The sequence below is a fragment of the Misgurnus anguillicaudatus genome, chromosome 12 (genome assembly GCF_027580225.2).
Source record: "Misgurnus anguillicaudatus chromosome 12, ASM2758022v2, whole genome shotgun sequence".
NCBI classification, from domain to species: domain Eukaryota; kingdom Metazoa; phylum Chordata; class Actinopteri; order Cypriniformes; family Cobitidae; genus Misgurnus; species Misgurnus anguillicaudatus.
The window spans coordinates 10,566,450-10,710,628 of record NC_073348.2 but is presented as its reverse complement, the minus strand read 5'-3'; the positions used below and the strand labels follow the sequence as shown (position 1 = coordinate 10,710,628).

The 144,179-nt window shown below is 39.6% G+C and overlaps 5 protein-coding genes and 3 long non-coding RNA genes across 9 annotated transcripts; 1 reads left to right on the top strand and 7 right to left on the bottom strand.

Moving 5' to 3' along the window:
- Positions 1–24,490: 24,490 nt before the first annotated feature.
- LOC141368895 (uncharacterized) lies at positions 24,491–27,861 on the bottom strand. The gene is made up of 6 exons (XM_073873687.1): positions 27,855–27,861; positions 26,415–27,704; positions 25,545–25,599; positions 25,308–25,498; positions 24,841–24,970; positions 24,491–24,747 (listed from the first exon to the last, which is right to left on the bottom strand). The coding sequence occupies exons 1-6, from the start codon at positions 27,859–27,861 to the stop codon at positions 24,579–24,581; spliced, it is 1,842 nt and encodes a 613-aa protein (XP_073729788.1). The 3' UTR covers positions 24,491–24,578.
- A 199-nt stretch (positions 27,862–28,060) lies between these two features.
- LOC141369005 (uncharacterized) lies at positions 28,061–34,336 on the bottom strand. Its single transcript, XR_012372461.1, has 3 exons — positions 34,168–34,336; positions 28,470–28,572; positions 28,061–28,307 (listed from the first exon to the last, which is right to left on the bottom strand). It is a non-coding gene; the product is annotated as an uncharacterized lncRNA (long non-coding RNA).
- Positions 34,337–35,511: 1,175 nt separating this feature from the next.
- Positions 35,512–37,150, bottom strand: LOC129426586 (uncharacterized). Its single transcript, XR_012372742.1, has 3 exons — positions 36,957–37,150; positions 35,901–36,060; positions 35,512–35,814 (listed from the first exon to the last, which is right to left on the bottom strand). It is a non-coding gene; the product is annotated as an uncharacterized lncRNA (long non-coding RNA).
- A 7,368-nt stretch (positions 37,151–44,518) lies between these two features.
- Positions 44,519–47,704, bottom strand: LOC141369176 (uncharacterized). Of its 2 annotated transcripts, XR_012372741.1 has the most exons (4): positions 47,520–47,704; positions 45,759–45,799; positions 45,445–45,566; positions 44,519–44,660 (listed from the first exon to the last, which is right to left on the bottom strand). It is a non-coding gene; the product is annotated as an uncharacterized lncRNA (long non-coding RNA). The 2 variants fall into 2 exon arrangements; XR_012372740.1 differs by lacking the exon at positions 47,520–47,704 and having other exon boundaries at positions 45,759–45,940.
- A 2,281-nt stretch (positions 47,705–49,985) lies between these two features.
- On the bottom strand, positions 49,986–51,092 carry LOC141369175 (uncharacterized). The gene has a single exon (XM_073874728.1). It carries the CDS (start codon positions 50,986–50,988, stop codon positions 50,047–50,049), a length of 942 nt encoding a protein of 313 aa, XP_073730829.1. The 5' UTR covers positions 50,989–51,092; the 3' UTR covers positions 49,986–50,046.
- A 37,739-nt stretch (positions 51,093–88,831) lies between these two features.
- On the bottom strand, positions 88,832–93,765 carry LOC141368894 (uncharacterized). Its single transcript, XM_073873686.1, has 4 exons — positions 92,611–93,765; positions 92,180–92,398; positions 89,573–91,766; positions 88,832–89,217 (listed from the first exon to the last, which is right to left on the bottom strand). The coding sequence occupies exons 1-4, from the start codon at positions 93,763–93,765 to the stop codon at positions 88,832–88,834; spliced, it is 3,954 nt and encodes a 1,317-aa protein (XP_073729787.1).
- An 11,320-nt stretch (positions 93,766–105,085) lies between these two features.
- On the top strand, positions 105,086–113,985 carry LOC129445800 (lysozyme C). Its single transcript, XM_055206772.2, has 4 exons — positions 105,086–105,260; positions 110,998–111,162; positions 113,556–113,631; positions 113,744–113,985. Exons 1-4 carry the CDS (start codon positions 105,134–105,136, stop codon positions 113,808–113,810), a joined length of 435 nt encoding a protein of 144 aa, XP_055062747.1. The 5' UTR covers positions 105,086–105,133; the 3' UTR covers positions 113,811–113,985.
- A 995-nt stretch (positions 113,986–114,980) lies between these two features.
- Positions 114,981–136,793, bottom strand: il6st (interleukin 6 cytokine family signal transduce). The gene is made up of 16 exons (XM_073873926.1): positions 136,633–136,793; positions 133,565–133,639; positions 133,184–133,477; positions 131,596–131,737; positions 131,269–131,429; positions 131,019–131,170; positions 120,978–121,143; positions 119,696–119,772; positions 119,373–119,604; positions 118,660–118,850; positions 118,331–118,445; positions 118,091–118,234; positions 117,841–117,981; positions 117,600–117,696; positions 116,632–116,713; positions 114,981–116,301 (listed from the first exon to the last, which is right to left on the bottom strand). The coding sequence occupies exons 2-16, from the start codon at positions 133,617–133,619 to the stop codon at positions 115,765–115,767; spliced, it is 2,586 nt and encodes an 861-aa protein (XP_073730027.1). The 5' UTR covers positions 133,620–133,639; positions 136,633–136,793; the 3' UTR covers positions 114,981–115,764.
- Positions 136,794–144,179: the final 7,386 nt, after the last annotated feature.

Below are 144,179 nucleotides of genomic sequence, written 5' to 3'. Positions count from 1 at the left end.
TTCCTTTTTACTCTTTGCCAAAGTCGTTTGTATTCCCTTTTCCTGGTTTCTGGGGCCATCCAGCTGTGTGACACAGCACCGTGTCTTTTTCTCTGCAAATTGGTGCATTGATGTGTAATTTATGTTAAAAAACTAAAGATCATTAATTTTATACGCAAGCATCTTGTTGACACAGCAGATGAAATAATCAGTATCATATTATAAATTTAAACTTTTGTTGTTGTAAAACATTTTCAAATCATAACACAATATTTTCATATTATACCGCAAAGACTTTACGTTATTATGGCATTAAACCTTTACGCATCACATTTTAACAAGAAACGCATCTTGTTATAAAAACATAAACTTTATCACATTATACATGAAATTTCACATTTTACATTAGAACATAGCATATCTTAGCATATCATCAAACTCAAGCTGAAATTAGGAATATTGCCACTTTTTAATACATGCTTTACACTTCTTCAATATTTTCTATACCTTATGGTTGGATTTATGCTTTGGGTATTATGACAAGAAACGTTTCTGGTTTAAAAAAAATGTGATTCTCAAATATCTTGTTTTAACATGAACATTGTCTTCTAAGGTGAAAAACATCTTGTTATAGCAAGGAACTAACAAGAAAGTGGTCTGTTTTTCTGGTCTGTCAGCAATATGCTGCTGTAATTTAAAACCATTTTTTTTTGCAATTTATGCCTACCTTCTGGGATGACATCAGGACAGTAGGCCTAAAGAAAAGGCAGGGTTTAAGTCAGAGTCTGTAAAGCACAAAAAAGGACAGATCACTTACAGGTTCATAGCATTCTTTGCAGTAGCCTACATATGTAGTTATTTTCTGGTCAGAGAAAAGACAAAACAGGCAAAAAAAGAAAAGACAACTGTATAACATTATTTGAAAAATAACACAAAAAAACCCTTCTGATGAACAAATGTTTCACAAAGTTATTTTCACAACCTTAGTTATAAGTTCAAATACGTAGTAACTTTACATAATAGGGTAAGTTCATTACTTTATTACAAATGTGACCACAGGATAACCAATAAGGAACGTCATCCTACAGTCAAACTGGGAACGTTTTTTTCTGACCAAAATAGTACCATGTGGGAATGTTCTGGTAAGGTGTCAGGTGTCCTCTCTGTAACGTTCTTATGTGACCACAGGATAACCAAAAAGGAACGTCATCCTACAGTCATATCAGGAACGTCATGATATCACCAAAATAGTACCATGTGGAAATGTTCTGTTAATGTCTCAGGCGTTCCCCTAAAGTCACATAAGGAACTTTGAACTGCAAGACTTTAATAACCAACAAAGGACGTTTTAGGAATGTACCTAATGTTCTCTAAAGGTTCAGGTTTTTCATCCCCTTAAGAGAACTTTTAGGGAACATTGCGAAAGGTCGCGAGAACCTTCTACGTGGGTACATTTTAGTAAAGCAAAGATGCTCTTTTATTTACTTAAAACAACAGGAAACATGAATAAAAAATGGATTAATAAAACCATCACAATAAATGAAAACGTATAAAAGTGAATACCATATGAAACAAAACTTTATTCAAACAAATTATCACATATTTACTTCCATCTCAACACAGCTGTGACAATTCTGCAGCTTTATTTTTATAAATCAGCTGAGAACTTTGTTGTATGCTGGGTCTGTGAGTGAAGTCAGGGTGCTGGAAAAGCCCTGTGTGTGTATCAAAATCACCCAATTGGATGGTCTCCGGTCGACATGTTGATTGCTTTGATAGAAGTGTCTATCCGATGCTTGTGTCACAGATGGACTTCAAGCAGCGGAACCTAAAAATGGCGGAAATAGTTCCGCCCGTACCATTTTCAGTGAAACACACGGCCAGTTCCGGTAACTCCGGGCAAACAAATTTGGGGCTTATTCAGAACAGGTGTGCAAAGTGAATGTGGCGATTGGCGATTGGACACTACAAAGAGGATGAGACTTATAAATACAGCATCAGGAAAATACGAGGAAGTGAGTTTATTCCGACAACGCTGCGGGTGAGATGGAAGTGTTTGGTGTGTTGGAGAGATGCGTTAACGTGGACATTGCAGACTGGGCGAAGTCGAAGCAAAGGATTTGGGCTGAAAAAGGATAGAGATAAGTGGTTGATTATCCTGTCTGAAGTCTTTGTGCTGATGTGAAGAGGGAAGTATTAAGTGCAAAAGGAAACTGTGAGTTACATTTGAGTTCGTCTTGTGTTGCCTTGTCAGTCATACCTTTGCTAATACTGCACCCCAGTGTATCCTCTGTGAATTCGATCAGTGTGTGAGCGGCCCCACCCGTTTTGAGGAACGGTGGGTGAGCTGGAACCCAACGAGAAGAGGAAGGAGTGTGCTAAAAGGTCGTAGTCTCGAAATACTTACCTGGTCACCCTCTGCACCGGCCCTTTCACTAACCAGGACTATTCTCCAGCCCAACGTTGTGATACTGACCCTAATTCACCATGAGTGTGTGGAGTGCAGTGGGTGAGTCTTTTGACGTGTAGACACCTGAGGAATTGTAGTGTTGTGCTGTGCCAGTGTTGTCAGCGATCACTCCCTAGGTCGCCAAAAAGGCCCTGTATTGGAAGAAGTGAACTGGTGAAACTGGCAGCTGTTATACTTATATATACTGACTGCGATCCATTAATCCCCTTCCCCTGCCTGGTGGCAGTGTGGCGACTCTATGAAGTAAGGAACTTCTGTGAATATTATGTTGAGTATTGCAAGAGAGAGAACTTGAAATTGCCTGCTGTGTGGAAAAGTGTACCTGCTGTCTTGTGTATATACCCATCTGTGGAGCGTGTCACGATGTCTGTCCATGTCTAGATCTCACCCCTGCTGTCTGAAAGGAAGAGGAGTTGAAGCGGTTGGCTCGCTTGGCAGTATATCACATGGTGGGGTGTCTTTCCTCAACCTATTCACCTTCGCGACCCCCATCTGTGGGGGGCTAAGCTAAATATTCCAGCAGCACCGACCAGTGTCTCCATCCGCCCTTCTGTCTGAAGTGAAGAGGTGTTGTATCCCCCCTGTATGTCCATTAAAGTGTTGTACTGTTGAAAGAAATCTGTTTTCTCTGCTGCCAGTCTGCAGGTTGGAGCCAAGGGCTCTGTGTCGCCGTGGGACTGTGCTAACACATGTTGGGAAGTCAACGCTGAAGTGTTTTCTAGAAGTCTGTCCAAGTGAGGAAGGCTAAAGGTTTGCTGTGAGCCTACACGCCCTCTCCAAACACCTGATCCTCAAGAGCTGAAGCTGGACGCACGCTTAGCCAAGAGTTTGTGAGTTAAATCCATTCTAGCTAAAAGCCAGGGATACTCACCTGTATACCTACCTGCACGTCCACAGTACTTATTTGTATGCCCACCTGTATGCCCCAAAGCACCAAAGCTCAGTGTATTCCCAGTATACATACCTGTATGCCCAAAGCACCAAAGCCCAGTGTATTCCCAGTATACGTACCTGTACGCCCGAAGCACCAAGCCCAGTGTGTCACCCGTATACGCACCTGTACGCCCGAAGCACCAAACCCAGTGTGCCCCCAGTATACATACCTGTACGCTAAAGGCCTAAGCCCAGTGTACTCCTTACACGCCAAGGTCGCCAGTCTAAGGTACTTATCCATTCACGCACTAGTGTGCTTCCCTGTGTCCATCCTTTGCGTTCAGGAAGAGAGAAGTCGGAGCTTCCACCTGCAGTTCGCCTGGGAGACACAAGGGGGAGAAAGCCGAGAATATGTGACCAGTCACGGAAAGTAGGGACACAAGTCGGAACTGGGGCATTTTGAGTTATTCACAGATTCTGAAAGTGCAGTTTCTAAGCTTTCCAACGATTTGTAACACATGGAAATCTGATAAGATTTGGAGAAGTTGTGGCCATTTGAATTTAGGAACTCAGAAATACTCAAACCGAGAAAATCGAGATGAAAGGGACTCTTCTTTCCAACTGGGGGAGACAATAGGGCTCATTTACATCTCATTTAGCTAAGCCATACCCTCTGTAAAGCCATTTTGAGATACAGATGTACTAGCATGATATGTAGTATTTTATGACCAAATAACAACATGCAAAAATAAATAGAGATGTTCCGATACCATTTTTCTCTTCCCGATACCGATTCCGATACCTGGGCTCAGGGTATCGGCCGATACCGAGTACCGATCCGATACCTGGGTTTGTATCTGTAAAATATACAGCTATACATACTACTAGTCCTGTATGAATGGATATAACGGTTTTATGGTGTGCTTCAGACTTATTCCTGTATAAAATATGAACAAATACATACAGTGAACTAGGGTATTTTTATTATCTGAAAGACATTTGACAGTAATATTTATTTTTCCTAAGAGAAAACGAGCCACGAATCTAACACTGTACACTGAAAGGGTATTTTAGTTTTAGAATAATTTGAAAAATCTGTGGAATTCTGTGGGATGATTTTAAATGTTTTTAGAAGAAATTAGAGAATTTAAGCTATTAAATATTACAAAATTGCATCTAAAATAATTACTTTTTAAAAGGCTTACAATTAAAATGAATACACCAAACCAATGAGTCCTCTGAATTAAACTGGACCAACATGAACCAGATAATGTGCATGTCAAGATAGAATTATAGTTTGTAGCCTATATAAAATGACATATATTATTGTTAATATATATTATAGCAGAATAAAAAAGCTTGTGTAAACGTTCTCATTATGAATTAAGCACGTATGAAGATAATTTCATCATTTTTACAACGTAATGTAAACTTTATATTAAACATAACAATAGCATTCGTCTTGTAAACGGATTTGAAATTATGGATGTGCTGTGCTGACTGTCGATCGCGTCACATACAGTAGACGACAGAGACAAGTAAGATCTGCGGTAAAACTCAGTGGTAAGTTTTATTTCATCTCAAATATCAAACGGTTCATGCTCTTATCATTATAAACAATCACAGCAAACAGCACACGCAGGGTTTATGTACTTTAGCATTCGTCTTGTAAACGGATTTGAAATTATGGATGTGCTGTGCTGACTGTCGATCGCGTCACATACAGTAGACGACAGAGACAAGTAAGATCTGCGGTAAAACTCAGTGGTAAGTTTTATTTCATCTCAAATATCAAACGGTTCATGCTCTTATCATTATAAACAATCACAGCAAACAGCACACGCAGGGTTTATGTACTTATCAATGCTGCTCACAAACGCGCGAGGCTATGTATGTGTACTTGTTGTCAATGACAGTACTGGTCACTCACAAACGCGCTCAAGCGCGGGGTATGTGTGCTTGTCAATCACGGGCATTAACTCCGTTGAGTACTCCGCCAAAATCTGCGGGCGCGGATTCGGTTGAGACATGTCGATGTTTTGTTTTATTAGTCTGAAATACTAACAAACAGCGGACATACGGCTGCATGCTTTCATTTCTTTGCCGCTCTAAGTAAACAGTGGTTGCGTCACGCATGAGGTAACTTCCTGGTGTTTGCATTCAGAGCAGCGAAGAAGAAATGAGTTTCGCTTTGCAGCATTAGCTATAACGAGCATAACTAGGTTTAGTAAGAAAATGGTATCGGATCGGTACATGGGTTCAAGTACTCGCCGATTCCGATGCCAGAATTTTTTGTGGTATCGGCCGCATTTCCGATACTGGTATCGGAATCGGAACAACTCTAAAAATAAACATGACTCTTTTTACCTTTGTGGGGATCACAAGTCGAATCCAGTCTGTTTCAGATTATCCAATGACCATTTTTGTCCACAAATGCGTAAAATCCGTGAAATATAGATTGTTTACATCAGATTTCGCATAAATGTCTGGTAATACAATATAATATACAATCTGAAGACTATTTACATCGTAACATGTAAGGGTATATGAGATTACACTCCGTTAAACACATGAACCCGCCTTCAAAGTTTGTATTTAAAATAGTGAGGTCGTATAAAAGATCATCCAAACAGCGCCGTCGAAAACGTGACCTCCTTTAGAGATGTTACCAATCGCTCACTCGTTTCTCCATCAGCCAATAACTTCATGGAAAATATTGATAGACAAAGCATGTAGCCAATTATATAAAGAATACAACGATCTCTGTGTAATTTTTGTGTGTTTGGACTAATGCTGCGCTGCAAGAACTGACATAGAGATGACGTCAAAGTACCGCGAGAGCGAGTCGAAATTAAACCACTCCGTAAGATTTCTTGAAGAGCTCTCGCGGTACTTTGACGTCATCCGACTGCGGTGCCGCATAAAGTCAGTGACGCGGCTGACGTACGATGCGGCTGACTGTTATTTGTTCTGCCCCAGCTTCTTTCATTTTTCTTTTGTTTTGTGCACCCGAGCTTTACAGTCTGGGGAGATGCACGCTATAAGTTTGAAAAAAAAAACTTAGCAAACATGTCTGAGGAACAGGGCAGCCGCGTCACTACAGTCACGTGACTTCACGCTCGAGCCGGAAGAGAAGACAATGCTGAAAAAAGTCATAATTCTGCTATTGTTGGACCAAACTGTATTTCCGGTGCTTCAACACAATCTTACTGACCCACTGATGTCACATGGACTACTTTGATGATGTTTTTATTACCTTTCTGGACATGGAAACCATACATAGATTTTCAATGAAGGAGATAGAAAGCTCTCAGACTAAATCTAACGATAAAACATCTTAAACTGTGTTCCGAAGATGAATGGAGGTCTTCCGAGTTTAGAACGACATAAGGGTAAGTCATTAATTACATTATTTTCATTTTTGGGCGAACTATCCTTATTTAGTAGTCACGCTGTTCCCTTTGGGGGCGGAGGCGAAAACACAAGCTTATACAGTATGTAAATATACACAGACAATGACGCCCCCCGCTGCACGCTAGAATCTCCGGAAAAACAAGCCTATTTTAACCACAAAATGTACGCTTTTAAATATACAAAAACTGGTATCTCAAACATGGGAAGGCTTCTTCGTGATCTCAACTAACAGATTCTGCAATTAAACGAAAATCAAAAATTTTGAAAAAAAACTTTGTTTCTCATTTTCTCGAAACTTGTGCTGCCGACTTGTGTCCCTGGTTTCCGTGACGGGTCACATATTCATCTGTAGTTCACATGCGGATAAAGAAGCGAGGAAGTCGCAGTACTTACCTACAGATCCCCGTGAGAGTCAGCAGCGAGTCGGAGCAAGAGCTCCTTTTAAGAGAACCCCTTTCCCCTCTTACCCTTTTTTAATTAATAAACCTTGTGGTCATTGGGGTGTTCTGGGACCTCCTTGGGGTGGAAACAGAAGGAGGAGCATGACCCGCGACAGGGGCGGTCAGCTCCCACCTGTGACACTTGCTTCCAAATCTGGGCGTACTCATTAGGGTATCGGGGGATTTTTTTGCCTACTGATTTAATAAATACTGAGGATTCAGACATACTACTCTGTTCACGTACTGTTTCCCCTACTATATTTTAGGTAAGTAGGTGGTTTCGGACGATACTTCAGTATACGTCCCTCTGAATCTCGCAAGAAATAGTCCAACTCCCGGTAATTCTCACCTACCCTTTTACGTATACTGAGGTTTCCGGCATACATTTGTTGGCCTAATGCTTTTTGCCTACTATATAGTATGGCACTATGCAATTTAGGATTAGCCAATAAATGTGGGGAGAGTTAAAAAGAAAATATTTTGCTATTTTGCTTGTAGTTTAATAAAATAGTACAAAATAAAGTACAAAAGGCTTAAGACTTAATTTTTATGTGATTAGTACAATGAAAGTCTTATTTTTTGTCAATGCTTAAAAAACATGAACAATACAACACTGGACTGCATAAAACTAGTGCTGTAACGATACACTAAACCCACGATTCGGCTCATATCAGGATTTTTTGCCCCACGGTTCGGTTTATGTTATGGTTCTTTGGGGGGGACAAAAAGAAAGATTTTTATTTATTTGAAAAACCTTTACAAACTGAACACCAAAGAACAAGATTAACTATGCAATTATTAACAATATAAATAGCCATATATAGGGCTGGGGAAAAATATATATACATGCATGTGTTAATATTTAAATATACATAATAAAAATATGCAGTACACACTCATATATTATGTAAACAAACTTTTATTTGGGATGCAATTAATCGCGATTAATCATTTCACAGCACTAGAATTTAATGTTATGTATTTACATTACATACGTTATGTTTTACTCTCTTTTAAATATCCAAGATTGTCATCATTACATTATTGTCAAATTGAATTAATTGTCAAAAATACAATAAAAACTAATATTATGAAATATTTCCAATTTATAATAACTATTTTGTGAATAAAATCTGATCTTAAACTAAAATTTATTTATATGATTGAAAGCTAATTTTCAGCATCATTACTCAAGCTGTCATATTGTTTGTGGAAACCATAATATATTACCATTGAAAAAAAGTATTCAAATTGTGAAAGTAAAGATATAATGTTAAAAAGACTTTATTTCAAGAAAACCTTTGACCACTTGTGAAATTGAGCTGTGTTTGTCAGTCCCCTTAAACCAGGATGAGGCTAGCTTTGTGTGTTGTGTGTAGAGAGACCTCATAAACCTTGGGAGTCCTCATAAACCACAATTTGCCCCATAAGTCTGTGAAACAGGGAACTACACTAACCTTTTCCACTGGTGGCACTTGCGCTACCAACTTTTTCAGTTACTGCCGCAAAATATGATTTGGTCGCACATATTTTTTTCAAGTTATATTAAGGCGCTCTGGATAATAATGAACAATAATGAAACTGTATTGCATACAGATATGCTTTTTATTTTACTTGCAATCTTTTGCACATGCCGCCTTGTTTTCTTAAACGTTGCAGTCGTGTTTCCCACAGATCTGAAATTTACTTGGTGGTGGTAGCCGGTAAAAAAGGCAATTATTACCCACTGACAAATAATGGTCTACTACATGTGACGAAGAACTAATAATGTGTGACACAACACAATACTTTGATTTATTGAAAATTAATATTAATTTCACATTATATTTCATCAATCTAACCACCCCAAACTTTCTTTGCCATTAACAAAGCTGACACTGTTTGTCAAAGCACCACGAAAACACTTACTGTTTTTGCACTGATATATGAAGCAATTAGACCCCTTTTATCAAACTCAATATAATACAATACTATGTAAAGTATATTAATAGACAGTGCAGGTCTATAGATTATAAATGTGACTGATGTTATGACTGATGTTATAATGTTAATAATTTCTATTAGATAGGCACTTTTACTGCTTCTGCTCTATCTTTCTATTTCTCTCTTGCCAATTTAAAAAGCTTAATCCACTCATTATTTCAAATTTAAAAGTCTACTTGCTGTCCCGGTGACAGACTTTACATTGCTTTGCTCGTTCAGTGCAATTGGCTTGACATTAGCATTGCTTTTTGCTACAATCTCTGTCCAAACTTAATATGGATATGGTTTTATAAAAGATATGGTTTATTAATAATAAGATTATTAAAAAAATGTGAGAAAGAAAAATGCTGCGCGTGGTCGTAACAAGAACCATCGCCATAGAAACCGGAGGCACGCAAAAACTGCACTCGAGCTTTAGCGCGGTAGCGCTCATGGCCGTTTTCCGATCGACTCGGGTTATAAACACAACATTAATCAGACTTGGGACCCAAAGTAATTAAACTAGGACCTAACCGGACCCGACAGACCATTTAAAATATAAACCCTGAACCATACGGGTCCCGCGTCCTCAGTGAAGAAAGACCTCTGCTCAAGTTCAGAAACATGGAAGACACTGCACTTGCGTCGCGTCGCACCTAATTCATTGAGAAACAGCTGAGCACGCAAACGCACACTGATAGGGAGAGACACGACGTGCTTTCACGCAAAATGAAGCCAACGTGTTGATGGCTCAGAGAGCACGTTATAAAACGTATTCTTAAAATCCACATTTCTGTTTTAATAAATGCTTTTAGTAAATCATAGCATATTGTCTAAAACATTAGGTAGCACATTTGCGACCCATTAAAAATTAGGGTCGCAACGGCAGTTCAAAAGGTCGCATATGCGACCATTTTGGTCGCAGTGTAGCTCCCTGCTGTGAAATGTCACATAATTATTATTTGTGTGTTGTTAAAGTGAAATTGCTATTTTGAAGCATGGTTTGTCTTTTGTAGATCAAATGAAATTTTTTGACATGACTGTCATGTTGATTGGATGTTGGGAAACGTGTGTCCCCGTAAACCACTAAAAAGTCACATGTGTGTGTGTGTGTGTGTGTGTGTGTGTGTGTGTGCATGTTTCTGTGCGTGATCTATTATCAGTTATTAACGCTGGCATTGTTTTTCTGCAGGTGCTGCATAAAGTCTCTATCTTCCCAAACACCAACTGGTCACTAACCAGGTGGGGCTCAAGACAAAAGATAATGGCAAGGGTCCTAGAGCAACTAAAGGCCATTAATGAAGTTTTGTCTTCTGACAAAAACAACAGGCACCTGATCCCAAAGTACAGGATATTGACGTCCTTGAGTCAATGTATGCGGCCTTAACTACTCTCCTGGAGTTCACAGAGTCCCTTACTGGGGAGTCATATGTGACGGTATCATACGTGAAGCCTGTGTTCAACCTTTCTGTTCCAGTTATATGCTGACCCCTGACACAGATGATCTTCTTGATGTGGATACCTTTGTGGACCCTACATATAAAGGCCAATATACCAGACCAGAGAAGGTAGGAGCCATCTAAATGAAGATCTTGGATGAAGACTGGAGCAAATCACAGACATGGCCTTTCATAGGGAGCAGCAGATGGGAGTCATATGTGACGGTATCATACGTGAAGCCTGTGTTCCACCTTTCTGTTCCAGTTATATGCTGACCCCTGACACAGATGATCTTCTTGACGTGGATACCTCTGTGGACCCTACGTATAAAGGCCAATATACCAGACCAGAGAAGGTAGGAGCCATCTAAATGAAGATCTTGGATGAAGACTGGGGCAAATCACAGACATGGCCTTTCATAGGGAGCAGCAGATGAAGGTGCAGAAGGAGGATCTGTCAGTGGGCCACCTATAGCCTGGTAATACCATCCTCTGCTAATTGCACATGGGAGTTTTCCTTACACAAACATGTTCTCAGGGCAGAAAGAAATATGATTGGTTCACAAAAATGACCAATGAAAATGCAGAGGAGGCGGGTTCAACATTCGAAAAAAGCGCATTTTTGAGTGAGCGTTAGTTAGCACTGGAGTGAGAGGATTACGTGATTACCGTATACAATTTTTCAAAAGGTAAGATTTTTTATTTATGTATTTGGTAACCTTGATTTGATATTTTGAGATAAGTTAAGTAAAAAATACATAAATAGTAAGCTAACAGTCGGTAGCACGTTAGCATTATCTTATTTAGCACCAAAAAGACGTGTAAAAAGACATGATTACACATTCTTCAATGGTACGGTTTTTTTTTATTTATGTATTTGGTAACCTTGATTTGATATTTTGAGATAAGTTAAGTAAAAATACATAAATAGTAAGCTAACAGTCGGTAGCACGTTAGCATTATCTTATTTAGCACCAAAAAGACGTGTAAAAAGACATGATTACACATTCTTCAAAGGAACGATTTTTTTATTTGGTACCCTTGAATTGACATTTTGAGATAATTTAAGTAAAAAATACATAAATAGTAAGCTAACAGTCGTTAGCATGTTAGCATTATCTTATTTTGCACCAACTTGGATGTCGAGCGTTGATCTAAAACTTTTAATCAATGTTTTTGTGTCAGAAAACTGACTAAATACATGATCTGTGGGGTGTTTAAAAGTAAGTTGCTGCAGAGCCACTATTTTGCTTGTATTAATCACAGCTTCTGGTATGTTTGGTGGCTTTAGGTTATGTTGCTGCTCTTAGGGCAGGAAAACTGTGCTGTATTAATCTGAATGTCTGGTGTCCGTGGCGTTAGGTTATGTTGCTGCTCTTAGGGCAGGAAAACTGTGCTGTATTAATCTGAATGTCTGGTGTTCGTGGCTTTAGGTTATGTTGCTGCTCTTATGGCAGGAAAACTGTGCTGTATTAATCTGAATGTATGGTGTTCGTGGCGTTAGGGTATGTTGCTGCTCTTAGGGCAGGAAAACTGTGCTGTATCATCAATCTGAATGTCTGGTGTTCGTGGCGTTAGGGTATGTTGCTGCTCTTAGGGCAGGAAAACTGTGCTGTATTAATCTGAATGTCTGGTGTCCATGGCGTTAGGTTATGTTGCTGCTCTTAGGGCAGAAAAACTGTGCTGTATCAACAATCTGAATGTCTGGTGTCCGTGGGGTTAGGTTATGTTGCTGCTCTTAGGGCAGGAAAACTGTGCTGTATCATCAATCTGAATGTCTGGTGTCCATGGCGTTAGGTTATGTTGCTGCTCTTAGGGCAGTCAAACTGTGCTGTATTAATCTGAATGTCTGGTGTTCGTGGCGTTAGGTTATGTTGCTGCTCTTAGTGCAGGAAAACTTTGCTGTATTAATCTGAATGTCTGGTGTTCGTGGCGTTCGGTTATGTTGCTGCTCTTAGGGCAGGAAAACTGTGCTGTATTAATCTGAATGTCTGGTGTTCGTGGCGTTAGGTTATGTTGCTGCTCTTAGGGCAGGAAAACTGTGCTGTATTAATCTGAATGTCTGGTGTGCGTGGCGTTAGGTTATGTTGCTGCTCTTAGGGCAGTCAAACTTTGCTGTATTAATCTGAATGTCTGGTGTTTGTGGCGTTAGGTTATGTTGCAACTCTTAGGGCAGGAAAACTGTGCTGTATTAATCTGAACGTCTGGTGTCGGTGGCGTTAGGTTATGTTGCTGCTCTTAGGGCAGGAAAACTGTGCTGTATTAATCTGAATGTCTGGTGTTCATGGCGTTAGGTTATGTTGCTGCTCTTAGGGCAGGAAAACTGTGCTGTATCATCAATCTGAATGTCTGGTGTTTGTGGCGTTAGGTTATGTTGCTGCTCTTAGGGCAGGAAAAATGTTCTGTATTAATCTGAAAGTCTGGTGTCGGTGGAGTTAGGTTATCATGCTGCTCTTAGGGCAGGAAAACTGTGCTGTATTAATCTGAACGTATGGTGTCGGTGGTGTTAGGTTATGATGCTGCTCTTAGGGCAGGAAAACTGTGCTGTATTAATCTGAATGTCTGGTGTCTGTGGCGTTAGGTTATGTTGCTGCTCTTAGGGCAGGAAAACTGTGCTGTATTAATCTTAACGTCTGGTGTCGGTGGCGTTAGGTTATGTTGCTGCTCTTAGGGCAGGAAAACTGTGCTGTATTAATCTGAATGTCTGGTGTCTGTGGCGTTAGGTTATGTTGCTGCTCTTAGGGCAGGAAAACTGTGCTGTATTAATCTGAATGTCTGGTGTTCGTGGCGTTAGGTTATGATGCTGCTCTTAGGGCAGGAAAACTGTGCTGTATTAATCTGAATGTCTGGTGTCTGTGGCGTTAGGTTATGTTGCTGCTCTTAGGGCAGGAAAACTGTGCTGTATTAATCTGAATGTCTGGTGTTCATGGCGTTAGGTTATGTTGCTGCTCTTAGGGCAGGAAAACTGTGCTGTATTAATCTGAATGTCTGGTGTCTGTGGCGTTAGGTTATGTTGCTGCTCTTAGGGCAGGAAAACTGTGCTGTTTTAATCTGAACGTCTGGTGTCGGTGGCGTTAGGTTATGTTGCTGCTCTTAGGGCAGGAAAACTGTGCTGTATTAATCTGAATGTCTGGTGTCTGTGGCGTTAGGTTATGTTGCTGCTCTTAGGGCAGGAAAACTGTGCTGTATTAATCTGAATGTCTGGTGTTCGTGGCGTTAGTTTATGTTGCTGCTCTTAGGGCAGGAAAACTGTGCTGTATTAATCTGAATGTCTGGTGTTTGTGGCGTTAGGTTATGTTGCTGCTCTTAGGGCAGGAAAACTGTGCTGTATTAATCTGAACGTCTGGGGTCGGTGGCGTTAGGTTATTTTGCTGCTCTTAGGGCAGGAAAACTGTGCTGTATTACTCTGAACGTCTGGTGTCGGTGGCGTTAGGTTATGATGCTGCTCTTAGGGCAGGAAAACTGTGCTGTATTAATCTGAATGTCTGGTGTCTGTGGCGTTAGGTTATGTTGCTGCTCTTAGGGCAGGAAAACTGTGCTGTATTAATCTGAACGTCTGGTGTCGGTGGCGTTAGGTTATGTTGCTGCTCTTAGGGCAGGAAAACTGTGCTGTATTAATCTGAATGTCTGGTGTCTGTGGCGTTAGGTTATGTTGCTGCTCTTAGGACAGGAAAACTGTGCTGTATTAATCTGAATGTCTGGTGTCTGTGGCGTTAGGTTATGTTGCTGCTCTTAGGGCAGGAAAACTGTGCTGTATTAATCTGAATGTCTGGTGTTTGTGGCGTTAGGTTATGTTGCTGCTCTTAGGGCAGGAAAACTGTGCTTTATTAATCTGAATTTCTGGTGTCTGTGGCGTTAGGTTATGTTGCTGCTCTTAGGGCAGGAAAACTGTGCTGTATTAATCTAAACGTCTGGTGTCGGTGGCGTTAGGTTATGTTGCTGCTCTTAGGGCAGGAAAACTGTGCTGTATTAATCTAAACGTCTGGTGTCGGTGGCGTTAGGTTATGTTGCTGCTCTTAGGGCAGGAAAACTGTGTTGTATTAATCTAAACGTCTGGTGTCGGTGGCGTTAGGTTATGTTGCTGCTCTTATGGCAGGAAAACTGTGCTGTATTAATCTGAATGTCTGGTGTTTGTGGCTTTAGGTTATGTTGCTGCTCTTAGGGCAGGAAAACTGTGCTGTATTAATCTGAATGTCTGGTGTTTGTGGCGTTAGGTTATGTTGCTGCTCTTAGGGCAGGAAAACTGTGCTGTATTAAGGCTTGTTCGACTTCATGCGGCGCTGTAAGAACTGACAGCCGGGTGACGTCAAAGTACCGCGAGAACGATTAGAAAAATAATACGAAGTCTAATTTCATCTCGCTCTCAATTAATCTCAATGTCTGGTGTCGGTGGCATTATGTTGCTGCTCTTAGGGCAGGAAACGTCTGGTGTCGGTGGCGTTAGGTTATATTGCTGCTATTAGGGCAGGAAAACTGTGCTGTGTTATCTCAGTGTCTGGTGTCAGTGGTGTTGGGTTATGCTGCTGCTCTTAGGGCAGGAAAACTGTGCTGTATTAATCTGAACGTCTGGTGTTCGTGGCGTTAGGTATTAAGGCTTGTTCGACTTCATGCGGCGCTGTAAGAACTGACAGCCGGGTGACGTCAAAGTACCGCGATAACGATTAGAAAAATAATACAAAGTCTAATTTCATCTTGCTCTCGCGGTACTTTGACTTCATCCGGATGTTTGTTCTTGCGGCGCTGCATGAAGTCGAACAAGCCTTAAACCTTAACATATGGTGTCGGTAGCGTTAGGTTATGTTGCTGCTCTTGGGACTTCTGGGATAGTTCTAGGAATACACCACCAAAATAAAATTGTGTTTTGCTTTTGTAAGATTATGCCTTAATGGTTGTTTTAGATTAACCCTCTGGGGTCGGACCCTTTTTGGACACAGTCAGAGGTTCTGAGATGCTCTCACATTTGGTCTTTTTTCAGTTGCTTTAAAACACATTAATGGCTAATATCACATAACACTGTATTCAGCACAAACTGTGCTATAATAATATGTAAGATAAATGTATGTACATGTTTGTATTTTTAAGTAAATGATGTTTATGCGTGGTTAGTAAAAAAAAGAAAACAAAAAGTTGCTGAAATAAGGCCAAGGAACACATCCTAAACATTTGTTAACAAGCAAAAACGTTATCTACTCTTATAGAGTAGAGAATTTGCTACAAAAAGATGTAAAAACCATTTAACCCACTCATTCACGTGAAAAAATACATTGATTTAACTTTTGTAAGACACTTTTTGCTGTGTAAAGGCAATATGCAAGGGAGGGTCAATGGTCATGAATATTGATGTGTTTTACACCTGAGGAGACCCAACCCCCTAATGGCTCAGTGAGGAATGTTGGGACAAAAGAACTGTGACTGTGGGGAGACTTAAAGAGAAAAACTTATGCTTGTAGTTAAAAAAAAATAGGTTAAAATAAAGTACAAAAGACTTTTTTAGTAAAATAAAAGTCTTACAGGGTTGCAAAAAATGCTAACAACATGAACAATACAATAGATTTAAGAAGCTTTATTGTAATTATAAATGAAGAAGCTTCATTGTAATTATAAATAATAAAGTAACAATATGTATACATGTAACAATATTCTATATGACCAGTACAATATGGCTCTAATTAAAAGAAAAGGATTCTAAATGTCAGCTGTGAAAGTTTGGTGTGCATCTAAAAATACTTCCAAATATAAAAAATAAGGTATACATTTGTAAACCATCACACACTGTAACTCTTTGGGAATGGAGTTAAATGTTGTCATGCCATTGTTCAAAACGTGCGAGTACCAGACGAAGTTGGTGTTGCAGACACATTCCTGAAAACATATCTTAATTAATATCATGTATTTTCAAAGTACAAAGCAACACATACTAATATTGAGAACTTTTTTTAATAATTAATAGGGGTGACCCCGAATAGTTGAAGATTCGATGCATCGGAGAAGCCGGATTCGACTACCAATCTCACAGTCGAATCGTTGCAGATGTGTTATGAAATGAGGATCATTCAATTTTGGCCGTATATGGGTGCACACATTATCTGATTTCACACATAACAGCTTTCTCCCAATATATTGATATACAGCATATTATTATAATGCTGCCAATAATATGTGATGTAGCAGCTTTCAATAAATATTTTTAAAATGCGTTAATAAATCCAACAATCCCTGTGACAGGGCTACACGTCCAAAAAGAGGTTCCTATGTTAATAAACCATTGCCTCTTTGTTTCTACATTTAAAAGACGAAGCTGGCAATTCTGGCAATACTTTCGTTTTTTTATTAATTTCTTTATTTTATTTATAAATCACTCTGGTTTATCTGATTTATCTATTTGGCTTGTGTTTTGTTTCCGTGCACTTGAGGCATTTTGCACATTTGTTCTGCACGTTGTTACTTCTGACCTTATTTGATTTAAAAAATGTATTTATTATAAACGTAAATTCTGATATAATTTAAGTCTGTACATTTTGGATTGTTTTTCGTTCTATCGATGTTGCGCTATTGCGTTCTGGCCATCTTTGCGCATGCAATTTAGCCGAACGTGCTATAGGTGCTCTGCGTCTCATATTTAGAATATCATCAAACTAAACATTACAAAACGGATGTTTTTCGGCGGGCATAAGTTTTAAAATGTATTTAAAACCGAGTGGTTATCTATTATGGTCGGTGTTCACTTTCAAATGATAGCAAAGAGATTCCTGAAATAAATAATATCATCAGGTCTTTCTGTATCTAAAGTGAATACAGAGATGATCAAAGTCAAAGCAAGCAAGCAGGTATTTCTGTGCTAAACAATAACGCGGAGTGTCTATAAAATCATTAATTTCAGTGTTTTTCTGGTTATAAATTAACGTTTAATGAATTGTATACATTATAGCTTATAGTTTTTATCATTTACAGTAACAATCACAAATTATTTGTCATTTGTCTTTTTTTGGTCATGGCTTTGACGCGCTTAATCTCCGAATTAAATAAAAATACTAAATTGTAGCCGGGGTTTCCAAGGCAGGATCACCTTTGTTATTTTTTAGGTTTAGTTCTCAAAATGTTTTTTGTGTGATGTTCTGTAGATCGTGGCATTAAAATGTTATGAGGAATAATTAAACAAATTTTGCCTTACATTTTACCTTAAAAAATATATATATAAATTGTATCACTTTATTTATTTCGGGTTCGTTTCTGCATGCCCCCGTGCGAGTAAATGATGATGAAGCCACGTTACTAAAAAAACAATTTAAAACATTATTTGTATCATGTATTTTCGGAAAATACAGATATGTTTATATATATACATCTTGTATTTTCCAAATTACTACGCAAAACATCAGTAAAAGTCTACTAATAAAACAGAAAAGCCCGCAAATGTGACTTACCCTGTATGGATGTCTGTCGCATTTCTGCAATTGCCCGCTGAAGAGGAGAGTGATGCTGCCACATTCCTACAAAAGTTTTTAATAATTAATATAATGTATTCTCCACAGTAACAAACTTATAAAGCAATACTAAGGCGGTAAAGCATAGTTGAGATAAGATAATTGGGTACATAGATGCGGTATATCTTTGTTAACGGGCCATTACCGGACATATTTATGGCTAAATATTAACACATTACATATCTCCGGACACATTTACAGCACATCGATACTACATCGATACATTTACACCCGAACAGATAGTCGCGTAAACAAGACTTGTTGAGGCATAAACACACTAGTCAAAATATATTCTAAATAGTGATATTGTTTTATGACATATTGAATATTTACAACATACAATCATACTGTTTAACGCATGACATATCTTCGGGCTCATTTACAGCACAATGTTACACCCGAGCAAATAAAGAAACCTTATTGATAAGTCGGCATGGACACTATAGTTATAGTAGTGATATTGCTTTATAACATTCACATTACACTAATCAGCATACGGTTTAATGTAAGAACTATCATTTTAATTGATTTAATAATTTAATTTAATAATTAAGACGTTTTTTATAAAGTCATTATGAATATCTGCTTGCAAGTCAGTATACAGTATATAAAAGTTACACAACATTTCAACAAATGTAGGTAAAACTTACTCTTCAGAAATTATATCCTCAGCTGGATCAAGTCGCTCTTCAAAATACAAACGTTCATCGTTGGAGTCCTGCTCTTCGTCTGAAGAAACAGTGAACTCTTCTTCCTCGCTGTCCAGGAGCATCTGTAGAGCTTCCTCACCTGTAAAGCGTGTCATCTTCCCAGCGCCTTGATAAGTGGATGAAACTGTCAAAACTCGCTGCTTCTTAAAGCATTGTTTGGGGGCGTTGATCTTGTTTGCATAGCCCGCATCAGGTAATTTCCATATGAATGGCGCGCACAAGGGAAGGTGGGGTCACATTAGCGCTAATGAGGTCGAGCCAGAAAAACTGTACCTCTCTTTACTTACATGTCGATTACACAAACAGACAATGATTTCTTCAGATTTTAATTACATCATGTAAAAGTAGACATTTCAGGCTTTCTTTAGACATATGTATCATGTTCGTGTGACAAGTATTGGCGGAGTTATCAGTTCATGTTTGAAACGTGTTTGAGGAAAATGGTCAAGGAGACAGAGATGTCGAAATGCACTCCCTGTTTATTTTCTTTATTTGCCAAAAGCACACAGTTTTGTTGTTATTATGAAGGCACTCACAATAAAGTAGAGACTTCACAGTTTCGAATGATGTATTACATGTATGTGTATGATTATGAATGACGGAGTATTTTAAGTGGATGTCACAGGAAACAGGAAAAAATGCGTCAAAACGCGGCCCCGCGTTTTTGGACCCCAGGGGGTTAAGATATGAAAAGATTGCTTTTAATACTGTTATTTTGTTCTTTAAGAATAGATAAGAAGCAATGGAAAACATTTGGATTAAAGGTGTTAAAAGAAAGCTGAAGAAGGTTACAGATCCTGATGTCATTCAAGAAGTTGTTGTTTTTGAGGAGAAGGAGGACGACTTCATGCAGTCTTATGTCAAGAAATTGGAAAATGAAACACAGAACTATTTTAAATTGCCTATAAGTACACACAAAGACTACTATTATTATTCATGTGAGAGATCAAACAAAGCAACCGGAAGCAGCACAGGACAACCAACCCAAACCAGAGCAAACTCTTGCAGGGCGTATGTGTCTTTCAAGATAATCAAGGATGCTGGATTTACAGGTGCTGTTGTGCACAAAATGCTGAAGCACAGTGGACATAACTTCAATATACAAGAAAAGGGTGTCAAAAACCGTATTGACCCAGAATTACTAGCGTTAATTTAGATGTGGCTTGAGCAAGGATTATCAGTCTCTGAAACACTTCTAAGGAGTGTTGATTGGGCAGGAAGGCATGGACATAAAGACAAACTAAATCGCAGATACTATGTTACACCAAAGGATATAAGAATAATTCAAAAGAGCCTCAATGCCCTAATTTTTCCAGATGTAAAAGATTGTATCAGTGTTGATATACTTGCCACCTCAGAGTTAAAGGAGAATATTTGTGACCAGTCACGGAAAGTAGGGACACAAGTCGGATCTGGGGCATTTTGAGTTATTCATAGATTCTGAAAGTGCAGATTCTAAGCTTTCCAACGATGTGTAACACATGGAAATCTGATAAGATTTGGAGAAGTTGTGGCCATTTGAAGGTAACACATTCAAGAAAGAGAATGCTGAGAAATTTGAGAAAGAAAAAAGTTAACACTTTCCCTTTTCCCTGGCTGGAGAGACAATAGGGCTCATTTACATCTCATTTAGCTAAGCCATACCCCCGGTAAAGCCGTTTTGAGATACAGAGGTTCTACCATTATATGTAGTATTTTATTACATAAGTCCGAATGACAAAATGCAAAAATAAACAGGACTTTTAACGTTACCTTTGCGGGGATCACAAGTCGAATCCAGTCTGTTTCAGATGTGTAGATCATCCAATGATTTTTGTCCACAAATGCGTATAATCCGTGAAATATAGATATATAGTCTATTTCGCATGAACTTCTGGTAATACAATATAATATACAATCTGAGGACTATTTACATCGTAACATGTAAGGGTATATCAGATTACACTCCTGTATTTACGTTCCGTTAAACACATGAACCCGCCTTCAAAGTTTGTATTTAAAATAGATAATCCAAAAACAGTACCGTCGAAAACGTGAAGTCCTTAAGAGATGTTACCAATCGCTCGCTCGTTCCTCCATCAGCCAATGACTTCATGGAAAATATTGATAGACAAAACATGTAGCCAATTATATAAAGAATACAACGATCTCTGTGTAACTTCTGTGTGTTTGGACAAATAACAGTCAGCCGCATCGCTGACTTTGTGGAGCGCCGCAGTCGGATGACGTCGGAGTACCGCGCGAGCGAGTCGAAATTAAACTACTCTGTAAGATTTCTTAAAGAGCTCTCGCGGTACTTTGACGTCATCCGACTGCGGCGCCCCATAAAGTCAGTGACGCGGCTGACGTATATGCGGTTGACTGTTATTTGTTCCGCCCCAGCTTCTTTTATATTTCTTTTGTTTTGTGCGCCCGAGCTTCATTTACAGTCTGGGGAGACGCATGCTATAAGTTTAAAAAATAAATAAAACTCAGCAAACATGTCTAAGGGACGGAGCAGCCACGTCACTACAGTCACGTGACTTCACGCTCGAGCCGGAAGAGAAGACAATGCTGAATAAAGTCGTAATTCTTGCTATTTTGGATCAAACTGTATTTTCGATGCATCAACACAATTTATCTGACCCACTGATGTCACATGGACTACTTTGATAATGTTTTTATTACCTTTCTGGACATGGAAACCGTACATAGATTTTCAATGGAGGAGACAGAACGCTCTCGGACTAAATCTAATGTAAATCTTAAACTGTGTTCCGAAGATGAACGGAGGTCTTCCGAGTTTAGAACGACATAATGGTAAGTCATTAATGACATTATTTTCAGTTTTGGGCGAACTATCCTTATTCAGTAGTCACGCTGTTCCCTTTGGGGGCGGAGGCGAAAACACAAGCTTATACAGTATGTAAATATACACACAGACAATGACGCCCCCCGCTGCACGCTAGAATCTCCGGAAAACAAGCCTATTTTAACCGCAAAATGTACGCTTTTAAATATACATAAACTGCTATCTCAAACATAGAGAGGCTTCTTCGTGATCTCAACTAACAGATTCTGCAATAAAACGAAAATCACAAATTTTGAAAAAAAAAACTTTGTTTCTCATTTTCTCGAAACTTGTGCTGCCGACTTGTGTCCCTGGTTTCCGTGACGGGTCACATTTGCTTCTATCAACCACTAAGTGATGGACAGCCCTTGATAATTGTAGTACAGACACCTTGGCAAAAACAACTTCTCAAGGAACATCCACATCCAATGGTGTTCATGGATGCCACCTACAGGGGGATCACCTCTTATGGCTATGCATTTTATGCACTTCTTCTAAGTAATAGTATCGGAAGAGGAGTTCCATTTGCATACTTTATCGTAAGTCAGGAATCAACAGCCACACTCACTCTGTGCTTGGAAAAGCTTTCTAGCTGTAATCCTGGATTTCTTCCCCGGTAAGTGCTCTATGGAGTGTTATGTATTGTGTTTCTTTAATTTACTAAATGGTTTGATTTAATTGTTGTGAAATGACATCTGTTTAATTTTCCATCCATGTTGTCGAATAAAACTATTTTTGTGTAGGTCAGTCATGATTGATAGGGATCTGAAAGAGCACAATGCCATTAGACAGATATTTCCATCGGCAAAGATATTCCTTTGTTGGTTTCATGTCCTGCAGGTAGATAAGACAACAGTTCAGGCAGCAAATTGCATTTCAACTTACATTTTACATTAATTTAGCATTACTCAAGCAGACATTAAAAACAGTAACATCAGCGTTCTATTATAAAATTTAAATATAAGTTGAATAAAATTAATAAAAGTTGTTTAAAAACACAAATACAAATAATGCTAATAGAATCTAAAACCTCTAACACTTAGGCCGTGCATAGGTGGTTGGTCAAACGAGATGGAGGAAACCTGCCAGCGAGCCAGAGAAACATGGTGATTCATGCAATGGTTGCAATGAAGGGGTGTTTAACAGAAGAACTATACCATAAAATTTTGCCTTGACAAATTTAAGACCTTGAGTCCTTTTACATATTTTCTTTGTGTCTGTTTAGACTGTTGAAAGGTTGTCAATTAAAAAGTTTCTGTTGTTCAGGAAGAGGACTTCATTCACACTTCTGCCACCAAGTGCAAGGAGCTAGATTCCTACCTTGGTAGTACAAACGTATCTACATACTTGAAGAATCAGTGGATTCCTTTGAGGGAGCTGTGGTCCAATTTTGGCAGATCATTCAATCACGAAAATTGTGAAACCAATAACAAGGCAGAAAGGTAAAACATTTAATAGGCCTGTTTATTGTATTAAAATACATGCCTCCTCTCTCAGTGTATTTTTCATTTCACTAGGCATAATTACATTTTTTTTGTAACTATATTAATGTGTACACGCATACTGTACATAGCATGCCAAATATATGATTCTCTAGTGAATTTCCAGATCATTTTTCAAATTATTTTAGATAGAAGCATTCTATTTCCCTCAAAAATATTAATTATCTTTACAGATTCTTCCTCACAATTAAATATCAGTTCCTGAAAGGAAACGCAAACAGGCGTATTGACCAGCTCCTTGGCCTGCTGTGTGGAAATGTTCACAAATATTACTGGTAAAGTTAACACATTTTTTTAATATTTTAATATTTTGTTTTAAATTATGATTTGTTATTTTACTATGCATAATTACAATTTACAATAACTGATTGAATAATTTAAAGTTACATGGATGAGCTGGCGGCAAACGGACGAATCAAAGGAGCCAATGCTGATGACTTCTCTAATGTTGTCAAGTCTATGTTTGAGAAGGGTCTGGATTCAAAATGTGAAATTAATAAAGAGGGCACATGTTTTGTTCCACCACATACACGTACTCAGTCCCACACAGTTGATTTGGTCATGGTGAGATGTGACTGCAAAAGATCCAAATGCGGTTCTTTGTGTAAACACATAGTTTTCTCAAGATTAGTTGCACAGCAACAACGATTAAATATTCAAGACATAAGGTCTGATCTTGCTAAAAAATCGTTAATTGTCACTCATATTTCTCAGATGATGAAACCCTAACTGTTTTTCACAGTGACGGCAGTGTAGGGACTATAAGTCACAAAAGTCCAACATTTTGTACATGTATAGCAAATAGCCATTATGAAACATGTGTTTGTATTTTGGTTCACAACATCCTCTACGTTTCACCGACGCCCTGTGAGTTGATTGCGAATCATTCAGATTGCCAGAAAACACCAAATCAAATGCCAAAAGCCAAACTCCAGGCCATGTTAACAGACCTTGTTGAATGGAGCCAATCAGACATGTACACTGAAAACAAGGAGCTGTACAAGATGTTAGAGAGGGCACACAAACTAGTTTTTTCAAACTTCAGCATTCAGTCAAGAAAAAGAAAAATAACTGTCCTGCATGCCTATCGACAACAGATTAAAAAGGCCAGACATGTACTCACCAAGAATTACATTTGTAAAAGAAAAAACAAAAGAAAAAGGCTAAATAAAAATTAAAGAGTTGTCCTTTGTATGTACAATTTATGATCTGCAGATGCAAAAAAATCTGATAAAACAATCTGGGAAAAAATAACTGCTGGTTGCTAATTTCACATTTAATGTTTCTCAAAGGCATTATAAGCAGGCTAGTATGTGTATGTTTGTGTGTGTTAAGTATTTGTTGTACATATTTCTAGCATTTTAAATTGTAAAATAAAACACACAGATAATGTTTTGTATTTTTATTATACTTCTGGATTGTGTATATTAACATTTAAGCATTTGAACAATTCAACAATAAAGTGCAAAAAAGCCTTACTTATCTGTTGAGTCTTTTGATTTTAGTGCTCTCATTTTCTCTTTAAGGCATGAATCAATTAATGAAAAGGTCCCTTTTATAACAGCAGGCCCAAGACCATGTGTTGCCAGATCATATGTTTCCCAATTAGACTCTAAAGCATTCTGTACAGCTTTCAATGTCTTCCTGCAAGTGAAAATTCCAAAAGCCATTTAGTTTAGGATAATTTAATAATTCAGGTTATGTCAAGTTTGGTATGTTATTTTATTACTAGATTACCTGCAGTCTTCTGTTTTGGCCATGGCTGTATGTAAATTCCCCTCTTCCAACAAGGCTTGAGCCACCTTTTTCTGGGGAATGAATTTTGCTGCCAAGTATGTTAAATCACCAGCCAGATCGCTGCATTCATCTAAAATATAGTAATTAGACACAATGTAAATATTTGAAATGATGTCTAACTTGCACACAGTACATTTATAAAGATCAAGTGTGCAAATATTTTCTGGTTGTGAATTCTGCTTATACAAACATGTCATGGTTAAAGTAACAGATCAGGGGCCTTGCTGGAACATTGGAATTGCTGCTGCAAGTTTACAGCAACTATGAGCATACATAAAAAATAACAATAACATGTTGCTAGGACACATAGAACTTCTAGATCTGAATTACGAGTTAAAACCACAAAACAAGGATACAGGTGTCAGTATGGCCTTTAATAATTACTAAGACTGCTAGTCTGTTTTTACCTTCACAAAGTTTTGAGCACTGTGAAGTTAACTTTGTGCGCTTTGAGGGCGTCACCTCCAACTCCACCAACTTCTCTGTAATTTTCTGTTTTTGGCCCTTGGCCTTCCGTAGGTAAGCCACTACTGTGTTTGCGGAGTAGCATTCTGGTAGGGAGCATCTCCTTTGCAGTTCTTCTGATGTAACCAGGTATCTGAAACATTAAATTACATAGATGTGTCTACCTATAAAAAGTCTACCTTTTTGTTTGGTTAAAGTCCGAAACCTTCAAAACACTTTCCACCAGAAATCCCCCTGGAAGGACAGAAAAAAGAATAGTAAAAGTATGCAATGAAAACTGTAAAGGTAGGCTACTATAAAAATAATATGTTCCTTATTCTTCATCCTGATTTATTTGACCCCTTCTTACAGACCATTTACCAGTATTTTTATTTTGTGACCTAGCAAAAACACAGCTAAAATTTTTTTGTGATTTACTGTGTTAAGTAAGGAATAATTAACAACGGGAGATTGAATAATAATAAAAATGATGCACACCCAAGGTGGTAATTCAGCACAGCTTAACATCAGTTTCATTCCTAACCCTTCAACACAAGATTTAGATTTACAGTATAGATGTATCTGTTTTTCCTGAAGATTGTTAAGATAGATGAGGATTCATTAAGTGCTGGGCAGAAAGTGAATGACAGTGCAGTATTATGGCTACAGTGTGTTTTAAATATTTCATTGCTTTCTTTAAAATGTCTCAAAGTCATGACTGTTTACAACACACTTGGCATCACATTTGTGATTTAATCTAAAATTACACTTTTCGTATCAATCCACAATCATAATTAAAGCACTTTAATTGAGCGTGACCAGCACAGCAAAAATAAAGCCGACACCAAAACGATCGCAGTACTACTGCTTCAGTGACGCTCCTGCTACGCGAAGACGTACTGCTCACACATGCGGTGTTTAAGACATTTGACAAGTTAGGTGTGGTATACAGAAAAATAATCAACATCCATGGAACATTTTTCAGCCAATCAGAATAAAGGATTCAACAGGATTTCCACAAACCTTTAAGGAAATTGTTCATTTGTCAAAGTTTCAACTTAGAACTTTACCTGTCTTATCTTGGATTTGCCCTGTGCTATTTTTTCCCTCAACTCCTGCACTCTGTCTTATGCTGTCTTGTTCCTCAAGTCCAGTGGTGTTGGGAAAACTTTCTCCTGTGCTGTGTTGTCCCTCATTTCTGGTGTTGGGGTTACTTTCTTCTGTGCTGTCTTGTCCCTCATTTCTGGTGTTGGGGTTACTTTCTCCTGTGCTGTCTTGTCCATCATTTCTGGTGTTGGGGTTACTTTCTTCTGTGCTGTCTTGTCCATCATTTCTGGTGTTGGGGTTACTTTCTCCTGTGCTGTCTTGTCCCTCATTTCTGGTGTTGGGGTTACTTTCTTCTGTGCTGTCTTGTCCCTCATTTCTGGTGTTGGGGTTACTTTCTCCTGTGCGGTCTTGTCTCTCATTTCTGGTGTTGGGGTTACTTTCTCCCGTGCTGTCTTGTCCATCATTTCTGGTGTTGGGGTTACTTTCTCCCGTGCTGTCTTGTCCATCATTTCTGGTGTTGGGGTTACTTTCTCCCGTGCTGTCTTGTCCATCATTTCTGGTGTTGGGGTTACTTTCTCCTGTGCTGTCTTGTCCCTCATTTCTGGTGTTGGGGTTACTTTCTTCTGTGCTGTCTTGTCCCTCATTTCTGGTATTGGGGTTACTTTCTCCCGTGGTGTCTTGTCTCTCATTTCTGGTGTTGGGGTTACTTTCTCCTGTGCTGTCTTGTCCCTCATTTCTGGTATTGGGGTTACTTTCTCCCGTGGTGTCTTGTCCATCATTTCTGGTGTTGGGGTTACTTTCTCCGGTGGTGTCTTGTCCATCATTTCTGGTGTTGGGGTTACTTTCTCCTGTGCTGTCTTGTCCCTCATTTCTGGTGTTGGGGTTACTTTCTCCTGTGCTGTCTTGTCCATCATTTCTGCTGTTTGAGTTACTTTCTCCTGTGCTGTCTTGTCCCTCATTTCTGGTGTTTGAGTTACGTTCTCCTGTGCTGTCTTGTCCCTCATTTCTGGTGTTGGGGTTACTTTCTCCTGTGCTGTCTTGTCCATCATTTCTGCTGTTTGAGTTACTTTCTCCTGTGCTGTCTTGTCCCTCATTTCTGGTGTTTGAGTTACGTTCTCCTGTGGTGTCTTGTCCCTCATTTTTGGTGTTGGGGTTACTTACTCCTGAGCTGTCTTGTCCCTCATGTCTAGAGTTTGTGTTGCTTTCTCCTAAGCTATGTTGTTCCTCCGGTCTTGTGTTCTTTGGGTTGTTTTGTCCTGAGCTGTCTTGCCCTTCAATTCTGGTTCTGTTTGGGATAATTTCTCCTGCGCTGTCTTCTCAAAGAATTTGTTTATTAGTAAGAATTTTACAATCCATTAATCTCTCAGGATGTAAAATGCATCTATGCAAAATAAAAGGTTTACTTGATAATGTTGCAAAAGGTTAAGTTGTTCATAATTTAACTACCTTTGCAAAAAATGCACCTGGCATCCTCTTGATTTCCAGGTAGACATTTTGTATGAATACGTACTGAACAAGTTGAACATTTTTCCTATAAAGATCATTTCCATAAAAATGGTTAAATCAAGATTTCCCTAGCTGAATCAAATGCTTCAAAAACACACAAGGCAGAAACAAACAAATACAAAACTTGATTACTTTTTTCTAAATAAAATGTCATTTACATCACTTACCTGGATCTTTCTAGATGCCATCCTATGACAAATACCACAAATACCAGACCTATCTAAAGTAACAGGACACATGCTAGCTGTGATAATACTCTTTCAACATGATCTAACCAATAAGAAACTCTAAATATGTGCATGGAACTTACCAAGTGAACTGAATAGAAATATCCCCAGTCGTTCTCTCTCCTGCAGTACAGGCGAGCATGCAAGATAGCCCCTTGTGTCACCTAAAAAAGCCTCAGCAAACTTCAGAAGTTCCAAAAAAAAAAACATAACAAAAGTACATAAGCTTAGCTCAACTTCTAAAACAAGCTTCACTTATTTATTAGGGTACGAACAATTAAGAACAGTGTTGTTATTCTTAAAACATTTGTTGTATCAGTAGCTGTTGTTAAAAAAATTTTTTACCACTGCTGTAAAAACGCCACATGAAATAGTGTCATTCTGAAGGGTATGGTTCCTCTTTGTTCTTTTCCACGGTCCCCGGTAGCCTTTTGATGCAGCAAATATGCTAAAATGTAAGTCACAGTAAGTTAAAATATGTTAAGTTGACATTCCATAGCAAAGGTTTATGTAGATATAGATCAAGGTTATAATCGTTAACGAAAACGAACGAAAAAACGAAAACTAGGTGGGGAAAACATTGTCGTTAACTGAAATAAAAATAAAAACGAGGCATTACAAAAAAACGATAACTAACTAAAACTGTAATGTGTGTCTGACAAAACTAACTAAAATAAAATAAAATTATAGATTAAATGTCCTTAGTTTTCGTCTTTGTTAATGTCTTTCATAGAGCAAATTACGTTAAGCTTCAAATTCCTTTCCATGCGTCTCTTACTCGCGCGTCACACACACATTCGTGAATTAATGACTCATTTAAGTTGATTCCTTACAGGGTGTTGCAAGTAAATGAGTCTTTTGAGTCGATTCTTTACAAAGCAAACGGGTCAAACTGTTTGAATTGGTTCGCGAATCAGTTTAAATGAATTGTTTAAATCGCTTCAAAAACTGAATCGTCTGATGCGGTTTTGCTTGTGTCTAGAAACACGCAGAACATAAAGAGTGTTGGATTAACTAAAAGCAAAGCTTCACACGTGTACCCGCCATTATATGCGTGCGACCTTTTCGTCGTCAGAAACATTTAAACGCGCGCAACCTCCAGAAGCACTGTGTACACGTGACGGAATGAAGAAAGTCCATCTATGACTGACTGACGTCTGATTCGCTGTATACTGTACTGTGTATAATGTAAGTGCTTCTCACAACACACACACGTGACATGAGATTCACAACATAAGAAAACATGAGTTTTGTCTAAAATTAGTTGTATTTCATGTAAGTGTAAACTGTCGATGTCCTCAGACCTGAATGCAAAACTGTGTCGGTTAACTTGTCTGATATTTCAGCTATAAGCTGTATACATCAACCTTAAGACACAAGTTAATTTCATAGAAATGCTTGTCTATTCTGTGTTTGTCTAAAGTATTCTTTAATATGTACTGTTTGTGTATTTTGCAAATTTACACATATATAGCCTACTGTAGGCCTACGTGCCTTTCAAAAGTTTTCAGACAAAATATGCAAAAATCCTCAGTTTGCTGTGGAGTCAAGAAATGCTAAACATTAAAAGATGAACAGACAAAAGTACAGAAATGTCACCTGTTTTAACATGCACAATATTCCAACTCAATGACACAACACGTTTGTATTTTTAAACTATCTAATGTGGCCACGTTGAGACCATTGACTCAGAAGTGTTCAAGTGATGAACTGTGTCCTAATGCATTAATTGTTCACACGTGTGTAGTGTCAGTTTGATCCATTTCTTTTGAGTTTTGCGTTTGGGCACAACATACAAGTCATCATTAAAGGCTGTTTTTCTTTGTTGTTAAAGCATGTATGTGTTGAAACATAATCAAAGGTTCATAAAATGTGACTTCTGACACACTGATATTCATCTTACCAATTTCTGGTCTCCACAGCAAACTTTTACTGTCCTGATCCTTGTGGTGTGTACTGTATACTGTGTGTGCATGTATATTTTTTTCTCTAGAGTTACTAAGTAACTTGCTACTTGAGTATTTTTTTCTTTAGTTACTTGTACTTTTACTTGAGTAAAGTTTTTGTCTACTCTTTCCACCTCTGGTTATTTGTCATGTTCTTTTCTCAGATTGAGCTCCCTGACAATCTGACAGAAATGTCTTGTTGTGGCTCAAAAATGGGTTGAATACATGCGGTTCATGTATGTCTTCTTAAGTCTGTTGGCTCTTTAAGTTTTTTACTGGCACACATCACATCTTACTGTGGAGTGTTGAACTTGAGACTGTTTACATATTTGTGCCCATATGTACATTTTTTAACTGGTTTTATATTTTCTAAAATTGTATGACTTTTTGTTGAGTTATTATCACACAATTCTTTTTCTGACCTTTTTTAATTCTTGCCCCTGACAAATAACCCAAATTACGAAAAAGACTAAAACTAACACTAAAACTAATAAAAACTAAACTAAAACTAAGCATTTTCAAAAAATAAAAACTAAACTAAACTAGCAAACCCACTTTAAAAACTAATTAAAACTAAACTGAATTTGAAAACAAAAAGTCAAAACGAAATAAAAATAAAAACTAATGAAAAATGCAAAACTATAATAACCTTGATATAGATACAGCGGGGAAAATAAATATTTGACACATCAGCATTTTTTTCAATAAGGGTATTTCTAAGTAGCCTGGTCCAACCAGACTCGTACATTCATTTCATTTGTACAGAGAGTCTGGCCACATTCCATTGCAAAGCGTTACTTCCGAAGTTTAAAACTATTGGATCTGCCCAGAGTCACTCAGGATCTGCCATAGCCAATCGCTAACGTGTGATCGTGACGTATATCATGCGCCGAAACCGGCCGGAAACAACAAGCCAGAATGATCAGACCAACAAAACTTAGCAAACATTGTTCTTGCTCCGGCTTTAACTTCTGTATATTCGGCAGTTTTGCATCAATGGACTGAATAGCTTTTCTCATGTCTTTCTCCGCTGCCATTACTGAACTACAACTGACGCACGACCTCAACGTCATTGTTCTTAGCTACTCCCCTCTGTTCGCTGATTGGACCTGCAGATTTTTGCAGGAGAAAATGAAACTCTACACAGCAGTCCCAGACGTACTTCTGAAGCTAAATGAAAATTAAGCGGAAGCACGTAGGAGGGCGGAGCCAAACTAATTTCTAAGTGGGCTATTGACACAAAATTTCCACCAGATGTAGCCATCAAGCCAAATATTGAATTCATACAAGAAATCAGAACATTTAAGTATACAAGTTGATTCAAAATAAATGAAATGACACAGGGAATAAGTGTTGAACACATGAAGAGAACAAGGTGCAAAATGGCATAGAAAGTCAGGAGATCACCTGAAATATGCCAGTACTGAGAGAGAAGACCTGCCCCCAAACAGTACTAACTGATATCAGCTGCTTTAGTCCTAACTGATGGCCTATAAAGGCTTCTCATTACCCAGGAGGTAGAGCCCTGCAAGCCCGTCGGGGCCCGACAGGCTAAGCCTATTTGGGCCGGGCTCGGGCCGTTTTTTTTTTTACAGACCGGGCTCGGGTCGGGCTTATTTTAGCGTCTCTCCTCATTGTGTGTGTGTGTTTGCGTGTGTAGCAGAGACAGCGCGCATCTGAGGCTATGTTTACATTAATGTTCCTTTAAAACGTTACTTTTGCTATGTTACGCCTTTCATTTACACATCACCCGTTTCGACCCTCATAAACGGATTTGTTTGCAAAAACTGCAGACCCTGTTTTAGTTTGAGAACTCAGACTGCGCTGAGTGTAAATGAGCGTAGATGGAGTCTTATGTAAACGAACAGCTCATGTTAATGTGACAGCGCATAATTTTCAAAGTAAAAATTATTTTTATTCAGGTAAATGGTTTGCAACGGAAGTTTTGCCAAAAATAGTAAACATCTACCAACCAGCTATTATAAACGCTATCAGATTGTTTTATGTATCCTTATAGATAATGTCTGTTTTATATTTATGTTTGAGTATTGTTGGGTTTGAATATTCTTGTGTTGTTTATGTTTTGTTTAAATTTAGTTAGCTTATTACGAAAGATAGACTGTTATTTTAAACGCCATATAGGGCGTTGTAAAAGTCAATTTGAATGGAGAATTGTAATGGGTCAGACATTATTTTCTAGTTTAATTTAAGTTTTTCTTGCTACTTTAAAATGAATTTCGTTTCATATAATTTGTCTCTAAATTTTAATGGATGTTTTGTTGATAAGTTTTGTGAATATAAATTAATAAAAACAAAAAATCAATGTCATATTAATATTTAATGCTTGTTTAGCCGATTGCGCTTTTTGCTATTTATGCGTTGCTAGCGGAGGACGTGCACGGACCTCACACACTTTTAAAAATTAACGTCATACTAATTTTAATTAATTGCACACTGAACAGCAACAGGTAAGGGAAGATAAGTTATTTGGTGTTTTTCTGAAGAATACAGTCAGTTTGTACAAACATTTTTAAATGGACTATAAGATCATAAATATGAACTGTGAACAATTAACTATTATAACTCCCTACATTAAAGCAATAAGCATTTCTGTAGGCTACAGCTATACTTCACCTCTTATTATGTTTGAGAAGGCGCGTCCAAGAGAGAGAGAGCGCGCGCATCAAAGAGCGCGTGCGTCAGAGAGAGCTTAAAAGTGATTGATATTGGTCTCGGGTCAGGTCGGGTTCGGGCTGAAAAAATTGCAGACATTGTCGGGCTGGGGTAGGGTCGGGCTTGAACACTTCGGGCCGGGTTAGGGCTGGAGTTTTTGGCCCGTGCAGGGCTCTACCAGGAGGCACACAGAAAAGACTTTATGATGGGGAAAAGCAATGAACTCTCTCAAGATCTTCGTAATCTTAAATTGAAAAGCATTTTAATGGGAATGGTAATAGGTGCATTTCCAGAATGCTGAATGTTCCTGTGACCACTGTGGGGGCCATTATCCGGAAATAGAAAGAGCATCAGTTCACAATAAACCGGCCACGATCAGGTGCTCTACGTAAGATCCCTGTCTGAGGAGTCCAAAGAATAATCTGGAGAGTTCTCCAAGAGCCAAGAACCACTCCTTGCATTAGTAGGTACTGTTGTTTAAAAGAAAAGTATAAGCAATGCACTGAACCGCCACAGCATCCATGCACGCTCACCACGCAAGACTCCATTGCTGAACAAAAAGCATGCTGAGGCTCAGTTAAAGTTTGTGAAAGAGCATCTGGAGAAGCCTGTGGATTATTGGGAGACTATATAGTCAGATGAAAGCAAAATGTAACTTTTTGGCAGTCATTCTACACACCCTGTTTGGAGAAGAAATGGCACTGCCCACCACCCCAAGGACACTATCCCAACAGTTAAGTTTGGTGGTGGAAGCATCATGGTTCGGGGCTGCTTTTCAGCAAAGGGTACTGGCAGACTTCATATTATTAATGGCATGATGAATGGAGAAATGTACCGGGACATTCTGGATAAAAATCTGCTGCCATCTACCAGAAAGCTGAAAATGAAAAGAGGGTGGACATTTCAGTGTGATCCCATGATCACAATGATCCCAAACACAAGGTCAAGGAAAGAATGATCGCATAGAAAATCTATGGAGATAACTGAAGATCAAAGTTCATAAAAGAAGCCCAATGAACCTTCAAGATTTAAAGAGCATTTGTGTGGAAGAATGGGCCAGAAACACTCCTGAGCAATGCAGACGACTGGTCTCTCCATACAAGAGGTGTCTAGAAGCTGTAATCACCGATAAAGGCTTTTCTACAAAGTATTAAATAAAGTGTGTTCAATAATTATTCCCTGGGTCATTTCACATTATTTATTTGGACTCAACTTCTATAATTAAATGTTCTGATTTCTTTTTATGAATTCAATATTTGGCTTGATGGGTACATCTGGGGAAATTTTGTGTCAATAGCTCACTTAGAAATCCCCTTAATGATAAAAATGCTGATGTGTCAAATACTTATTTTCAGATAGATAGATAGATAGATAGATAGATAGATAGATAGATAGATAGATAGATAGAATATTTTTAGTTGTACCTCCAATTTTCTGCTAATTTGTAGTACTGTTCATCTTCTTCCCCCAGTGAATTTAAGTAAGTAATAGTATGATCAACAATACTGCAGTGCTAGAAAAATATATTATATAAAAACAGCAAAATAGAAAACGGGGCCAATGTTTATTGTGCACATTACTACTCGCAGCAAAATCTCATTAATAAGTAACTTGGAATGAGACAAGCAAGTAATGTTTACATAAACACTACAGGTCAGAAGTTTAGGATCACTCTAAAAAAATGTTTTTAAATCTAAAGTTTTGTTTCAAAGTTTGAAATGACTTGTTGACAAAAATAGAGTCCAAAATACATGGACATTCCTTCAATTCTGTTCAAAAAGCTAGTATTTTTCATACAATTTACTCATCTCTTTAGCACTGTTTTCATTGTCCTAAAAACAGGCTGATGTCTTCCTTGTTCTATGAAGTCCCTCCTTCAAAAATACGTAATGAGTTCTGATTGTGTAGCTTGTTTAGTGTGTTGTGATTTGACAGCAGCTTAGCCAGAGCTGTTTGATCTTAGCTAGCGACTGACATATTCCTGTGGGCGGAGCTTAGTCAAAAGCTCCTATATTGACGTCATTCAACCGGGAAGTAGAGGGCTTTAGTCCAAACCGGCCTACACACTAAATAAAGTTTGAAAAATGGGATCAGGAAAAACGGGACCTTTAAGAAGATTTATAGTTTCGGGCAGTCGTAGCCCTGCAAGCAAGCCTATGATGGCCCCATACAGGCCTACTTAGGGCTTGCCTTAGGGCCCCTAGCTGGCTGCTAGTGCAGGGCCCCTGAGATTTTGCTCATCGGCAAAATGTTGGCCCCTTAGCACTGGCCCTGCATGGGCAGCCCTCACTTAGCCCACAAAAAGCCCCCACAGGCCCTGCACGGGCAACCCTAACATGTCCCACAGAAAGCCCTCACCAAGCCCACACAGGCCCTACACAGGCAGCCCTCACATGGCCCACAGAAAGCCCTCACTAGGCTCATACAGGCCCTACACAGGCAGCCCTCACATGGCCCACAGAAAGCCCTCACTAGGCTCATACAGGCCCTGCATGGGCAGCTCTTATTTATCCCCCAGGAAGCCCTTACAAGGCCCACAAAGGCTCTGCAAGGGCAACCCTAATTTAGCCCCCATAAAGACTACACTAGGCCCACATAGGGCCTGCACGATTAATCTACAACAATACATCTTTTACACTATAAATACTTTCTGGCTGCTACAACTTCAGTCTTAGAGAAAAACAGTATTATACATCTGAAATGGATTTGGGCACCACATAACTAATGTTTTTATTGTCAAAGATGTACAGCAGTCAGAGGAATTTCAAGCAAATGGATTTATTAAACACCAAACAAGAAACTTTCAATTTAAATCAACACCCTGAAAAGGTACACTTATGCAAATAAAAAACAGAACAAAAAAATAAAGCTTTGCAAATGGATACTTTTGAAAAAAAAAAAACATTTTCAGCAGAGGTCACTTTTCCCCCCAAGGTCTCAACTCAGCTGACGGTGGTAGCGCTCCTTACGTCCACCTGCTCTGTCTCTTGAATTCCGCAACCACACCTTAATTTCATTCTCAACTTCGGAATCAAGAGGACTTGGCTGAAAGGAGCATTTTCTTACAGCCTCTGAAAAGCAAATGGGCCTATATGAAACACCACTATGTGCGGAATGTAATTCATATATGCTATGATATCTCATGCTAGTAGCTTACCTGTTACAACCCTCCTTAGCCTCAGGTTATTAAATGGTCTTTTTTGATTTGTGCCACTCCAGTTCAACTGAGTGGCTAGAGAATGGCCAATCAATGTTGATAATATTCTTCTTGTTGCCACTTGGACACTACACCCACCAATGGTTCCGAGATAGGCAGTCTAACATGAAGAAAAAAAAATTACAAAGTGATTTGCATTTGGAAAAATATAGTTTCAGGACAAACATTTTTCAATTTTTTTTAAAAATCTGACTACATAATTCTCAAATTAATTTAGATATCAAAGATTTGACTGTAAAAACAGAAATCAAACAACATATATGTGTTGCTTGGCAGAAAGTCAGTTGCAGTGACAGTTTGGGGACTTTGTCACTAGGTTCTCTTACATTTCAAATAATTTTTTGGGGGGTGACTTCTTGTCAAATGCAAATGACATTTTTATGCAAAACTTTGATGAGAAGCTGCAGTGCTTAGAACAGCATCACTAGTTGATCAATATGACAATGGGTCAATTTCCAGGCAAAGGACTGAAAGTAAAAGTGACAAGCTTTGTCAAGTATGCAACACAATGTTATTCCTGCATTTAACATATCCCAGTGAGTCGTGAACACACACCCACAGCAGTGGGCAGCTATCCCAGCACCTGGGGAGCAATTAAGTGCCTTGCTCAAAGTTGCAACTTGCCTGCCGTGACACTCGAAATGGCAACTCTTGGGTTACAAGCCCAACTCTCTAACCACTAGGGTGCAACTGCCCCTGCAGACTGCAGATAAACTATATGGACACTATTACACCCACAAGAACACTCTTGTGGATGAATGAGCTTAAAATTCCACTGACCCCCCATAATCTTGTACAATTCCTTTTCAGAAGAGTGGATGTTGTTGCAACTGCAAAGGGGTCAATGGATATGTTTTTTTAATAGCATGCCATTTAAGTGTAACAAATAGTACTTTGGTCCATTAGTGTATGTTAGAGCCGGAAGCTCTGTCAATAATAAATACTTGAAATACTAAAAAGTATTTCCAGTCTTGAGAAGAGATATTGTTGACAAACCAAATCATTCCGGCATTGATGATCTTCCATTTTTTGCTCCAAAATATCCATGTCCTGGTAGCTTTGAATGGGTAATATGATGTCATCAGGCAACGTGATGTCGTTTGTGCTTGATCGTGAGATTCTGGATACAGTTCTCTCTAGCATGGTCAGTCTGTCCTTTATCTCCTCTAATGTAGTGACTATATATCTCTCAATACCTGAAAAAAAAAATTGAAACTGAACACAAACATTGTTTTAGCAGATTAACAAAATAGAGTGTTACAATGTGCACAAACAGTGTGCCCCTAGATTTCTGTATGTCTGCAGACCAAAATGACCCAAATCCGAACAGCCCAAGTTCTTTTCGGTTTCAGATTTGGGGTAAAACAAAAGCCACAGGCAGCATTACAGATAAACTCCAAATATTATTGTGTCATGTAATGCCTAGCGTAATAAGAAATAAATTAATATTAACAGTGGGTTGTTCTCTCAGGAAGAACCAATATTCAATAAATACCCATTATTACAAGATGTAACATTAAAGGGATACTCAATCATTTTGTTATATTAAACTATGGTATTAGCTTAACTAAGAAGAGTTGATACATACCTCTATCATCTTAGTGCATGCACTTAAGTGCTGTGGCGCACAGCAACACTTTGGAAGCACTTAGCTTTGCCCAGTTCATTCAATGGTACCAAACAGACATGAAGTTAGAAATGACCAAACACATCAACGTTTTCCCTATTTAAAACGAGTAGTTATACGACTAAATATGGTGGCACAAACTAAAATGTGGGGCATTTCAAAGCGGGTTATAAAGGGTAACTATAATGTATTGCAGAATAGCACTTTGGGGATTACTTCGACTCTGCGCAGTAAAACTCTCCCTCTCATTATGAGAGGGACTAGTAAAGCAGATTTGTCAGGTGTGACTTTTTACTGCGCCGAGTCAGGTTTTATTTTGTGCCACCATACTTGGTCATATAACTACTCGTTTTAAATAGGGACATGTTGATGTGTTTGGTCATTTCTAACTTCATCTGTGTTTGGTTCCATTGAATGAACTGGGCTAAGCTAAGTGCTATCAAAGTGTCGCTGCACGCCACAGCGATAGAGGTATGTATCAACTCTTCTTAGTTAAGGTAATAACATAGTTTAATATGACAAAAGGTGGATTATCCCTTTAAAAAATGCCTTTGCTTCTTGAGGCTAGAGAGGTGTAACTACATTTTTACAGCCTACTAAACATACCTGCTGATAGAGAGTGCTTCACAGGAAGGGGAACGGCTGCAGGTAAAGGACGCCCTTCAGATGAAGGACAGCTTGCAGGTGGAAGGTGTCTCTCAGATGTAAGGTGTCTCTCGGATGTAAGGTGTCTCTCGGATGTAAGGTGTCTCTCGGATGTAAGGTGTCTCTCGGATGTAAGGTGTCTCTCAGATGTAAGGTGACCCGCTGATGTAAGGTGACCCGCTGATGTAAGGTGACCCGCTGATGTAAGGTGACCCGCTGATGTAAGGTGACCCGCTGGTGTAAGGTGACCCGCTGGTGTAAGGTGACCCGCTGGTGGAAGGTGACCCGTTGGTGGAAGGAGACCCGCTGGTGGAAGGTGACCCGCTGGTGGAAGGTGACCTGTTGGTGGAAGGAGACCCGCTGGTGGAAGGTGACCCGCTGGTGGAAGGTGACTCGTTTGTGGAAGGTGCCTTGGAGACAGAGGGACCAGAGAGTTATGACCAAAAGGTGGTAAACCCATGGGTGGTGGTGGGACTGGTGGCTGATGTAAAACTGCAGCTTTGATTGTATGTGACTGTCTTTGCAGTTTCGGTGGTGCCGGTTTAGGCTCAAGATCCATGTAGCGCTTGGTAGGTCTGCAAAAATGAGGAGCAACAATTCAAGAATGCATTTTAACACACATAAACAGAATAACTGGCTCATACTATATTTAGATATAGTAATATTTTGCTGCCATGATCTTGTTCACAACATTTAGAACTAAGAATGCACCAGTACTAGAATTTATATTAAAGGGACACTTCACCAATTTGCATTAAGCTTTGTATTGTTAGAACCCTAGTCATGTTTTTGAATGTTCATGCATCATTCCCTCAGTTTCCCCTGTGATGGGAGAAATAAAGATTTCAGTGTTGCACTTCCTTCTTTCAATGATGTAAAAATTGTCATTTTGCATCATTGAAAGAAGGAACTGGTGTTTCTTTTTCGCGGGTGAAAGACTACAGACACTCATTCCTAATTTTTCCAAGGTGGGGGCTATGGGTGGGACCCACTAACGCTACAGACCTATTACAGATAAAACCGCCATCTTTATGCTAATCTAACAGACGTTGTGGAGTGAGCCAGACTTCATGTTACAATAATAGCGGAAGGTATTCGATATGATATGGAAGAGGCTGATTTCGCAAGCGTGATGCTATTATCCGCTGTTCATGGCACCTTTATGAGCCACAGTAAAAGAGCTGAGGCAGATGGAGGATCAGAAGCCCGAGGAGTAGGCCGTAGCCTGGGCTTCAGCTGCGAAGAGAAGCCTGGGGAAGACGCCGCAACTCTCGGCCTCTGCTGCGTAGAGAAGCCCGGACTGGTTCGAGCTTGAGCGGACTAGTAGTGCCTGTACTCTTGCTGTGTGCTTTCTGTATAACATTTCCGCATCAGATCAGGATATGGACGTTTGTTTGGTGAATATTCCTGGGCAAGAAGAGGTGCTTTGCGCGCCTTTATTTCATAGACGTGTTTTGGCTTAAGAGCACAAGTGGTGAGCCAGAACGTCTGTGGAGTATACATATTGTGTGGTGTTTGTGTGGAGTATACATATTGTGCGGTGGACGCATTTGTGTGCAGGATGCGGCATTTTCTTCTTCGGGAATATACATGTTTGGACAAGCACACTCAAAAATATATCAGAAACTGAATGAAGCTTCCTCCTACCCAAGCTTCGTACCGTATATGGACAGCGGTGTCCTGAATACATGTTTTAGAATCCTAAACTGGACGCGACAGCCAAAGCCTGCAGGAATAAACAGATTTCTGACTATAAAGTGAGTGTTTCTATTTTCTTTGTTATACTAACGTGGCGTTTATGTACACAAAAGCATATCTGAGCGGTGTTCCGATTGGTGGGAGCGGCTTGCGGGGCTGTGCATTGTGGTGCATTGTGGGAGTTGTGGTTTTCCATACAAATGTGCCGTTCTATCTTTTCTCTTTCAAATAGGCACAAAATTCTAAATTTATGTTACATTTTGACTACAAATATGACCCACTTTCAATAAAGATGAATGTTTCTATCGATGAAATTTCCCTTTAAATAAATTAACTTAATATATATTAACTGGGTAGTAAAGGCAACAGAACAACACTTACTGTCTTGACCGCTGACTGCGATCTAATTCTTCAGGTTCACTTGCTATAATTAAATTTGTTTCTGCCATTTTGGCTTTATATCTTGCTTTTTCATAATCCACTGTAAGAAACAAAAAAGTGTGTCAATAGGTCTTGCATTGTTTTCTTGACACTTTTCATGCGTTGCTCACTGTATTTAAAAATTCTGAGAGAAAATCTACCTGCTGTGGCCAAAATACGGATTTCATGTGCTTTCCATGTTTCTCCAGGAACTTCATGCGTCAACAAAGCTGCCTTGTGTTTGCCAGGGTCAGTATAAGGTGGCCACAGAGTTATGGACGAGTGCTCATTTAGCCATTTGCTGCTCACAATCCCTACAGAGTTATCCGGGAACTCCACAATGTTGTACAGAGCCATTTATTTATCCTTTAACAGGCAAAAAAACAAACACTGAAAATGAATATTTACATAACAAAAAACTCAGTAGCTATGGAGGAAAGGAATGGCTGCCCATTCTGTGTCTGTTGGGATCAAAACATATTTCCTTGTTATATCTGACAAGTAGTATATTTCGGCTGTAGTTTCTAGATGACTTGCTTTATAAACACCAATGTCTTTTGAATCTAGAGGACTGGAGTAAAGGGAATCCAGTTTTGAAAACCTCTTGAACACAATGTACTTTGTATCAGTCTTTTCATCACATAGTATGTTCTGTACCAGTCCCAAATTTCCTTGAACCATCACACAGTTGTCCCCAGTGGTTGTGGCAATGGAGAACTGTTGAAAGATAGATTTTTTATACTGGGTGCAGTGAGGCAGGTTAGGTATTGTTGGACCACATGAGTGTTTCATTTTCAACAAAGGTGTGTTGCTGTCTGTCTGCTTTGATTTTTTTGACATAAATGTCCTTTCAAGTGTAATTTGGTTAAATATTTGTTTAAGAACAAACTGTGGTTTGCGAGAAGCTTTTTTCAATTTCCTCATATAGTTTTCGAATGGAAGAGCTGACACTCCATCCAAAGCTCCATACCTCCTAACATCATCAGCCAAATGTGTCAAGCAGTGTACATTATACACCAATTCTTCAGCACTATATAACTGCTCAAATTCAATTAAGAAATGTTTCATGAGGGCATCCGCGTAGTCACAGTAATAATTACACAAGGCAGGACATAGCATTAAGTACATGGCAATGGAGAAATTCATGAAATTCCTGTAGTGGGAAGAGGAAAGGATGTCTTTTAAAACAATTTGGCCCGTATAAAGTAAGAACTGGCGGAATTCAGTGGCTTTCCACCTGTCAATGTCTGCTAATGTTCGTGGCTTTCTCTGAAACTCGATTGGCATATGCTGCCTTAGCTGATGCAATCTCGCAGAGATAGCCATTACTGCCTGAGAGCCCAACCTACAAGAAAAATCCCCTTTCATCCAAAATGAAATTAATTTGCGAGTCACCCCGAGGCAAACAAGGTGCATGTAATCTAGAATGAACATTGTAACCATGCCAATGTTAATCTGTGCAAGGGGAGAGTTGCCCCTATGGTGATCTTCATTCTCCTGTCTAAAGAACTGATCATCTGTGCGGAGTTTTGCTGTCTTCTCGGGAAAAGTCATGTGGTTCTTAACATAGACTCCTTCTTGAGTGCAGCGCTCACACCCAAAATACCCATTGTGTCCCTTTATGTTTTTAATAAATGACCTTGCAGGGGCATCACAAATGAAGCAGTCAATCTTTAAAGTAAAGTTCTTTCCTGCCAACTCAAAGCCTCGCTCAAGGTCAATTACCTCCTGCACAAAGTCAGATAAATACTGCTCCAAATCCAGAGGCTTGCTATTGCCACAAAAATTCCAATAACAAAAGGTTTCTTTTCAATTGACACTTTGCCAAGAATTGGCCACAACTGCAAATTAGAGCTCTTGTACAAGGGCAAACCATCAACATTATTTAGGAGGTCAATAGTGTTGCTAACATTGTTGATGAGAGTTGTTGAAATTGTCTGCAGGTAAGTGAGAATGCCAAAATGTATATATTCACCTCCTTTGATGTTTTTAACACTGGCTGCTATTTTTGCAGTTTGTAGCAGGGTGCGAGCATGCTTGGGTAAATTTGGATGGAACTCCTGTAATGCATGAAGAAGATCTGAGAGGGTGTTCTGTGGCACATCATTCCTCAGAGCCCACCCACATAGCACCTTTGATAGTTTTTCACACTCATCTTCACCCTCATCACTACTATCACTATCTTCCACAGTATCACTCTCATCACTAATGTTGCCACAGTCATCAAATGAATTTAGGCAATCCATGAAAACATAATCTTCCTCATCATTATCATTGACATTCAAGGCCAGATTGGATTCAGGTTCAACTTCTCCCAAAATTTCACCTCCATTAATCTCTTGAATTGAAGATGATGAATCAAAAGAATTCAAGATTCTTAATGTGTGCCGGCGCTTAGTCCAATAACTCCTGGAAGTCATGTCGTAACCTATGATAAAATAGGACTTTTTGATAATTAGCCGTATGCAGTAGGTGTTTTAAAAGAAATAATATTGATTTATGCAAAAGAACAGGAAGAATGATATTAATTTTGCTGATATAGATAGGAAATGTAATTATAATTTCATTTAATTAAGTACATCAATACATTAATGTACATCATGTCACTTTCGTTGCAAAAAACTGAAAAACATGGACAAAATGTTTTCATGGCTGGCAAGTTATACTGTAGTACCACAATCATTTTTAATAACCTAATGTCTAAACACGAAATCTGCTATTTCTAGACCATTACAATAATCAAAATTTTTAAATATCAGAAATTAAAATTCTTAACAAAATGTTAATTTTGACAACAGTACATTGTGTTGTCGACAAGTGCACCAGAGAATGCAATTCATGCCTGCAAGTTATGTCCATATTGTTATGTCATATTGCACAACACTACTCTGGAGAAAGAAAGCATACTGAAATACAGTGCCAGCAGAACTCACACTATGGCTAATATTTAAACACCAAAGATAATGGATTAACTTAGAACTAAACTCACCTCAGAATCAGGAGAATTCCAGTTGATTGAAGGCAATTAGGTGTTGATAAGTGACATGTGATTCTCAAGTGCGTAGTGATATATCACCAAGGCACTTAGGAGTCAAATGCTGCTTATTAGCGTTCTTCAGCCAAAAAAGTAGTTCCAGGAAAAGTAACATTTTTAGCTTCACAAATAAATTAGAATTATTAATTTTATTCCTGATATGCAGTATTCTAAATAAACTAGGGTGGTAGATTTTTTAATTATGAGACAGACAGATTTTTACCACATATTTGCTTGGTACACCGTTAATTTTGGACCCTGTTTTAAATATTATATTATATCCAGTAAAAATAATCATCTTTTTAAAGTAAGATTTGTTCATGGGTTTTAAGGAATCATGCATTGACTTGTAGACACAATCCAATTTCAATGTGCAGACTTATGAGGTCGTATTGAATTTCACATTGCATTTTCTAAAGTAGCCAAACAGAGCATGGACTGCCTACACAAAACCTGCATGGGCCCTATGGTCCAAAAGTTGTTCTGGGCCCAAATGGCTTGGCCCACACTGGGCCATCATAGCCTTAATTAGGGCAGATTGCCTGTGTGGGCTGCTCACAGAGAGCCTAGTGTGAGCCCAAAGTTGTGGGCCTCAACTGGGCAAGCCCGCACTGGGCCTGTTTTGGTTTAGTGTGGGCTGGCCCTAGCCCACAAAAAGCCAACATGGGCCCCGCAGTGGCATGTTTGCAGGGAGCCTAATGGTTAAGTAGTCTGACCTCTCACTCAAAGGTCGCTGATTCGATTCCTAGTGACTGAGGTGCCCTTGCTTACTCCCAGTTGCTACCTGAACACTGCAGTGATGGCTGCCCCATGTCTTGGTGTATGTGTGTTAACTATTTGCGGTGTGAGTGTTCCCATTTATTGTGGATGGGTTAAATGCAGATGTCACTTTCACAATTGTGATATTCCATTGTTTTGACAGGTTTACTATTATGCTAAAATCTCTAAATGAAAAAAATGTAAATAAACTGAATAAGTGATCCTAAACTTTGCTTGGTTAACCCAGTTAGAACAGGGAATTAAGTTTTGTAGGAGTAATTCTTACCTTGGTAAAGTAACGGCTGCTTGCTCTTGGTTTCCCTTCCAGAATATCAGTCAGGGTGTGGGTATTAATAGCCAGAACATCAGGTTGCCTCTAAATGATTAATAAATATTACATGATATTGATATTTATATTGAGTGCTAAAAATCTTTTAAACACACACACAGACACACACACACACATCCAGAATTAATGTGTTACCATGCTGAACAGGTGAAACAAGGCATCCATGACCTGACAAAGAGCATTGATGAAAGAAAAAAAACTATTAGGAAAAGTGGGAATGGCATTCCAATAAGGACAAGTTCGGTATTTTACACTTAAAGCCCTGTTTTCAGATTGTTTATTGACTGAAATTTGTACATATGCGGCTGCCGAAAAAAATCACTGCAAAATACGCATTCCAACAGGTTTTATCGTAGTTTTTGTCAACTCCATTGACTTGCATTAGATGTGCTGTGAGGTACGGTATTACTCCACGCCGGGAACTTTGTTTCTATTCTTGCAATTGGATTAGCACCACCACCTGTGCTGGAGTGTCTATTATTCAAGCTCTAAGCGGAAGGATGTATGGGTGTGAAGCGTTTGGAAAAATAGGTCCACAAGTTAACAACGAATGGTAAAACAGCTGTTGGAAAGCATCTTTTGCAGCGATTTTTGTGTGAGCATATCAGTGAACACCCTTGACCACCACTCGGTGAGTTTTACGTCTTTGTAAACGAAAGTTTAATGCATTTTTGGAAGGATTGTTCCAGTGCACCTATGCACCCATTGGAGAGGTGTGAGGTGAAACAACAAACACCCGAAAATTCTCGGGGCAGCCGCATATGTCGAAATTTCAGTCAAAACCGTTCTATTTCATCATAAACAATCTGAAAACAGGGCTTTAATTGTAAAATACCGAACTTGTCCTTTAAACACTAAAAAGTGTATCTGACAAGTATATCCAAAGTAACTTCCATGCAATAAAGTTTATTTTCATATAGAAACAGAAGTTATAAAACAATAGAAATTTTACCTCATCAGACACTTTGTTGTTGTCTATTAGTGATTCAAAACTTTTCACATAAAGTGGATAAGGACCAATTTGTCCAATTTTGGATTCTCTATGTAGTCCTTCTGACTTCATAATTTTTAAGACTGCATAAGTAAAAAATGGTGAAACAATATGCTCAACATATACATAAACAAAATGGTGAAACAATATGCTCAACATATACATAAACATACAGAACATGTCTACTGTCATACATCAATTGGAAAGACATTTTTTATTGTGTAAATGGTATTCCATGAAAAGCACACCACATAATTAAAAAGTGTTATGCTTACCATTCATTTTTCTCCAAAAGAAATTCCCCTTGAAGAGAGGGCTATAAGTTGACATAATGACAATATATTAACACATCACAAATATTAACACAGGTGTTAAAAGTTCGTACTATAATTGGTACTTTGTTAATGAACAATTACAGAAGTTTGTCTTTGGCAGCTAAGAGCAATAACATAACACCACATCAGACAGTCAGATTAATACAGCACAGTTTTCCTGCCCTAAGAGCAGCAACATAACCTAACGCCACCGACACCAGACGTTCAGATTAATACAGCACAGTTTTCCTGCCCTAAGAGCAGCATCATAACCTAACGCCACCTACACCAGACGTTCAGATTAATACAGCACAGTTTTCCTGCCCTAAGAGCAGCAACATATCCTAACGCCACCGACACCAGACGTTCAGATTAATACACCACAGTTTCCTGCCCTAAGAGCAGCATCATAACCTAACGCCACCGACACCAGACGTTCAGATTAATACAGCACAGTTTTCCTGCCCTAAGAGCAGCATCATAACCTAATGCCACCGACACCAGACGTTCAGATTAATACAGCACAGTTTTCCTGCCCTAAGAGCAGCAACATAACCTAACGCCACCGACACCAGACGTTCAGATTAATACAGCACAATTTTCCTGCCCTAAGAGCAGCAACATAACCTAAAGCCACCGACACCAGACGTTCAGATTAATACAGCACAGTTTTCCTGCCCTAAGAGCAGCATCATAACCTAAAGCCACCGACACCAGACGTTCAGATTAATACAGCACAGTTTCCTGCCCTAAGAGCAGCAACATAACCTAAAGCCACCGACACCAGACGTTCAGATTAATACAGCACAGTTTTCCTGCCCTAAGAGCAGCATCATAACCTAACGCCACCGACACCAGACGTTCAGATTAATACAGCACAGTTTTCCTGCCCTAAGAGCAGCATCATAACCTAAAGCCACCGACACCAGACGTTCAGATTAATACAGCACAGTTTTCCTGCCCTAAGAGCAGCAACATAACCTAAAGCCACCGACACCAGACGTTCAGATTAATACAGCACAGTTTTCCTGCCCTAAGAGCAGCAACATAACCTAACGCCACGGACACCAGACATTCAGATTAATACAGCACAGTTTTCCTGCCCTAAGAGCAGCAACATAACCTAACGCCACCAAACATGCCAGAAGCTGTGATTAATACAAGCAAAATAGTGGCTCTGCAGCAACTTACTTTTAAACACCCCACAGATCATGTATTTAGTCAGTTTTCTGACACAAAAACATTGATTAAAAGTTTTAGATCAACGCTCGACATCCAAGTTGGTGCAAAATAAGATAATGCTAACATGCTAACGACTGTTAGCTTACTATTTATGTATTTTTTACTTAAATTATCTCAAAATGTCAATTCAAGGGTACCAAATAAAAAAATCGTTCCTTTGAAGAATGTGTAATCATGTCTTTTTACACGTCTTTTTGGTGCTAAATAAGATAATGCTAACGTGCTACCGACTGTTAGCTTACTATTTATGTATTTTTACTTAACTTCTCAAAATATCAAATCAAGGTTACCAAATACATAAATAAAAAAAATCGTACCATTGAAGAATGTGTAATCATGTCTTTTTACACGTCTTTTTGGTGCTAAATAAGATAATGCTAACGTGCTACCGACTGTTAGCTTACTATTTATGTATTTTTTACTTAACTTATCTCAAAATATCAAATCAAGGTTACCAAATACATAAATAAAAAATCGTACCTTTTGAAAAATGTATACGGTAATCACGTAATCCTCTCACTCCAGTGCTAACTAACGCTCACTCAAAAATGCGCTTTTTTTGAATGTTGAACCCGCCTCCTCTGCATTTTCATTGGTCATTTTTGTGAACCAATCATATTTCTTTCTGCCCTGAGAACATGTTTGTGTAAGGAAAACTCCCATGTGCCTGCTAATTCGCTATGCTTCATAGACAGAGTCTGGCTGGGCATAATTGACAAATGTTTTCCTTCTCGTGGGATTGGCTTGTCTGAAGTTTAAAATCATTGGTGTAAACATAAGCCAATCACATAACGTTTGGTTATGATGTGCATTATGCGCCGGCTCAGCCGCATCGAATTTCTGCTGTAAAACACATGTATGATGTGAAAACAAAACCATCAAGCAAAATACCGGAGTGAACATGGCTGTGAATGACTTTTGCAGATTACGTAAAGTAAATAGGGCCAGAGCTAGTTGAACACTATCCTTACGGTGTCTTTCCACTCATGTCTAAGTGAAGGAACGCACCTCTCTCTTCTCTCAAACTCTACAGCCCTAACCATAAATAAATGTTAATTCACGAGTTCACACTTACATATAATTTAAAGAGTAATTTTGAATGCGTGTTTGGCGTGCTGTCCGGGGGAGGGCTTCGAGCTCGGACTTGGCCCGAACCCAGAGTACCCCCCTCTGTGTAAGTGTTTTTTTTAGAACTAGAAGTGTGGAGAAGGGGTGGTGGTGGGATGCTACAAACTGTCAATGGATCGTGGTAAGACTGCTGAGTCTATATGTACCCTCCCATGGTTGATTGCTGAGTGTTTCCACCTGTGTATAATTGCTGAGTGTTTCCACCTGTGTATAATTGCTGAGTGTTTCCACCTGTGTATAATGGCTGAGTGCTTCCACCTGTGATTATTATCTGAAAGTGCTCCTCCCGAACTTTGTTAATAAAACATCATTTCACGAGTTCACACTTACATATCATTTAAAGAGTAATTTTGAATGCGTGTTTGGCGTGCTGTCCGGGGGAGGGCTTCGAGCTCGGACTTGGCCCGAACCCAGAGTACCCCCCAAAATGCTAGAGAGCATCGGACAGCCGCCTGGCTAAATACCCCCCAAGAAGTGCAGGCTGGCCTTCGAGGTGAGGCCTGGTTCCTTGACCAGGAGGTCCCCTGAGAGCGGTCTGGGGACCATCGTACTGGGAGATCGCCTGAAAGAAAAAATAGGAAAGGTGAAACGTGGGAGAGACAATGACAATGAACATACTTCGTGGCTGTGTGGAACTTTCCACCCTTTTACAACTGCATGGAAACTCTCCACCATTTTACAACTGCGTGGAGACTCTCCACTCTTTCACGACTGCATGGAGACTCTCCACTCTTTCACGACTGCGTGGAAACTTTCCACTCTTTCACAGCTGCGTGGAAACTTTCCACTCCTTCACAGCTGCGTGGAAACTTTCCACTCCTTCACAACTGCGTGGAAACTTTCCACTCCTTCACAATTGCGTGGAAACTTTCCACTCCTCCACAACTGCGTGGAGACTTTCCACTCTTTCACAACTGCGTGGAAACTTTCCACTCTTTCACAACTGCGTGGAAACTTTCCACTCTTTCACAACTGCGTGGAAACTTTCCACTCTTTCACAACTGCGTGGAAACTTTCCACTCTTTCACAGCTGCGTGGAGACTCTCCACTCTTTCACAGCTGCGTGGAGACTCTCCACTCTTTCACAGCTGCGTGGAGACTCTCCACTCTTTCACAACTGCGTGGAAACTTTCCACTCTTTCACAACTGCGTGGAAACTTTCCACTCTTTCACAACTGCGTGGAAACTTTCCACTCTTTCACAGCTGCGTGGAGACTCTCCACTCTTTCACAACTGCGTGGAAACTTTCCACTCTTTCACAACTGCGTGGAAACTTTCCACTCTTTCACAACTGCGTGGAAACTTTCCACTCTTTCACAGCTGCGTGGAGACTTTCCATTCTTTCACAGCTGCGTGGAGACTCTCCACTCTTTCACAACTGCGTGGAAACTTTCCACTCTTTCACAACTGCGTGGAAACTTTCCACTCTTTCACAACTGCGTGGAAACTCTCCACCCCCTCACGACTGTGCAGAGACTCTCCGCTCCTTCACGACTGCGTGGAGACTCTCCACTCTTTCATGCTGCATGGAGACTCTCCACTTATAGCATGCTCACTGAGTGTAAACTTTCCTTGTTTGGGAGACCAATGCTCGCTAACCCTGTTGAGTGGCCCAGAGGGTTTTAGTCGATGAGTCTTTGGTGGGCTTTTTTTTAATATGAAAACGGTTGGTCCTGATGTAGCTTTGGAAAGCATCTGAGGACCATCTCCCGAGAGCTTGGATCTGCTGTTGGGAAAGGCCTTTTTGGGCTGCTGTAGTTGCGGAACCTATGCGGAATGAGTGGCTTTAAAAGCGCTCTGTTGGGAAACCTGACTGCTGAAGGACAGTTTTGAGGTGTTTCTGGAACCAAAAGCGTGTCACGGGTTTATTTGATTTGATTTATTTGGCTTGGGAGCTTCTCCATTGAAGATATGCCTGAACTGACTGGTATGGATGGATTGGCGACGGAAGGTTAAAAATATAGATAAAATGGCCTTTTTTGGTTTGGTCAGTTTTACTTTGTTTAATCAAAAAGGAGATTGTTTCTCCATCTAGTACTGATAAGTCTGAGATAGTGGGGTTGTTTCTTGGGTTGAATTTAGAAGTAATAGCAAGTTCTGAGCATCTAAGAAAGCCGAAAAAGGCTAGGATGAACATGGCGTTAAGTGTTCGCGCGGTATTGAGAGGTTGGTAGCCTGTGCGGAGGGTACGAATGCATTTGTTGAGGATGTCTAGTGTTATCGGTTGTCTGGTGTCGGGTCGGGTGGGCTGGGATCTTTGAATACCTTTAAGCAGGAGGGAGGTTTGAGAATTATTTATCTCCTGCGAGGGAGTGCCGTAAATTAGTTTATAGAAAAACTGAATGCCGCTCAGGTAACCTTTAATGGATCCTACTTGGAGGCATTTAATGGTATTAAGGTGGGAAATAAATGAGGTGATAGAAAGGAGAGAGAAATTGGGGAACGGCATGTTATAGGAATTGTGGAATGCTCTAAAGTTTCTCCAAGCGGTCACGTAAGATTGGAGGGTCCTGGGAGACACTGCTCGGAGGATGGTGTCGAGCAATGCATCGAGGAGGGGTTTTAGCGGGTGGGTTATGGGAATATCGGTCGCGAATAGTGAGGTACTGAAGTTGGGGATTTGTCCGCCTCTGGAGCCAGCATCCTGAATTTCTGAGAGGATCAGATCACCGATGTTTTTAGATACCGGTGGGGGTTCCATGGCAACTGCGTTGGACGCCACGGGCAACGGAGTAGCTGTGAAGAGAGAGTATGGTGATTTAGTTTGTGCAGAAGAGCTGGGAAGGGTATAATCCGGGGCTGCGAATGTCGTCGGCAGCATTGTGCTTGAGTGACCTGTTGTGGTTTGAAAATGAAAGTTAGTTGGAAGGTGTGAAGGATAAAAGGATGAAGTGTGGGCTTGAGCTGCAAACGGAGGCAGGCCCGTGCCTGTTTGAGATGTTAAAGCTGCATGCCACTGTATGTGGGCGAGGCCACTGAAAAAGAAAAGGGTTATGAGGGTTATGAAACTGAGCTGCTAAAGGGAGGACACTGGGCCCGACCATTTGCGGCGGCAGAGGCAATGGCAGAGGGCTGGGTCTTGTCAAGAGGTGGAAAAGGACCTGTCATGGTGAAAACTGGGGCGTGGCCTAGACTCGCTGGAGCCCTGTTGTCAGGGGCGTCATGCACCAATTTTTTTTAAGGGGGCACAGTGTCAACAGCTCACAGAAATTTGTGTATACACAGACATCAAACGAAATATTATAGAGCTTTCAGTCTTTTCCATGGCACTTACATTTCTAACAATCTGAAAACCCCGGCTTTCATGCAAAAACCTCCAAAATAAGAGTGATGACTAACTTTAATATCAAATACTATTCAATCAGAATAATGACACATTTGCATCATATTTACATCTGAAACGGCATGTTTTATTTAAGTCTTAATGGCTTGTTTAATTGTGTCATTAATGCATTTTGCACAAGAACTACATTATCATATAAAATTAATGTAATTTTAAATCCATAAAGTATATAAACAACAAAAATGACATAAGCTATAGCCACGTGATTAAAAAATATGTTTAGATAAAATTATTAGAGGAACGGATTTTTGCATTCAATTTTACCTCATGTGAGCATGTGAGATTCCGCGCCCGCGTGAACTCTGGCGAACTTTGGCGTTGTGCCAAGAAGATGAATCTCTACTAATATAACGTTGAGACGGTCACATTTAAAACCATACATTTTCTACACAGAGGAGGTTAACTGCACATTACCATACTGGGGTTTGGAAATCTTGTGAGCGTTTCTAACACGTTTTAATTCCTCAGATAGCCAAATGCAGCAGCAAGTCAGCAACAGCAGAGAGCTCGTGAGCGCGCCCAGACGCTGATGACGTCTGCGACTGCGCAGCTGCCGCCAGAATAAAAGTAATGTAACATGATCAAAACACTATCAAAACAGCGAAAATCTCAGAAAAGTGACAAGGATGCAGCACAGAATGTATAATATTGTGCATATTAAACAGATTAAAAGTCAAATAACAGATTAATGGACGCTTATTTGATTTTGAGGTCGGATGCAAAATCCATTGGCTCAAAAAAACCAAGGGGGCAGGTGCCCCCTCAGTTTGAATGGGCATGACGCCTCTGCCTGTTGCTGTGACTCGATTGGCGAAGTGAGCCGTGTTCTGAATGGGCAGACAACAGAGGTGGCTGGACAGGTAAATCTTGGGCCCTGTGGGCTTTGCTCTGTCTGTGGGTCATCTTGGGAGTCACCTGTAGAGAGACATACAGATCATACAACTCAGCTTTATTCATTTTTCTAGAAGCCTGTATATCCGAGTTACCCAGCGCTTGTCTCAGGCCGGCTACGGTCCAATTCCCGATGGGTGGGATAGTCGGGGTGGCCGAGTGGAATGAGGAAGCCTTGGAAGAATATGGAGGTCTTGTCGGGGGCGGCGAAGGCTGGCCTCGGCATTTTGGAGAACGCTGGGATGATCGGGCCGGTGTGCGGCCACGAGAAGAAGCCTTGGGTTCAGGTGTGACGTTCGACGTAGCAGGAATCGTAGTGGGACTGGCGACATGCGAAAATGCATCCCTGGGGATGTTTATGTCTTTGTCTGATGAAGAGCTAGATTGAGACATGGGAGCTGATCCAAAGAGTCTACTAATGCTACAAACTGTCAATAGCTGCTACAAACTGTCAATGGATCGTGGTAAGACTGCTGAGTCTATATGTACCCTCCCATGGTTGATTGCTGAGTGTTTCCACCTGTGTATAATTGCTGAGTGTTTCCACCTGTGTATAATTGCTGAGTGCTTCCACCTGTGATTAATTATCTGAACGTGCTCCCTCCGAACTTTGTTAATAAAACATCATTTAAATCTTCCTACCTTATTTTCTGGTTAATCAGGAATGTCACCAAAGAATGTTTAACCAAGCGTTCTCCACCTTTAACTGTGAAGAATGAAATTCCCCTCCATGATTTCTCGATCATTCTGCACACCAAGCTGTGCTGCACACAGTTTCTGATGATCGGCAGAGGCAGACAGAGTACACAGGTTCATTACTTGAGTAAGAGTACATTTACCCCTTGCTAAATTTTACTCAAGTACAAGTAAAAGTACTGCAGTCAGATGTCTACTCAAGTAAAAGTAAAAAGTACTTGTTTTTAAAAGTACTTAAGTATCGAGAGTACAAGAGTACATTTTTAAATTTTGCATTACTACTGCCACAGTGCACATTGAACGACGTAAGATGATTGACAGCTGTACAGCAAATGATAGAGCTGTGAGGTCAAATCTGACACAAATCAGGAAGAGGAGACACACATCTCACTCCGTTCGCTTTTTGAGCTCTTCAGATCTCATAATTCAGTGGAAAATGAATAGAAATCTTATTCTGTAAGACTAAATATTTTACTAACATGTGATAATTTCTGTAAATATGCACACCATTGTACTCATAGCCCTGGTGGATTCTGTATATTTTATGTATTTGAATACAAATAAATTTTATGAGTGATGATTTCTATTCAAAATAATGAACGTTTCAGATTAATTATTTTGAACTCCTGGCATAAATTAAGAAATTAATGTCACTGCAAACCAGTTTAATAACAAACAGTGGTCAAATGTCGAAGATGGAGTCTTAAACCTGTCTTGTGATGCTGAGTTTGTCCAGATCAAGTAAGAGTGTGTTTTGAAGAGTAATGAATTTTGAATAAACAATAATCCGGGATCACCAGTGATCCCTGCCGCTCTCGAGGGGTTTTGTAAGCGGTAATGAACCTCTGTTTTGGTAAACACAGCAAACACTTAAAGCGAAAACTATCATTAACTTGTTTAGAAAATTAAAATTGTCTGGCGAGGTGGAGCCACGGGCTGTCACATTCCCAGGATGGACCTGCTGTGTCTTCATCCATTGTTTCGTCCATGATTTCTTCTCTTATCTAAATCTGACTATTGGGACTTTGGCGGAAAGCTGAAGGTGATAGCTGATAGGCTGTCCCAATCAGTGGCGCCTGCACAATCCAATCACTTTTGAGAAAAGGGAAACAACAAATCAAGGGTTTCTGAGATTTTTTTTCTTTTTTTTTAGAAGTAACGGGTACTCACGGTTATGGATAGAAATGTAGTGGAGTAAAGAGTACAATATTTGCCTCTCAAATGTACTTGAGTAAATTCATGAGTACTCCCCAAAAATAATACTCGAGTAAAGTACAGATCCCTCAAAATTGTACTTAAGTACTGTACTCAAGTAAATGTCCTCCGTTACGGTCCGGCTCTGAAATAGTTGATAAATTAAACTTTTTTCAAAACCTGTCGGGAGTAGGGCAACAACATCCTCTCCATTCAAAATGTTTAACAAACACTCTTCTTGTTGGGACTTAAGTTGGCAAGTGCTGGTTCTCCACAACAGAGGGAATAGCTTTCTGTCCGCCATAAACTACAATCTTACATCCGGCCCTAAGCATCTAAGTCACGGCTTTCAGCCTGCCCTCTGTTTGTTGATTGGGCCGTCGGTCTTGAAGCCGGAGAAAACGGTTAAAATCGGAGATATCTCAGACTTAGTACGGAAGCGTAATGAAATTTAGCGAAAGTACAAAGTCTGACGTAGTCAGGCTAGGCCACCTATGCCACTGGGCATGAAGAAGCAATGAAAGTCATTGGGGAGCTTTTTCAAAGAACAGTGCCAAGAAGATGATGCTTTGGTACCACAAGCACCCGCTCAGAAAGAATTTTTAGTACTGGGGGTAATATTGTTACATGCACCGGGGCAGCTTTAGACCCAGAGAAGGTCAACCAGCTGTTGTTCCTAGCACAAAACCTGGACTCAAAATATACTTGAATAGTTCAACTTCAAATATGATTAGAGTAAGAATAACTTCAAGAGTTGCTTTTTCATATTTCTGCAGGTTTTATATTTCAAACAATGTTACTGTACTGTATCGGGTTTGTTTTTATACTAAATACAAAGCCGAGTTAATCTGTGTAAAAAAAGTAAAAAAAATACATTAGATGCCAGCTGCCTACAAGCAACAAGAACAGCTGTGCACCACTGAGAAGGTGTTTAGGACGGCATATTACATTGCCCAAAAAAAAATTGCCCATACACAGATCATCGCTCATCGACCTACAGTGCATGAATGGTCCTAATATGGGAAGAGTTTTGCACACTAATGTCACATGCACAGAGATTATTTATTTCATCTTAATAGAAATTAAACATGCCCTGATGACCAGCATCAGGAATACAAGGCCCAAAGTGGTTATCCTCATAGATGAGAGCACGACACTAAGCAAAAAATCTTGTTTAGTTGTATACATCACGCATCGATTCAAAATTCAGACCCATACATTTTTTTTAAGAGGTTATTAAGCTGGAACAAATTACTGTAGATGGCATCACTGAGTATTGCTCAAGTGTCTCATGGACAATGGGTTAGACGATGAGTTTCTGAAGCAGTTCTTTCTTGGCTTCTGCTCAGACAGGGCATCTGTGATGGTGTGTAGAAAAGCAGGGGTGTATGCAAAGCTAAAGGCCAGACATCCAGCAGTGGTTGGCTGGCACTGCCTTAATCACAGGCTAGAGCTGTTAGACGGGGATGCCGTAAGGAGCGGTGTAGAAACCAACCACTTTACAAGTTTCCTGGATAAGCTGTACTGTCTTTATAATCAGTCTCGAAAGAATTTGAGGGAACTGGATGAGGCTGCATCAGTAGTGGGCACAGGTTGAGAAAAATAGGTTGTGTGTAAATTGTGAGATGGGTTGCCTCTTCTTACAGGACAGTTGAGGATGTCTGGAATATGTATGGTGCTTTGCACCAGCACTTTATTAGTGCTGGTATAGATACATCCAGTACCTCGGCTGAAAGGTGCATGTATGATGGGCTTACAGCTAAAATGTCCTCAGAGGGTTTTGTTGTCAATTTGGGACTAATGTTGGATGCTCTAGAAGAGCTTACAGACTTGTCTGAGGCATTACAAAACAAAGAAATTTGTCTCTCAGAAGGTTTTTAAAAAAGTTAAAAAAGTTTTAAAAAAGTTTTAAAAACGGCAGGCTGATGTTTTCTTAGCAATCATGGAGACACCAGGCCCTCATTACCAGATTGCCTGTCAGGCTGTTCAAGATGGTGGGGATTCTATTGAAGACTGGTGGCGGGACACAAATAAAAATCAATCATAAAAAGTTTTTTCATGCACTCAATTGTAGCATGCAGTCCAGGATGGTCCCAGAGCATGAGCTGGAGCTTTTTGATCAAATAAATGTGTTGTCACCTGACACCTGGCCCTCTCCAGTGCCATTGATGTATGGAGAACAAGAATTGTTCTCTCTATATTGTTGTGTACGGAGCCCTTCTGATGACATGGTGGGACTTTTTTTTTGAATCGTGGCCACGAGTTGGCGGTTCGTTCCCACGAATTGTTGAATCGTGCGCACGTTTTGGTGGTTCGTTCCCTCGTTTAAGCTAAATCGTGCGCACGATTTAGTAATTCGTTCCCTCGTTTAAGCTAAATCGTGCGCACGTTTTAGTAATTCGTTCCCTCGATTAAGTTAAATCGTGCCCACATTTTATTAACTCGTTCCCTCGATTAAGTTAAATCGTGGCCACGTTTTATGAATAAGTGCCCAGAATTTCATTTAAACCATCGGAATAGTGACGCTTATCGCAGCTCAATGCATTAATACATTGCTATTAAGTATAAAATTCATACACCTTAGGCTCGTGTATATATACAGTTTTATTTCTTCCCAGAATTTCATAAAAAATATTGGGACATAACGTGAGCTAACGCATTGATACAGTGCTATATAAGAATCAAATTCATACATCTTGGGTCTTAAACCGTTTTATTCATTCCTGTCCGGAATAATAAAAAATAAACCATCGGGGCATTAACATGACGCTTAACGCATAAATACAGTATGTAAAGATCAAGATTGATCTATATACCTTATTAATGAGCCATATTTCATATACAGTTTTATTAATTCCTGTGCAGAATAAAAAAAAACTTAACACAACCGACATTAACATGACGCTTAATGCAAAATCACTTTATTAATAAGTCACATAGTCCGTTTTATTTATTCCTGCACAGAATTAAAAAAACATACATACAGTGCTATAAGGATCAAATTCATACACCTTGGGTCTTATAAAGTTTTATTAATTCGTGCCCAGTGGGCCATTAAAAAGTAGGGACATTAATGTGACGCCTAACGCATTAATACAGTCAGGGGCGGAGTGGGACCAAAAAATCTATCGGGAAATTCCGTATACCACCGGCCCTCTGTGGTAAAAAAAAGGTCTTGTATTTAAACTAGGGTATACAAATCGTAATCAATCTGCAAAAAAAAAAAACATTTTCATAATAATAATAAAATCATTAAATCATGGATAATTTTCCTAAATGAGTAACTATACAAAATTATACCTGTTCGAAAGATGGAGTTGCGCACCTGTCAATCAGCTATTACATAACAGAGCCAGGCCAGAGATGAACGTGTTCATGAAAAATGTGTGCATCTTTGAATAACTTTAAATATAATTTTTGTCATATAAAGTTTTGATAGATAATAACGTTTTTTCCACTGTTATTGCTCATTTACCTCAGAGTTTATTTCAGTTATTTTGCTGTTTTTCCGGTAGTAATAATAATACAATTTACATGCCAATCCTGCTTCCTTGTCTTTTTATTAATTTCATTATGTTGTTATTTGAAGTTATGTGGATATTTATTGCCATATAAGACGTTCATTGCTGTTATGTACTCTCGACTAATATTTAAATCATATGCGGAATAATCTGTGCATCTTTGAAAAACTGCAATAATACAGTTCCTTTGAAAATAATTTTTGTCAAAGTTTTGAGAAATAATAATGTTGTGAGGATATTGCCATATTGCAGTTGAATACTCTCGTTTATAATATGAAACTCACTTAGTAGAAAATATATAATGTGATACTGCAAAGTTACCCTTCTTATTTGTATTTATTATTTAGCCATATGGAGACAAACCTTTGCAAATGTGCTGATTTGATCCATTCATGTACTGACCACAAGCTAGAGATTTTAAACATCCTTAATCCACACTTTCTATCAAATAGTCTATCTGCTTGATGGATCAATCCGACCGCATATGTACTGCAATAAACAAGCATTGAGCGGCGCGGCTTTTTACATCAAAGGAGCCGTTCAATGATCCCCATATATTTTTAAAAATCCCTATGGTTGGACCTGCCGAACAGGTTGAGCACTTTTATGTTAAGCAAAGAGGCTGCACAGTTTGACCAGCGATGCTAATGCATGCTAATGCATTAAATACAGTAAAAGATCAAAATCAGTATTAATAAGTCATATACATATTCTGTTTTATTTATTCCGGCCCATATATTGTCCCAACATATTGGGACATTACCGTGACGCAGGAATTAATTAAACTAAATAATTCAGGGGCTTAAATATCACTAAAATAAAATAACTTAATAAAATCTCTTTATGTCACTTGGGTGATTTTTTAGTTGGACAAACCAAAACAAATGACAAAATTAATTACTGCGTCACGTTAATGTCCCAATATGTTTTTTAATTCTGTGCAGGAATATGTGACTTATTAATAAAGTGATTTTGATCTTAAAAGCACTGTATTTAATGCATTAGCATGCATTAAGCGTCATGTTAATGTCCTAAAGATTGTGTTAAGGTTTTTTTTATTCTGCACAGGAATTAATAAAACTGTATATGAAGTATGGCTCATTAATAAGGTATATAGATTAATCTTGATCTTTAAATAGCACTGTATTTATGCGTTAAGGGTCATGTTAATTTCCCGATTATTGTTTTTTTTATTATTCCGGGCAGGAATGAATAAAACGGTTTAAGACCCAAGATGTATGAATTTGATCCTTATATAGCACTGTATCAAAGCGTTAGCTCACGTTATGTCCCAATATATTTTATGAAATTCTGTGAAGGAGTTAATAAACTGTATTTATACAAAAGCCATAAGGTGTATGAATTTTATACTTAATAGCAATGTATTAATGCATTGAGCTGCAATAAGCGTCACTATTCCGATGATTTCAATGAAATTCTTGGCAGGAATTTATAAAACTGCATTAAGTATGCGTCATTAATAATGGCTAGAGTGAATTTGATCTTGTTAGCGTTGTGTTAATGTCCAGATGGTTTAAATGAAATTCTGGGCACTGATTTGTGGAACGTGGCCACGATTTGGCTTGATCGAGGGAACGAGTTGGTGGAGCGTGGGCACGATTTGGCTTGGGCGAGGGAGCGAATTGCTGAAGGGTGCCCACGATTTGGCTTAAACGAGGGAACGAATTACTAAATAGTGCGCATGATTTAGCTTAAACGAGGGAACGAATTACTAAAACGTGCGCACGATTTAATAATTCGTGGGAACGAATTGCTAATTCGTGGCCACGATTTAAAAAAAAGTTTTACCATGTCATCAGAAGGGCTCCGTAGTTGTGGAACCCAACTAAGTTTGTTTACAAGTGGGTGATGACAAGGAGGTCAGCAATTATTTTTGTTCTTTGTTTCTGACAAAATTTAGTAAACAATGCCATGGGTTTTATGATGGCTATGGGAGTATAATGTGTTACTTTTTTCAGCATTTTTTTTTTTTGGGTGGAGCAGATCTGGAGGAAATATTATGGTTTAGTTTTTCACTTGCCATGCCAGAATTTTTAATGGCATCACAAAAAAGCAAACAATAATGTAGCAGGATTAGGTGAGCTGTGACTGACAGCTGATGTCACCTATCAGAGAGTGGCAGTTCCCTTTTTAAGCGGTGATTGGTTGCTGCTCTGAATGCGTCTCATGTCCGACTTTTCCCCCGGGTGTTTGCAACGATAGCGGCAGGTTAATTGTTGTTGCTAACATGTTATGGTTAGTTTTAATCTGTGTTTGTCATTTAAAACTAAGGATTGTGTTGGTTTTAGTCTGTTGTTTGTCCAGCATGCTGGTGCCCTCGTTGTGCTGTTAAAGTGGGTTACGTGACTGTTTAACCTCAGTTGGCTATAGGTTGACCTGATGTTGGTTAACATATCCCGTTAAAATGTTAATTCATCTGGGGTGACCACTGTTCGGTAAGTGTACAGCACGAATTTATAACGTGTGACGCTGTGATTTAGTTTTAATATGATATTTGTTTATTCTAGGTTTCTCCCTTTCGTTCTATTCCGTGTCTCTCCTTGCGCTGTGTTTTTAACTATTGCGCTGCAGTGTTGCACCACTATTAACAATGAGATTATCTGCACTGCTATAATCTGGACTGTACACTGTCTGGTTCTGCTGGACATCTAGAAGTAACGCTCCAGTTTTAACGTGATTATTACAGAGCCGTCGTTCGCTCTCGGTGTGTGAACGAGTAGCTTTCCATCGGCTTTGTCTCTAATGCATCAAGTATCTGTTTATTTTGTTTGTTTATTTTTTTCCTTACTGTCTAAGTAGACAATCACCTGTGTCTGTGAACCTGTCTTTGTTCATATGACCCAAGGTACTAATATGTAAGATTGCTCATTCCAGCTGGTTCTTGAGGACTGTGGTCTGTTTATAACACTGACTGCTACATTAGCTGCGTTTACATGGACATTTGTAATCCGTTTAAATGATCAATCTGAATAAAAATGCTCCATGTAAACACCTCAATCGGACTAAAAAGTGCCAATCTGATTAAAAATCTAATCCGCTTGTTAGGGGTGGTTTATACCTTTTGTAATCCGCTCAAAAGGACATGTATACACTTGATCGGATGGATAACTGAAAGTGGGACGCTCTGCGCATGTGCCATCTTTTATTTTTTTAATGGCGGTTGGTAAACCCACTGAAAGGCGCATTTCCGCCACCTGAAGGACGGGAGTGTGAGCATATTCACACGTGCAATGACGTAGAATTGCCTTAATGACATGTGACGCAAATATTTTAGTTTGTTTTGTTGAAGGAAGTCACAAGAAGTGATTGTCTTGTTAATCTTGTTCCTATTATCCTTCCAATTCCCCATAAAGTGATACAAGACAGCGTTGTCCGGTCAGTCCATGATTTATTCTCTGATCCACAAACGCGTGTGTTTGGACTCGCTCTCGCGAACGGTCTCTGCAGCACTGCGTGAAGTAAAATACGCTTTTTGGGCACACGTGAATGGGTGTTTTTGCTGCTGCTTTATAATCAGCTGAGGCACAAAGCAAATCTTGAAACAGCGTGAAACTATATTTGTGCAATGTGCGCATGTCAAATTATCAAATCTGATGTAAATCTTGTGTCATATAAACACGCACATCAATCCGATCACATTATTAAGTGTTCATGTAAACGCTATGATAGGATTTATTAATCTGAAGGATTTTAATCCGATGGAGGCAAAATGTGTCCATGTAAACGTAGCTATTGTTAGCTACCTACATCTTGTATATTGCCTTATTGTATGGTTTAATTAATTGTGATTGGTTAATTTCTTTATTTAATTTGATTCTTTTATTGTTTGTGGTGGTCGTCGGCCTTGTGAATAAGGCTAGTCGCCACCATTTTGTTTTTTTGTGACCCAATTATTTACATTGTTTTAATTTGTTGCAGGAGCTGGGGTCCCACGGGTGGATGGATCTGTCCGGTGGTGCTGCTTCCTCCTCAGCGTGTGCTGTGTAACACTTGAAGTGTGTGGTTGTGTAATCTGAGTGCAAAGTGGTGTGTGTGTGTGTATGCCTTTTTGTAAACACGAGTCATGATTAAGTAATTCCTCCCGCTGGGAACCTCAGCCCTGCTGGTTACTATATGTTTGTTTTGTTTCTATTAATCTTATTTTTGAGTGTGTGTTGATTGTGGTGCATTTTGTGATTGTATGTTTTAGAGTGCTCATTTTACAGAGATTACGTGTAAATAAAAATCTATTTTTGTATTATACCCACGTCTCTTGCTCATTCTTCTTTTTAAAGAGCAACAAACCTGTGTGCTTTACCACCCTTTTGGGTGTAATGAATATTTCCCTGGGTGTAAGTCCCAGGGTGGCATAGTCTGAGTTTTATGCAAAAATCCTTGCTTTCGTCATGAAGCTATTCCCCAACCCCCTCGTCTTGCCACAATAATAATAATTAAAACTGAACTATTTGTTGTTTTTGGCCTGTAACCTTAATATCAAAAAATACTATTTTAACTATTGTTATAGTAAACAGTGATAAAACCTTTGTGACAATGCGGCTTGGAGGACGATTTTCTTTATTTCTTTACCAATGTAAAAATCAAACTTGCGCCCTTGACTGGATGTATAGACACCATTTCATTTTTAAAGAAACACTTCAGTTTCATTTGTAAGGTGAAATTTTAGACCTAGGAGTGTTGTTGCAGTGAATATCATGAAATTCTATTGTTGCTGTTTTTGTTTTTATTTACATAATTTTAAGTAAATATGTTTTAAATTCATAAAGAGTGATTTTGTTATTTTCAGTGTGTTGACACTAATAGCAAAGTAAAATAGTGTTAGTATTGTGAAGTATTAACTGTCTGTACATTGCACTTTAAAAATGAAATTTTAAGGCTTTTGTTGGTGAAATAGAATTGAATATATTTTTACCCTCTTTATATATTTAAAATCAAATAAGATTTGTCAAAAGTAATCTAAATGTAATCCAAAAGTAGTCCGATTATATGATGTGAAATCTAAGACATCTATAATGTGTGTATAGGTGCACTGGAACAATCATTCCTAAAATGCATTAAATTTTCGTTTACAAAGACGTGAAACTCACCGAGTGAGTGGTCAGGGGTGTTCACTGATATGCTCACACAAAAATCACTGCAAAAGATGCTTTCCAACAGGTGTTTTACCATTTGTTGTAAACTTGTGGACCTATTTTTCCAAACGCCTCACACCCGTACATTCTTCCGTTGAGAGCTTGAATAATAGACACTCCAGCCCCGTTGGAGGCGATAATCCGCCTTTGCCAATTGCACGGTAACTCTCCTCCTTCTCATACAGTTTACACCAAATATATTGAATATTTGTTTTCAATTTCACTTACATCATTTAAAAGTAGACAGTCCAATCATTATGTAGACATTAATCTTTTGTTTGTATGACAAGTATTTCGTTAAGTTACAGTTTATTTTGTGACGCATTACTGTAAGGACTTCACTGAGGGAGAGAGATCAGAACGTGGATCATGTTTATTTTGACACTCTTGTTTTAACTGGGAGTGGACAAAAAACAGACACTTTACCATTTTAAATGATGTATAAATCATATATGTATGTCCAGAATTAGTCTCTTGCACAGGGATTTAAAAATAAAGAGTGCACCACAGTCAACACCAGATGGTTAACCAGTACAGCAAATTAATTATTTAAAGTCAAAACTGGGTCTAACTTGTTCAGTTGGTCTGTGTGTTTTAACAACGAGCCAAAGTCATAGTTAAAATAATAGGTGAAAACAAACTTTGATACTTGTTCTATAAAAAAATGTTTAGGCTGGATTTTACAGGAAGGGTCACATATTTTAAAAGTCAATTTATAAAACCAAATAAATTATTTAAAAAAATCTAGGAATTTCATTTAGCATGAACTGAAAAAAAGGGCTCCGTCCAAATACCCACACTTGCAGTCTTGGACACTCGAGGGCACATGCACGCTACATAAAGTATGGGCACAAAAGTCCCATGTTTTAAAACTGGCAAAGCGCATTCCCCCAACCTAATCTAAGGCCAAATTCCATTTCTACCCCTACACTTCCCCTACCCCTCGGTTAAACGCGTTCATGTGAAGAGCTAGGGGTGTCCTGATTCTCTTTTAGTTGTCGGGGAGGGGAAAGGGGAAGGGTCTTAAAACAAAGATTTTTCAGGACCTCACTTCAAACGAAGGGGTACGATATTTTCCATCATGGCTGTTCCTCAAGCTGAGGAAGGTCCTAGAAAAGGTGGCCTAAAAAATGCCCACTCAACATACACCTGGACAGGATACCGCGCCTGTCGGGTTATTCCACTTCTGCGGTCGAAACAGAAGAAACAAATCCTACAACCCTAAACTGGAAACATGGAACATAAGAACCCTGCTGGACTCCAATGTCAGGTCTGAAAGACCCCATAGAAGGACAGCCCCGGTTGCAGCCGAGTTGAGCCAATATGATATCGACATTGCTGCCCTGAGTGAAACCAGACTTCTTGATGAGGGGTCTCTAACAGAGGAGGGCATGGGCTACACCTTCTACTGGAAAGGCTATCCCCCAGGTGGACAACATCTGCATGGTGTGGGACTAGCTATCAAGAACACACTATTATCAAGACTCACTGAAACACCTGTCGGCATCAGTGAAAGACTGATGACCCTCCGTATCCCCGTGGTGAAGAACCCCTATGCCACAATGCTACAGTTGTGTTCAAAATTATTCAACCCCCAATGCTGTTAAGGGTTTTAGGGAATTTAGTGTACATTTGTAATTGTATTCAGAATGAAATCCTACAATGACTTCTTAAAGAACCATATGCAACTAAAATGAAATCAATTGGTTTTGTAATATAGTAGTAAATGTTTCTTTTGTGAATTCTTCATTGACACAATTATTCAACCCCTTAAAGAACTACCACTCTGTAGAACAGAGGTTCATTGAAGTGTTTTCAATCAGGTATTGAAAACACCTGTGGATGTCAGGGAACAGCAATAAAGCCTAATAAGCACCAATTAGGCAGCTTTAAAATGTCTGTGATACTCAACTCCTTCTAAACATTTACTGGTGTGGTTACAAACCTGTTGAAGTCAAAAGAATGGTCCAGGAAGACAAGATAATAGGTTATTAATCTTCACAGGAAGGGCAAGGGCTATAAGAAGATTGCAAAGATGTTAAACATACCAAGAAACACCATAGGAAGCATCATTCGCAAATTCAAGGCAAAGGGCACTGTTGAAACGCTTCCTGGTCGTGGCAGAAAAAAGATGCTAACTGCGACTGCTGTGCGCTATCTGAAGCGTAGAGTGGAAAAAAGTCCCCGTGTGACTGCTGAGGAACTGAGAAAAGATTTGTCAGATGTGGGTACTGAAGTTTCTGCTCAGACAATACGACGCACCCTGCGTACTGAAGGCCTCCATGCCAGAACTCCCAGGCGCACCCCCTTGCTGTCTCCAAAGAATAAGAAGAGTCGACTGCAGTATGCCAAAAGTCATGTGGACAAACCACAGAAGTTTTGGGATAGTGTTCTGTGGAAAATTAGAACTGTTTGGGCCCATGGATCAACGCTATGTTTGGAGGAGGAAAAACAAGGCCTATGAACAAAAGAACACCTTGCCTACTGTGAAGCATGGTGGGGGGTCAATCATGCTTTGGGGCTGTTTTGCTTCTGCAGGTACAGGGAAACTTCAGCGTGTGCAAGGTACCATGAATTCTCTTCAGTACCAGGAGATATTGGATGACAATGTGTTGCAGTCCGTCACAAACCTGAGCCTTGGGAGATGTTGGACCTTTCAACAGGACAATGATCCCAAGCATACCTCCAAATCCACTAGAGCATGGTTGCAGAAAAAAGGCTGGAACATTTTGAAGTGGCCATCGCAGTCACCAGACTTAAATCCGATTGAGAACCTCTGGTGGGACTTATAGAAAGCAGTTGCAGTGCGCAAGCCTAAGAATGTGACTGAACTGGAGGCTTTTGCCCATGATGAATGGGCGAAGATACCCGTAGATCGCTGCAAGACACTTGTGTCAAGCTATGCTTCACGTTTAAAAGCTGTTTTAACTGTAAAAGGATGTTGTACTAAGTACTTAGATTGAATGTCACTTGGGGGTTGAATAAAACTGAAAATGATGGGAGCACAGAAAAGACATTTGTGGTTATTTCATTATAAATGTTATGTTATATTTGTCTGACCTACACATGCCTCTTTGATGTAATTGTAAGCAGGATGACTGAATGATCAAAATCAATGTCAAACCGGCCAAAACAATCAATTTCAGTTGGGGTTGAATAATTTTGAACACAACTGTAAGTGTGTATGCTCCAACTCTACCATCTTACAGTGAGTCTAAAGACTCTTTCTACCAGACATTGGATGACGTTCTCCACCAGATCCCCAAAAATGATAAGATTCTTCTGCTTGGGGACTTTAACGCCCGCGTTGGAAAAAATAGTGAAATATGGAAAGGAGTACTTGGCAGGCATGGGATTGGTCAGGCCAACTAAAATGGCATGAGGTTACTTCCCTCTGCTCTGAGCACAACCTGACCATAACCAATGTAGTACTCCTGAAAGGAGAGATAGAAATATGAAGAGAGAAAATCACAGACGTGTTGCTTCTTCAGTACTTTTATCCTGAATAAAGCGCGTCTCGGGACGTTCACTCTATCTGCGCATGGCGACAGGCACGCAGGTACGTGACCACGCAAACACACACGCATAACCAATCACATGCATACATATCATCGTTACGATAAAACAAGTTAATTATAATTTTAGTTAATTTTATAACATTTAACAAGTATCAACATTTGACCAATATCAACATACATTTTAGTCATTTTGTAAACATTTAATCAATATAAACATTTTAGTTATTTTAATTTGTCTATCAGATATCAAGCAGAAACTGTCTTTACAAAAACTGTATTTTCCCACTTTATCACACTCTCCCCTACAGCAAAAAATGTCGTCCCGACATTCACCAATGCTCTTATCAATCATTACAACTTTTCATTACCCACTGTTTTCTTCTTTCTTTGATACACTTTATACCATGTCCTGTTTCACATCTGTATACCCATATACACATTTTATCAATATTAAGTTCACCTTTTCACAGTGTACATCAACTGGTGAGTTTTTCGTGACTCAAATGCAATAGATTATTCCACACATTAACAATCAAAGTGCAAGGGCCTTATTCAATGTCTCAAAGAGGCAAAAGAAGTCCACTTCATTGAAAACAAAAATACTTTTAGGTCCCAGGCTGATGCCACAAAACTTAAAAGGAATAATCCAGAGTCTCTGCAAAAAATGCTTTCAAAAAGCTGCATGTGCAAAGTGTTCATTCAATATTTTTTTAGGCCTTGCAAACAGTCCATGTCTTCTTTGGCCTAGCAACAGTCCATTTTATGTGTAATGTATATGTGCAAACAGTCCATTTTCATGTGTATATGTATATGTGCAAACAGTCCATTTTTATGTGTATATGTATATGTGCAAACAGTCCATGTTTTTTTTCTTTTTTTCTAGTTCTTTTACAGGCTGTAAGAACAACTACTATGTATGTTTTGCAATTTCAGTTCATGCTTAATAACAAACAGATGATGATGATGCCAGGTAGGGAAACACCATTTGCATCCAAGGCATTACAGAGGGTGTCCACATGTTAACAAAGTGTGGATCATATGTAGGACCAGTAACTTGGACTTGGTAACAGGTAGGTGTGCCTAAACTATCATACGTGAATTTCTTTGGTGCTCGTCGTTGCCTCACTGAATAATGATGTTCTCTTGGCATCTCCTCAGATCTGTTACTTAACCCTACTGTTTCGGCTGATTCCTTTACAAGTGAGTGTTCTTGTGCAATTACGGACTCATTTTCCCTCTGACTTTTAAGCAGTCCAAATCTGTTCTCTTTTACAGGTTCATTAGAAAGTGTTGGGACATCTCCTATTGCCCTCGAAGGTAGCTGTCCAAGTTCATACTGTGATGCTGAATCATCTGCTGCATCCTGAGAAACAGGCAACTCGGGCGGGACAGGTGGCATTGCTACCTCCTCCTCACTCTGCTCACAAGAACTTGACTGTTTCCTCAATTGGTAAGGATCAATTGAAACATAGCACTCATAGTCACTTTCACTGTCTAACTCACTCTCTTCCACTCTATTTACAGGTGCGTTGGGGTTCTCCTGTGACTGCCCTTGCTTTGGTTTAGGTCTCGGCGTTGGATCGACTTCAAGAGGTAAGTGATCACATGACATCAGCAGGTTTCGGTGTAATATTCGTGACCTCCCTTTTCCTTGTTCTGGTTTGACCTCATAAATTGGTGCATCCTCTGCAACTCGGCGTACAACAACATGGATTATTTCTTCCCAATAGTTCCGAAGTTTACCTGGCCCTCCTCTGGGCGTCAGGTTTCTCACAAACACTCTGCTTCCTGGGTCAAGATCGGAACATCTCACTTTTTGATCATAAGTTTTCTTGTTTCGATCACTTGCCTTTCTTGCATGTTCTTTAGCAATCTCTTGTGCTTCCTGCATTCCTCGTTTCCATGACTCCAGGTACTCACTATGGCTTGTAGATGAACGGTCTGTGTTAACCCCAAAGTACACATCAATTGGGAGTCTAGGGGACCGGCCAAACAAGAGCTGAAAGGTGAGTAACCCGTCACATCATTTTTTGTGCAGTTGTAGGCATAGATCAACTTGTTTAGGGAGTTTTTCCAATTTGATTTCTGTTTTTCTGTGAGAGTTTTCAAAATTTGCAACAATGTCCTATTAAATCTCTCTACTTGCCCATTTCCGAATAGCTGATTTTCGAACTCCCCTCCCCGATCATGATGTATTCTCGATGGAAATCCAAATTTAAGGGCAAAGTCATTAAAGAGTTTATCGGCCATTTTGACTTTGTTGCATATGCCTGTGCGAATCTTGTGAAGTGGTCGACTATGACAAGGATATATTCGTATCCTCCGTTACATTTTTCCAAGTGCAGGAAGTCCACTGCGACGTGTTCGAATCGGCAAGTCGTTGTGATTGGCTTAAGGGGCGCTCGTGTCTCTCTGCATGGTTTCTTTTGCTTAATACAAGAGCACGCCCTCAACACATAATGCTCAACATCTTGTTGCATGTGGGGCCAAATGAAGCGGTCTCGTATCACACTCATGGTCCGCTCAATTCCTTGATGTCCCATCCCATCATGCAATTGTTCCAGTGCAATTTTCCGAAATTCTGCTGGCAATACGAGCTGAGTTCTCTGCGCTGTTTTCCTCCACAGAATACCATCTTTGTCCAGCATTAACTTATCCCACTCTCTCATCAAACCTTTCACTGTTGGCCCCATAGCCCTCCACTGTTTAAGTTGTGGCTTTACTCCTGATTGTAAGTGTCGAGATGCCCACTCTATGTCTTTATCTTCATTTTGAGCTCTCCTGATCCCTTCCTTGGACAGGGGATCTGTTGATTCTGCACTGGTTTCCATACATGTTAGTGGACTCTGGCAAGCAACAGCAACATACCATCCCAGGTGAAAGAGTAGTACACTTCCATAGTGTACTTAAAGTGCTTTATTTTCGCACACTAATTTTGTACTTAATGTGCTGGGAATGAATCTTTAGTACTTCTTGAGATGATCTTGGGAACATCTAAGTGTACTTCACTGTGCTGTTTTGAGACACCATAAATATAAACTAAAATGTGCTAAAAATGTATTTAAAAAATGTATTTAGATACCACTTGTAGTGGACTTGAACCCATCTTTGTATGAAGGTTGAGTTCGGGTTTAATACAGGTGTTAACTAAATACATTTTTTAATACAGAGATAGTATGTTAAAAATGCATTTTGGTTCATATTCGTGGTGTCTCAAGGTAGCACAGTGAAGTACGCTTAAATGATCTTAAGTACTAAAGATTAATTTTTAGTATATTAAGTACAAAAATTAGTGTGCGAAAATAAAGCACTTTAAATACACTATGGAAGTGTACTACTTTTTCACCTGGGATGGCATTCCTGATTCAGATTGAACTTCCACCGCCTGGATCATAGCTCCAATGAAATCTGATGAGAGTTCCTCTGTGTACTCTGGTATTGTTTCTTCTGAGACTGTTGTCAACCTGGATAAGGCATCGGCATCGATATTTTCTTTGCCTGGTCGATACCGAATAGTGAAGTGGAAGTCAGCAAGTTCTGAAACCCATCGGCATCCTGTTGCATTTAATTTGGCGGACGACAAAACATAGGTGAGGGGATTATTATCGCTATACACTGCAAAGGTAGGTGCATAGTAAAGATAATCCGGGAATTTTTCAGTGATAGCCCATTTTAGGGCCAAGAATTCCAGTTTTCCACTGTTTAAATGGTAATTCTGTTCTGCTGTGGTTAATGTCCTTGACCCATATGCGATCACTCTCAGTTTTCCGTCTTGGTGCTGATATAGGACAGCTCCCAGTCCTTGATTTGACGCATCTGTGGAGTACAAATGGCTTCATGAAGTCTGGGAACCCCAGTATCGGTGGCGTGACTAAACAGTCAATCAGTTTTGATAGGATTGCTTGGTGTCGCTCTGTCCATTCAATCGCCTGGCTTGACAAGACCACATGACCTTTAGGTTGAGTTCTTTTTTTCCGTTTGTCTTTTGTTTGTACTTCTCCTTTGTTATTGTCCTTCTTCAACAGATCATACAAAGGGGAAGCAATCTTCGTGAAGTCCTTAATGAAAGGGCGGTAGTAACTGAACAACACTAAGACCTTCTTAACTCTCCTTCAGTGGTGGGCCTTCTGTCTTTGAGAGCTGTCACTGCTACTGTATCTGCTGGATCCATCCTGCTCCCTTCCTTAGAGACTATTCTTCCCAAATAACGGACCTCTTCCTTGAATAAATAAAATATTTTTGGCTTAAGTTTCACTCCATACGAGCGCAGGCGCTGTAAGACCTTCCTTAATGCTTCCACATGCTCGTCGAAGGATTTTGTAAAGACCAAGATGTCATCCAAATAAGGTACACAAATTTCGTCTCGCAGTCCCTCCAGGCATGTTTCCATAAATTGCTGGATTGCAGACGGTGCATTCGTTAACCCGAAAGGGATCCGGACCCATTGGTGTAGCCCCCATGGCATACCAAAAGCTGTCAGTGGTTTGCTTTCTGCTGTCATGAAACCTTGATGGTACGCCTTCCCCTGATCTAGTAAGGAGAACCACCGATTTCCTCCTAAACCATCCAATATGTCCTGTACTTTTGGTATCGGTTGGCGGTCAAGTACTGTTTTCCGATTAAGGTCCTTGTAATCAATACACAATCGGAGACTGCCATCTTTTTTTCTGACACAGACAATTGGAGATGAATAAGGTGAGTGAGATTTTTCAATCCATCCCTGGGTAATTAAATCATGGAGATAATCTTTAATTTCTTGGTATAATTGCTTCGGAACTGATGTATATGTTCTGACAACAGGTGTCTGGTCAGTCAAGTTGATGTGTAACTGGAGATCTTTGACACATCCAATGTCTGCATCTGACTTTGAAAAGGAATGACACTCCTCCCGCAACATTTGTCTGACTTTCTGTTTCTGCTCCTGAGATAAATGATTCACATCCACTGGGGGGTCCCATGCCTCATCACTATCAGTCTTGTTCTCACTTGTTGACTCTTCATGTTCGTTAACACAGTCACACATGATGACATTGCCGCAGGTAACACTGACTTTACTGTTTGAATTGTTCCCAGTTCAGTTCTCCCCAACAGCATAATGTTGTGGTCAGTCACATTCTGGACATTAATTTGAATCACAGGTCGGCTCCCTTTTTTTAGACTCACCAGTGTTTCCAGGAGTTCCAAGCCATCAGGGTATTGTGGATTGACAGATGGTTCGAACAACATGACACTGTCTTGCTTAATGTGAGGCATTTTGGCCTGGCACTAGATTTGTATGGTAGTATGTTTTGGTACATTCACGTGATCTTTTGTTAGCTTGACTAAATACTCACTTGAACTCTCAGCTGTTAACAAGTTAATGAATGTTTGAACTTTACTTCTCCTCAAGTTCGGAAAAGCACATCTGACAGTTTTACCTAAATGTCCTTTGCCCTCATCACTCACTTGACTTTGTTTCATTACCTGCTCAATTACATTGTATCCAATGATTGGCTTAGGCAGCTGGTGGTCTTTAATAACAAGGACAGGAATGACTAACTCTTTTACTTTGTTTGCAGGTGGAGTCAGGCTAAACGTGATCTCAATCCACCCTTCGTATGGCATAACTGAACCATTAGCTGCAACGAGGTTCAAGTTTTCTGCAGCCTCTGTTGCTTCAGAGACATCCCTAAGTCTTGCTCCAGGTAAGTATTGATTCTTCCATTGTTGATCCACAATACACACTTGGGATCCTGTGTCCCATAATGCCACTGTTTTGTGTCCATTCAGGTAACAAGTGACTAAGCATTGTTTGCCCACAAGGGAAGTCACTGGTAAGTGTTTGTTAACTTGACATTCAGAAATAAAATTACACTCAAAGGGAATCAGTTCTGGCTGTAATTCCACTTGCTTAACTCCTTCTGGTCGCTGAGGGGACAATTTTAGTTGCTGGGTCGCTCCTTGTCCCGCGGTGGCAACCCTTCCCTGTTTAACTGCATTCTACTCTGTGATCGGGCCACTCTCTGTTTGAGGTTTGAAACGGGTACTGCTGCTGCTGTCCCACCTTATTTTGATTTGACAGCCAGACCGGGCTCCGTGGTACCTGATTTTCCTTTGGGGCCGACTGAAGGGGTGCTCTTAGATTTGAGACGTCATTGTTGACAGCACAGCACTGTTGCGATGTCGCTGAGGGTTGCTGTATTGATTCCATGATGTGCATAACTTCTTCACTTAAACTTTTCAACTGTGAAACCAAATCGAATTTTGGCTGTTTTTGTTTGTTTTTTGAATGAGGAGTTGGATCACTTACTTGGATAACATTCACAGTAGAATTTCTTTCACTCTTTCGTTTGCTTTGCCTCTCGGTCTCGTGGGAGCACGCCACATTAAGCTTTTCCAACAGCGTTTCATCAGTAAGTGTGGTGTCAGTCAGGTATGGTTGAAGGTCGCTTTGGATGCGATCATTCTGCAAACCGGTTAGCACAGTATGAAGAAACATATTTTGCACAAGTGCCGGGTCATACTTTAAGCCTGACTCATCTTCTTGTGATGCAAAGATAATTTTTTGTCTCAAATCCAGCACACGAATAAGAAAACTTTGTGGGGTTTCTTTTGCATGTTGTGACTCAGCTGTCAGTTGCTTGTACAGCTCAGTGGCATTTTTCTCTTGGTAATGAGAGCGGAGGATTCGTCTCAGCATTCCTAGAGTTAAACCTGTCTTTCCTTCCAAGTAGCTTCGTAATTGTAGGCCTGGTGTAATGGCTCGAATGACTGAATCCACAATCTCGTGCTCTAGAACTCCTCCTGAAGGGTGGAAATACCACAGAACAGCAGTGGACCTCTATCACTGTAGCCCTTCATGAAGCAGCAGCCCAGACAATCGACCATAAGAGCAGGAACCATCAAGATTGGTTTAATAACAACTCAGAGTTCATCCATAACTTGTTAAGCAACATGCACAAAGCACATCAGGAAACCTTAAAAAACCCTTTATCCAGCACTGTCAGACAGCAATGGAAAAAAATCCTCAAGAAGTGCAGAGAACTCTGAGCACCTTACAGAACAAATGGTGGCTGAAGAAGGCTCATGAAATTCAGACATTCCCTGACAGAAATGACATGCACAACTTTTACAATGCAGTCAAATCCATCTACGGCCCAAAAAGTCACTGTATCACTCTCCTGAGAACAGCAGATGATTCCAAAATCTTGAAAGACCAGAATAGCATCCTGGAGAGGTGGGCTGAACATTTTAATACCTTACAAAATCAGGACTCTGATGTACTGTCACGGAGTGACTGTTGAGGCGGGACCCAAGTTGTGAGTACAGGTTCCGCCCGGACCGAATACCGGAAACACCGGCACTTCCGGGTAACCCGGGGCAACCAAAATCAGGCCGAAATGCACAGCAGGTGAGAGGAGTGACGTGGCGCTTACCGACTGGGTAATCCTATGGATGCAGAGAGTACTTAAGGAGCAATGGAGTTGCAGGAAGGTGAGACTGTTGGGAAAGAAGCGCCACAGGCGTAGCGTGAGCGAATATCTGAGCGCTACAGGACGAGGAGGCTCTGAAAGGATTGGACGGTGTAAAGGAAACCAACGAATAAACGGGGTGAGCGACGTGAAATACTGCTAAAGAGATTTACTTACCACTGTATGTGTGTTGTGATAAAGACACGGAGAGAGAGACAGTTTGGGGAAAGCTGCGGCGAATTTGGGACACATCTGGAAAGGGGATGGTGAAAGGAGTAAGACATACATCCACACAGACTGTGAGTAATGCGGACATTTGATACTATTCACCTCTCTTAATAGAGTTATATGCATACCAAGCACAACTGATGTTTTTGACCACTGTATATGAGGATATCAGTGAAGGAGTTGAAGCAGCAGATTTGGGCCTGGTGGTCTTGCGGGCCTGACCGATTGGTCGAAGGTTGTGTGATTACAGAAAATCCAAGTTCTTCTTAGGATGGGCCTCAACCCGGCAGAGGGTGCAGACCTTATTAATCACTGGAGTGTGTCTGAAGTGCTGTGGGTGAGCTTTTCGTCTTGACGTGTGTGCACTGGAACTTTGGTGTGCTGTGCCGTCTCTTCTTGCTGTCTGTACCCACTCACAGGTCTGGGAGAGCCCTAGGGGAACGAGCGAAAGCTGTGGTCACCAGCACGTCGCCTAAACATCTTCTGACTGCCCGCTGCAAACCCTGGCCCAGAAGATATAGAGGTGAACTGTGTCCCCCGAAGAGGTATTGTACAGAGTGTTTTAACTCGTCTTGTGTTGCAAGCCTAAAGTATAACAAATTACAACGACTAAAGATACCCACTGTCCGTTGAGCTGAAGTTATTCGTCTTGTGTGGCAAGCCTAAAGTATAGCAGACTACAATGACCAAAGACATACACGGTCTGCCGAGCTAAAGCTAACTCACCTTACAAGTCCAGAGTGCCTAGAGGAAAGAATACGACCACGAACGATACTTACCCAGAGCTAAAGCTAACTCACCTTGCACGTTCCGAAAACCTAGAGGAGAGAATACGGCAACGAACGATACTTACCCAGAGCTAAAGCTAACTCACCTTACACGTCCCGAGAGCTTAGAGAAAAGAATGCGACCACGAACGATACTTACCCAGAGCTAAAGGTAACTCACCTTGCACGTCCCGAGAGCCTAGAGAAAAGAATACGGCGAAGAACGATACTTACCCAGAGCTAAAGCTAACTCACCTTGCACGTCCCGAGAGCCTAGAGGAAAGAATACGGCCACGAACGATACTTACCCAGAGCCAAAGCTAACTCACCTTGCACGTCCCGAAAACCTTGAGGAGAGAATACGGCGACGAACGATACTTACCCAGAGCTAAAGCTAACTCACCTTACACATCCCTAGAGCCTAGAGAAAAGAATACGACCATGAACGATACCTACTCAGAGCTAAAGCTAACTCACCTTGCACGTCCCGAAAACCTAGAGGAGAGAATACGGCGACGAACAATACTTACCCAGAGCTAAAGCTAACTCACCTTACACGTCCCGAGAGCCTAGAGGAAAGAATAAGACCACGAACGATACCTACCCAGAGCTAAAGCTAACTCACCTTGCACGTCCCGAAAACCTAGAGGAGATAATACGGCGACGAACGATACTTACCTAATTCCCAGCATTCATCTTATGTTTCTTTGCCTTCAGGAGGAAGAGAAGGGCGCCACAGGATTTACAAAAACACAGGAGGTGTGACAGGGACGATGGAGCTCCGCCCTGTCCTTTCCCTGTGGGCACTTACCTTGCTGGCTGGACGATTTGCCATCCCCCTTCCCTTGACCCCCGTCTCTCCCTGGAGGAGAGAGAGAGAGAGAACATTTTAGATTTCCCCCTTTCCCATTCTATTTTTAAATAATTTAATAAAGATTGTCATATTTTATGTATCTCTTCTTCGTGTGTCTGGTCATTGGGGTACTTTTGGGACCTCCTCGAGGTGGAACTCAAGGAGGGGCGTGACACACAAAGTCTGTGGTTCGCCTCTGCCTGTGACATACACTATACCATCCTGGATGAACTGCCTGAATTTCACCTTATTGACAACCTTAGCCAACCTCCAACCTTCCTGGAGGTTCTGTCAGCCATCCGCTCCCTGAAGCACAACAAGACTCCTGGCTCTGATAATATTCCCGCAGAACTGCTAAAACAGGGAGGGTATCTCTCTACAAGAGCATTACACCATTATATCACCAAGGTTTGGGATGATGAAAACATCCCACAGCAAGTGGAGAGATTCCAGTATTGTTACCATCTATAAAAGTAAAGTGGATAGGGCCATCTGTGGAAACCATAGGGGCATATCACTTCTTGCTGTGGCAGCCAAGGTCCTGGCCAAGGTGATGTTACAGAGACTGATCAATGGCATTACAGAGTCCATGCTACCGGAGTCACAGTGTGGGTTTAGAAAGAACAGGAGCACAGTCGGCATGGTCTTTGCAACCCGGCAACTTCAGGAAAAGTGCAGGGAGCAACATAAAGACCTGTTTATGGCGTTTGTGGACCTTTCCAAAGCTTTCGACACTGTGCAGAGAGATCTCTTGTGGGAAGTCCTCCACCGGTTTAGATGCCCCACTAAGTTTGTCAACATCCTTCGTCAGTTTCATGATGGAATGACTGCTAGGGTGACAATTGGAGGGCAACAGTCAAGTCCTTTTCCTGTGCGCACAGGGGTAAGGCAGGGATGCGTATTGGCTCCAGTGCTTTTTAATATCTTCCTCATATGCGTCACCAAGCTTCTCCACAAGGATATTGAAGACAATAGTGGGATGACAGTAGTGTACAGACTGGATGGTAACCTCTTTAATATCAGGAGGCTGCAGGCAACCACGAAACTTCACAGAATGAGGATACTTGAGCTGCAGCATGCAGATGATTGCGCTCTCATATCTCACTCTCCACAAGACCTTCAGTCTGTCCTAGATGCAGCAGTGAGGGCATACAGCAGGATGGGGTTGACCATCAACACCACCAAAACAGTGGTATTCTGCCAATGGAGTGCCAACATCCCATCTGAGCCACCCATCTTCACTATTGCAGATGAAAAACTGTCAGTTGTCCCATCATTTAAATACCTGGGGAGCATTGTCTCTGAAGACAATAGCATTGACAATGAGGTCCAGAACAGAATCAAACAAGCATCAGCTGCCTTTGGGAGACTCCGGCGGCGGGTTTTTCAGAACAAGAACCTTCATCTCAACACAAAAATCTGCATTTACCAAGCGGTCTGTATCACCACCCTCCTCTACAGCTGTGAACCGTGGGTTACTTACAGCCGCTACATCAAGTCCCTGGAACACTTCCATATCAGCTGTCTCCAGCGCATTCTGGGAATTACTTGGCGGGACAGAGTGCCTCATACTGAGATCCTCAGGAGAACAGGCTGCAAAAGTATTGAGGCCACTGTCACCCAGCACCAACTGCGTTGGTTAGGGCATGTGATAAGGATGCCCTACAATCGTCTGCCCCGCAGAGTGCTATATGGCCAGTTACAACAAGGCCAGCGCTCTGCTGGAGGCCAGAAGAAACGCTGGAAAGATCAACTAAAGACAACGCTTAAGAGGTGCAAAATCAAACCAGGGGACTTGGAGAGCATGGCTGCTGACCGCAACATCTGGCGGCAGTTATGTCTAGATGGGACCCAAGCCCTGGAGGAGAAAAGGACAGTCAGGAGACAACAAAGAAGGCTCAGGAGGAACACACCCATGACTTCCAGTAGCACCAATACCATGTTTACATGCCCCACCTGCAATAAAACTTGTGGATCCAAGATAGGACTATTTAGTCATCAGAGAACTCACCGCTAACAGACAGAAGTGGACGTCATCATCAGATTCGATGGACAACCACAAGCAAGCAAGCTGATGAGAATATAATTAATATAAGTATTTTTTCACATTAACAAAGTGTTTAATGACAAATAATTTTTAGTTTTATGTTACATTTCATGTAATTAAAATACATTTTCACACACAAAAAAATGCTTAAGTTTGCTCACATGTAACGTGCTAACAATAATCCAACAACATAGACAAATGTAACCTCTGGAATGCAATTGCGTCACAGTTCCCTGACTGAACGCATCAATGTTCCCCTGTTTGATCACCTCCGGTTTCCTCTGTCTGATTGTGTCCAGTTTCCCCAGTTTGATTGCATCCAGTTTCCCCGGTCTGATCTTGAAGGTGGCACACCGGAAACAGAGGGAGGTGTGGTGTGCTGGTTTTGGGCTTCCAGGGCCACTTTTTAGGCTTTAAGTAAACTTATGACTGCAGGTAAAGGTTGCATGTTTGTGATAAACATTGCATCTACTTTGACATAGGACGTGTGATGTCATATGATGGTGTAGTAGTGGTGTCCCATTTCTTAGGGGAATATTTTTAACCCTACCCCTTTTCACTCTGTTTTAAGGGGAAAGGGTTGAGGGGTAGGCGTAGGGGTATAAAATAGAATTGGGCCTAAACCCATCACTATCTTCTGAGAGTTGGGTTAAAGAACTACACAGACGCATATGTCATGACAATGAGTTAATGTACACACAATGGGTCTCATTCATGAAACACGAGCAGAAAGATTTTTGTGTAAAAAAAATCCTGCTTCGCTACTGTTCGGACGCTCTTGCTTACTGCTCTGCGCTTTGCTCTATCGCTTTTTATATTTTATCTTATAATTTTAACTTCAGCAAATTAGCATAGTGCTCAAACAACAAAGCTTGGCATCAACGTTAAACTTTCGGGACTGGAGGATTACAAAAAAGTGGCATTTTTCATCTGTCTAGCCTCCCACCGCCATCAGCTTACATTCCAGAAGGAAAAACACAGCTGCCTTCATTCAAAAGGATAAGAAAAAGAAATTTCTCATCAAAAATCTACTTGCTGCACAAACTGCCACAGACTTTTACAAAGGATTGCTGTTCTTGAAACAAAGTTACTTACAGGACTACAAAACCAGACGGAACACACAACAGAGCTTCGTCATCATGGACGCCCTCAGCATACAGCCGGTGAGTCCCATGAATCTAATGATCAACACACCAATCAATGGTACAAACAGGGAGCAAGACCCAAAATCACTCGAGAAATCAGACTGTCACGAGCATCACATTTTGCTGCAGTAGCTTCCTCTACCCCAGATACAGCTATGACAAGGATTGCAAACAGTGACTTTCTACCACCACCTATACATCTTGAGAACAGATTTGAAATATTAATGAATATGAGTGAGGAATCCCCAAATGTGATAAATGTGATTGAACACCGATCTAATCAGCCAGCAGCTAACACTGATGCTAACTGCCGCTCAAGATCGAGCAGACAGCGGCACTCAGCGCAGAGCGCATCCGAGCCCAAAACTCTGATATTGGGCCACTCACTTATCAGAAACATTATCAACAGGGACTCAACTACGTGCTGCCTTCCACAAGCAACTGTTTCTGATGTAAACAGGGAACTTCAAAACATTCTGATAAAACATAAGACTGTAAATCGAGTTGTCATTCATGTGGGGAAGAATGATATTCACAAAGAGCAATCTAAACTCCTTAAGAGGGATTTCAACAAACTTTTTGAAACACTCAGAACAGTGAAAGTTCAGCCGTTCATCAGTGGACCACTTCCAGCAAGAGGAACAAATAGGTTTTCACGGTTGCTTGGACTTAATACATGGCTGCAAAAAACCTGCAACATAAAGGGACTGAACTTTATCAACAACTTCAATCTTTTCTGGAGTCAGAGACAACTATTTAAACAGGATGGCATCCACCCAAACAGAGTGGGTGCAAGAGTGCTAAAGGACAATATCTATTTCTCCCTTCATCATCCTTCAGCAGTGTGTGCCAATCCACTCAACCTGAATGGCACACACACACCTGGACAGAGTATGAATGACCACAGGACTTCGCTTCAGCACCTAAATGGACATGACGTCGATATATCCCACAAGGACAGAGATAACACCACGCAGCCACAACAACCACTGCTCATGGACACAATCTCGACTGAACCCTGCCCACAGAGCTCATCACAGACAGACTGTGTCAGATTAGAACTGCTCCAAGATTCAGCACCCAAGGACGACTTTCTGGAAAACAGCCAGGGAAACCAGGACTACATATCACAGCCTCCGGTCACATCAGAGCAACAGGACTCCTCCTCACTAGATATGTCATTCCTCTCTCCAGCATCCCCGCTTTTGACCTTCTCCGGAAAAATGGAGGAAATGGTGGATGCTGGAACTAAACTATCCCACTCTATTGCTGCGAGCCCCCAGCTTTCGACCAGAAAACGGCAAGCCTCACAACTACCAAAACCAGTGGGCCCAGCTACCCCTCCTCGTCCTGTGAGAGCTCTTCGGTCTCAGACACAACGCCAAGACACACACCCTCCTCCATCTGCTGTAGGTGAAACAAAAACAACTGATAACGGCTCTCAGTGATGTGTGTCGAGTTTCTGCTATGAAAATACTAATACTTTCAATTGTATACATAAAAAGCAGGAACTCAGTGTACCTATATCTTTCTCTATTTCTGTTTTAGTACATGATAGAAAGCCTAAGGCTGTATCAAACCGTGTGGCAAATCAATCTAATCTGCTGCCTGTGATATATCAAACTAAGATCTTTGTTAGGAAAAAAATTAGTACTGTTAAGTTAGCACTTTTAAACATCTGTTCACTTAAAAATAAATCACTTCTAGTCAGCGACTTAATAACCATAAACAACCTGGATTTTATGTTTCTAAATGAAACATGGCTAGAAGAAAGCTACAGTGCAACAGTCCTTAATGAAACAGCCCCTCCTAACTTTACTTTTATGAATGTCTGCAGAAATGCTAGGAGAGGGGGAGGTGTAGCTTCTCTTTTTAAAGATGTCTATCAATGTAAGCAAGTGTCATTTGGGAATTAACTGTCTTTTGAATATCTAGGTATTGTGTTGAAAGGTACCCCACACATTCTACTGATCATTATTTACAGGCCCCCAAATACTCCCCAGCATTTGTTGAGGACTTTACAGAACTGTTATCAATGATTTCCTCAGAGTTTGACTTTTTTGCTCTTGCTGGAGATTTTAACATTCACATAGATAAGCCAGACAGTATTATGGCAAAAGATGTCACAGCTGTTTTAAATACTTTTGATCTGACTCAACATGTACATGGACCCACACACAATCGTGGACACACTCTAGATTTAATTATCAGTAAGGGTTTAAACATCTCATCAATTGTTATTAAGGATGTAGCACTGTCTGATCATTTCTGTATTTTCTTTGATATATGTGACCCGTCACGGAAACCAGGGACACAAGTCGGCAGCACAAGTTTCGAGAAAATGAGAAACAAAGTTTTTTTTTTCAAAATTTGTGATTTTCGTTTTATTGCAGAATCTGTTAGTTGAGATCACGAAGAAGCCTCTCCATGTTTGAGATAGCAGTTTATGTATATTTAAAAGCGTACATTTTGCGGTTAAAATAGGCTTGTTTTCCGGAGATTCTAGCGTGCAGCGGGGGGCGTCATTGTCTGTGTGTATATTTACATACTGGATAAGCGTGTGTTTTCGCCTCCGCCCCCAAAGGGAACAGCGTGACTACTGAATAAGGATAGTTCGCCCAAAACTGAAAATAATGTCATTAATGACTTACCATTATGTCGTTCTAAAATCGGAAGACCTCCGTTCATCTTCGGAACACAGTTTAAGATGTTTTAACATTAGATTTAGTCCGAGAGCTTTCTGTCTCCTCCATTGAAAATCTATGTACGGTTTCCATGTCCAGAAAGGTAATAAAAACATCCTCAAAGTAGTCCATGTGACATCAGTGGGTCAGTAAAATTGTGTTGATGCATCGAAAATACAGTTTGGTCCAAAAATAGCAAGAATTACGACTTTATTCAGCATTGTCTTCTCTTCCGGCTCGAGCGTGAAGTCACGTGACTGTAGTGACGTGGCTGCTCTGTCCCTTAGACATGTTTGCTGAGTTTTATTTATTTCTTTCAAACTTACAGCGTGCGTCTCCCCAGACTGTAAATGAAGCTCGGGCGCATAAAACAAAAGAAATATAAAAGAAGCTGGGGCGGAACAAATAACAGTCAACCGCATATACGTCAGCCGCGTCACTGACTTTATGGGGCGCCGCAGTCGGATGACGTCAAAGTACCGCGAGAGCTCTTTAAGAAATCTTACGGAGTAGTTTAATTTCGACTCGCTCTCGCGGTACTCTGACGTCATCCGACTGCGGCGCCCCATAAAGTCAGTGATGCGGCTGACCGTTATTTGTCCAAACACACAGAAGTTACACAGAGATCGTTGTATTCTTTATATAATTGGCTACATGTTTTGTCTATCAATATTTTCCAGTAAGTCATTGGCTGATGGAGGAACGAGCGAGCGATTGGTAACATCTCTTAAGGACTTCACGTTTTCGACGGTGCTGTTTTTGGATAATCTTTTATTTTAAATACAAACTTTGAAGGCGGGTTCATGTGTTTAATACCGGAGTGTAATCTGATATACCCTTACATGTTACGATGTAAATAATCCTCAGATTGTATATTATATTGTACTACCAGAAGTTCATGAGAAATAGACTATATATCTATATTTCACGGATTATACGCATTTGTGGACAAAAATCATTGGATGATTCACACATCTGAAACAGACTGGATTCGACTTGTGATCCCCGCAAATGTAACGTTAAAAGTCCTGTTTATTTTTGCATTTTGTCATTCGGACTTCTGTAATAAAATACTACATATGATGGTAGAACCTCTGTATCTCAAAACGGCTTTACAGGGGGTATGGCTTAGCTAAATGAGATGTAAATGAGCCCTATTGTCTCTCCTGCCAGGGAAAAGGGAAAGTGTTAACTTTTTTCTTTCTCAAATTTCTCAGCATTCTCTTTCTTGAATGTGTTACATTCAAATGGCCACAACTTCTCCAAATCTTATCAGATTTCCATGTGTTACACATCGTTGGAAAGCTTAGAATCTGCACTTTCAGATTCTATGAATAACTCAAAATGCCCCAGATCCGACTTGTGTCCCTACTTTCCGTGACTGGTCACATATTAATCTCTCCTACTATTGAAACTAAATCTGTGTCTGTCAAAAAGAGATGCTTAAATGAGAACACCAGTGTGCTATTTATGAATGCTATATCTTTAACCCAAGCATATCTGCAGACTCTGTTGATTTTCTCCTTGATTCCTTTAATTCGAAAGTTAAGAGTGCAATTGATGATATTGCTCCTGTGAAAGTCAGGAAGAAGAATGGCAGGAAAAAATCCCCTTGGAGAAACTCAACAGAGGTGCAGAATATGAAGAGACTATGCAGAAAAGCTGAGCGCATGTGGCGGAAGACAAAACTTGTAGTCCATTATCATATCTATAAAGACAGCCTTCGTGCTTTCAGTGTGGAACTAGGCAAAGCTAGACAGACTTTCTTTTCAAATATTATAAACAACAACATAAATAACACACGCACTCTTTTTGCTACTATAGAGAGACTAACAACCCCCCCAAGTCACATTCCTAATGAAATGCTCTCAGACAGCAAATGCAGTGAGTTTGCTAACTTCTTCTCTGAGAAAATCAATAATATCAGAAAGGTGATCAGCACATCCTTGAGCTGCGCCGGGGTCGGACAAGTCAGATCACAACATCAGAAAGTAGTTACGATGTCTGATTTCGAAGCAGTTGATGGTAAAATTCTGGAAGAAACAGTACAGCATCTTAAAACATCAACCTGTGCCCTTGACACAATCCCAACATCTTTTTTCAAAAGTGTCTTTAACTGTTTAGAACCAGATCTCCTAGAATTGGTAAATTCATCACTTATCTCTGGGACTTTTCCAAAGTCCCTTAAAACTGCAGTTGTTAAGCCCCTCCTGAAAAAGACCAACCTAGATAACACTGTATTGAGCAACTACAGACCAATCTCAAATCTTCCTTTCATAGGCAAGATCATTGAAAAAGTTGTTTTCAATCAGCTGAACATATTCTTCATTTCTAATGGTTACTTTGACATTTTTCAATCTGGTTTCAGACCACACCACAGTACAGAGACAGCGCTCATAAAGATAATAAATGATAGTCGCCTCAATACAGACACAGGCAAACTATCAGTGCTGGTGCTACTCGACCTCAGTGCTGCTTTTGACACTGTCGATCACAACATACTTCTTGACAGGCTGGAAAACTGGGTCGGGCTTTCTGGGATGGTCCTAAAATGGTTCAGGTCATACTTAGAAGGGAGAGGTTATTATGTAAGTATAGGTGGCCATAAATCTGAGTGGACATCCATGACATGCGGAGTCCCGCAAGGCTCAATTCTAGCGCCACTCCTGTTCAACCTGTATATGCTCCCACTAAGCCAAATAATGAGAGAGAACCAAATTGCCTATCACAGTTATGCAGATGACACTCAGATCTACTTAGCTCTATCCCCTAACGACTATAGCCCCATTGACTCCCTGTGCAAATGCATTGATGAAGTTAACAGTTGGATGTGCCAAAACTTTCTTCAGTTAAACAAAGAGAAAACTGAAGTCATTGCGTTTGGAAACAAAGATGAAGTTCTCAAGGTAAATGCATACCTTGACGCTAGGGGTCAAACAACTAAAAATCAAGTCAGGAATCTTGGTGTGATTCTGGAGTCGGACCTTAGTTTCAGAAGTCATGTCAAAGCAATAACTAAATCAGCATATTATCATCTCAAAAATATTGCAAGAATTAGATGCTTTGTTTCCAGACAAGACTTAGAGGAACTTGTGCATGCTTTTATCACCAGCAGGGTGGATTATTGTAATGGCCTCCTCACTGGCCTTCCCAAAAAGACCATTAGACAGCTCCAGCTCATTCAGAACGCTGCTGCCAGGATTCTGAGCAGAACCAAAAAATATGAACATATCACACCAGTCCTCAGGTCTCTACACTGGCTACCAGTTACATTTAGGATTGATTTTAAAGTATTATTAATGGTATATAAATCACTCAATGGACTAGGACCTCAATACATTGTTGATATGCTCATTGAATATAAACCCAACAGGTCACTCAGATCATTAGGATCACATCAGCTAGAAATACCAAGGGTTCACTCAAAGCAAGGAGAGTCAGCTTTTAGCTATTATGCCAGTCGCAGCTGGAACCAGCTTCCAGAAGAGATCAGATGTGCTCCAACAGTAGCCACATTCAAATCCAGACTCAAAACACATCTGTTTAGCTATGCATTTGCTGAATGAGCACTATGCTGCGTCCGAACTGATTGCACTATATTTTATATGCACTATTTTAATTATTTTTATTTCTCTTGTTTTTATTCTTATTTTAATTTTTAACAGTTTTATACTTGTACTCCTGTTTTATTCTTTTTCATACATTTAAACAGTTTTTATTAAAATCACATTTATTTTCTTTTAATTGATATTTAAAATTCATGTATGTTTGATTTTTTGTTTTCTCATTTCTATGTTAAGCACTTTGAATGACCTCTGTGTATGAAATGTGCTATACAAATAAACTTGCCTTGCCTTGCCTAAATTTACACCTGCTCCCCACTATATGTAAATAGTGTGATGCTAAATGTTCTGTATTCTTTTAGATAAACTGATCAGACTGCATTTGGATTAACTATGTATCATAATGACAGTTCACAATATCATGATAATGAGTTCTTTTGGCCTGTCTTTATTCAGGTTTTACTCTTTACCTTTTCAAAAAAACGCAGCTTGTCCCTGTCCTTTTTTACATAGCCGTCCAATCACAGTAGAGGAGGGGCGGAAAAAATTAACAAAAACTACATTAACCAATTCATACATGTACAACTCATCAATGGAGAAGTTAATATTAGTGGATACCTCATTTTTATATTCAGTAATATTCTTCAAAAGAAGATACTAGTAACATTTAACTGTCGTGGATATTACAAATCACAGCAACAATTGTGTAATATAATTTATAATTTATTATATATTTATATATAATCCTCAGTAGCCAATACAGGTCTGCAGTAATGTATTGTTCTCTGCAGCCCTGCAATTCATTGTATTTTTTAAACATATAATTTCCAATTCAGGGCAAATACAGTAGCCTAAACAACTAGTTTATAATAAAAACAACCGTTCAGCCCTACCATAAGGTATTTTAATATTATTTAATTACATATATTCAGAAACTACTCTAAGCAGGGCCTGAAATTAACACCCGGCTACGTGCCAAATGCGGGTGAATTTTGCAATTGGCGGGTAACACTGTCAATCTACCGGCCACATTGGCGGTTAGCCAATGCGAATTGAGTGATTCATTGAGAGGATGCAACTGCTGTTTCACAAGAAGAAGATGAGGCACTTCTCTGACTATGTTTGGATGTGCGAGTAAGTACTAAGTCATTGGTGAGATGGGATGAGAATGCAATGCTGACATGGGCTACAGTACAAAGTTGCACAGATGTGTAGTGATGTGACGGATCAGAACTCTTAATGTGTAAACTTTAGAGAGAGTTGCGCTACTGTGTCTTATACTATAGTACATTAACATACATTTTGTGAATAGAGTAATGAAAAACAACGTATGTGGGGTGACTGTTTATGTGCGCAGTTTGGAATTCCCCCTCCATCTGTGTGTGTGTGCTGGTTTAAGGGCACTCAATAGTGCACATATGGAGAGACGCTTTTCAAAAAGCAAGTCTACACAAAAATCTTTCTGTTCTTGACAGGGCACATATAAACAAAATGATCTTCAGAGTATTCTTTTTCTAATAAAAACATTTGTTTATGTCTTGCGTGTATGTATAGATTAGAGTCAAAAACCAGTCTGTGCTTTGGTCTTAGAGTGTCATTATTGTTAATCAAACAACCTAAGACAAAGAGAAAATCACTTTTGTAGCTCTAAAAATGTTATATTTAATTCATACAATAAATACAGTGTTATCATTCACTATTCAGGCCAAAAAACTGGCTGGTAAAAAGTCACTGTGGCAGGTGGTCAAAAAAGTTAATTTCAGGCCCTGACTGTAAGGGAACAAATGTGTTTGTGTTTCCCCTCTATATTTCTATTTTAAAAAAATGGTTGGTCTTGAGATGACCTGTTGGGTTAAAAAAGTTGGGAAACCCCTGATATGCGCTACACAAGCAAGATTTATCAAGTATGCATATGTGGCAGATAGAAAATTATAACACTGGTAAAGGGCAACCAGATTAGATGCCCATATAAGACTGACTACGCCACCCCAAGTTGGTTAAGGGGATTTTACTCTCGACCAGAATAAAGCTCACAGGTTCAATTTGGTGGGGTCAGGTATGAGACACAAAGCTTATATAAAAAATAGTTAATTTAACAGTAATCAAGCACAGATGCACTTCATAGCACATCACCAACACATTCACAAAAATAGATTTTAATTCAAAGATAATAAATACACACAAATTGGGGATCGGCATCCAGCTCCTCTCAGGAATAAGTCCACAATTCTCCTATCTGGAATAAAGAGAAAAGCCACAGCAAAATACACATCCACCACACGTGCACACAAGCACAGACACACTGCACCTCAAAATGGAGCACGGCAATCAGTGAGGAAGAGTACCACCACCGAGAGTGAAGGGAAACAACTCCTAATTCTTCTGTTTCTGACGCCCCAATTCTAATAAAAAAATAGAACACACAATATCAAAAACACCTTCATACACTTTATCAAACGGTAAAGCAGTAAAGCAAACAGTCCCGGCTGAAAGCAAACAGGAACTACAAATCTACCGCTTATCAGCCGGACAGTTTCACAATAAATACTCAGATGTGCATATACTCAAATATAACATGCACATTTACACACATCCTTAGCAGACTGTAACCGTATCTGGTAAAGCACGCCACGCCGGGGACGAAGGGAACTTCAGCCCCGCTGGCAAATACTGCAGACAAGTGTATGAAGATACATACTTTAAACAAAACTCCAAACAAAAAGAAACTAAACAAATAGTAATGACTTAACTAAATATATACATTTAAACAACCAAAACTAATTAGAAAAAAAGGAAAAGAAACTTTAAATTACAAAATTCAAAAAAAATTTACAATTTCCCAAGAAAGTGGTTACTGAAAAGTAGACGGACGTCAATCACGTTATTTGAAGGAGAAATACACGTCCTGAATCGATACGGATCAGTAATAATAGTCAGCTTATGCTGAAATTAACACAGACAGTCAGGGAGTGAAGAGCTGGTCCGGAAACAACAGGTAAACTGATCTATCCCCAACCACGGGCAGTTGGAAGATCAGCAAAAGGGGAATAATAGTGTAAGTATCTTAATCAAAATCCCAACGGAGCAGCACAGGGTGGATAACGCACACGCATAGCGGGGGGAACAACCCAGCACAACCCGCAGCAGTATAAGCAATAAATCGAGTCCGTCAGCCCACCACAACACGCTCCAGGCGTCTCCGTGAATGAGACCGCCGCACAGATTAATAACGTGACAGCTGTTCACACGCCCTGCATTTCCTCAGTCCACTCTCAAGCCACGATACACCGGCAACCAAACAAAACTGCAGCGCTTAGATGACGCAGATCCGGGTGGCACACGGTCACCCCGAAACGGTAACGTTTAGATGACGCACATCCGGGTGGCACAAGTTCCCCCCTTTTATATCATACGTAACGAGGCTCTCCCAGAGTTGCTAATTACCATTAACCCCTTATGTCAGCGTATACTGCCACACATAGAATGTCAGACAATGAAAACAGAAGATCCCAGTGCGGATAACAGAAGACTTTATTTAAATGATAATGAGAGGAAAATGTCAAAAGCACGTCTGGGCTCAAAGCCACACCAAGGCAGACGGCTGGGGTGGAGATCACACACTGGCACCGGACCGATGAACCACACACATTCGGGCTCCGGCCAGACAGACGAACGGTGGGAGAGAGTATGAAGACCCCGATACGGGGTATGGTGCGTAGACCTCTTCCGTGAGCGCCGCGTCACGGAAGCCACTGGGACGGGGTAAATCCTGCGGCGGGCAGAGGGAGAGAGAGAGCGTTAGAGAAACAGATGAGAGCAGCTGGACAGCTCCAGTGATGAAGGACCTCTCCGGTGGACAGCGACAATGCCGCGATGAGCTTCTGCAGTTAAGTAATAGACCAGTCTGTAAATCCAACTGAGGTTGAAGACAGTCTGTAACAGGCAGCAGAGAAACAGTCCAGAGAGCCGAGGGTATAAACAGAATCCCAGCGATAAATCCTGGACAGCAGATAGCACAAATGACATGAATAAATCCAAACAAGAAATCGACACAAGACAAGACTGGAAACTAGCAATGCTAGTAATGGCGAGAACATATACAGACGAACTTGCAAGGAGCAAACACACACACAGGGATTAAATACTAAACCGATTGGGCATCAAATGAATATCAGGTGAGAGACGCAGGTGCAAGAAATGACACTAATGACACCCGTGACAGAGCCGCGCATGTGTGAAAACAGTCAACACAGAAACATGAACAGAGAAACAAAAATACAGCAGTATCAAAAACCAAAGTCACGACAGGACCCCCCCCCACGACCGCCCCCAGGCGGTCCATGGGAGGGCTCACCTTGTCGCCGACGGAAGTCCACAATCAGGTCAGGATCCAAGATGTCCCGGGCCGGTACCCAACACCTCTCCTCCGGACCATAACCCTCCCAATCAACTAAATACTGAAAACCCCTGCCCCGCCGACGCACATCTAAAAGGGATTTAACAGTATAAACTGGGGCACCGTCCAGAAGCTGCGGGGTGGGAGGGGTGGGAGCAGAAGGGACAGGGTTAAGGGGAGAAAAGAAAACAGGCTTCAGTTTAGACACATGAAAAACTGGGTGAACTCGACCGAGAGCAGGAGGCAATCTGAGCTTAACCGTCACCGGGTTAATAACCTTTTCAATAGTGTATGGCCCAAGGAATCGAGGTGCCAGCTTACGAGATGGGCCTCGGAGAGACAGATCCTTGGAAGAAAGCCATACCTTTTGCCCACAGATAAAACGGGGCGCGGGTCTACGGTGACGATCAGCCGTGGCTTTGGTCCGTCTGGAGGTCCTGAGTAATGTATTTCTAGCCCTTCTCCAGGTGCGTCTGCAACGTTGAACAAAGGCTAGCGCAGACGGGACCACCGCATCGAGTTCCTGATCTGGGAAAAGAGGGGGCTGAAACCCCATGGAAGCCTCAAACGGAGACATCTTATGGGAAGAAACAGGAAGAGAGTTATGTGCGTATTCTACCCAGGGTAACTGTTGGCACCAAGAGCTCGGATATTGAGATGTCAGACAGCGGAGCGCACGACCAAGATCCTGGTTAGCCCGTTCACATTGCCCGTTGGTCTGTGGGTGATAACCTGAAGACAAGCTGGCTGTGGAGCCGATCTGTCTACAGAATTCTTGCCAAAAACGGGAGATAAATTGAGGACCCCTATCAGAAACTACGTCAGAAGGCAGACCATGTAAGCGAAAGACGTGTTCTATCATAATCTGAGCCGTCTCTTTGGCAGAAGGAAGCTTGGGCAGAGGGACAAAATGCGCTGCCTTAGAGAAGCGATCGACAATGGTCAAAATTACAGTGTTACCTCTAGAACTGGGTAAATTGGTAACAAAATCAATGGCTATATGAGACCAGGGACGGGAAGGGACAGATAAGGGCTTAAGCAGACCTACTGGGGCTTGATGAGAAGCCTTATTGCGGGCACAAACCTGACAGGCTAACACAAACTGTCTGACATCGGAACCCATAGAGGGCCACCAAAATTGCTGACGGACGGCAGCCAACGATCTCCGAACCCCAGGATGACAGACTAATTTGGATTCGTGACCCCACCGGATGACCTCGGAACGGAGCGATTTAGGAACCCAAAGCAGACCCGCTGGGCACCCCTCTGGCACTTCCCCCTCTCGTCCGGCCTCTCTCACCCGCTGCTCGATGCCCCAACGCAGAGCGCCCACCACTCGCCCTTTCGGGAGAATGGTTTCGTCTCTGCCCAAATCGGAAACATCGAACAAGCGAGAGAGAGCATCGGGTTTAGTGTTCTTTGAACCAGGCCGGTATGAGAGGACGAAGTTAAACCGGTCAAAGAAAAGTGCCCAGCGAGCCTGGCGAGACGTTAACCTTCTGGCTGAACGGATATACTCTAAATTTTTATGATCCGTCCAGACCAGAAAGGGTTCCGAGGTCCCCTCCAACCAGTGACGCCACTCACCCAAAGCCAATCTGACGGCCAGCAGCTCCCGATTACCTATGTCATAGTTCCGTTCCGCAGGGTTAAGCCGGTGTGAGAAAAAAGCGCAAGGATGCACCTTGCCATCCTTACGAGATCGCTGAGACAGAACAGCACCAACCCCGACATCAGAAGCATCCACCTCAACAATGAACTGGGAGGTAGGATCTGGAATAGAAAGAACAGGAGCAGTGATAAACCGGTACTTTAAATTATCAAAGGCTTCCTGAGCCTCCTTTCCCCAGACAAACCTCTCCTTAGTGGAGGTGAGACCCGTAAGGGGTTGAGCAATCCGACCAAAGTTTCTAATGAATCGCCGGTAAAAATTGGCGAACCCTAAGAAACGCAGTAATGCCTTACGAGAGTCGGGGACAGGCCACTTAGCCACCGCTCTGACCTTATCTGGATCGGGATGTATCTCACCCTCGGCTATCACAAAACCCAGAAACGAAACTGACCTCTTATGAAACTCGCACTTCTCCGCCTTCACATATAACTTGTTCTCAAGCAAACGGCGTAAGACTCGGCGGACATGCTGAGTGTGTTCCTGCATGGAGGAAGAAAAGATGAGAATATCATCAATGTACACAAAGACAAATTTGTTAATCATGTCTCTCAGCACATCAGTAACCAAAGTCTGGAAGACAGACGGAGCGTTACAAAGCCCGAAAGGAAGAACGCAGTACTCAAAGTGACCAGTAGGGGTATTAAATGCTGTCTTCCACTCATCGCCCTCTCTTATGCGCAATAGATGATAAGCGTTGCGCAAATCTAGCTTAGTGAAGAACCGCGCTCCCTGCAAAAGCTCAAAAGCAGAAGACATTAAAGGAAGAGGGTACCTATTCTTAACAGTAATGTCATTCAAACCCCTATAATCAATACAGGGACGTAGGGAGCCGTCCTTCTTTTTAACAAAGAAAAACCCCGCCCCTGCGGGAGAGGTGGAGGGACGAATGAGACCTGCACGAAGGGCATCACTAATATAACGGTCCATAGCCTCTCTCTCTCCGGACCAGACAAAGAATAAAGTCTACCTTTAGGCGGAGAAGTGTCTGGGAGAAGTTCAATAGAACAGTCGTATGGCCGGTGGGGAGGAAGGGAGGTGGCCCGGGCTTTACTGAAAACCTGACCGATATCGGCATATTCCGCCGGAACCCCGGTCAAATCAACCGCCGAAACCTGAGGGAGAGAAGAAACAGAACCCGAAACAGCAGAACCAAGACAAGACACATGACAAGACTGAGACCAAGCTAAAATGACACTGAGTTGCCAATCAACGTGGGGATTGTGTTGTGCCAACCATGCATGCCCTAAAATAATGGGTGAGAGCGAGGCATGAAGGATGTACAACACAATCTCCTCACGATGATTGCCAAAATAAAAAAACTTACAGAAGGAGTGCAGTGCGTGATTTGTGCCATCTGCTGACCCTTAATGGACCAGACATCCAGTGGAACCTCTAAAGGGACAGCAGGAATGCCGCACTCATGAGCCAAATCCTCACTAATAAAGTTGCCCTCAGCGCCCGAGTCGAGCAACACAGTAGTAGAATGATCGAGGCCAGCATACGACAGGGTGACAGGAAGCTGAGTGCATGAAGTCGGGGAGGATTTCCTAGAAGTGATGCCCACCAGAACTCCCCGGTTCACTGATGGGCGGTCCCCTTTTACCGGACAGTCCTTGGCAAAGTGTCCTGGCTTGCCACAATAAAGACACAGAGACTTCTGAAGGCGACGCTCTCTCTCTCTCTGCGAAAGACGCATTCTACCCAACTGCATGGGCTCAGTCTCCGTAGTTAAAGGAACACTGCTCTGACTGGACTGAGAGATCTCACTCTGATGGACACGATGATGCAGTGTGCGACGTTGATCACGAAACAGCATCCGAGCTTCCACCCTCAGTGCTAACTCGATGATACCATCCAGGGTGTGGGGCAAATCGTGAGTTGCAATCTCATCCTGAATGTTGTCGCTGAGACCCTCAAGAAATCGTGCCCGGAGTGCCGGCTCGTTCCAGCTGCAGGCTGCTGCCAAGGTCTTAAACTGGATGGAATAGTCAGTGACGGAGCTGGCTCCCTGCGTGAGACGGACCAACCGGGCAGCAGCGGCATCTCCACGAGCCGAACGGTCAAAAAGTTTCACCATCTCCTCACGGAACTCCTCGAAAGAATGGCAGCAAGGATCCTGGGCGTCCCAAACAGCGGTGCCCCACTGGCGTGCTCTCCCAACCAACAGAGTGATAACATAAGCAATCCGAGTGCGCTCAGTCGCATAGCGGCGAGGCTGGAGGGCAAATACCAGTGAACACTGGGACAGGAAAGCCCGACAGGAGGAGGGGTCACCATCGTAAGGTGGAGGGTTGGCGACATGGGGCTCCGAATCTCGGGAATGATGAGTCCGATCAAAACGTGACGAAAGCTCATTAAAACGAGCGGACAAATCCTCCATCTCCCGAGCTGTAGTAGAGAGCTGATCGGTGTGTCTACCCAGCCAAGCCCCTTGCTGAGCGATCGCTGAACGAACGGAATCTGCATCTGCGGGATCCATGATGGCAAGTTCGTTCGGTCAGACAATGAAAACAGAAGATCCCAGTGCGGATAACAGAAGACTTTATTTAAAAGATAATGAGAGGAAAATGTCAAAAGCACGTCTGGGCTCAAAGCCACACCAAGGCAGACGGCTGGGGTGGAGATCACACACTGGCACCGGACCGATGAACCACACACATTCGGGCTCCGGCCAGACAGACGAACGGTGGGAGAGAGTATGAAGACCCCGATACGGGGTATGGTGCATAGACCGCTTCCGTGAGCGCCGCGTCACGGAAGCCACTGGGACAGGGGGTAAATCCTGCGGCGGGCAGAGGGAGAGAGAGAGAGCGTTAGAGAAACAGATGAGAGCAGCTGGACAGCTCCAGTGATGAAGGACCTCTCCGGTGGACAGCGACAATGCCGCGATGAGCTTCTGCAGTTAAGTAATAGACCAGTCTGTAAATCCAACTGAGGTTGAAGACAGTCTGTAACAGGCAGCAGAGAAACAGTCCAGAGAGCCGAGGGTATATGGGCCATTCTACCGAATTCGTGCAAATTGCTGTCCCGGAACCAAAAAACTAATTTAAAAAGCATTAATGTAGGAAAATGTTTGATAATAAAAAAATATAAGCAAATACCAATCAAAACCCAAAGTAATATTTGAGGTAGCGGCAGGCTTTATATATAAAATATCATCATTTATATGGTGCTTTCAATTGAGAGGTGGTTGTCCCAAACCCCAAGGTCTGAATTTCAACATAGGAAAAAAAAATGAAATAATTTTTGTAAATTTTTTTTATCATTGTTTTAAGAAGTATAATTTTGAATACTTTTGTTAATTAAAACCAAAAATATATTTATTGGATATTTTCAGTAAAAATCATGTAAAATCATGTAAAAAAACACTGTCCCGCATTTTCACGTCACTACCGAAACATTGCATAGTTTGGTCAATAATATAATAATGCTTTAAGCCACTCCCCTCCATTTTGAACCAGAAACTTTGTCTGTGGCTCTCTCCCTTGTGGTGACATGGTGATTAGATCAGTCCCATGGTTTTGAAGTAAATGTGTTCAAAAGTTTGGAAATCAGTGTGTGCCAGTTATGAATGTCACTACCGATCACACATTTTCAATAATTAATTAAGTTTTTTTTATTTTTTCTACTGGTCATTTAGGTTTTACTCATGTTTCAATGTTGAGAACTGTGCTAGCTAACTACGTACTGATTAGTATCTTAGCAGTAGGATCAAAGTTAGCTTAAATTGTCACAACCGAAACAGTCACAACCGAAACATTTGTTGACATTTCGGTTGTGATGTGATTGTTTCGGTAGTGACAAAATGACACTTATTTCTTTATTTTAATAAATAAATAGAAACTTTCATGTGCACATATATTTTTTTTCAGTACAAATAATTTGTTAGTCATATTTCTGTAATGTTGTACGTGATTTGACTAGGACTACAAACTAAGATAAAATGAACTAGGCCTGATTAATTTAATTAATTCATACAGTAGAAGCTTGACTCATTATTGATATAAATGAAGGCTATATGATTCTACCTCTGGTCTCTAGGAAAACTTTCTGCGCTAATTTAGCGGGACTTTGACTGATTGCTTTATATAAATGACATAACAGATAGGACTTATCAGTATCATTGTAAATTGACATGTCATTGTTAAGTGTAGACAGGGCAGGCTCACACTAATAATGTAAATGTAAATATCTTTGGTTAATTTGTAGAGATAGCTACAGAGAGAGAGGAATCGCCAACATGCATAGACGGAAAGATGAAAGTAGAGCGGACAGACTGAGAGAGCCTATTTTCTTGAGCCGATACTTCTTTTGCTCACTTAGTTTATTTGTAACATTTGGCATCATCGTGTAATTTTTATAAGTCTCAATTTAAAAAAGTAACATTTATTAAACTTAAAAACTATATTTCTGTCTGTAAATAATGCCGGAAAAACTCTGTGAACACAGCAGGCACAAATCGGCCAATGCCAATACACATAAAACTCACAAAAATCGGCCGATATATCGGTCTATCACTAGTTCTTTTATATGAAAATTTATTCAACCTAATCAAATAAAAAATTAAGTTTACTTCAAACTCAAAAAAGTCTAACTCAGCAACAAGAGAATCAGTTAAGGAGGCTTAGAAAAGTTAGAACGTGTAATGGAAAAACAGGCACACATGTGTACACCAACATTTCAGATGGACATGGGTGCACACACACACCAAATTCTGTAGTTTATACTGTGGGCCTGAAGTTTTATATGGACATACATTGTCATCTTTTTCTCAAGAGATGTGAAAATCAACACAGCATCTTGCATCCCTTCAAGGTCTGAACTATCCGCCATCTCTTCAGCGTAATTTCAGTGCAAAGTGCTTTTATGTGGTGTTGCGTAAGATATTCTTTGTGCTGTATGTTTTGACTGCATAATGCCAACCATTTTTGACTAACTAATGACTTTTTTTACTCAAAATATGGACAATCCAATATGGTCGTCACTACCGAACATTTGATGTCACGACCGAAACAAATAATGTTCTAGAAAAATAAAATAGGTTTTGTTATCAGAAAAGATGACATAATTTTATTTAGTTAGATAAAAATTTAAACTAATGAATCCTTGAATTTGAAAACTGTATAAGTGCATGTATGGCAATTACAGAGAAATATTGCTTTCAAAATACATTTAATTTGATGAACCACTCTTATAGTTTTGTTAAAATAATATTTCTAATCAATATAACCATGACACTGTCTTTAAAAAAATGTAAAAAATATATTTAGAAGGTTAATGTAAAGAAAATCAGAATAGGCTATTAAAAACCTAATTTTTATATCAAATGTTGTTGTGTTTCGGTAGTGACAAATTTTGGGAGAGAGAAAACATTTCGAAACTGTATAAAAACATGCTAGGAAATTAAAGTGTCCAATCAGTAGATTAGTGTTCCTTAGATGTTATACTATGTTTATGACTACAAAGCTTGCAGGAAAAAACACACTTTTTTCAAGAAGTTTTGAAGTGTCAATTTGCACCAATTCGGTAGAATGGCCCATAAACAGAATCCCAGCGATAAATCCTGGACAGCAGATAGCACAAATGACATGAATAAATCCAAACAAGAAATCGACACAAGACAAGACTGGAAACTAGCAATGCTAGTAATGGCGAGAACATATACAGACGAACTTGCAAGGAGCAAACACACACACAGGGATTAAATACTAAACCGATTGGGCATCAAATGAATATCAGGTGAGAGACGCAGGTGCAAGAAATGACACTAATGACACCCGTGACAGAGCCGCGCATGTGTGAAAACAGTCAACACAGAAACATGAACAGAGAAACAAAAATACAGCAGTATCAAAAACCAAAGTCACGACATAGAACAGATGAAAAAATAAAATCCTTCTCTTACTTTTTAATACTTAGATTATGCATATTAAAAAAATATTTGTGTTAAAAAAAGACCAAATATATAATGGACTTTTAAAATTTAGTTTTATTTAAGAAAGCACCATATTCATCTGATATGTACTTTTTTTCAATAAACCTAGATGAGTTTTTGTATTACATTTTTGTTACTCTTACAATATACGATAACAACGATTCATAGATGATTTATTGTTACATCTATGACTTAGATGTTAAAGAATTACAAATTGTAGATACATTTTTTATAGGCCGTGTGCATCTAGTCGCGCTCAAGTTTATTTTAAATCTGGACATACTAGTCAGCTCGGCTACTGCTTTTTACCTACTATATAGTATGAAAGTAGACTATTTCGAATGCCGTGTAGGTCTAAATAAATATCAAGCATAAAAGGTATTCCTTAACATGTCAATTGTAAACTGCCTGATTTTGAAACATTGGAAGTCTGAGGCAGTCCCAACTTTTGATTGTTGTGCCAGGATGTCCAATATCTGCTGGACCTGTGCTATTTTTAGTTTCCATTTCCGTTTTCTGTGACTTTCTGTAGAGTTAAAAATGACACAAGCAGCTGTTATTGAGTCATCTTCCTCTTTTATGTTGATCCTAACCCAATGTTGGACTTTTTGTCCTAGCTTGTGGCTAAATTTCTTTTCCTTAACTGTGATTTTGGCTTTTTTCCCTTTCATTTGTTCTGCATTTCACTCCTCACTTCTTATTTACATATAAAAAAGTAACTTTTGGTACCAACAATCACAAGGTAGCAACAGATTTCTTTTGATGCTCGGTCTGAGAAGCATCTGGATCTTTCAACTTTTTTTTCTTCATAATCTTGCTGCCAGATAATTGGCTGGTTACATATTTACATCAACAAGTGTGCATAATAAGGTGGTCACTGACTGTGGTTAAGGAGTGAGGTTGTGAAAATGCTTTAAATTTCAGCTTATTTTTAGAGTATTTCCTTAAAGTTATAACTTTTCGCTTTTATATGCCTATCTCTGTTTAAAAACCTAAAAACTTTGACGTGGGTGTAGCTGAAGTGGCTGGTTGCTGAAACCACAGCCGCATAGCTTGACTGTAGTGACAGCAGTTGCAGTTTACCCGTCACTTAAGTCACTACACCTTTAATTATGCAGTGCCCGGTTGCATGAAAGTCCTTAAGCTAAGAAATCCCTTAAATATAAGGTTAAGGGTGCCCTTAATAAAAAATGGGTTGCAAGAAAAACCCTTAAGTGAACCTTAAGGCTGTCAATAAGTATTTACCCTTAAATGCTAAAGTATTACCTTAAGTTCTGCTATGTGTTGCAACAAAGTCCTTAAGTCACATTTTCCCTTAAAAACTTAAGGGACTATAACAGGTCCCTTAACGTCACACGCGATGGCTGATTTTATGGTTGTTTAAGAAAATGAAGTACAAACGCACATTTCTAACGATCGAAATAATCCCTAGAGAAAAGGATGCGCATTTATTAGGAGAATAGCGGTTTGATCGTCCATCAATCTAAAGTGTTTCCAGTTTGAATTACTTTGAGGTTTTATACACGCTGCACTTTACAGTCTGTTATTTGCGATGTTTCATTGTACACAAATCCGCCGTCTGTTGAGCTGCGTGCATTGATTTGTTACCGCTGTGAGATTTTGTAACTATAGCAACCGTGTCTCCGCTGCCGTGTTTTGGCAGAGACTACCGTAAAATACTTAGTATAAACACTTAGGTAAGGGTGACAGTTAAGACCTTTGTTGCAACGCTCTTAAATAAATCCCTTACCTCAGGGATTTTTTCTCCCTCAGGGAAACCCTCACTTAAGGAGTTTCATGCAACTGGGCACAGATCTTTAAGGCTTAATATAATTTAAACAGATGAGTTACAAAAAAATTCACCCCAACACATTTATCATAAAGGGCAAAATTAGCTAGACAAAAAAAACACTTTTTGTACCAGGTTGTAAACACGTTTATTTCTGCTGTAAAGTTGGGCATTTTCACACGGGGGTCTATAAGAATTGACTCCTTTTTGGAGCCAACCTCTAGAGGCCAATCAATGAATTGGCTTCACAATATAAAGATCATAAGGTTGCCCCTTGGACTTTACCCATAAAGCTCATATTATAAATCATAATTATAAGGTTGCTGTTGTGATTCAAAATAATTTATTATTTGATTATAAAATTCACAACTTATTAATCAAGGTAATTAAGGGGACCGTTTTAAACTGCTTTGCTTAGTATATTTTTTGGTTAACGTTTAACAAAAAGATATGGATTGCACCCTTAAATTTAAATTTCATCTTTGCATTCTGTTTGCTACCTGTATTTGGGGAAGGCAGTGGCTCAGTGGTTCATGCAGGTTGTCTACAATTCGGAAGGTTGGTGGTTCAATCCCTGGCTCCATCTGACCAAGTGTCAAGGTGTTCTTGAGCACAACATGTGACCCCAGGTGCTCCCGACGAGCTGGATGGCGCCTTGCATGGCTGACATCACTGTCGGTGAATGTGAGGCAAATTGTAAAGTGCTTTGGATGGCCATTGGTCTATGAAAGGACTATATAAATGCAGTCCATTTACCATATTCAAATTAAATTAAATGAAATAGATCATTTATTTTGTAAATTAATAAATGAAGTGTGTAAAGCACATATGTCACAGGTCGGACCACAGATGTAAACAGGCCAAGCCCCTTCCTAGTTTCCACCTCGAGGAGGTCCCAAAGCCAACCCAATGACCAGACAACACAAGCGTAAGTATAATTTAAAATGAACTTTATTAATTTATTTAAAATATATGGGGAAAGGGGAAAGGGTAAGTTAAAAAAAGGGATCTCTGTCTGCTCTCCAGGTGGGATTCACCGGCTTCCACAGCCTCTCGTTCTCCCATGGCGAATTCAGTGAAGGGGGCTTCTGACAACACAACACAGCATCACACTGCTCTAATTTAAAGTGTACTCTGACCGCAAAGGCACATACTCACCCACAGCACTCCTCTCACTCTATGTGAAAAATAGGGTCGCAGCCCCGTCTCCCTCGAACTGCTCCTGGGACCGGTTGGCGTTGTAACGTGCAGACCAGTGATATATCGTCGCTGTGGTGGCCCCTTACTTCTCCCAGGATCTTCACTTCCCGGCTCTCCTTCCACTCTGCTCCGTGGTAGGGCCGTCAACCTAATCACTGAAGGCTCAATACACGTTGGACAAGGTACCTCCACAATAACACACTGTATCAGACACTCAGTACTCACAATGGTTAAGGTTGTCTTCCTTTGTTCCCTTCTCCTTTAGAACAGATGAAATCCTCTTCGCCCATGTTCAATTCCGCTTCTATAGGCTTATCCAGCAGCACTTACGGTGAGTCGTCCCTCAACAACAATACTTAACTCATTCACCGCCATTGACGAGTTATCTTGTCAATTATGAGTTAATATTTAACTGATAAGTATGCCTTTCTGGACGAATTTCAAAGTGAAAGTGTAATACCGCTTTTATCCACTAGATACCGCCAATTTATCAAAAACGGAAGTTAAAAAGATTTAAATTATTTTGAACTGCCTTTATGTTTGATAGTCATTCTGAGTCTGATCTCTAACATAAATTCCTTTACAAAAACGCATTTTTTTAAGCTTTTTGCTCAAATATGTTGACATATTTCAGTGGTCAAATTAAGTGGAAAAAGTAAATATATAATGAAACGTTTTTTCCCCATTTTGTTTGTTTGTTTGTTGTTTGTTTGAAAGCAGAGGGTGTGTTCTTTAATTTGATATAATTTGTATGTTTATATATTTATAGAAGATAATTTTTCCTGCAAGGAATTTTGTGAAACTTTTGTTAAAATCACAAAAATGCAGGTGGGCAACTTTTCTCAAAAAAGCTGGCGGTGAATGAGTTAAATACATCAATGATGCACACAGATCAATCCGTTCCCGAAATCTTCATATAAATCATATACTCAGCCTCTGGCTCCGTTTCCTTTGTGACACCGTCACACAAGAAACATGTTGTACCGCTCATTTCATACATCATATTGTGGTTTTATGTATATTTGAGTTTTAAATAGCTTTTACATGTTTTCTTAGCCATTTTATTCCTTTTGCTATTTTATGTGTTTATGTCTTTTATTTTGTTTGGGTTGCCTGTCATGTGAGTAATCACATGACAGGAAACAATGCCAGTATAAAAGGAAGCAGCAGAAGCACATTGTTAGCATATGCTAAAGCTAAACCTCTGTTGGATTGTGGAGTTACCTCTCATTGTGGACTAACCCTTCCAAACACGTTTTGTGGATTACACTTTTATTGTATATACACTTGAGGACACTTTGAACACTTGGACTTTTAGCACACTTGGACTTTTAGATTGTTTTAGGTTTGGTTTTTATATTCCTTTCTTTTAACAGTCTTAAGTTTTAGTGTGTTGTTTTAAGTTCTTTGTGTTTGTAAATACACTTATTTAAGTTGATATCACTTGTTTGTCTCATCATTTTAACTCTTTTAATCTCACACAGTAAAATCTGACCCCTTATATATATTTTGTGACACAACCGATAGGGCTGATTGTTACACCTTCTCTGCTTCGTTATCCAGTAAACATCATCTATTACCGCTACCAACGTGACTTTGCCCAGATCCTCACTCTGCAACACCGGAACGGTTCGACAGCGCAACACGGCTACCACAAACACCAACAATCGACTCCTTCATGTTTAAAGCCCTCTTTTATGTCTCTCTCCGTCTTCACATCCTCCAATCCCCAGCCACTACGTTCATTGCTCAACCTGCGTTCAATCGGTCTTGATTTCGTCTTGCGGCGTTTACCGGAAGTTCCGGTGTTTCCGCTCTTCCGTCCGGGTAGAAACACCCTTAGAAATCGTCACCGTGTGACACATACATCTTAAAAGCAGGTGCATCTTAGAATGCAGGTCCAGTCATAGAAATAATAATAGAGCATCTTTGGATATTAATTTACACTTGGCATTGTCTTGCATGCATAAATGTAATTATTTATAGTTGCCTTTCGACTATAAAATATAGTACACAATACAGTTACTCTCCTGTTGCCTTGCCAGAAAATCATTTTGCAAAAACATGTTTACGAAAGTTTATACTATATATGGTTTATGCTATTTTTGTATTATGCTTTATATAAGACTAATTATTTGCATTTGCAGATATACTCTTGCAGATATACAAACTGTTTCATTTACATAATAAAAACATATTTTTGCCATATTTTAAAAACTAAAATATCTTAACATATATCAGTGTCATTGTTTTGTCTCAAGATGCACATCAATATTGTTTTTTATAAGGTGTGTTTTTAAAAACGATTTAAATGTCCTAATTTAACTAGGCTCATGGTGTTTTGTATTTGTGTAAATGACACTGTGCACTGTCACAAGGTGACGATCTTTTTTTCTTTGGGGCGGAACCAAAGAAGTTTGTTTCCGCCCGGACCGGAAAAGACGAACACCGGATTTCCGGTAAGCGCCGCGAGCGGGAAAATCGGCGAATTCGATGCACCTGTGCCTAGCTGGGGACAGCGGTTAGTGATTGGAAGATACGCTGAACAAGGCAGTACTTAAGGCCAAGTTTATCCACAGTCTGGAGACCTTTTGGGTGTGTGTGTGGAAGCGCTGTGTTGTGGCCGCTGGTGCGCTGTTTGTGGCTATCTAACTCTCTCTCTCAGGCTGGAACTGTTGATTGGGAAGTCATCGCGAACCTTAAAGGTTGTGAGGAGAACGAACACATGACGGATTGAGACGAAGTGAAAAAGGGGATTTAAAACGGCATCGCCGTGAGTACCTAGATCTAGCTGAAAGTATCTTGTGTATTAACCTGGCTTATGTTAACTCTCTCCAGGAGAAGGAGGACGGCCCTACCCCTAACAGAGTGTGGTGGGTGAGCCGAGGAAATACTTACCGAAGCAGACACAACAACGACACCACTAGCTGGGCCGCATATTTCCATCGCCAACTCTGAATTAAGCGAAGTGAAGGAAGACAGGCGTCTTTTTCGTACACTTGGAGTGGTGGGTGAGTCTTTGTGCTGTGGAAACCTTTATTTTTGACGCGGTGCTGTATATTGCTGTGGGTTGCGGTGTATTGCTGTGTGTCTTGTCAGATTAACCCCCGCCTTCACGCACTTCGTCGAGAGAAGACAAAGAGGCTGCTGGCTTTAGCTCAGTTCAGTACAACATACATTGTGAGTGTGCTTCGGGCCTCCAGAAAAAGTACGGTGCCCAGAAGCGATTTTCCCCCGTCTAGACCTCGGGCGGATGTGAAGAGTGGCGGTGAAGAGCCGAGGAAACAGCAGAGGTGTGAGTACGATTTGGGGTTATTATTATTGACGTTTTCGATTGCATAAACATTGTTGTTGCAGAGAGAGAGGTGACGTAATTCCATCGTCCCGTGGCCTCTACAAAGGGGCACCCCTGTCCAGAGTTCGAACGCCTGACGGTAACGAGAAAAGGGCAGCGCTCGGCCCGGTGAGACGTTGGGATATTCCACCCCTCTGCCACCATCTAGCGGTCGTGAGGGTTCGCCCCCGACGCCACCTAGGAACTACCTACCCCATCGCACGTCGCGCCGACTGCTGTAAGTCCGCCACTGCTGCCTGTGTGCCTATTAATCTCTTAAGCTGTCGATCCATAGAGACGGAGCATGCACTGTATCCAGTAGACTTGTGGGGAAGAACCTGAGGAGAAACCGAGCAAAAACCTGTACTTACGGTACGCTGAGTCCAGTCGAGAGGTGAGAGCCATCTTAAAGCAAACTAACTGTGCTTCTGTGTCCAAGCCGATACCTGTGGAGAGAAGAGAAGAGAGAGTGAATATTCTGAGGAGGAGCCGAGCAAAACCTGTACTTACGGTACGCTGAGTCCAGTCGAAAGGTGAGAGCCATCTTAAAGCAAACTAACTGTGCTTCTGTGTCCAAGCCGATACCTGTGGAGAGAAGAGGAGAGAGAGTGAATATTCTGAGGAGGAGCCGAGCAAAACCTGTACTTACGGTACGCTGAGTCCAGTCGAAAGGTGAGAGCCATCTTAAAGCAAACTAACTGTGCTTCTGTGTCCAAGTCGATACCTGTGGAGAGAAGGAAAGGAGTAGTGAGTAACCTGACGAAAATTGTGTAACTACAAGGGAGAGCCTCCCCGAGGAAGATTCAGGTACGCGACCAATATAATAATCCCCCACACTCATACTGGTTCTGATTTTGCCTCCAGGAGGAAGAAGGAGCGCGCCACGGAATATTAAGGCCAGGCCGGAGCCTGAGTCCCACGTCCCGGACCCCCGTTGGCCCCTTGCTTCCCGTCATCCCCCGGCTGAGGCCCACCTGGAGGGCAGAGCTAGATTTAGTTTTAATCCCCCTTTCCCCATTCCCCAAGACATTTTAAATATTTAAGTTCAATAAAGATTGTTTTATACTTACCTGTTCTCGTGTTGTTTGGTCATTGGGTTGGCTTTGGGGACCTCCTCGAGGTGGAAGTTGAGAAGGGGCGTGGCTTTAGCCTAGAACAGCCAGCCCCTGGCCGTGACATGCACCATCTCTAAACAAGTTTTAGCAATAATCTATGGAAAGATTCATCATGTGACTGTCCATTATACTGCTTGTATTGTTGTAGTCAACTGTATTTTATAAGGTATAATGCCGATTTATATTAACAGTTAAATATGTCAGTAAATAAGATATTCGGATAAGAATTGTTGTTAAGAGTTGTTTCTGGTATTTTTCTTTACAGTTTTAAGTTTTCTGACAGCCACAGCTTCCATTTATTACTGTAAAAACAACAGATTTTTTACAGTGGGTTCAGCCCATAAAAGAAAGCAGTCATATAGAAACTGTATTTTGAGGAAGTTATTTATGGTGAAATGGTAATTTCCCTATTTCCTTAAATATAAACTTTGCACTAACGGACAGAAATACTCTGACAACTATCATAGAAACATCATGAAGGTTATTGTGTTTCTTCTGCTCATTCTGGCTGCAAATGCCAAGATATTTGAGAGATGTGAACTAGCAAGAGCTCTGAAAGCCTATGGCATGGACGTCGATACAGGTGTCAGTCTGGCCGATTGTGAGTGGTTTATGTTTTATTACTTCAGTCTTTTTTTATACAGAGATAGTATGTTAAAAGCACATTTTAGTTCATATTCATGGTGTCTCAAAATAACACAAATAAGTACACTTAGCTGTTCTTAAGATTATCTTAATAAGTACTAAAGAATACTTTTTAGTATATTAAATTCAAGATTAGTGCGTGAAAATAGAGCACAATTACATTATGGAAGTGTACTACTTTTTCATCTGGGTTTACAGAACTGTAAATCATTCAATAAATGAACATTTTGTAATTTTATACTGAAATATTTAATTAGGGGCCAAGCCCGCAGGGCGGCAGGCCACTATTGCGTTTGATGGTTTTCTTATTATTATTATTATTATTATTATTATTATATTTCTTCTTCCCCAATGGGAGTCTATGGCAGCCCTATGAACCGTACATAGGAAAATGAAACAAATTTGGCACACTTGTAGTGGTGGTCCTAAATAGTCATGTGACCAACTATGGGGTCTCTAGCATTAACTCTATAGCGCCACCAACACTTCAAAAATTCAATATTCAAATGGTTATAACTGTAGAATCATTTGATCAACAAAAACTCTACCTACTACATCTGAATCCTCTCCTCACGCTCATTACAATGACCACCTTACATTAAGACTCCACCCATTACAGTAGCGGCCATTTTGAAAAGTACAGTATTTCGTTTTTTCGCTACTACTTTTGCAGCGTTCATTGCATTGTTACGCAATTTGGCACAGAGAATCTTTGGACCGAGCCGCAGAGAAATGACCGAACAGAATTTTGATTTTTATCTTTGTTCAAAAGTAATAATTGCGTACATTTATTGATGTCGACCCAAAATTCGTTCTGAGTCATTATCTCGGTCATTCTTTGATCAATTGAAATGAAACTTGGTACCCTTCATTAGGACCATGAACGGTGGTACCATGCCAAATTTGAGGACAGCGCCACCTATGGGTCATGAGATATGAAAAATGGATAATTTTGCCCATAACTATTGAAATGTTTGATAGAAAATTATGATCTTAGTGTCTATGGATTCCTTGGCTCATGACCAATCTGTCGATATATATTATGCCGGAAATGACCAAACCGCCTGTCCACTATTTTGAATTTTGCTTTAAATTGGGATAACTATTATTCTATATAATGTATCGGCACAAAAATCGGTAGGAAGCATCGGTATGATGTCCTGAAGGTACTTGGGAAATCTGAAGACAGCGCCACCTAGGGTTCATAAACTATATAAAACAGCCCATAACTTCTGAAAACTTTGTCTGATATTCATTTTCTTTGTGAATTTATATTCACTGGTTTAAGTCGATTGCAACGATGTCTCATTTGTCAGTTTTCAACATTCTGTTCATATCTTATTTCATAGCATATGTGAAGTAGTTTTTTCGCTACTACTTTTGCAAATTAAGTCTATTTTATGCCAGGCTCTGCTCACATAAACTTTGGAGCAATCCGCACAGAAATGACCAAACACATTTTTTATATTCTCTGCCATTCCCGAGAAATACCTGTCCAAAGTTGACTGTCCCTGTGACATTATCTCTTCGTCATATTAAATTATTATGACTGCATTATAACATGTTGTGCATTCCTATACAACATGTTTTTCTTGACTTAAACTTTAACTCTTCTCACTTAAACTATCTGATTCTCATATAAATTGTAATTTTGTTATTTCTGCTCTGCAATGTCATGTCTGCACCTTCCTTCCTCCATTTGAATGCTTGCAGCTCTGAAAACCTTGGCTAGCTACACTGCCTGTGTAGCTCAGTCTATTAAATCGCATGCATCAAAACTCAGAGGTTAAGGGTTCGAATCCCGTCTGATGCATGTGTTATGTTTTTCTATTAATATTTGTTGTTTTGAGTTTATTCTCACCTATTATTCTCAACCAGTCTGTTTTCCATGTTCTGCACGGCTTGCAATTTGGTGGCCAAGCATCATCACCAGTTCAAAAATGCAGTAGCGGCCATTTTGAAAAGTACAGTAATCAGTTTTTTTGCTACTACTTTTGCAGTGTTTGTTGAATTGTTACACAATTTGGCTCAGATTATCTTTGGACCGAGCCACATAGAAATGACCAAACAGAATTTTGATATTTATCTTTGTTCAAAAGAAATAATTGCGTACATTTATCGATGTCAACCCAAAATTCGTTCTGAGTCATTATCTCTGTCATTCTTTGATCAATTGAAATGAAACTTGGTACCCTTCATAAGGACCATGAACTGGGGTACCATGCCAAATTTGAGGACAGCGCCACCTATGGGTCATGAGATATGAAAAATGGCCATTTTTGCCCATAACTATTGAAATGTTTGATAGAAAATTATGATCTTAGTGTCTATGGATTCCTTGGCTCATAACCAATCTGTCGATATATATTATGCCGGAAATGACCAAACCGCCTGTCCACTATTTTGAATTTTGTTTTAAATTGGGATAACTATTATTCTATATAATGTATCGGCACAAAAATCGGTAGGAAGCATCCGGTATGATGTCCTGAAGGTACTTGGGAAATCTGAAGACAGCGCCACCTAGGGTTCATAAACTATATAAAACAGCCCATAACTTCTGAAAACTTTGTCTGATATTCATTTTCTTTGTGAATTTTTATTCACTGGTTTATGTCGATTGCAACGATATCTCATTTGTCAGTTTTCAACATTCTGTTCATATCTTATTTCATAGCATATGTGAAGTAGTTTTTTTGCTACTACTTTTGCAAATTAAGTCTATTTTATGTCAGGCTCTGCTCACATAAACTTTGGAGCAATCCGCACAGAAATGACCAAACACATTTTTTATATTCTCTGCCATTCCCGAGAAATACCTGTCCAAAGTTGACTGTCCCTGTGACATTGTCTCTTCGTCATATTAAATTATTATGACTGCATTATAACATGTTGTGCATTCCTATACAACATGTTTTTCTTGACTTAAACTTTAACTCTTCTCACTTAAACTATCTGATTCTCATATAAATTGTAATTTTGTTATTTCTGCTCTGCAATGTCATGTCTGCACCTTCCTTCCTCCATTTGATTGCTTGCAGCTCTGAAAACCTTGGCTAGCTACACTGCCTGTGTAGCTCAGTCTATTAAATCGCATGCATCAAAACTCAGAGGTTAAGGGTTCGAATCCCGTCTGATGCATGTGTTATGTTTTTCTATTTATATTTGTTTTGAGTTTATTCTCACCTTTTATTCTCAACCAGTCTGTTTTCCATGTTCTGCACGGCTTGCAATTTGGTGGCCAAGCATCATCACCGGTTCAAAAATGCAGTAGCGGCCATTTTGAAAAGTACAGTATTCAGTTTTTTTGCTACTACTTTTGCAGTGTTTGTTGAATTGTTACACAATTTGGCTCAGATTATCTTTGGACCGAGCCACATAGAAATGACCAAACAGAATTTTGATATTTATCTTTGTTCAAAAGAAATAATTGCGTACATTTATCGATGTCAACCCAAAATTCGTTCTGAGTCATTATCTCGGTCATTCTTTGATCAATTGAAATGAAACTTGGTACCCTTCATAAGGACCATGAACTGGGGTACCATGCCAAATTTGAGGACAGCGCCACCTATGGGTCATGAGATATGAAAAATGGCCATTTTTGCCCATAACTATTGAAATGTTTGATAGAAAATTATGATCTTAGTGTCTATGGATTCCTTGGCTCATGACCAATCTGTCGATATATATTATGCCGGAAATGACCAAACCGCCTGTCCACTATTTTGAATTTTGTTTTAAATTGGGATAACTATTATTCTATATAATGTATCGGCACAAAAATCGGTAGAAAGCATCCGGTATGATGTCCTGAAGGTACTTAGGAAATCTGAAGACAGCGCCACCTAGGGTTCATAAACTATATAAAACAGCCCATAACTTCTGAAAACTTTGTCTGATATTCATTTTCTTTGTGAATTTTTATTCACTGGTTTATGTCGATTGAAACGATATCTCATTTGTCAGTTTTCAACATTCTGTTCATATCTTATTTCATAGCATATGTGAAGTAGTTTTTTCGCTACTACTTTTGCAAATTAAGTCTATTTTATGCCAGGCTCTGCTCACATAAACTTTGGAGCAATCCGCACAGAAATGACCAAACACATTTTTTATATTCTCTGCCATTCCCGAGAAATACCTGTCCAAAGTTGACTGTCCCTGTGACATTGTCTCTTCGTCATATTAAATTATTATGACTGTATTATAACATGTTGTGCATTCCTATACAACATGTTTTTCTTGACTTAAACTTTAACTCTTCTCACTTAAACTATCTGATTCCCATATAAATTGTAATTTTGTTATTTCTGCTCTGCAATGTCATGTCTGCACCTTCCTTCCTCCATTTGAATGCTTGCAGCTCTGAAAACCTTGGCTAGCTACACTGCCTGTGTAGCTCAGTCTATTAAATCGCATGCATCAAAACTCAGAGGTTAAGGGTTCGAATCCCGTCTGATGCATGTGTTATGTTTTTCTATTAATATTTGTTTTGAGTTTATTCTCACCTATTATTCTCAACCAGTCTGTTTTCCATGTTCTGCGCGGCTTGCAATTTGGTGGCCAAGCATCATCACCGGTTCAAAAATGCAGTAGCGGCCATTTTGAAAAGTACAGTATTCAGTTTTTTTGCTACTACTTTTGCAGTGTTTGTTGAATTGTTACACAATTTGGCTCAGATTATCTTTGGACCGAGCCACATAGAAATGACCAAACAGAATTTTGATATTTATCTTTGTTCAAAAGTAATACATTTGTCAACAGGAATAACTTTTAAACCATTTAATCAACTAAACTTCTACGGAGAATATTTGATGGGGTAATCTATGCCTTCCCAGTAGCTCAACCAAATGCGTGATGGGCATGAAATCCAGAGGTTGCGGGTTCAAATCCAGCGTAGAGCAGCAATTAAAATGGTTCATACAAATGATGTATCATGTAGAGTCAAATGTTTTAACAGGTTTGACTACCTACAGGGGATTTAAAAAAAGATTCTGTTCTTGAGAAAAATCTCTCCAAACTTGAACATACACATTGTCACTACAGCAATCTAGCTTAAGCAGCTGTCTGTATGTATGTCTTCCCTGTAGCTCAACCAGATGAGTGAAAGGCATGAAACCTGGAGATCATGGGTTCAAATCCTGGCTAGGGCAGAAATTGAAGTCTCTTACTTTAGAGTCAAAAGCTTCAATTCATTATTTGTATTTTACTTTATTATTTTTACAGGTATTATTTCATTTGTGCTCTTTTGGTTTAAGTCTCATGTGTAACATGTATGATGCTTTGGTGGTTCAATTGTTTTCTAGGTCAGCATTGGACCAATCGGTCCTTCTTTCAGCATGCAAATAAATATTATACTTCAAAATTTTTATTTTTTCATTATGTTCATTCTCATCTCTGAGTCCTGTGTGCTGATAGTTCCCATACATATCTGCTACATTGCATTCTTCAATTGCATGTCCTTTCAGCTTCGTTGCGTGTTGCAGGACCATTGTTGCTTGGCCCCGTATCGCTGTCTACAGCTATATTCTTAAACTTACATTTAGTTTAGACAAGGAGGTTTAAGAAGGTTTTTGTACAGCTCTTCTTAGAAGAAAAATCTTAACAGGTAAACTATGTTTTAAATATCTGTATAAAACACAATTTCACCTAGAATGTATTGTCTTTGTTATATTCTTCTATTCTTTAAGGGGTTTGCTTAACAAATTCGGAGTCTAGTTACAACACACAAGCCATCAACCACAACACTGATGGATCAACAGACTATGGGATTTTCCAGATCAACAGTCGTTATTGGTGCTATGATGGTCGAACCCCTGGGCGTACCAGCAATGGCTGTAAAATCAACTGTTCAGGTAAGAAGTCCATTGACAACAGTAAAAGTGGAACATCAATATGCTATGCATTCATTTTGAAATAATAACCCCTTAGTTATAGTTAAATCAGACTTCATTGTAGTTCACCATTAGTGCACAAGTAATCCAAAGTAAAGTACAATGTTAAGTTATGATTTAACATTTTCTAGTATGCATTTGTCATGACCGGTTTGATCAGCTTGGATTGGGGTTTATTATTTGTCTTTTCTTTTGTACGATTCAACACGTTCTTCTCTACTCCCAGTGTTTATTTATCATTAATCATTTATTATTTGATTGGCTGTACTGAAAGTTCATTAGCAGGTGTAACAGCACACATCCTTCATTCCTTTGATATTTTGATATTCTCCTGGTTTGGTGTCAGATCGGTGTAATCTACTGTTTGACATGCTTTAGTCTGGTTGTTTGTTTAGTTAACTCTTCGTTGTTTTTGTCCTAGTTCTAAGTTCAGGTCAAGGTCAGTTAGACTTTAGTAAATTTTATGGGGTTTTTTTTGCTTCCCTTGTCTTGGTGGTCTGGCTGTGGTCTTTAAGAATAACTATAAAATGACCAAATCCGATGTTCTTGATGTTTCTAGCTTTGAATGTCCAACATTTAAACTTGCTGGTCCTGCTTCACTTTTGATTCTTTTGATTTATAGACCCCCTAAGTATAATACAAACTTTCTCTCTAAAATGACAGATCTTCTTACTTATTTTTCTGTTTGTATACACAAACCCCATTACAGTTTTTCTCAGTTGCACACATTTCTTTAAACTATGCCCTTATATTCTCAAAACAGTAAACACAATTGCATAACACCTCACCCAATACTCCAAACATCATATTTTCAGGTCAAAACGAAGCCCTGCACTCAAAACCATTCACTCTCACAGAAAAACCAAACTTTTCCCTCAGACAACACACACAAGCTTTTAAAAACACACACACTACAACATAGTATTAGACACTGGTGCAATAAATTCAAAACAATATATTCAAAACTGGTAAGTTGCTTGTGGTTCTCCCGCTCAAAAACCTTTTTATATGACAAAAAAACCCACAATCAATGTATGCAATAGCACATTTTTATTCATTCATGTGCTACACAGCACAACTGTAAAAAAATTCCTCCTCAACATCTCGTCTTTGTTCTGGGTCAGGCCAGAGAATCTCATCAACATCACAGCCTATATTGGCCCTAGCCAAACAGCGAGGGTAAAATCCTCTTGTCTGACCCACCCCTGGCATTCATCTACTGATATGTCGATCTGTACGGAAGGCAATTTGATGCATTTCTTTATTCCAGTAGCATAGTCCAACAGTGTATGCACACTAAAGTTACTGTACAAAGCAGTCTTACTGTAAGTACATCTATCTGTTTTCCTTCCTGAAGGCTCTGAAGATGGAGGCAACAGTGAAGCGACTCAAATTAGGCTTTACTCGTTGCTCAGCCTCCCTCATAGTCATACCATGGACAAGGACATTGTCAGCTAGAGTGGCTCGAAATTCATCTAAGACTGCTTGTCACCTTGCCCTTCATCTCGCTCCTCCTCTTTCACCACGTCCTTTCCCTCCTCCTTCATCATGTCCTCTTTCTCCCCCTTCACCACGTCCTCCTTCTTTCCCTCCTCCTCTGCCTCCTCCTTCACCATGTCCTCCTCCTCTTCCTCCTCCTTCACCACATCCTCCTTTTTTCCTGTTCTTCCTCTCCCTCCTCCTTCACCTCGACCTGTTCCTTCATTTCTATGTGGATCCATTGTTCCAAAGCTCAGCGAAATGATTAAGGCTCTTTTATCTATCTTTTGAAGGATCTGATTGATGTGTGTTCAATTTTGACTCTTAGTGTTGGTAATTGTTTGCTAATTGAGCCTAAGCTGTGCTAACTTGAGTGAACAGTATTGAATGCTAGTGCTTTCCATATGACCAGATGGTGTAAGCACTGAGAAATGTAGGGATTTGTGTGTAGAGTTTTGAAGCAAAAGTTCACAAAATCTGACTCATGTGTTAAAGCAGGGGAGTAGTGTTTATAGTTCAGCAAAATGATTGTGCTTCTTGAAAAATGGCGTTATGGTTTTGAAAATTTTAGTTCAAAAGCCTTGTTTTATTGTTTTAGCAATCGAGAAAAACTGTAATATAGACTAAGTGATGTTGATCATCTGATTGCTTGACCTCTCATGTAAAATATTTGTTACTTGTTGGCAAACTCTGTTCTTTTGAATGTTTCCTTTCTGACTGTCTGTTATATAATAAACATCATATAATTATTGGGAACCCTTGGTTATTAACTGTTATTACTAGATTGCTATCTCATTCTGGTCATAACAGCATTTACTGTTAATGTTAATTTACTGTACGTAATGCATTCATCATTGTTGTTCTTCCTCTGATAGACCTGCTGAGCGATGGCATTTCTTTATCTGTTAATTGTGCCAAGATCATAGCGAGGCAGCAAGGCATTTCTGCATGGTGAGTTACATTTTGTTCGAACATTTCTGTTTACTTGCGGCTCTATAAAAACACATTTAAGTAACCGTTAAGTAAATTTCATCTCTGAATAATCCACTCTGTTTTTGTTTAGGTACGGCTGGATAAACAAATGCAAGGACCGTGATTTGAATCCATATATTGCAGGATGTGGAGTTTAACAATTTTTTTTTCATATGTTGCAAATCGCATAATGTTAAAATATTTTTTTCATGCAAAGAAATATGTTTCATGTGATTTTACTTCTGAAGCATTCATAGCCAATTGTTATATACTACAATAAAACAGTAAAAGAAAACTGCTGCATGAATAATCAATAAAAATGTCTTTATGATTTTAAAGGTGCAATGTTTAATTTATATTTACATGCATGCTCTTATCTAAAGTAACCCTCAAGTTGTTCCATATGTCTTTGTTCCGCTGAACCCAAAAGAAGCCTTTTTTATATACACATACATTGAGACTTGTATCTGTTTTATACCAAGATATACTATACACAAGAAAAAAAGAAGAACCCCCCCCCCAAGAAGAGGCACCAGATACAATGAAAAATAAACATGTAAACATAAACATATGTTATCAAACAAACAAAACATGGATTGAAAAAATACATCCGTGAAGTTATCCCTTTACATGAATGCCCCAGAAGGGCCCCAGATTTTATCAAAATTGATTTACTCATAATACTGATCAAATATTAATGCAAATAAAATGTTTATTTAATTTTTCTGTAGTAACAGTCACAGACTTTTTAGAGAACTACTGTAAGTTGCTCGGTGACACCATTTAGCTCTACAGACTTTTTTTGCGGCCAGGGAGCCCTTACAGGGGACAAACATTTCAAAGGACCCTCTTAAAATTTGAAACGTTACTAAACATATTCTTACCTTATATAAACAAGTATACTTTTACACTTGTTTTTTAAGAGGGTTGTTTTGATTGTATTACATTTGGACTCAGCTGTTATGCTTTTTAAATGCTCTTAAAAGCTTTCATAAAGTCAACAGTAGCAAGACTAACATGGTTCTTAGATGTAAGATCCCATTCTTAATAATACCAAAGAGTTATCTAATTTATAACAAATTATTTCATGGACTCCGCGGCTAAGCATTGAGGATCACAAGAGACCCCGGACACGATATTGAGAACATCTGCTCTACAGCACATAAGTGACAGCAAGGGTCTCAAAATGTAATATTAATATCCATATGAGAGTAGGACTCAATGAGGTTACACAAATGTTTTTTATCCATAAGTGTTTATTTAACCTAGTATGAAGTACACATCAATGAGAATATACATGTGAAATGGCATGCAACAAAAATACTGCATTTCAGTGTAGTGTCAGTTTAATCGTGGTGGAAGCATTGAAACATATTGAAATGGAGGTAAATGAAATTTTTTTGTATATAAAAAACATTAACTCAGAATATCATTGATAATATAAAACTAATACTTAGAGATTTTAGGCAACTAAAAAATATAGTTTTCTCCCACCATATTGACATTTAACAAGAAGTAATAAGACAGAATATATGACAGAAAGTGTCTTTAACTTAATGTGGCAACTATTCACAATTCATTGGTAATTTGTTGAACAGTCTTTGAATAATTGTGTATATGTTACTGCACCATTCACAGGTAAGATAACACACAAAGCATATAAATACATTCAGCTATTGGACACGGGTAATGTGGCGGTAACGTGCCTTGACTTTTAGTTTATTATGTTTGAAATGTAAACATTCTGTGCTCACACTGAAGCAGTCGAGGTCACACACACATCACCTCAAAATATCATCAAGACTGACCAATCAGCTGTCAGTAAAAAGAAAATAAAGCATCTTTATCTTCAGTCTATCGATATAAGAAGCAGCTTTGAATAGCAAAATAATTTTAAACAAGGTTAGTAATGCAACAACCAAGTATAAATTTTGATTAGAAGTAAATAAACTAAAAAAATATCTTATTCATTGCAAGCTTACACTGGGTGCAAGCATATATGAAAGATCATCACAGCTCTTCAAAATGCCAAAGTGACCTAAAATGGAAATCTTGCTAATAGCTTGAGGCACTATCGAATCTGAGACGAGCACATCGGTATCCATGTTTTCTCTACTGAGGTCGATAGCCGCTCTGCTGTGGCATGTAACAAGAGGTGGATGTGGGTGTGTCCTCTACAACGGGGGACATCCCCTCCATCGGACAGAAAGTAAGAGAGCTATCGTTCGGCTCCTCCCCTTCCTGAACGAGACCGCCCAGCTCGACTCCTTTGCTTCTTTTAAAGTAAGAGTTTCTGGAATCGTTGAGATGCTCCGGATGTTCCTCGCAGTCCAGCAGCGGCTGTGTGGACTCAGAGCGAGCAAACACATGAGGCTGATGGTTAGGGGTCTGGCCCTTGTATTCGCTCGCCACCACAGACGAGTACTGCACCGTGCTGGCCGTGGTCTGGCCAGAGTCGCCCTCGTCGCTGTCGGATACACTGTGCCGAGGGGAGGACATGCAGGACGAGCCCCCGATGCCGCTGCTGTGCTCCTCAGAGAGATATTTGTCTTTCTTCAGCGGCAGCACGGTCTTGTCTTCCTCGCACAAAGACTTCCCGTCAAACACGTCCACTTCCACCACGCTAACATCTTCTCTGGGCATGTTGGCCTGTTGAGAGGTTTAAAAGTGTTATGCTTTGTGTGGTAGATCAAATGAAGAGTTTCGTTGCAAAACGAGATAACCACCATTTTTTAATTGTTCAGAAAACTCGTTTTTAAATTGTGCATTCCAATTGATTTCAATGCAACTGCAGTTGGTTTGTTTTGATTTAAACCTTCATAACTTAAAAAATACAGCTAAGTAGCACCATAAAACAAAATAATAACATAACATAATAATAAACATGTTTTGACAAAAATGTTAAAAAATGGATTATGCAACGAAACTCTTCAAATATATAACGGTCTGTAAATAAACTGGGATGGGAATCAAGTTGACCTTTTTCGGAAAATCAGGTGACCAGTGGGCAATAGAGCTGACTGAGGGGTCTGGCACCTGTGGCCAAAACAGCTGCTTTATCCCGAAACAGATGAAACAAAACATGATATTACACACCATTATGTGCCTCAATAACCTCAATGAGTGTAATCACATTGTTGCTCATTTCCAGGTCCTCTAGAGTTAAACATCTACGTTTTACCATTTTGGGATTCATTAAGCCGATCCCCGGGTCTGGTGGTACCACTTTTTAGCATAGCTTAGCATAATCCACTGAATCCGATCAGACCATTAGCATTGCGATCAAAAATAACCAAAAAGTTTCGATATTTTTCCTATTTAAAACTTGACTCTACTGTAGTTAAATCGTGTACTAAGACCGACACAAAATGAAAAGTTGCGATTTTCTAGGCAGATATGGCTAGGAATTATACTCTCATTCTGGCGTAATAACCAAGGACTTTGCTGCCGTAACATGGCTGTAGCAGACGCAATGACATAACGCAGTGCCCGAAAATAGTCCCCTGCTATTGAAAGTTACAAAGGGGACTATTTTCGGGCACTGCAAAAATGACCAAAGAGTTAATAATCTTTGGTAATTTTTGAGCACGATGCCAACGGTCTAATCAGATTCAATGGACTATGCTAAGCTATGCTAAAAGTGGTAGCACCAGACCCAGAGACTGGCTGAATTAATTCCAAAACGAAAAAAACTCAAATATTTAAACTCTAGGGGAGCTGGAAAATTTGCATATTTAAAAAAATTGGAGTGTCCCTTTTATGTATTTATCATACACAGTAAAGGTGAGTAAATGTTGCAACTTGATTTAAAGAGTTTTACACTGAGAGCTGTATTATTCCTCTCTTTCTATACGGCAATCTTTGGAGTAAAGGGTTGTATTTGTATAACTTAAAAGTGTTAAGTGAACATTGAATTCTTTTATAAAGTAATGAAAGCACAGACTCACGTTTCTCTCTTCCGCAGACAGAACATTATAATGAAGATGCTGAGGAACAAAAAGCCGAGACACACCAGCACCACGATCACCTCCACTTGTCCATCAGCTTCAGATACCAAAACACACAAATCACAAATAAATACACGTCATGGGTTTCAATCAATTATCCTTAAATTAATCAGTTTGTCACAATAACAACCTTGCATCATCACCCAACAGTTAAAAAACAAATATAAGATAAAACACGTACCGTACTTCATTGTTCTGAAATAACAACCGGTGCCGTTTTTGGAGCCTGCTATGGTTGATGCCATGACGTGAACCACATACTCGCGTTCACTGATAAGATCGGTCAACACATGCGAGCGAACGTCAGAGTTCACCGTCACAGCTGTTCAAACACACACACAGTACACATCAGACAGATGTTTGTGCTTCTGAAACCTTCAAACCTACACTAAAATCATTCAAGTTTACATGTGATGAGGTACTGAACATACACTGCTCGATGTTTCCTGTCTTATAGTAGATGGTGTAGTTGGTGATGAATCCTCGTCGCTCGTCCAGGGGAATTTCATTCCATGTTACCTCAGCACTGGTTTTCTTGGATTTATCAACTTTAGCACTCGGGCCCTTTTCTGGAGCTACATGGAAAAACAGAGTACAGCTTACTAGAATCAATGCCCTATAGACAAGACGTCAAGGGAATCCTAACCTCATGACATAATTAAGATACATACGCCCTTGTTCAGTATAGGCTGCTATGGTCACTGGTCGTCCTGCATAGCTGTAGTTTTGGTTGTATATTGGATACACAGATATGTTGTATCGCTTGAACTGCTCAAAATAACCATTATAGAGGAGAAATGCAATTGGTTAACTTTAATGGCAACAATATATTCATTAATTAAATGTTTTGCTGTTTTTACGCATGTAAGTAGAGGCACTCAGACTAACTGAGTGTAAAAATCCCTATTATGTGAATACTAAGAAACTGTTCATTGCTTAACAATGTCAGGTAATAAACTATAGAGATATAGCCAAATAGAGATATAGTGTTAGTACCGTTCAGTATGGTGTTGCTGACATTTGCATACACTCTCTGCCAGTGTCTGCCTGTCTGATTGACATCTGGTGGGATCTTCTGCCACTCCAGCAGATATTCAAAGGGTTGTTGAGGGTTTTTAGATGGCATCCATTCAACCCACAGCTGTCCATTACGCTGAGAGCAGTTCACATGCTTCACGCCTTTAACAGGCTCTGTAACAACACAACCACATCACACCGTGCATTATTAACCCAAATAATTAAAAACAAGTCATGAGGATCTTTAATTTTATTGAGATTTATACATCGCCCGTAAAAAAAATAATCTTTTCATTGATGTATGGTTTGTTAGAATATGACAACATTTGATATACAACTATTTGAAAATCTGGAATCTGAGGGTGCAATAAAATCAAAACATTGAGAAAATCACTTTTAAATTTGTCCAAAATGAAGTACTTAGCAACTGAACTCAAAGTTTTTGATATATTTTCGGTAAAAATCTTTATGGAACACAATGTTTACATAATACCCTAATGAGTTTTGGAATGACAGAAAAGTCCATAATTTTGACCCATACAAGTTATTGTTGGCTACTTATGACTGGTTTTGTGTTCAAGGGTCACATTTGTGCAAATTCTTGTACTAAAAGAGTTGTTTTGAGCTTTAACCCTCAAAAATTATATCAGTAATATATAATATATCTGATATTTTTGTGCACCTTCTATACAATACCTGTATTAGACGGGGGAATGGAGAGATTTGCTGCGAGCGATACTCCGGCTGAATTGGTTGCAGTCATTTGAATAAAGGCCGCCTTTTTTGGAAAAAGCTCGAATGAATACATTAGAAATGGTCTCATCCGATCAAGGTCGTCCAGTTTGATAACAACTTCTTTAAATTTCATACCATCCCGACTGATATTTAAATCGTATTGCAGGATTTTTCCATTAGCTTCAGCAGGGGCCTGTAATACAACACAATCGTTAACCTGTAAACATTCACACCATCCAAACACTTACATTTTATCACTTGTCAGATACAAAATAGAAATGTACCTTCCATATTAATGTAATATTTCTGCTATGAGCAGAGGGCTGGATGATACGCCACAGATCTGGTGTGCCTCCGGGCTCTGAGGATATACAGAGATGATGAGTGAGAGTGATTCATTAATTGCAGATTTAATAAAACTCTTGAAGCAAAGCTGGACAGTAACAAAATTTAGCTAATTAGGCAATGATGTTTAAAAGTAATTGAATATTGTTGAATATTTGGGATGTACCGATACAAAACTTCAAAGAGGGTACAAACTGCAACATTAGCTACGTTTACATGGACACATTTTGCCTCCATCGGATTAAAATCCTTCCGATTAATAAATCCTATCATAGCGTTTACATGAACACTTAATAATGTGATCGGATTGATGTGCGTGTTTATATGACACAAGATTTACATCAGATTTGATCATTTGACATGCGCACATTGCACAAATATAGTTTCACGCTGTTTCAAGATTTGCTTTGTGTCTCAGCTGATTATAAAGCAGCAGCAAAAACACCCATTCACGTGTGCCCAAAAAGCGTATTTTACTCCACGCAGTGCTGCAGAGACCGTTCGCGAGAGCGAGTCCAAACACACGCGTTTGTGGATCAGAGAACAAATCATGGACTGACCGGACAACGCTGTCTTGTATCACTTTATGGGGAATTGAAGGATAATAGGAACAAGATTAACAAGACAATCACTTCTTGTGACTTCCTTCAACAAAACAAACTCGAGTTATTTGCGTCACATGTCATTACAGCAATTCTACATCATTGCACGTGTGAATATGCTCCACACTCCCGTCCTGTAGGTGGCGGAAATGCGCCTTTCAGTGGGTTTGCCAACCGCCATTAAAAAAAGAAAAGATTGCACATGCGCAGAGCGTCCCAGTTTCAGTTATCCATCCGATCAAGTGTATACATGTCCTTTTGAGCGGAATACAAAAGGTATAAACCACCCCTAACAAGCGGATTAGATTTTTAATCAGATTGGCACTTTTTAGTCCGATTGAGGTGTTTACATGGAGCATTTTTATTCAGATTGATCATTTAAACGGATTACAAATGTCCATGTAAACGCAGCTACTGTTGTCATTGTGACCCAATTTAAAATAATCACACAGTCGTAGTTTAAGTGGGTTTTTCTACCCCTTCTGAGTGACAGAATATAATCCTTCTGAACATCGGCAGATGTCCGATATAAGGAAAGATTACTTTTATCTGCCTTCACGAATATAGGCCGATATATCGGTGCATCCCTACTGAATGTGATGAATATTGTTGGTCATACTAGATTCTGCAGTGCGATTTGTGACATTGGTGCTCCAGTCACTCCAGTAGTTTTGATATGTTTTTTCCCGAAGTTTGCATCTCATCTGAACCACATACTTGGTGTAGGGCTTCAGACCCTGCAGTCTGAAGGAACTTGTGGATGGCCTTGTGAAGTCCTCAGGCACCTGAAAACATCATCAAACTCATGAATAAAGCTACTTATACAGGTAAGTCCTCTAACTATTGTATTGTCTAGAACTTCTTGATTGTGGAGTAGGGCTTACATGACAACTGTTTTTTTTATATATTTGGACATACAGGTCGGCAGGTAATCCACATCCACAGATATATAAAAAAATGTAGTGGCTTTTATTGACACGTGCTTTGACCCCCCCCCCCCCAAAAAAAAAAACTTATGGGAGTAGATGCCATTTTTATATTCCGTTGCCATTTATTGAATTAAAGACAGTAGCGATCTATCTGAACTCTAGTGTACTTTAGACGTGAGACATGCACTAGCTGTGTGATGTGCGTATTACATAAGCATGTCGAAAGGTCACACATGACCTATGCAAAACTGCAGTCCCAGTGTTTACAAGTGTGGAGAAAGAGGACTGTTCCAACGTTGATGTGGAATGATACTAATTAATGTCTTTGTGTCAATTTATTGTTTAAAATGGTTCACAAGTGTGTGTTTCACACATGTAACGCGTAGGGATGTAACGGTATCAAAAATTCATGGTATGGTAGTATTTCGTTATGATGCCCACGGTACGGTAATTATTGAAACATTTACAGGAAGGAAAAAACAACTTGGCTCGTTGGGAGCAGCTGGGGTTAGGTGTCTTGCTCAAGGACACCTCGACACTTGGTCCAGTGGAGCCGGGGATTGAACCACCAACCTTCCAGTTTGTAGACAACTTACATGAACCACTGAGCCACTGCCGCCATAAGTGTTTATTAAACAAGACTGAACATTAAAATGTACAAAGTGTATTGTAGTGTTTACAATTTTCATAAAAAGGACAAAAATAATTAGACTAAGTAATAAAATAAAAAAATAAAACGTTTCAGTTTAGTTTGTCAACTTTAAACAACTCCCAATCAGTCAGGTTTTAAGAATTGAGTCACTCCCACAATTGACCTAGTTTATTATTATTATTATTATTATTAATGCTAATGCTTGGTAGTCCTATGAAAGCAACTGTTGCGGTTGTAGAATCAAGAAAAGATGATGGGTTTTAAGATGGGTCAATTCCTGAAAACAAAAACAACCCAGTAAAAATGAAAACAGCAGCTTACTTATTGTAGTTGGACAGTCTGTACCTAGAGCTGAGGTCAGCTCACTCAATACAGTGGTGCGTTTCCTGCAGCCTCCATAGGTCGCATTTGTAGGCTTCATACGTCATGAAGACCGTCTTATTTCAGAATATTAACATTAACATTTTTCCCGTTGACTATTATTCTTATTTAATCGTATATTGTTGTAACACGCTTATGACTTGCGAATTTAATACTCTGTTAACTTCAATACACCAGGCGTGTAATGACGGATGCAGCCTGCATATGCGACCTTAGGAGGCTGCAGCCTTCTAATTGAGAAAGGCATACACACTCTCCTCATTCACGGATTTACTCACACTCGTTTTTTGTATGTCCATCACATTTTGTCCTTTCTTGTTTCTTGTCACAGCGAACGCAACATTTTTCTACCCATCAGATTTAAAATCCGCGTTTCTTTTGCTTCCGCCGTTGTCGTTCTACTTGTAGAGAGGCATCAGAGTACCACGCATGGGATTATGGGAATTGTAGTTCCAGCGTCCCTCCACTCGCTCCACTTGGTCGAAAAAAACCACCAAGTGTTGCCCGAAAGACCTAACGTTTTACCGAATCAAGTGACCACGGCGATACTGGGAAATTTTGATATCGCAATGCCATGAAATGTATAATACCGTTACATCCTTAGTAATGCTTGACCTTTCGTTATGCTTACGTAATACGTAAGGTCACGCTGGTGAGTCACACGGCTAGGGCAGTGCTTCTCAAATAGTGGGGCGGAACCCCCAGGGGGGCTCGAAGCAACACCAGGGGGGGCGCACGAGACCCCGAGGAAAATACTTTTTCAGGAAGTGGTTTTTTTGCACGGTCACTTAAAGACATTACACCCCAACCACGCTGATAAGCCGCTTGAGTTTTTTTCTTATTATTTATTGATTATATTTCATTTAATTTTTCAGTATCAAATGGTCAAAAAATATTATACTTTAAATAAGGATTGATTTTTTTATTTCAGGCAAATTTATGTATTTTAAGTCTTTTCTGTTACAAACTATAAACAATGTTTATAAAGTTGTTCTTTGTTGTAAGTTGATCGATATTTCTTTTTTTGTGTTTTATTTTTGTGTTTTCTCAATGTTAATAAGGATACAATGTTTTGCAGATGTGTAATTTTATAGACAAATTATACCATTTACAGTCGCGGCGGAGTGTTGGGGGGGCGCGAAATGTTTACTACTTCCTAGGGGGGGCGTGACAGAAAATAATTGAGAAGCACTGGGCTAGGGCAAGGCAAGAAGTTGCGGTTTAAAAGTGCATATTTTTTATTTTTCTTGCCGAAATGACAACTGTTTTGCTAGATAAGACACTTATGCCTTATTTGGGATCATTTAGATCTCTTTGAAGCTGTGTGAAACTGCAATTTTAAACAGCATTTAAACTGTACACTGTTGGTGTCCAATAAAGTCTATTCAATTAAGAAAAATCCTGGAATTTTCCTAAAAAAAAAAAAAGATTATTTTTTTAACTGAACAAAGAAACACGTCAACATTTTGGATGACATGGGGGTGAGTAAATTATCTGGATTAATGGAGCATTCCTTTAACTTGCAGAAACGCCATCAGTCAAATACATTCCACTAGAGGAAGACCTAAAAATTTTAACTCCATTGCGAGTTTAAATTTTTTGGGGCTTCCTCTAGTGGAATATACTTGACCGATGGCGTTCTGAAAAGTGAAGAGACATATGCGCTAAATTAGAGAAAAATTGAGTGGTTCCAATATCAATGGTCATAAAAAATGGCGTTTTTTGTCCCACCCACATATAATGGTCCCAACACTTTGTGCGTTGTAGGTTTTTAATGACAGAGCACAAACCACTTGATATTTGAGTTATCTGATATAAAACCTATAGTGGAGGAGTTAACTTGTTAACTTCACTTGTCTCTGTCGATTAACCGATTAACCATTTTATGTAACTTTATATACTAAATATAATTCTATAGTTTTAACATGCATGTTATCTGTTGATTTAAGTTGGTTCAGTTTATTTCAGAGGTTTGTTGTACTGAGAGACTAATTAGATGTGTATTGTAAACATTAAAAAGTGAATATTTTAGTAATTATTATAATAATAATATTTTTACAGCTCCCATTCTCTTAAATCTTTTTTTAAACATTTAACATTATTCCACAGATTTTTCAAGACTCCATCTGGCCCTGGCCATTATGCAAAATCAACTACAACGTTTGTTAGTACTGTAACTTTTATTTTAACTAGACCACAAAACTTGGTGTGATTCACAAAGTGGCATCACAGATGTGTCAAATAGGCCCTGTACACACTTTCGAGTTTCAGTTTCGAGACGAACAACCGCATATAAATGTGCAAGGGAATACCCTAAATGTGCATTTCCATGTCTATTTGGAGAAAGATTCACTTCTGAAAATGCAGTGGAGGACAGTAACAAAGCAAATGTGATATGATCCTCTACTTGAGTAGTTTTTTTCCGTATCTGTACTTTACAGAAGTTTTTTATCTGGGGAGACTTTCACTTTACTACATTTTAAAGTCAAATATCTTACTTTATACTCTACTATATTTTAAAAAATATGTTGTTCCTTTGGCTGTATATCTAGCACTCGTTCGTCTTAGGAATGATCTTCAAGGGAAAGATGAGTTTGCACGAACAACACTGTGACTGTTGCATATATCAACTGTCAAGGTGGTTTGCGCTCTCGTCAGCTGTTGCATCTTGCCCGTCACCTCCTCCTTTGGAGTCAGAAGAACCTGAGATACCTTTGTGCTGTTCACATCCCAGGGTCGCTCAATGTAGCACGAGCAGCGCACCCCGACAAATGGCTACTCCACCCCCAGTCGATCCAGCTGATTGTCGGCCGTTTTATTCATCACTAACCAAGGGAACACTTGGTGTGGATGCGCTGACACATAGCTGGCCGCGGGGTCTGCGCACATATGCGTTTCCCCAGTGAGCCTTCTCGCACAGATGCTGTGCAAAGTCAGGAAGGATGAGGAGAGCATTTTACTGGTTGCTCCTTACTGGACCACCAGGAACTGGTTCACGGAACTCATGCTCCTTGCAATAGTTCAAAACTTCAGGACCTCAGATCAGCGCTTTGTCATTTAGGGTGGTCAGCAAAAAGGGAAAGCTGTCACCAAGCAGATGATGTCGCCCTGGATAGTGGACACTATTGCCCTTGCTTATCAAATGCAGGGCACCCCATGTCCGTTTACCTTAAAAGCTCACTCTACGAGAAGTGTTTCATCATCTTGGGCATCTCGCTGGCAGTGGTGCCATTATGGAGCTACTTTAATAGCACAAATAATTAGAGTTTGGTACTCCTTCACCATGTATTCTCTGTAAACCTGTGTTAGGCCTAGGCATCCACATTGCGTCCCCTACGTGGGGTTCCTATGTGTCTATTATCCGTGGGGTTAATACTACCAGCCCATATTTTCCCTTAGCAGAGCCCACTTTGCGTCTCTGTCAAGTTCATGTGACTACTCAAGAGACTTCAATAGAGGGAAAATGAGATGCTTGACACAGAGGTAACCATAGCAGTCTTGTGTGGTTAACATTCACTGCTTTGACCAAAATAATATGACAGGTTTATGTTGGACAATTTTAATAAATCTCAGTCTTGGCGTTGTGTTTGTGAAGCTGCTTCACAAAGAGCTGTCTTGCAGTGTTGCCAGGTCCACTTCTTTTTTGGGCTTACATACTATTGTAGGGCTTAACCGGTTTTGGCCTCACCTCAAAAAGAGCGATTAAGTTGTTGGTGTTATTAAAGTAGGAACATGCCAGTATTTTGTTCTTTGATGTAAAGCATTTGAATTTATTTAGGTTTTATCATTAGATTTTTTTGTTAGCTGTTTTAATGGACACAATCTGGCAACATATGCGAGTCATCTATTTTTTAAGATAGACCGGTCATGTCCACAATGCATGTTTAAATACTTCCATCAAATAATTTTGACAGCAGATTTTAAATTAGTTTTAGTCATAGTATTTTGACTAAAATGCTATTTAGTTTAAGTCATATTTTAGTCACATGATTTGTTTTTAGTTTTAGTCAAATAAATGCCATAAGATTTTAGTTGACAAAATCTACATTCAATTTAGTAGACTACAATTGAATCGGTTTAAAATGTAATTTAGTGTCATTTTGTAATTCAGTGTACCCTGCTGACAAATATGTAATGGCTGTAATATAAATACATATCCTAAAAAAAAAAACATAACCATAAGTCATAACCGTAATATTTCAGAAAAGCCCAGTAATTAGAGTCTAGTAGGTTGTAAAAGTCCAGTAGGTTATATTCAGGTTTATTGGGACATTTCTAACATTCATCTCAATGCCTGAATTTACCCTACACTGTTTTAACACACAGACAGACGACACTGGACTATGAATGACAGTTTTTTCAAATCATTAAAGCTCTCGTTCTGACTCAAATGACTCATTTAGTGAAGGGTGTGTTTGTTCATTACATTCAACCAATGATCCTCAAGGCTCACACTTGAATGCTTTGCTTGAATCAGTTTGTGCATTTGGGCTCGTGGCCAATTAGGAAGAGAATTCAGTGAACAACAAAAATGAAGTATTGCATATTAAAAAGCATATATTAAAACACAACACTGTGTGACATTTGCAAAACATATGAAATGGCCCCTACGCTAATAGAATTTTGTTTCTCTCTCCCTGTCTCGCCCTTGAACCAGAGGACATTAAGACAAACAGACCCAGTCCTGGCTGCCGTAGAGGTCAACACACCACTGATCTACTGGCCGTCCTTCAACATGATGCCCAGCCGATGCCTGACCAACAACGGACAACGGAACCCGTTAAATCTCCTTATCCGTTTACATACCGTTTACATCCCACATACATACATACACACACACACACACACACACACATACATATATATATATATGTGTATGTATGTGTATATGTATATATATATATGTATATATATATATATATATATATATATATATATATATATATATATATATATATATATATATATATATATATATATGTATATATATATATATATATATATATATATATATATATATATATATATATATATATATATATATGTGTGTGTGTATATGTATGTGTATGTGTATGTGTATGTGTATGTGTATGTGTATATGTATATGTATATGTATATATATATATATATATATATATATATATATATATATATATATATATATATATATATATATATACATACATACATACATACATACATACATACATATACAGTTGTGTTCAAAATTATTCAACCCCCAATGCTGTTAAGGGTTTTAGGGAATTTAGTGTACATTTGTAATTGTATTCAGAATGAAATCCTACAATGACTTCTTAAAGAACCATATGCAACTAAAATGACATCAATTGGTTTTGTAATATAGTAGTAAATGTTTCTTTTGTGAATTCTTCATTGACACAATTATTCAACCCCTTAAAGAACTACCACTCTGAAGAACAGAGGTTCATTGAAGTGTTTTCAATCAGGTATTGATAACACCTGTGGATGTCAGGGAACAGCAATAAAGCCTAATAAGCACCAATTAGGCAGCTTTAAAATGACTGTGATACTCAACTCCTTCTAAACATTTACTGGTGTGGTTACAAACATGGTGAAGTCAAAAGAATGGTCCAGGAAGACAAGAGAAGAGGTGATTAATCTTCACAGGAAGGGCAATGGCTATAAGAAGATTGCAAAGATGTTAAACATACCAAGAGACACCATAGGAAGCATAATTCGCAAATTCAAGGCAAAGGGCACTGTTGAAACGCTTCCTGGTCGTGGCAGAAAAAGATGCTAACTGCGACTGCTGTGCGCTATCTGAAACGTAGAGTGGAAAAAAGTCCCCGTGTGACTGCTGAGGAACTGAGAAAAGATTAGTCAGATGTGGGTACTGAAGTTTCTGCTCAGACAATACGGCGCACCCTGCGTACTGAAGGCCTCCATGCCAGAACTCCCAGGCGCACCCCCTTGCTGTCTCCAAAAAATAAGAAGAGTCGACTGCAGTATGCCAAAAGTCATGTGGACAAACCACAGAAGTTTTGGGATAGTGTTCTGTGGACTGATGAAACAAAATTAGAACTGTTTGGGCTCATGGATCAACGCTATGTTTGGAGGAGGAAAAACAAGGCCTATGAAGAAAAGAACACCTTGCCTACTGTGAAGCATGGTGGGGGGTCAATCATGCTTTGGGGCTATTTTGCTTCTGCAGGTACAGGGAAACTTCTGCGTATGCAAGGTACCATGAATTCTCTTCAGTACCAGGAGATATTGGATGACAATGTGTTGCAGTCCGTCACAAACCTGAGGCTTGGGAGACGTTGGACCTTTCAACAGGACAGTGATCCCAAGTATACCTCCAAATCCACTAGAGCATGGTTGCAGAAAAAAGGCTGGAACATTTTGAAGTGGCCATCGCAGTCACCAGACTTAAATCCGATTGAGAACCTCTGGTGGGACTTAAAGAAAGCAGTTGCAGTGCGCAAGCCTAAGAATGTGACTGAACTGGAGGCTTTTGCCCATGATGAATGGGCGAAGATACCCGTAGATCGCTGCAAGACACTTGTGTCAAGCTATGCTTCACGGTTAAAAGCTGTTTTAACTGTAAAAGGATGTTGTACTAAGTACTAAGATTGAATGTCACTTTGAATAAAACTGATAATGATGTGAGCACAGAAAAGACATTTGTGGTTATTTCATTATAAATGTTATGTTATATTTGTCTGACCTACACATGCCTCTTTGATGTAATTGTAAGCAGGATGACTGAATGATCAAAATCAATGTCAAACCGGCCAAAACAATCAATTTCAGTTGGGGTTGAATAATTTTGAACACAACTGTATATATACATATACATACATATATATACACACACACACACACACACACACACACACACACACACACACACACATATACACACACACATACATATACATACATATATATCTCCCAAGGTGTTTTTTCCTCCTAGGACTTTTTCCCTCCTGGCTAAAAAGTCAGGAGGTTTTTCTCCTAGGGGTTTTTTCAACCCCAGGGAAGTCAGCCGTCTTTGGCTTTACTTAGCACCCTCTTGTATATGATACATTATTAACATATGCTTTTTTCACCAAGATGGCTCCGCTGGGTGGAGACGTGTGTGCTGCGCTTGGAGTTGACAAGTGTTTTGCTTAAACTTTGCGCATTCTTTGCTTAATTGTTTGGCCTAATTCTTAATACTCTCGCGTGTGTTGAAATGCAGCACACTGAGGGTGTCCGAATGGGTCCAAAAAAAGGACAATTATACAGTGACAGATTTATTACAGAGAATTGATCAACTTCGTCAAACGGATTAGAGTGCTACGAAATTCACTGAGTACAGTATGCATGATTTAGAGACGGATGTTGATCCCGACAACAATTTCCTTTTTATTACTAGTAACAGCTGTAACTACTATACAAATGATCAATATATTAATAATTGTATGACTAATGATAAATTGACGATTATTCACTATAAAAGTAGAAGTTTGTACACTAATTTTATTGCAATAAGAGAATATTTACATTTTGTTCATCCCTTCAGTGTGATAGCCATTTCTGACACCTGGTTTAAAGCACAAGTTCGGTATTCTCTGTTTTCAGATTGTTTATGATAAAATAGAACGGTTTTGACTGAAATTTCATAATATGATGCTGGCCCGAGAATTTTTGGGTGTTTCTTGTATCACCTCCCATCTCTATAATGGCTGTATAGGTGCACTGGAACATTCCTTCCTAAAATGCATTAAACTTTCGTTTACAAAGATGTGAAACTCACTGAGTGGTCAGGGGTGTTCACTGATATGCTCACACAAAAATTGCTGCAAAAGACGCATTCCAACAGGTTTTACCTTAGTTTTTGTCCAACTCTATTGACTTGTATTAGATAGGCTGTGAGGTACGGTATTACTCTGCACCGGGAACTTTTTTTGATGTCACCGGCAGCCACTAATAGTGACACATAGTAGTCAAGTTTTTTACTCACACGCGTATGTCTTTTATATAAACCCTTTCGACATTTTCGCGTGAATTCGCAGCCCTCGGAAGAAAGTCACCGGCCGCCACTGATAGTGACACATAGTACTAAAGTGTTTTACTCATAAACTGCGCCATTCTGTCCGGATCCAATATTGATGGAGTTTTGCTTTTTAACCACAGTCACAGTTAAGGGCCCCTTAAACTATTTGACAAAAATGTCAATAGAGTTTCATCATATATGTCGTCGTCATGGATTTGTTTTAATTAATTTATCATTTCAGTTTTGTCAGTGAAAACACTTTGTTAACAAAAACTATGACAAAAATTATTTGTCAATAAATTAACACTGGTTGTCACTCCCATAAATGATTGAACTGTGTGTGAGTACAAAACACAATTAAACATTAAATGGTGAATTGACAACCAAATTTTGCTACAGTGTGTACGAGGACAGAGCTTATCGAGATCAATTCCACATATTTACATAAGTACATTTGCTCACTTCATTTTTCTGCAGAAGGTTTTCAACAACACACAGATGGACGCAGTGAGACTGAAAATTAAAGCTGACATAGTGTTTTTTGCAATACAATAATTTGTGTGACAATGTATTAACATAACCTTGTTTACCATATTGCTCTTTCTGTTACAAATTGTTTGATATGCAGTCTTTATACATTTAAAAACAAAATAACCCAGGTTGTATAAACCATACCTCATTCCAAACATTGGAGTCAGCTTGAGAGTATCTGATGACATAATGAAGATGCATAGCCTTTGTATCAATGGGTTCTTTCCATACCACCAACATAGACGATGAGAAATTATCAGCAAGAACTTGAATGTCCAGCGGGGGACTTGGTTTCGCTAACAAACACAAAAATCAAATAATAATAAAACATTTATTGCAGCAACAGACATTCAAGACAAAAGTTGAATTTATAATGTAACTGCTAAATTCATACCAAAATACGAGGCGTCGTTCTGGATCTCATCTGACCGCACTGAGCCCAGTGCATTACTTACAATAAGCCCCACTTTTAATTCCATGTGATATGGAAAAGTGCTCAGATTGACTGTGCAGCTTCTTGCAAGATGCTCTTTACAGACAGACTGGTATGTGTCTCTAAAAAAAGACAAAGGAAGTAAAAAAAACGGTTTAGTTCTTTATTTCAAGCCACTGAAAATGCTTTACTGGAAAATGGAAAAGGTGTACAAAATTAAAGGTATACACAAACAGATAATGTAAAGTGACCGAAGATGGTACAGAAACAGATTCATAAATCACGTACATTACTTCAGCGTAAAGTGTGTAATGGGTCTCGAGGATTGGATCTCGCATCCCCGGATCCCAAAAACATTGCAAGTCTGGGGAAATATTGTTCTGTTCTTGAATGGCAATGCATGTCAGGTTCGTTGGCTTCAAGGGCGGATCTGAAAGAACAAAACATATAAAACACTGAATGCATAATGAAGCTTCTTTGACCATAATGTTTTGTAAGTGTCGTAACAGACCATTGCAGAAAAAACACACACATTGCAACCACGTCAGTCAGTCGTCATTTCCTGACACTGAAGGGCTCAATTCAATTAAATGAAACTGTACAAAACTGTATTTCACAATTTACAACAACAACAGTCACATTTTAAGACAATTTTTAATATCATACCTGAAATTGCTTTAATTAAGAAAAATCTGAATATATATTACATTAATGAACATCCATATGTTCTTCTCTTTACAGCCAAATGTATTGTACTATAAAACCAAAATTAGACATCGTCCATACCTAGGATGCCTGGTAAAAGATATACAGTAGTTCACCCAAATATAAAAATGACCCCATATAGAAAACAATATTTGTATTTTCAGCACATTTAGTTATCTTTATGATGCATATGTAAAAAAAACATAACAGCTCTAGACTTAAAAGTAGTGCCTAAACAACGTACAATATCATTGTTTCCAAAGTTTCTATTGTTAACTTTAACTAAAACTGAAAATATGTCTGTTATTTGAAATCAAATGGAATATAGACCTATATTTTAGTTGAAAAACTAAGTAAATAAAATTGTTCCCTTAGCTAAAAACTGAATTAAGTCCAAATGAATGATTAACCCAAACAAAAATAAAAACCAAACTTAAACTAAAATAAAAATTACTTTTAACTTAAATCAGCAATATCAGAAAAAAATAATCACCTCATAAAATGACAAAAGCTCATAGCAAAGTTACTAAAAATGAAACTAAAATCAACATAAAAACTACAAATATAAATTGAATCCACAAGATTGGTAAAACTAAAATAAAATAATGCAAGAACCAATGGGATTTTAATATTGTTGTTGTGTGCTAATAGAGCTTTTATAGTTTGTTTAAATCACATATGCATCAACTATCACTAAATACACTCAAAAAATGAATTAATTTCTATCACCAATGTATTGTTTTGTTTCAGAAGATGTTTTTCAAACCCATCAGGGTCATATGGACAATTTTTATGATGGATAAATGCACTTTTTAGCTTTTCATATGAAGAGTTTCGTTGCAACAAGATAACTCATTTTTTTATATTTTTATCAAAACATGTTTATTATTATGTTGTTATTATTTTGTTTTATGGTGCTACTTAGCTGTATTTTTTAAGTTATGAAGGTTTAAATCAAAACACACCAACTGTAGTTGAATTAATATTAATTGGAATCCACAACCAAAACATTTCAGAAAAAGAGTCATATCGTTTTGCACGAAACTCTTTATATATAGCCATATACAGCTAGTAAGGCATGAGAGTGAATACATTTTGGGCTAATTTTCATTTTTGGGTGAGCAGCTCTTTTAATCAACCCTGGATAAGACAGACAAATGAAAACACTCACATCCTCCCTTGAAAAAGGTACCATAACGACATGGTGGTAGGTATGACTCCGACTGCTTAGAGGCCGAGCAGATCAACATGTTGATATTCCTCCTGACTGTAAACGTGACGCTGACAGCTGTAGTATTTATTTTGAGTGCTGGAAGACTGATGTTGTCTAAATCCCATTTAATATCATCGGCGGTGTAAGGGGAACCTTCCTGCAGGTAACATGTCGCTGTGAAGTTTGTTCCCACTTCAACAAAAATCCTTGATGTAGTGTCGGGAAAGATTTTAACACAGCTGGTGGAGAAACCTGTGTGGACAAAAGACAAACTGAACATCATAGCGAAAACATCAGCTAATTATTAAGTGAACTGAAGTAAGTCTTTATACAACTGACCTACTGCACAGAACAAATAAATCAAGAGGACATGTATACGAAGTGAAGCGTCCATGATGACATCTAGGATGATATCTGAAAAAATATATAATACATATATATTATGAACATACACATGCTGGTTTCACTACATTAGTGAGGACATCTTAAACATGCATTATACAATTTCAGGAAGACCACACAATGCCAGGCCCTGATCACTTGTAGATTAGATTACTGCAGAGATCTAATATCCAAGCAAACCATTAAGTGATTAAAAATGCTCGACTGATTTTCCAGAAACCCAAAAAAGCTCATGTCACACCCCTCTTCATCTCACTATATTGGCTACAAATCGCTGCCTGCATCAAGTTCAAGTCATTGCTGCTTGTTTATACAACATACCTACAATCCCTTTTGCACATCTACACCCCATCCAAAACCCTGCAGTCACTAAATGAACGGTGCCTTGTGGGCACTCACCTGTTTATTCACATTGACTCTTCCTTACTTGTGAACTGATCATCTAAACTCAGTGTATCCCTCACAATTTTCATATACACTTCAAAACATATCTTAAACATAAATAATTGACATAAACATGTATAATATTCTGTCTACATATAAAAAAGTCTAATGCTCTTTCTCCCTAGTGTCTGAAAAACTGAAAGTAACTTTGAATAAAAGTGTCTGCTAAATGCCTGCATGCAAATTATTATAATTATTATTATTATTATTCAGGGCTCAAAATAAAGGACTGCCCAGTGGCCCGGGGCAAGCGTGAGAGACGTTCGGGTCCGTAAAAAGTATTGTCACTTGCCCGATCGGGCCAGTGCTTCACCCTCAGTCACAGTCACTAAAATATATATTTACCAATGTATTATTTAACCAGTGTTTCCCATACATTGATTTATTTGTGGTGGCCCACCACAGAATCAACACTGGCCCCAACAAATAGAATTTTCATGATTCCCATTTACATTTTTATTTTACTATTTAAAACAGCTTAATTCGCTTAAAATATAATTTCATATATAATACAGATCAAATACAGAAACAGATCCAAGAGTAAAAGTGAAACATATTTCAGGTGCCAACACTAGATCAAACGCAAACACAACATGATGACGTCACATATATGCTAATTAGCGGGTGGCGTAATTACCACCACAGTCTCTCAAAATCTTGTGGGAAACACTGTTTAACATCTTGGAAGCAGACATTTACTTAGGTAAAATACGACGAAAGAAATTATGCAATATTTTTCACAGTAAGTTTCCTGTCAGTTTACAAGTAAAGCAGAAAAGTTGAGAGCCTTTTTTCTTTGAAACATGTCTGTTGTATATGTATACAATTATATTTGCTTTTTGAATTATTATTTTTAAATATGTAACATTTTTTGTGACACAGTTTTATTGGGGCCAAAGAAAATAATTTTGGCAGGGCAAATTAAAAACTGAACCACTATAAAAAATTATTTGTGTTGGGCCATGTTATTATTATCATTGTTATATCTAGACATTTTCAATAAAGATTTTGAGGTAGTTTATGTGCGCTCATGTTATTTAATATTTTTTATAAATTATAAAATTTTATTCAATTATAAAATTATATAAATATACAATTCATTTTACAATTACCATATTATTTACATATTATCTTATATTATAAAAACAAAACAAAAGCATGCACATCAACTTAAAGTGGTTCCGCAATGGAAAAAAAATATAAGAAATATAAAGTCAGCACACCAAAGCTCCAAAAGTATCAAAAACTTGTAAAAGTCTATCCTTAAAAAAATATTTGATACTTTTGGAGCTTTGGTGTTCTGACTTTATACGTTTTTCTTTCTTTTTTTAAATTATATTATACTTTTTAGATAATAAGTTCAAAATACATTAAAATATTAATATTTTTCATATGTGTTTGCATACGTTGATTACATTTATAATTCGTAATGTTTGTTCATGACAAATGTTAAAAACACATTATTGGCTGGTATGCGTTTATAAAGTAATTGGCCAGAAAATCCATTAATAAGAAGCTAATGTCCACACATAGTGCATATTATGTGAGATCAACCACATCATGGATATCAGACATTAGCAGAGACATTAGCAGATTAATTTGGTTGTAGCAAAAACAATCTAATACAGGCTGATAATGTTCATAAGTTTTCTCTGGGTCATAAAGCTCATACAAACTAATAATGACAGGAATCAGACTACAGACTTCTAAATCAAAATGAATCATGTGTTTAAACATGTCAGAATACCTGTGAAAAGATATCAACTATATTCTTAACTGTTTGTTACTACTACTTTCACTTGCAAAAATTAAATAAATACATGCATAGTTATTTTTACCTTTATTTTATGTTACCTGCCACGAACTTTAGAAATACTCTACTTATCAATAATTGTTAAGATTAAATATTGCTATTTACAATGTATTGTTTATTAATAAAAATAGCATTTTCCAGTATGTCTAGATTGAAGACTTTATTACATAAGTCATTATTTTGTCTCATTATAGATTTGCCTGTTTTTTAAATGACTAAAGAGTCGAAACCTATTTGACTGCACATTACATGACATTAACACTGACATTACACCACAATGATCTAACCCTGGTTTCACATCGTGTTTATTTCAGGACTAAGTGGTCTGTGTAAATGTTGCCTTTTATACGTTGATTTGCATAAAATCATATGTCTAAATACATGACTGTAAATAGGCTGAGTACTGTAGATTAATTCACATAAAATAAATTTAAACTGATATCAGCGTCGGCCAACACTGTTATCACTGTTTATACACTAACTTACTCAACTGTTTAACAAGAATTGCAAAAATGTATTGAAATTATTACGGTAAAATACTTGCTAAAACTAAAACTTCACATCTACCAAAAAAAAAATTATATGGATATATAAAGCACAATAACTTTCGTGACGTACTGCATAACCAGCGAGTAATGTAAGTTACATGAACTGCATATATAAGGAAAACAAAAGCAACACGCTAAACGACATCCGGCTGAAAGCAACAATAAAATATTAGTTAAATCGAGTTATAACGTTCACTTACCTTTACAGTGTCATAACATCACATGAGTTACTGCCAATATTAATAGCTTAAATACAACACCATCGTCGCATGTAGCTATTCATCCTGTGCCCGTGACTTCCGGTCTGTAACACGCCAGCTAAACTCATCCGGATAAAACTGCAGTGGTAGCGTAGCGCAGCTCAGTGCTGTTCCTGCCTTGTGCAGATCGAAGCACTCTGCGCATGCGTACAGCACAGACGCCCTCTACTCTTAACAGTTCTCTTGATTGGTCGGGAAACCTGACAGTCATCCAAATGTACCCTGTGACTCATTTTCCAGTTAGTCTCAACCCACTGCCCGAAAACGCTGTTAAAATGAGCTCCCATCAGCCAATAAGAGCTTCTTGTTGACCAAGTTTATTTACATAAGAGAAAGACTTAGAAATGATGTGGAAAGTAAATTTGAATAAATATAAATAATCTTTTTTTCGAGCTATACAGTTCATTTACGCACAAGGATTCTCTTTCAATTTCAAATTCTATTTCAGTTCTCTAGGTCTTCTTGTTCCCAGCACACAACATTTACTTGTTTTCTTATAGGCTACTGCTGTTATGAATGATTTTAAACCTATTAATATCAATATGGAGTGTATTATTAGCTTAAGCTTAGCGTATGGTATTATTACAACATATTTTGCAATTCCTGCATGCTTGATCATGAATCTGTGGGACTTGCTCAAGTCTTTCAGTTTCCAAATAACCCTCAGCACTTTTCCCATAAGTGCTGTAAAACATGATGAGATAAAAGGTGTGTCTAAATCAGCTCCCAAGTTCATACTAAATAGAAACCAATACATTTTTATTTTAGAAATTTATTTAAAAAATGCAATAAATTGTTTCATTGTTTCGTTGCTTAAAGGAAAGTATAATGATCTGACCCATTTCTACGGAAGCCGAGAGAGGCCATGCACCACTACCATTTTTGCCCGCTTGCCCTCTCGTGATCACGACCCAACCTCTCGCCATCTCGAGACAACAAAAGTTGTTCTCTCGTGATCTCGACATAACAAAAGTTGTATTCTTGAGATGTAATTAAAGCTTGCGTGTACTCGATAGAACGTGTTGTTTTGTTTGTAAACAGCAAAAGCATATTTTGCTAAATTAGCATGGATGAACAAATGAGATTTTACTTGGATCAGAGATCGCTCAAGCTGAAATAGATTTGTCAATATTTACAATTTTACAGTGGTGAATTAAGGGACCGTCTTTAAGTTACTCAATACACGTTTCTACTTTTAACAGCATTTAAATGGAATGACTGAAAGTCAACAAACAGTCACAAAACCAACGTGTTTATGTGGTTGTCAGCTAATGCACACTTTTTAGATTGTTGATATTTATTTAAATAAACTGTTAAATACTATTGACGATAGAAACGTGTACAGTATTACTTTAGAGATGGTCCCTAAATTCACGAACATGAACGTCCAACTTTATTTATATATTAAGTCTACACATTAGTGTGGTAACGGCGAAGACCCCAACTCATATACAGCATATATAGCAGTCCACTTCAAAATAGAATAAATATTATGAACAGGAAATTACATTATGACATTTGGATTATCATGGCAGGATAACGAGATCGTTTTCTCGAGATCACGAGAAAATTAAGTCGTGATCACGAGAAAACAACTTTCGTTATCACGAGATAACGAGAAGTTAAGACGTGATCACGAGAAAACAACCTTCGTTATCTCGAGATCACGAGAAAGTAAGTCGTGATCACGAGAAAACAATCAAGCAAAAATAATAATAGTGCATGGCCTCTCTCGGCTTCCGTACATTTCTGCTGGTCAAGTGTTGGTTTTTATTGGTGGGATGTTATCTGGTGCATGGGAACCAATAGAATACTGTTAAATCTTACTGGAAAGTGGCCCAAAACACACTACACATAGGAATTTTGTAATAATTTTAATGGTAAACAAGTAATTATTCAAAATGGTATTGTAAACCATTCAAATTTGGATTACAGAACTGTATTAGAATGTATGTGATTTTGTTTCTATTGTTGTTTTAGCATTGACCAGCGATTTACCTATTTGAAAGGAATAGTTCAAATTCAAACCGGTGCGCAAATGTTTTGCTACCCTTGCTGAAAAAAACATCTTAAACCAGCCTAAGCTGGTTGTCTGGTTTGAGATGGAAATAGCTGGTTTTAGCTGGTCTCCCAGCCTGGCCAGGCTGGTTTTAGCTGATCTCCCATCCTGACCAGCTTAAAACAGCTAAAACCAGCCCGAGAAGCTTAATGCCGCTAAGACCAGCCAGCCTGACTATCTTAAACCGTTAAAGGATTAGTCCCTTTTCTTAAAAGAAAAATCCAGATAATTTACTCACCACCATGTCATCCAAAATGTTGATGTCTTTCTTTGTTCAGTCGAGAAGAAAATATGTTTTTTGAGGAAAACATTGCAGGATTTTTCTAATTTTAATGGACTTTAATAGAGCCCAACATTTAATACTTAACTCAATACTTAACAGTTTTTTTCAACGGAGTTTCAAAGGACTATAAACAATCCCAAACGAGGCATAAGGGTCTTATCTAGCAAAACGATTGTCATTTTTGACAAGAAAAATGTAGATCCGGTCGTGATGCACCAGCTGACCCCACGCAACACGTCTTGACGTCAAGAGGTCACAGAGGACGAACGCGAAACTCCGCCCCAGTGTTTACAAGTATCTGAAAGAGGACCGTTCCTACGTTGTTGTATGTCAACAGATACTAATTAATGTCTTTGTGGCAGTTTATTGTTTAAAATGGTCCGCAAATGTGCGTTTTATATATGAAACACGTGACCTCCCTACGTCACTAGGCATTTACGTTAGGTCCGCTGGACCGGACCTAGACGAAAAGTTGTGTTTTAAAAGTACATATTTTTTATTTTTCTTGTCAAAAATAACAATCGTTTCACTAGATAAGACCCTTATGCCTCATTTGGGATTGTTAGTCTTTGAAACTCCATTGAAAAAAACTATTAAGTGTTGAGTTAAGTATTAAATGTTGGGCTCTATTAAAGTTAGAAAAATCCTGCAATGTTTTCCTCAAAAAACATAATTTCTTCTCGACTGAACAAAGAAAGACATCAACATTTTGGATGACATGGTGATGAGTAAATTATCTGGATTTTTCTTTTAAGAAAATGGACTAATCCTTTAAGTTGTGCCGTTACGTTTACTTTAATATTTCGCATGTACATTTTTATCTATCACAACAAAACTATGTATCATTGGAAAGGTTTAAGAACTCTAGAATACATATTTCAACAGTGTTTTATTAAATAAATTATGTAGCGAGAGAGAGTAATTGATTCACTTTTTGAAGAGAGTGTGGCTCAAAACATTTATATTCTGCAAAATGTCACTGTCCCGCCAGCGGGACGCCTACATTTACTTCAGTGTTTTGCATGGGAATTTTTTTCCGATCATGACAAACTACATATTGTTTGAAAGCTCTAAGAGTGTAGATTTCATTTATCTTCACGATTTTGGTAAAGAAATTACATGTTTCCCTGTTCTAAAGCTAAACAATTTTGACAAACTATATATTTTATGGAAAGATCAAAGAGTGTAGATTTCATATTTAATCACCATTTGGGGAAAATAATGACATAGTGAGAGTCAGTTTGTAAAAGGTCAGGGGCCCACAGGTAGGCCAAATTTGTTTTTACATATAACACTAAAACCCTACTCTAAATCTAAAAATCATGACAAACTATAAATCACCGGAAAGCTTTCAGAATGTAGTTTTCATATTTCAAGGTCATCTGATGATAGAAATAATGTAGTGACAGTTTTTCGTTACATGCCACCCCATAGTATTGCATATTAATTATTATTTATTCATAACACTATATCTGTCATGATCTCCAAAGGAAAGAAAGATGGAACCCAGATGCAGGCTTAGAGTGAACACAAACAAGGATTATTTGGGGGGTAAAGGGACACAAAACTAAGACCTACAGGGGGGTAAAACAAGTTAAACAATAAAGGACAGACTTGACAAACCAAAACACTAAATTTGAGAACAAACTTGACTATGAATATTTACTATGACTTAACTTAGAAACAGGATAGCATCAAAACGAACCAGCACAAGAGAGCAAGCACAAGGGCATTAAAAAATGTTTATGGGGGGCGGTCCATGCAGGGTGGAGCTGGGTGGGTCAGGACACTTGAAGCTGGGTGTTGCAGGACTTGATTGAGAGCGAGCAGTCCGGGTGGGTTTAGTGGGGGTTTTGGGAGAGGCAGATCCAGAGGGGGCAAACTGTGGCAGGGCTGAGGCAGGGGGCACAAAGGAGGACAAAGCAGAGTTCCTGGGTAGGCAAGGGGCAGACACAGGAGACTGTGGGGGCGAGCCAGGACTTGTAGGGTAGAGGAAAGGGTTCAGGGAAAACATGTAGGCCGAGGACCAGATAGAAGAGCCGGGTGATGAGAGTGCAGAGGATGTTTCGACAAACAGCGGTGGTAAAAGAGCAACCAAGATAGTGGTGACAGGTGGCTGGTAACCGAGGCAACTCTCAAACGGAGATAACCCCGTGGCGGACGAAGGGATAGAATAATGAGCGTATTCTGCCCAGGGTAACTGATCACACCAAGACGCAGGACTCTGAGCGGTAAGACTACGCAACATGCGCCCCAAAATCTGATTGGTCTTCTCGGCCTGACCATTGGTCTGAGGGTGGAACCCTGACGACAAACTGGGGGAAGCCCCAATCTGGCGACAGAATTCCCTCCAAAACTGAGAGGCAAATTGTGGACCCCTATCAGACGCAATGTCCAAGAGGAGACTGTGGATCTTAAAAAAGTGATCCACCATGATCTGAGCGGTCTCCTGAGCAGATGGTAATTTAGGAAGCGGAATAAAATGGGCAGCCTTAGAAAAACGGTGAGAATAACTGTATTCCCAGCCGTGGTGGGGAGGCCGGTGACAAAATCCATCGCAATATGAGACCAGGGACGTGTGGGAATAGGAAGGGGTTTGAGGAGACCCGCCGGAGGGTTATTACTGGGCTTAGTCTGACCTCAAATAAAACCGTGGCTAACGTACCTCTCACCCCAGGGTGAGCGACTAATTTAGAAGTATGACACCAACAAAGGACTGTTAGACGGACAGCTTCGTGTACATATAACAGGAGCGTGAAGGGGTCTTGTGATCTGAGAAAATGCTTGTTTAACCGCCGTTCAACCCCCAGACGGCTGCCCTGACCACACAGTGTTGAGGTCGGGACTCCATCTGAAGGGTCGAACTGCCGGGAAAGAGCGTCGGGCTTGCGATTCTTTGAGACGGGTCTAAATGAAATTAAGAAATCTAAACGGTCGAAAAATAAAGCCCAACAAGCCTGAAATACGATCTTCCTGGGGGAAGCGCTGCGACAAGACAGCTCCGACCCCAATATTGGAGGCATCGACCTCCACAATAAACTGACACTTAGGATCAGGCGTGATCAGGATAGGTGCGGAGGTAAAGTTTCTTAAGACGATCGAAAGCAAACTGAGTTGCCTCAGACCAAGAAAACTGGGTCTTGGATGAGGTGAGGGCAGTGAGGGGGGTGGCTACCTGGCTAAGACCCTGAATAAAGCGCCGGTAAAAATGTGCAAACCCCAGAAATCTCTGAAACGCCACTTGAGACTCGGAACCCGGCCAATTTAGAACCGCCTGGACCTTATCAGGATCCATACGAATCCCCTCCGCAGAAACGACCGAACCGAGAAATGTAATGTGAATACCGGAAACAATAAGACTAACCGGACAGGTAGCACGGCAAACAGTGGTGAGCTCTCTGCCATCTAGAGCGAATGCAGAATTAGTCTCCGGCAAATCAACCAGTGGAATCTTGTTTAGACGAGCCCACCCCTCATCAACAAAATTGCCCTCGGCTCCCGAGTCAATGAGAGCAAGGCCAGCAGCAGAGTGCCCAAACCAGCAGAGGATAGCAGAGATCATAGTCCGGGACCAGGGGGAAGAGGAGATAACAGATGCGCTCACCAGTACTCCTCCGTCTACTGGCGAGCCCTGGCTTTTAAAATGCAGTTGGAGGCGAAATGCCCAGTGGTTCCATAGTAGAGACAGATGCGGTTGATAATACGGTGCTGATGCTCCTCCGGAGAGATGTGCACGCTGCCCAACTGCATGGGCTCAGTGTCAGCCGGGTGACGGGCAGGGGCAGCAGTCGAAAATGTGTCAATGACAGAGGGGGAAGTACGAGCTTGGCTTCTCTGCTCGAAACACCGGTCCAGACAGATAGCCAGGTCGATCAGCGGGTCGAGCTCAGCAGGTGCGCCTCGAGCATAAATCTCCTCCCTGAGCTCCATACTCAGACCCTCCAGAAAGCGAGCGACCAGGGCAGGATCGTTCCACCCACTAGTAGAGGCGAGAAACAAAAGCAACGCGAGCCCGATCCTCCGCATACGTCTGAGGCTGAAGAGAAAAGACAACCTCACATTGGATAAGAAAAGCTCTGCACTCAGTGGGCTCACCGGCATAACAGGATGCGTTGTTAACCCTGGGCTCCGCGGGCTGGTGTCGGTTGGGTGGCACGGCTGCCTCCTGATGGAGGTGGAGTAAACGGGCAGACAGATCGGGCACCTGGGCGGAAAGACTCCCTACAGCCTGATGTGCGGCGGCCAGCTGCTCCTCATGCCTGCCAAGCATGGCCCCTTGTACCTCGACTGCTGAAAGGACAGACTTATCCTCTGCTGAATCCATATCTTTGGTCGGATTATTCTGTTAATGTCAAATGAAGATTCCAAAAGGCAGATATCACAGGGATAAAGTCTTTAATGAAAAAGTAACAAAGACAGTCTGTAGTTTAGCACACAGCACTGGGTTTAAACCAAAAGAGACTTGACTCCCGATCTGGGAAAACCAAACAGAAAATTCCCTGGAGCTGGCCTGGAGCGCAGAGGTAGATAACTCAGGCACGAAGGGTTCTCCTCAGCATCACATGCAGCAGAACACGAAAAGTACTATATGGTAATACTGGACAGGACAAGACAAGACCGGGTGAGTTATTCTTAGACTGCCAAAACAGCCACCAGATAAACGCTAAGGGCAGAGTGGAAACAGGTGTCAAAGCAAATCAGCGCGAGCGCAGATTGCAATGACAAACAGTTGAGAGGGGAGAGAGAGGGAGAATAATTATCTAACTAGCAATGAAGGGGTGTGTGGGAGTGAGTGCGTGTGTATGTGTATGTGTATGTGACAGAGAGAGAGAGAGACAGAGAAAACCAGACTCATGACAAAAATATCTTCATGGAACATGATCTTTACTTAATATACTAATGACTTTTGGTATAAAAGAAAAATCTATAATTTGGCCCATGGGATGTTTTTTTGCTTTTTTTTACAAATATACCAGTGGAACTTATGACAGGTTTTGTGGTCCAGGGTCACATATGTCATAGGGAAACATACGTCATGTTTGTCATTTTTAATCATATTGTAAACCTACTTTTTCAAACCTCTAGAGCATTTGTCCAATTGGCTTGAAATCTGCTATTTATCATCTAGAGAGACCTATAGTTCTC

What these genes read in the sequence shown, in the direction of transcription:
- LOC141368895 (XM_073873687.1), bottom strand. An exon ending in GTGCTCAAAACTTTGTGAAG is followed by an intron (nt 24,971 to 25,307) that starts GTAAAAACAGAC and finishes ACTATATTTTAG; the next exon opens with ATGAATGCAGCGATCTGGCT. An exon ending in GCCAAAACAGAAGACTGCAG is followed by an intron (nt 24,748 to 24,840) that starts GTAATCTAGTAA and finishes TTTCACTTGCAG; the next exon opens with GAAGACATTGAAAGCTGTAC.
- LOC141369175 (XM_073874728.1), bottom strand. Translation starts at nt 50,988, where the DNA reads ATGCTGCCGACGACATTCGCAGCCCCGGATTATACCCTTCCCAGCTCT.
- LOC141368894 (XM_073873686.1), bottom strand. Translation starts at nt 93,765, where the DNA reads ATGGATCCCGCAGATGCAGATTCCGTTCGTTCAGCGATCGCTCAGCAA. An exon ending in TCACGCACTGCACTCCTTCT is followed by an intron (nt 92,399 to 92,610) that starts GTAAGTTTTTTT and finishes TCTCTCCCTCAG; the next exon opens with GTTTCGGCGGTTGATTTGAC. An exon ending in GGACTTCCGTCGGCGACAAG is followed by an intron (nt 89,218 to 89,572) that starts GTGAGCCCTCCC and finishes TCTGCTGTCCAG; the next exon opens with GATTTATCGCTGGGATTCTG.
- LOC129445800 (XM_055206772.2), top strand. Translation starts at nt 105,134, where the DNA reads ATGAAGGTTATTGTGTTTCTTCTGCTCATTCTGGCTGCAAATGCCAAG. An exon ending in CTGTAAAATCAACTGTTCAG is followed by an intron (nt 111,163 to 113,555) that starts GTAAGAAGTCCA and finishes TTCCTCTGATAG; the next exon opens with ACCTGCTGAGCGATGGCATT. An exon ending in CAGCAAGGCATTTCTGCATG is followed by an intron (nt 113,632 to 113,743) that starts GTGAGTTACATT and finishes GTTTTTGTTTAG; the next exon opens with GTACGGCTGGATAAACAAAT.
- il6st (XM_073873926.1), bottom strand. Translation starts at nt 133,619, where the DNA reads ATGGACGCTTCACTTCGTATACATGTCCTCTTGATTTATTTGTTCTGT. An exon ending in ATGTCAGCAACACCATACTG is followed by an intron (nt 118,446 to 118,659) that starts AACGGTACTAAC and finishes TTTCTCCTCTAT; the next exon opens with AATGGTTATTTTGAGCAGTT. An exon ending in CACCTGATTTTCCGAAAAAG is followed by an intron (nt 116,302 to 116,631) that starts GTCAACTTGATT and finishes ACCTCTCAACAG; the next exon opens with GCCAACATGCCCAGAGAAGA.